This window comes from Podarcis muralis, chromosome 1 (assembly GCF_964188315.1).
Source record: "Podarcis muralis chromosome 1, rPodMur119.hap1.1, whole genome shotgun sequence".
NCBI classification, from domain to species: Eukaryota; Metazoa; Chordata; class Lepidosauria; order Squamata; family Lacertidae; genus Podarcis; species Podarcis muralis.
In genome coordinates this window covers 56,324,803-56,468,981 of record NC_135655.1, presented here as the reverse complement: position 1 = coordinate 56,468,981, position 144,179 = coordinate 56,324,803, and the positions used below count along the sequence as shown (strand labels likewise).

The 144,179-nt window shown below is 43.1% G+C and overlaps 2 protein-coding genes across 4 annotated transcripts in view; both read left to right on the top strand.

Annotated features, from left to right (window-relative positions):
- FJX1 (four-jointed box kinase 1) overlaps positions 1-2,827 on the top strand; it is a 3,752-nt gene extending 925 nt beyond the window's left edge. Inside the window, exon 1 of the mRNA XM_028727946.2 lies at positions 1-2,827. This exon is cut by the window's left edge and continues 925 nt beyond it. Within this exon, the coding sequence (XP_028583779.2) occupies positions 103-1,359 (1,257 nt within the window). The 5' untranslated portion in view covers positions 1-102 and the 3' untranslated portion in view covers positions 1,360-2,827.
- A 37,311-nt stretch (positions 2,828-40,138) lies between these two features.
- On the top strand, positions 40,139-124,717 carry TRIM44 (tripartite motif containing 44). 3 transcript variants are annotated; one of them, XR_003706518.2, is made up of 6 exons: positions 40,139-41,091; positions 48,551-48,628; positions 65,659-65,898; positions 70,210-70,229; positions 114,737-114,799; positions 116,984-117,034. XR_003706518.2 is itself a non-coding variant. In XM_028727927.2 (6 exons), exons 1-5 carry the CDS (start codon positions 40,717-40,719, stop codon positions 117,069-117,071), a joined length of 801 nt encoding a protein of 266 aa, XP_028583760.2. In that variant the 5' UTR covers positions 40,158-40,716; the 3' UTR covers positions 117,072-117,110; positions 121,894-124,717. The 3 variants fall into 3 exon arrangements, 1 of the variants encoding a protein (XP_028583760.2); XR_013392985.1 differs by having other exon boundaries at positions 114,737-114,869; XM_028727927.2 differs by lacking the exon at positions 114,737-114,799 and adding an exon at positions 121,894-124,717 and having other exon boundaries at positions 40,158-41,091; positions 116,984-117,110.
- Positions 124,718-144,179: the final 19,462 nt, after the last annotated feature.

Here is a 144,179-nt window from a genome sequence, read left to right as displayed (position 1 = left end):
GGGCGTCGGGAGAGCCGCGGGGCCGCCCGGCCGCCGGGTCCCAGCGCAGCAGACTGAGGCAGCGGCGGCGGAGGCGAGAGTGGGACAAGGCGGAGGAGGAGAATGCGACGCGCGGGTCTGGCCGGGCTGGGCTTCGTGGCCGGGCTGTGGCTGCTGGCCGTGGTGGCGCTAGCGGGGCTGTGGAGCGGGCGCGGCGCCCCCGAGCCCGGCGTCGAAGAAGCGGCGTCGAGCGGCCGCCTCCTCCGGCCGCCCAGCCAAGCGGCGCAGAAAACTTTCCGCGCGCTGCTTACGCTGCCGGGACAACCCTCGGAGGGGCTGGGCGAAAGTGGGCAGGAGCCGCCGCCGCCTGTTCCCGCGGATCCCCCTCGGGGCGTCGCGGAGCCGCCCGTGCGCGGCGGGATCTTTTGGAGCCGGGCGCTGGAGGCGCAAGTGCCGCCGGGCTTCTCGGCCGAGGAGGCGGCGTCGTGGCTGCGGGCGGCCCGCGAGGCGCGCGTCGTGTCCCTGGAGCGCGGCGGCTGCGGGCGCAGCTCCAACCGGCTGGCGCGCTTGTCGGACGGCAGCCGCGCCTGCGTGCGCTACGGCATCAACGCGGAGCAGATCCAGGGCGAGGCGCTCTCGTACCACCTGGCCGGGCTGCTGGGCATCCAGGAGCGGCTGCCCCCCTTGGCGCTGGCGCGGGTCGAAGCCCGCGGAGGGCAGTGGGCTCCCGTGCGCGACGAGCTGCGCGGCTCCCCCTGGGCCGACGGCGCCGTGGTCAGCCTGGCGCGCTGGGTGGACAACCTGACCGACGTGGTGGCTCCCGCCCCCTGGCGGGCCGAGGCGGGCGCGGCGGCGACGTCGGGCCCCCGTCGGCTGCAGCCCCTGTCGGCCGGGGAGCTGCGCGGCCTGAGCCAAGCGCAGCTGGTGGAGCTGGTGCAGTGGAGCGACCTGATCGTCTTCGACTACGTGACGGCCAACTTCGACCGGCTGGTCAGCAACCTGTTCAGCCTGCAGTGGGACCCTCGGGTGATGCAGCGCGCCACCAGCAACCTGCACCGGGCGCCCAACGGCGGGCTGGTCTTCCTCGACAACGAGGCCGGGCTGGTGCACGGCTACCGGCTGCTGGCCATGTGGGACAAGTACAACGAGCCGCTGCTGCGCTCCGTCTGCGTCTTCCGAGAGGCCACCGCCCAGCGGGTGCGGGAGCTGCACCGCACGCGCAACGCCGCCGCCCAGCTGCTCCACCTTTACCGGACCCGGGAGCCCCTGGCCGGCGTCTTGGGCTTCCTCTCCGAGCAGCAAGCGCAGCTGCTGCAGGACCGTGTCGACTTTGTCCACAAGCACATTTTGCACTGCAAAGCCAAGGCCGCCTCGCTGTGACCCCTCTGGACCTGGGTGGATTTAACATTTCGATGGGCGTCATGAAGCCACTGGAGGTGTGCCCGGTAGCGCAGTGTCCCTAAAGGAGGTGAACGCAGGGGCCGCGGTTGTAGGCGGCTGGAACGCAGCTTCTGGTCTAGAGCACTTCTGGAAACCTTGCCTTGAAATATCTGACCAGCCTGCCGAAAAATGAACTTAATAATTGAGAGCATTTTTTTTTTAAAGGGGGGAGGGCGTAAAGACTAGTTAATGGTTCCCAGACATTTTCCTGCTGGGATCCATCAGCAGAATGTGGTCTTCCTTTGTTTGGTGCACACAGTTTAAATTCCAACCCCAAAAGTGAAATTTCTGACTAGGCAGCCTTATGCAGCCTGTACTCCCAGCTTCCCGCTCTGTCCTCAAAAAGGGACCTGGGTTGGCTTAGATTTTTGTCAGAGGGATGCACTGAAAACAATGGCCTTTTTAGGTGTAAGGTATAATGCTGCCCCGATGCACCTGTCCTGCACTATTGTCTGCTATAAAACTAGGCCAGGTACTATCCTTCCATTGCACAGTGTGTTGTTTTTCTTTTCTTTGTGTCCGAAGTAATTAGGGTCCAAAATAACTTTGAGGGACTCAGTCTGTGGCCTGGGAGTATATGATGCTGGAACTAAATGGGTGTGGTCCTAACTAGTCCCTTGGATAAGAGGCCACTGGGAGCCTCCTGTAACATCATGGCATAATGATAATAAGTGTATATTTTAATTGCTATATATTTCCCTGTATTAATTTCATGCCAGGTTTCTCTTTCAAGTGTGCCCCCCCCCCTTAATTGCTCTCATAAGAGCATCCCTTAAGAATTCACTCTGAAATACTCTGTGCAAAAGCTATTGCCATGGTTGGGTGGAACTAGCTATCTTTTCCTTCCAGTGGGGATTTGTATGTGCACAAGATTCCCTGTAACAATCCCCTTTATTTTAAATGAAAAAGTACTTGCTATCCAGTAAGAATCTGCATCTATCCCACTTATGGACTTGCATTTTCCTGTGGCTCTTCCTAGCCAGGGCGGACATAGTTTTGACAAAAGTTAGTATTTTTAAAAAGAAGAAGTGATGAGAAAGTCACTATTCCAGTAGCTCTTGACTTTAACCAGTGAGAAGCATTTGGCAAATATCATTAGTTTCTCTGTGTGTCTGTTTTTATATGTAACCACTGCTGTACAGTAAATAATTGACTAATGGGGCGATGGAGGAGAAAATATTCCCAGGTTTATATAGTATTGTCAGTGTATTAAAATGTTTTGATGCATTAATCTGGAGGAGGAAAACATCAGTTTCATGCACTTTACTTTGACTTTTCTTATTTTTTTTATAAAAAGACTTTTTTATTTTAAAAGAAGTCTGCATTTTAGGTACATGATGTATGTTCTTAAGCTCTTCTGTAACATACTAAAGAAATGGATATTTCAGTAAAAATGTGTTTAAAGTTTTGCCTTTTTTGTGTTCAAGGTTTTGGCTTTATGAAAAGCAATGTCTTTCTTCCAACACTTTCCCTTCTCTTTCCTTATTTTAATGGTTGTTTTTCTTTACGTGGGATAAAAGAGTTAAGTTGTTCCATACAGAACTTGCTCTTTAGAGTTAATTTTGCAACCTCTCTCCCTGTGCCTTAGCTTATCCAAAACCCTGTGCTCATCAAGCATGCGTAACACGCATGTCTAATGGTTGCTGCTGATTTGAGTAAGAATTCCTACACAAATTTCCAGGAGAATTACTGTGTATTTTTAAAAACTGACTTGATTCAGTCAGTTCAGGTTTCAGCACTGACTGTCCCTGCTGGTTGCTTCTCACACACTGGTGAAAAACCTGTTATAGTAGTACCATGAGCTATAAAATCAGAGCATCTCTGAGAGCATGTGCCATATTCAGCAGCTGTTAATTCCTTTTCCATTTTGGTTTCTGGGAAACCAATAACAAATGGAAAAGTCTATGACTTACTGTTCATGCCAGAATAATTCAGGGCTTCGTTTCAGCTTAGTTTCTATCCAGATCTAGGTGGGAGGAGGGGACAGAAGCTGAAATGAAATGTGTACCTAATTGCCACTAAAGTTCAAAACCCCCATCTAGCAAGGGAGATCCATTATCTAACCAGCGCCAGTGCCCTTATCAGTGTGTATTGTAATGCTTGTTTGGGTTCCAGGTAACTGGCTGGCTATGTCCTCTGGTGCGTGTGAATACAGGCTTTCAATAGGTCGTACGTGGCCAGAAACTGGTTTGGGTCTTTAAAGTCTTTTGGCAGCCTTGATTGAGCTTCTGATGAGCCACACCGTACAGTAAGCAGGGCAATGTTATAAACGCCTCTCTTTGTAAACACAGGATGTAGAGGTATGGAATAAAGCGGCTGAATTCCCTCTGAACTGTATGTGCTTATCAGATAAGATTATAATCTCTGCCGCATCTGGGGAGATGTCTGCCTTCGTAGACTGGAGGTCAGAGGGCATTTTGCAGGCATCAGATAAAGTAAGTGCAGCTGACATCGTTTTGAGCATACAAATATCCTTTGTAAGCTAAGAGCTTCGTCACCAACAGATTGCACCCTTTCGGGTAACAACGCTTCCCGCAAGTGATGGGGCTGGTTCGAATCATCTTGATCATAATTACTTCTGAGCCCAAGAGCACAATGATGTTTTTACAAAGGTTAGATGCTGGACCTTTAAAATACATAGGGCTTGTTAACTAAGTATTGTTCTCAGACCTCCTTAACTGCGCTAAGAAGGCTCTTTCACTCCACTGCCCAGACTGACAGGACTCTTTTCTTTAACTCTTATTTATAACTCTCCACTCTTTTATCACTGTGCACAATGCACAGAGTCCCATGTGCCGGTTCTTTTGCCATTTGCATGAGAATATACAATTTAGCTGTGTGATTCTTCCTAGCACTGTTTGTCAGCATGAGTTTTGTTAAGTAGCCTGGCTGCAGGGTTCCCCCCCCCCCCCCAGATGTGTTCACTTAATGAAAATGCATTTAAATAATATAGCAGTGGCATAAAGTCTCAACCACCCACAAGAGTGAACGGTTGATGCTACAGAGATCCTTAAGGTTTTCCTTCCGCTTGAAATGTCTCTGAAAGTATCAACACAATTGCAGTTTCAAACTGCTTTAATGGGTGATACGTCTCTGCAGCAGTGCCAGAGCCGAGCCTTAGATAATTACACCTTTCAGAAAGCAGCCGGGGCTTCCTCTCTGATGATTGGTGACTATTTCAAATTATATGTAGGCAGTGATGTTTGGAAATGGGAGAATGGTTTTAAGTGGATGATGCTGGAGGGGGGCAGGAAATCTGCAAATGGGGGAAATGGCTTCGTAGGGGAGATAGGCTGTTATCTTGATTGTATTCCACCAGATTCAGAGCATGTGACTAGAATTTATTAGGGCCAGGAATCATAGAATTGTAGAGTTGGAAGGCACCATGAGGGTCATCTAGTCCAGCCCCCTGCAATGCAGGAATCTTTTGCCCAACGTGAGGATTGAACCCACAACCCTGAGATTATGCTCCCAGTACCACTGTTCTCCTGGTCGACTTGTACTTCCCATTTTCCCCCTCCTTCTTCTTTCCCCTCCTCTGCTTCTCACCTCTGCTGGTCCCCCCACCTTAATCCCATTGGCTGATCTGATACCATAGCTGCTCTTGTTTCTCTTTCAATGAGTTGGTGATTCTCTACTTGAGCTCCACCACATAATCCTACAAGTACGGCCTCCTAGGACTAAGGATTCTTTCTCCACCTCTGCCCCACTCAAATATCTATAGGGTCACATCCGGAGAATACATTTAAAGCATACGGCTCCCCCCCCCCTCATAAAAATATTGGAAATTGTAGTTTGTTCAGGGTGCTTGGAACTGTAGTTCAGTGAGGCGTAAAGTACAGTTCCCAGGATTCTGTGGGGGGAACTTTAATGTATGCCATGGATGTGACCTATATCTCTGCTTAGGAAACTAAATGTCAAGCTCCAACCTGACATTCTGCTTTTCTATGGGTTGGAAACTTTGTTCTGTGGAAGAGCATTTTGCCATGTGGTACAGCCCTGACTCTAGTATAGAACCTCAGTAAGAACTTGACCCAAGTTGGCTTTCTGCTATTGATCACAAGCAGCCTTATGTACCATAACCTATACGAGGGATGGGGGAACTCTCTCAGCCTGGGGGCCACAGTCTGTTGTGGACAGCCTTCCAGAAGCCACGCCCCAGCGGTGGGTGGGGCCAAATGCAAAATTAAGTGGAGCAATAGCACTCAAGGATAAGGGAGGGAGTGTGGCCTGGGGAGACTCTCAAGGGCCAAAGAGATAGGTTTTGGGGGGGCACACTTGGCCCCTGGGCCTCATGTCCCCCCCCTTCTGGCCTATACAGTACATTGATAAAGGGAAACCCATTTTATTCTGGATTTCAGAATCAAGCTGTGGATGCAAATCAGTTGAACTTTCTCAGCATCTTTCCCAGGGCCAGGCAGATGGTCAGCAACAGGATTAGCCACAGTTGTTGAACTGTTGGTGTCTATGCAGTTGCTCTAATAAAATGCGTCATAGTATGTTGTGCACTAAGCTTTAAATCTGCTTCGGCCGCTGTATTTTGAAAAAGGAACATCCCTAGCTCTGGCGCAGCTGAGGCTATCCAGTTCTAAATAAGTGTTGAATTGCATTCCGATTAGTTCTGTAAGATCAGGTGCCGGTTCATTGTTGCCCTTCTGCCCTGCCTCTGGAATGATTCAGCTGCAGAAAGCCAATGCAGACAGGAGGGAAGAACCAATTAGTCCACTCAGCCGGGGCTGAAATCTATGAGTAAGACATCTTTTTGTCCTTCCTCGTCCTCTCCTCTTTAGGGGGGTGTGGGACAGCTTGCCAATGGCTGCTTCAGAATAGGAGAGAAATCAAGGGGAACTCTGGCTTATCTATTGCCAACGGAAAACACAAAAAGAAATTTAAACAGAGATTAAACTCTATAGTTTTGGACTAGATTCCATAGTAGTTAAGAAGCAAGAATCTGAGGGACCAAGGCTGCTTCCAGATGACCCATCTAGTCAGCGATCATCTCCATTTGTTTGCAGAGAGGTTAGATGCTCCTGAATCCAAGTCAGTGACATTACACACTGTTCAGGGCATTTCCCTAGCGCTTCCCTGATCGCAAAAGCCAACTATAATTTTGCAACCTGAATTTGCTGGTATGTGACTGAATCCCATCCAAAAATAGTGACAGCCTGGAAGCACCCTAACCAATACCTAAACTGTGTTTTGGTATTTAACAATGTGCTTCAGAATTGCAGAGAAAATAGTGTGGGGTTCTCTGCAGATTAATCTGTTGGTGCCAGGGACCCTGGGTCTCCGAGAAATACATTCTTCAGTTCCTATCAAGTTAAGGAACCCTCCCTCATCCATTCCTTTAAAACAGAACACGCTCTTATGCATTCTTGGTCTGCCACATTCCTTGGATTCCAGCTCCTGCTTAATACCCTGCCTGAGCTTCTGCTGCTTTTAACCCAAAGAATCAAAACTTTTTTCTAAACTTTTTACTGATTGTGCTCTCAGCATCGTTGCTAGTGTGGCTTCCTTTAAGTAACTTCAGCCCTTTATTTGAGCACAAATGATAAAGCAGATTGATTGGCAAAATGGAGGAAAAACATAAACGGAAAAGTTATTTGCAAGAAAAGAAAATTACCAATGCGGGCATGTCTGTGTAAATTTACCTAACTTGTATACAGATCATTCTGTAATGCTGGGTTTCCTTCCTCCGAATCTGGAGGCTTTGGGGAAAGGGACAGGTGACAGTAATTGCATTCAATTGCAGAGGGTGACTTCGTATGCAGCACACTCAGAAGTGTTGGGAAAGCGCAGAGGTCCTGCTGAAACCATCTCTGCATACCTATACATTTTCAATAGCTACACTATCTGCTTCTTCAGTTTAGTCATTCATGTAGGTTGCACGATATTGCTATTCAATTTGATACTGTTTCACTAATTAATTCAAGGCCATTATGAATCATTTGTGAATCATCTAGTCCTGTGGAACTAGACCCAATGAGTAATACTATTCACCTTCACCCATGTAGTATGCTGCCATGTTTGAAGCGGAGATGTACTGCAAATCTGAATTTGATATATTTGATAACTAAGGGTCAGGCTGAATGAAACACCAACCAAACACTTAGCAACTGCATTCTTGGCTTTTTAATGGGGGTGTGGGAATCCAAATGGGGATTGTGGCATCTGGCATCATCCTAGTTTGGACTGGGTCCCATGCACCTTCAGTTTGTGTTGGGGGGGGGAGTTCCCATTTGCTCCAATGGGAGTTTTCCCCCTTATGCAAATAACCAGCACAGAATGCATCTGGATCAGGACCACAGTAGAGTGGCAAAATGTGTGCAGACTCCTTTTGTAAGTTGATCCCTTGTTTATTTGTACTGACATGAAAAGAGAGGCCTTTTTTATTCTTGCAGAGGTGGAATCAATATGGAAGGTGAGTTTCTAGACTTATATCTGGAGATGTCAGGGTCTCTAAAGCAGAGCTGTGATCTGCTTACAGCTCCAAGCCATTTCAGTACAGACAATAAATGCTGACCACATAACGAACTGGTAGAAGGAGAAGAACAATTTATTAAACACACACAAACCACACAAAGAACCTGTGCACATTTTCCTATGAATGAAGGACGGTTAGTGTCTCTGAACAAAGGAGAAGGGTAACTAACTTTAACTCTTAATCCCAGGGTGATGGGTTTGAGCCCCATGTTGGGCAAAAAGATCCCTGCATCTCAGGGGGTTAGACTAGATGCCCCTCAGGGTCCCTTCCAACTCTGCAATTCTGTGATTATATGGACGGCTGTTTTGCACAATGCAACTTCTGTTTCAAGCTTCCAAATTCAGCAGGATGCTTGTCAATGGAATCTTCACCTGCATTTTCCTGCCCTCAGCTCATTCACTTACCATGTTTCAGCAAAAATCAGTTCTCTAGTTGCTTGCTTGTCAAACAGTTTAAGCTGCTATTAATTGTTGAATAGTGGCTTTCAAGTGCTTTAGCTATGGGATTCCTTCCGGATTCTGTCTTTGCTTGAAGTCCTGGAACTGGAAGTGACCATACGCACCCTCCAGGCTCATCTGCCGCAATTTCATTGGCATCTGCTAAAAGCAACACATCCATCTAGTTTCTGTGATCCCCTGATAGGTTTTAAGCCACAGTTTGAACACCAGCGACTTGAGGATCTCATAAATAAAGGTAAAGGTAAAGGGACCCCTGACCATTAGGTCCAGTCGTGGCCGACTCTGGGGTTGCAGCGCTCATCTCGCTTTATTGGCCGAGGGAGCCGGCGTACAACTTCCGGGTCATGTGGCCAGCATGACTAAGCCGCTTCTGGCGAAACCAGAGCAGCACACGGAAACGCCATTTACCTTCCCGCCGGAGCGGTACCTATTTATTTACTTGCACTTTTGATGTGCTTTCAAACTGCTAGGTTGGCAGGAGCAGGGACCAAGCAACGGGAGCTCACCCCGCCGTGGGGATTCGAACCGCCGACCTTCTGATTGGCAAGTCCTAGGCCCTGTGGCTTAACCCACAGCGCCACCCGTGTCCCTCGATCTCATAAATAGTAATATACTTATCTTATTGTTTGAGTAAGCATATTCTTTAGCTACCTAATCAGTTCACATGTAATGATCACATTCACAAAGTAGCTTCTAGTGTGTTTGACTATGTTGAATTTGCTGATGTGTACCTTGCAGGCGACAGCATTCTGAATTTTCAGAAGACCAGCTTATGCAGTGATGGTTGCAACTGCTAGATAACATGCTGCTGCAAATCTACCCCGCATGTCTGCCATTAAAGTGGTTTGTGACTAGGCATATGCTTATTGCATGTATAGAGGCCGAGTCTTTTTTCAAAAATTGTTTGGGATTTTTAGCTTTGGGAAATGCATCACACCTCATTCTGAACAACTTTTTCCAGTTGCCAAATTCCCCAAAGTGTTGATAGTTTGTTTGTTTTTCAATTAAGCTGCTGCGACGCAGATGGGGCAGAATTCAGTATTTGCACAAGTAACATTTCACCATTGCTGCATCAACAACAGAGAACTGTCTGATCACTTAACAGTTTGAAAATGTTGCCAGTGCCCGGCAACGAGGGATAAAGATAGCAGCTTCATTTGGATTCCTTGGGGTTGGCAACAGATGCTACCTTTCGCTTGCCCAGGAAAAGAAAGGAATTTTTTGTGATTCATTTTCCTTGGGGACTTGTCTTCTCCACGGCGATCACATCCACAATGTTCCCACTCTCATGCTTGGTGGGTCCAGGCTTTGTTTGACTATGAGATCACATTAGGACCTAATTCCATTTGGTGTGTTACTCTGTCTTGTTCTGGATTCACACTGTGCAATTTTAACTGGGGCTTCAAAGCTGTACGAGGACGTGCCAATGTCTCTTAACAATAATAGGGCAGACTGTGTAATCTAGCAGCTCCTGCTGAGGCCAAGAATGATGGCAGGGATCGGCCACGACCTATAAACACTTTTACCTTGAGGTTGTTCCTTGGCCCAAGGCATTAGCGAGGAAGGACTTATCTGCATGGGGGACGCGACCTAGATTTACAGGCATGAGAGGCCACGCAGCGGGGTAGATTCACACAGGCAGCAGGCTACCATCCTAAACTGTAGGCAGGCAGTCAAAACTGCTGCAGGCAACATTCTGTACTACTTCTTTGTATTCAGTTTCCCATGTCTTCCCAAACTGAACTGAACAGGACGATGAGCGCCACCAGTCCACAAGTGCTCAAAAGCATGTCATGAGCTCCGTGGAGAGTTCTTGGCAGGTCTGGTCTGGTCAGAGTGGGAGGAGAATTGGGATGAGAGTGTGGGTCTGATTCTGGGGAGGAGACCAGTGAGTTGTCTGCAGGGAGTTCTGCCTCAGTGTCTTCTGATGCCTGATGCAACTCGGGGTGGGAGAGGTCTCAGTAAAAATGACATTTTATCAATGGTAGAATCTCTTTGCTCACCATCATTACACAGGTCAACCCATAACTTACAGAACCAGAGGAAATTATGCAAAATAAGCACCCTATGATAATTTGTGCAGTTTATGCAAGCAACAGAATACAACCCCCCCTTTTTTTGCAGGTGGTGGTGCTGCAGTTGACTAAAATGTTTGAAAATCATGCAAAGACTAAAACATAGGTCACAGTCAAGCAGCATTTATTTGAAGGCTCAAACACCAAAGGCGTTCAGGCAACATTTTTACTGTCTGCAGTTCACAAGTGCAGAACTTCAGTCCGTTCTGGTCCCCAACATGGTTGCATGGGGTGTAAGCAGCCTCTTCTCGCCACACTCGGGAGAGGCTTCCGGGGGTGCACAGGGACTGGGAGAATGAAAGAGAGGGGAATATGGAGTCTGAAGAAAACTGCAGTATCTGGGATTGGATAGGGCAGGAAAAGAAAGGAAAATTCTACTCATTGAGATCTAGCAACTTGGCATATCAACTTGGAATTGTCATCGACAGGTAGATCTAGACCTATACAATCCATTTCATCATTATTTTAGGGGAGGGAATCTCTCCCAGAAGCTGGGCTCTCGTGCACATTTATGTAGTAATAAGCTCTATTGAACTTTTTGCTAAACATGCCTTTAAGATGAAACGGCTTCACACACATTTTAAGCAGGCAGACATGCTAAAACCATTAGGATCTCTGAGGGAGACAGAGCTATGCTTGGAAAGAAGCATATGTAGATGTTAAAGTCAGATAAATGCATCCAGGAGCCAGAGATTGGGCTCCATATGTGTACACTAAGGAACTCACAATGATATTGGATAAACCGATAGATTGGAAGAGACGGAGGCAAATGTGGGCTGCTGTTTCTTCCGTTTTCCAATCAAAAAGCTTTTTCACGCATCAGCAAAGCTTCCCCAAAATCCTAGGAAAGCAGCAGACACTTAGGCACTTACAGGAAGTGGGATTAGTGGGCTAATAGCACAGATGGTGCGTTTAGTGGAGGCGCTTTGAAGACATTCCTTGCACTGGCATCTCAACACAGCACAAAGGGAAGGTGGCTCCTTTCTGTGCCTGTACATTTCATTTGTCGGAGTTATAATTTTTTAATGCATCTGTCTTGCTATCTTCCTCTTTTGTGTCCTGCTGTGGGGAAGAAATGCATTAATAAACTATATTTCAAAGCTGCTGGTGCAAATTTATTTCCTTTGGTGCATATGGCTTTTTGGAATTGAGCTGGGAACCTTTCAGTCGCGGTCTTTCAAATTGCTGAATATTGTTCGGCTGTTTTCATTTGTAGCTCTGTCACCTTTAGGCTTCTGAAAGTTTTCTCTTCTTGAAAGAACACTTTCCTTTGCATTGCTAATGTGGTATTTAAAAAGTTGCTAGCCTGGCAAATATTTTTGTGTTTATCCTTTTCCTCCTAACACAAAATCACGTGACTCATAAATCACAGATGGATTTGAAAGGGAGTATACTGATATAGGGTGTATACTGAGGTCGCTATTCCAGCATCCTCCTGATCTGAGGCGTAGAACTGTCCTCATAAGAACATAAGAAGAGACTGCTGGATCAGGCCAATGGCCCTTCTAGTCCAGCATCCTGTTCTCACAGTTGCCAACAAGATACCAGCAGGAAACTTACAAGCAGGGCCTGAACACAACAGCGCTCTCCCCTCCTGTGGTTTTTAGCAACTGACATTCAGAAACATGCTGCCTCCAACTGTGGACATTGATCATAGTCTCCTTGTCTATTGATAGCCTAATCCATGAATTTTCCCAACCTCCTTTGAAAGCCATCCAAGTTGGTGGGCGATGCTATGGAGTGATTTCCATAGTTTTAACACTATGTTGTGTGAAGAAGTACAGTGGTACCTCGGGTTACATATGCTTCAGGTTACAGACTCCATTAACCCAGAAATAGTGCTTCAGGTTAAGAACTTTGCTTCAGGATGAGAACAGAAATCGTGCTCCGGCGGCGCAGCAGCAGCAGGAGGCCCCATTAGCTAAAGTGGTGCTTCAGGTTAAGAACAGTTTCAGGTTAAGTACAGACCTCCGGAATGAATTAAGTACTTAACCTGAGGTACCACTGTACTTTCTTTTTGTCTGCCCGGAATCTTCCAACATTCAGCTTCATTGGTTGTCCATGGGAGTTTTTTTTTTGGGGGGGGAGGGGAGATTGAGAGGTCAAGGCTGTGTGGGCACAGCAGCAAAATGAATGCCCTACCACTGAGGTGATGCCACTGTTGGGAGAGTATATGTGCAGCACCCATTTCTACTGCTTTAAACTCAGGATCTTTCACATTTCACTATGCTAGGCAAGCCACAATGTCAGGTTTTACTTGTATTGGTGTTGGCAATGTTCAAAGCAGGCACACATGCCTGACCAATTGCACAAAGGGTGGCAAAGGATCTGTGGCTTGGGGTTGGGCAACATATTAAGCCAAAGCATGGCTTAGCTCACAGCAGTGCAGTAACAGTAGTATCAATGGAGGAGCATAGCAGCTACGATTTCTTCTCCAGGCAGAGCCGTCTTTCCCATTGGGCTTAGTGGCGTGTTGCGCCAGGGCACAGGCATCTCAGGGGCACCCCAGTGAGTGGGGGAGCTGCGTGGCTTTGCTGGCGGCCTCCCCTTTCCCTGCACATCCGCCAGCTGTGCCCTGTCAACCATATGGTTGGCGGGTGTGCAGCTTGTCTCCCAAGCCTCCGCGGGAGGAGAGCGATCCCCGCAGAGGCTTAGGATGGAAGCTGCACCCCGCCGACTATATGGCTGGTGAGCATGCAGCTTCCTTCCCAAGCCTCCGCAGGAGGACAGCAATCCCTGCAGGAGCTTGGGAAAAGGTTGACAACTCTGGGAAATGGGGGGGGGGAGGGCGCCGGAGGGATCTTTGCACCACGGTGCTGGATATGCTTAAGATGGCCCTGTCTCCAGGAACCCCTGTATCTCAGCTAAGATATTATTTGGCTTAGTGTGTCATCTGACCCATGTTTGGCAGCTCAAGCGACAAAAAACACCAGGTATTTTCCAGGGTTCTAAAACACGTGAGGCGTTTCCACAAGAGCAGAAGGCTCCCTGATACAGTCACCCTCCAGCTTGCGGAGAACACTGAAAACAAGGATTGAGCATAGCTCTAGCATGCTCATCGCTGCTGCATCTCCCCACTTTGTGTCTTTAGTTAATATGAGATATGAACACCGTAGAGGGTGATACACACCCACATACATCCATAAAATGGTGGACACTCAGATGGTTCTATGGTAGAATTAACATAGCTTGCATATGTAACTCCCTGGAGCTATTTCAGTTCTCAGTTACAGTCCTTCAAACTTCTACCGCAGGGGATGCCAACCTCTTTGGGCCTTTGGGCACATTTGCAAATTGGAGAAACTGTCATGGTGGCCACAGCACACTGCAACCAAGCACACACTAACTGCAACCTACTCTATTAGCTACCATAGGACACTTGTTTCAACTCCAGTATTAGTGGAGGCAAAGGATAGTCAAATTACTGTGACTGCCATCTTGCACAAGGTTCTGGTGAGGAAGGAAGGGAAAACTGACCCCCAAATTTGTGACTAATAAAAAAACACACCAACTGAAATGCATTTCCTCTACTCAAGCGATGCTTAATAGCTGAATGAGAGTTAATCGATGGTTAGCATCTTATACACTGTATGATCTTATTCTGTTACTGTATTCTTTTACAACAACAGAAATGTAGCAAAAGAATGTCCACTAGCAGCTGCCAAGCATCTAGGAGAAAGACAAATACGTCTGCAGAATTCAGAGGGCCAGGACACAAGGATATGTGTGTGTGTGTGTGTGTGTGTGTGTGTGTGTGTGTTTATGAACTGCTTTATCATTGGTTTTTATTTGTAGAGCCTACAGAGAAGAGGTAGAAATCATCTGCAGACTCATAAAAAACAATTACTTTTTTCGAAATCAATCCAAACTACAAGCAAGGAAAAAGAAAGTTCAAAATGGGAAAGTCTAGCATATTACTTCCAGGTTTGTAAAACAGATTGCTGGGAGTTTTGTGTCAGTCGGTGTGCAGGAGGGAGGCAGAAAGTGCCCAGGACACTTGACCTGTACAAATCAATTTAGGGGATGTTGTCCCAAAATAGCACAAGCAGAGTCCTACTGGAACAGATCGGTGGCTATTCCAACATCCCGTTCTCACAGATGCCTGTGGGAAGCCCTCAAGAACAATGGCCCTTTCCAGCTCATGAACCCCGGCAAAAGATATCCAGCTGATTATGGGTCCCAAAAGAACAGTAATATGGAATCCAGGAATGACTGAAATCTCAAATAAAACAAGCATACTGCTCCACCTTGTTTCTATCACTATGCTTCCACTTTTGTTTTTTTGAAGTGATGAATCACTTTTCTTTTTCGTACTATTTGCCATTTCCTTTGGGGCACTGCTTTGAAAGCCAATAAGTCATTTTAAAAGGGCTGCCAACCAATTAAGAGAACATTTACTTGATTAATCATGTGGGATTTTTCACACTGATTAATTAATCAAATATAAATAAATTTGGATGCTGCCAATGATTCAGAGAGGTGCCCTTAGTCAATCTCTCTTCCCAGGGAAAATGGGAATTATAGCTCTGTGAGGAGAATAGGGGTCTCCTAACAACTCTTGGTACCCAGTACAACAAACTGCAGTTCCCAGGATTCTTTGGGGGGAAGCCATGACTGTTTAAAGTGGTGTGATACTGTTTAAAATGTATAGTGCAGATGGGTACCTCAGGAAAGATGCCTGCTGTGTAATTAGTTTCTAAATAATGAAAAACCCTTCTGAAAGAATCATCCCTTTTAAATTCCTTCTCTGTGGAGAACAGAAAGTTTTAAAATAGAAGTGAGATCCCATGTGACAGATGACATGCATATAGTCTATATGCAGCCTGAATCGTACAGTTTTGTAATCAGTACATAGTTGGTACTAATGCTGGCCTAATAATGTGCAAATGGAGACTCAAGGTCCCATTCCATGGTTGCTAACAGGTGTTAACAACTCAACACTTACTCAAAAGTAGCCTGGAAACATATGTTCACAGAAAAAAAGAAGACTATCCAATTCTTCTGTGAGGAATTAGGTACCTGACAGGCAAATATCCGCAGCCCTGAAGTGAATGGAAAAACTGGAGGAACACAAACCAGACTAGTTTACCCAAGAGAGAGAGAGAGAGAGAGAGAGAGAGAGAGAGAGAGAGGAGGTTTTCTGCTTTTAACAAGATTTTGGGTGAAAACTATAGCTGAGGTATGTACTTTTTCAATTCCTGGAAATTATTCTAAAGCCAAACCAGGAGCACATTATACATTTTTATGCTTTCAGTAAATGGCACGGAAGGAGAAGTATAGACACCAGAAAGGTCAAGCCTACTAGAATCGTTAAACAATCTGACGATTTTTGCAAATTGCATTGCCGCATTAGAACTCTTAAATGGATTTTTCTGCCCTGAACTTTATTTTGCATGCTATATTCTTTCCTGAGGAAGAGCAAATCTGAGCAATCTGACAGCTGTGATTTGGGCGAGGGCTTTCCATTAAAGGCGTTAATGTGGCTTTTCAAGTGTCTGTCAGCAGGTGACAAAAGATGTTATCTAATGACTGACAGCTTTCACACTGGCTTGTGATGCACAGCTGATCTACAGAATGTAAGGAAAGAAGGAAAAAATTACTGACAGCCTGGAAGCATATGGAAGGGTGAAATTGAATGCTGTAGATTGTACCTCCGGAGAATTTAAGCACATATCTTTGTATTATTAACAGCACCTTTCATGACTGAAGACTGACATGTGTATTTTATTATTATTTTATACCACCGTGAAATGTAGTCCACTGGCTTTCTGTTTGCACTGCATCCATCATGGACAAGGAACATAACAAGGTACTTTGTGGCTTCCCATAGCAGTAAAATGTTATGAGGACAATGCTACAGGGTTTTGTTTCCTTTGGATGAGAACACTGGAGGCTGACATCGGCTTTGTAATATTTGCTTCCTTGTTTTTTATGTACATTGAAGTGCAGGATAGTGGAGGCAAGCATACACACACGCCGCAAAACAGATTGCACAAGACTAGTTTCTGCACCTGGAGCAGGAGCTGTCTCTAAAGGACTGTAGTTCAGCTACGCAACAACTTCATTGCATACAGAAGGCCAATCCCCAGCTTCACCAGCTAGGGGTGGGAGAGAACTCTGTCTGAAATCCCAGAGTTGCTACCATTCAGTGTAGACACCACTGAGCTAATGGTCTGACTTGGTACAATATAGATTCCTATACTATACTATACTATACTATACTATACTATACTATACTATACTATACTATACTATACTATGTTGTTTAGTCGTGTCCGACTCTTCATGACCCCATGGACCAGAGCACACCAGGCACTCCTGTCTTCCACGGCCTCCCATAGTTTGGTCAAACTCATGCTGGTAGCTTCGAGAACACTGTCCAACTCGTCCTCTGTCGTCCCCTTCTCCTTGTGCCCTCCATCTTTCCCAACATCAGGGTCTTTTCCAGGCAGTCTTCTCTTCTCATGAGGTGGCCAAAGTATTGGAGTCTCAGCTTCAGGATCTGTCCTTCCAGTGCGCACTCAGGGCTAATTTCCTTCAGAATGGATAGGTTTGATCTTCTTGCAGTCCATGGGACTCTCAAGAGTCTCCTCCAGCACCATAATTCAAAAGCATCAATTCTTCAGCGATCAGCCTTCTTTATGGTCCAGCTCTCACTTCCATGCATCACTACTGTGAAAACCATAGCTTTAACTATACAGACCTTTGTTGGCAAGGTGATGTCTCTGCTTTTTAAGATGCTGTCTAGGTTTGTCATTGCTTTTCTCCCAAGAAGCAGGCATCTTTTAATTTCGTGGCTGCTGTCACCATCTGCAGTGATCATGGAGCCCAAGAAAATAAAATCTCTCACTGCCTCCATTTCTTCCCCTTCTATTTGCCAGGAGGTGATGGGACCAGTGGCCATAATCTTCATTTTTTTGATGTTGAGCTTCAGACCATATTTTGTGCTCTCTTCTTTCACCCTCATTAAAAGGTTCTTTAATCCCTTTTCACTTTCTGCCATCAAGGTTGTGTCATTTGCATATCTGAGATTGTTGATATTTCTTCCGGCAATCTTAATTCTGGTTTGGGATTCATCCAGCCCAGCCTTTCGCATGATGAATTCTGCATATAAGTTAAATAAACAGGGAGACAATATACAGCCTTGTAGTACTCCTTTCCCAATTTTGAACCAATTGGTTGTTCCTTATCTTGTTCTAACTGTAGCTTCTTGTCCCACATACAGTGGTACCTTGGGTTAAGAGCTTAATTCGTTCTGGAGGTCTGTTCTTAACTTGAAGCACCACTTTAGCTAATTGGGCCTCCTCCTGCTGCCGCGCCGCCGCTGCACGATTTCTGTTCTCATCCTGAAGCAAAGTTCTTAACCTGAGGTAATATTTCTGGGTTAGCGGAGTCTGTAACCTGAAGCGTATGTAACCTGAAGCGTATGTAACCTGAGGTACCACTGTAGAGATTCTCAGGAGACAGAGGAGGTGATCAGGCGTTCCCATTTCTTTAACAACTTGCCATAGTTTGCTGTGGTCAACACAGTCAAAGGCTTTTGCATAGTCAATGAAGGAGAAGTAGATGATTTTCTGGAACTCTCTAGCTTTCTCCATAATCCAGCACATGTTTGCAATTTGGTCTCTGGTTCCTCTGCCCCTTCGAAATCCAGCTTGCACTTCTGGAAGTTCTTGGTCCACATACTGCTTAAGCCTGCCTAGTAGAATTTTAAGCATAACTTTGCTAGTGTGTGAAATGAGTGCAATTGTGCGGTATTTGGAGCATTCTTTGGCACTGCCCTTCTTTGGGATTGGGATGTAGACTGATTTTCTCCCATCCTCTGGCCACTGCTGAGTTTTCCAACTTGCTGGCATATTGAGTGTAGCACCTTAACAGCATCATCTTTTAAAATTTTAAATAGTTCAGCTAGAATACCATCACTTCCACTGGCCTTGTTATTAGCAGTGCTTTCTAAGGCCCATTTGACTTCACTCTCTAGGATATCTAGCTCAAGGTCAGCAACCACACTACCTGGGGTGTACGAGCCATCCATATCTTTCTGGTATAATTCCTCTGTGTATTCTTGCCACCACTTCTTGATGTCTTCTGCTTCTGTTAGGTCCTTACCACTTTTGTCCTTTATTATGGTAATCTTTGTACGAAATGTTCCTTTCATATCTCCAATTTTCTTGAACAGATCTCTGGTTCTTCCCATTCTGTTGTTTTCCTCTATTTCTTTGCATTGCTCATTTCAGAAGGCCCTCTTGTCTCTCCTTGCTATTTTTCGGAAATCTGCATTCAGTTTCCTGTATCTTTCACTATCTCCCTCACATTTTGCTATAAACTTGGATTACTGTGATGTTAAAAGGATTGCCTTGGATTTGTATCGAGATCATTCTATCATTTTTGAGATTGTATCCCAGAACAGCTTTCACCACTCTTTTGTTGACTATGAGGGCCACTCCATTTCTTTTATAGGATTCTTGCCAACAGTAGTAGATATGATGGTCATCTGAACTGAATTCACCCATTACCGTCCATTTTAGTTCACTGATGCCCAGGATGTCAATATTTATTCTTGCCATCTCATTTTTGACCACATCCAACTTACCCATGTTCATGGTTCTTACATTCCAGGTTCCTATGCAATATTTTTCTTTACAGCATTGGACATTTCTTTCACTTCCAGGCATATTCGCAACTGAGTGACCTTTCAGCTTTGGCCCAGCCACCTCATCAGTTCTGAATCTACTTGTACTTGTCCTCCGCTCTTCCTCAGTAGCATGTTGGACGCCTTCTGACCTGAGGGGCTCGTCTTCCAGTGTTATAACTTCAATATGCCTGTCGTCTTTGTCCATGGAGTTTTCTTGTCAGGGATACTGGAGTGGCTTGCCGGTTCCTGCTCCAGGTGGATCGCGTTTGGTCAAAACTCTCCACTATGACCTGTCCATCTTGGGTGGCCCTGCACGGCATAGCTCATAGCTTCTCTGAGTTATTCAAGCCCTTTCACCATGACAAGGCAGTGATCCATGAAGGAGATACTATGCTATGCTATGCTATGCTATGCTATGCTATGCTATGCTATGCTATGCTATGCTATGCTATGCTATGCTATGCTATGCTATACTATACACTAAATTCACAGCTTGTCCTCTCTCCAACTCCAGAACTGCTGTTTCTTCAGGGGCTGACTTTGGTATTTTAGATTTCAGCGGAACCCTGTGTGAAGCTGAAATTGGGCGCACCTGCCTCATGACTTCCATTCTGTGTGTGCACTAAATTATATTGAGGTGCCCTGTGGCATCCCTACCGATGCCCAGTGCGGGGGAACAAGCCACGCTGCCCTAAATCTGGCTCTGATTTCTTTCCCTGTAACACAGATCAGAACATCCAGTCCTATATGTGAATTACCTATTCCAGAGACCATCCACAGCTATTAAAGTCATAGGGACCCTGTGATCTTCCAGCTGTTCTGGTATGACAATTGCAAATGCAATACAAATGTGACTTTTGTTACACATATTAGTGTGTGATGTTAAGTTGAGCCCCCAGTATGGAACTGCTTAATATGTCCAGTTCCACCATCAGCTCCTTCGTCTCCTTCACTACCACACCCAGTGCTTTCTCTGTGGCTAAAAGTACACTTCTAGAAGTATACCTGATGCTCCAGAAACCTTTCTGAAACACCATTTACAGTGATATATTGAGAAAGCGAGAGAAACCATTTTATGATCCATGTGCACATAAGTGTTTGCTTCACTGTTATTTTCCAGAGTACTGGCATTTTAATAGCGATCGTAAGTTTCTTTTCAGTTAATGGAAAGTATAAATATGTTCCTTATCATTTGCAGAATTTATTTTCAGTACGGGAAGGAATTTGCTCACTGATCACAGCAGAAAGCAGATCAGAAAGTTCATCAGCATTTAATTGTTTCCATTAGGACAAAACGAGAACAAATACACATTTCCCAATGGATCCCTCTATTCCTTTAGCTGTGACAATATCTACTAATCTTTTCACATTTTCTACGTTCACAAATTTTATTGGATTTATTCACATCATCCTGTAAAAGGATGGGGAAATAGACCATAGATAATAATAGTTATTAATGCTAACCCGTGCCTTGGATTTCAGGAGTGAATTAATAATAATAAAGTGATTTCCGCTTAGATAGCAGCACACCTTTTATCCACCGATCTCAAAGGACTTTGAAGAAACTGAACAAAAGTTTGACAGAAGTCCTTCGAAGAAGAAAATTAATGTGCTAATGAAAACAGGAGGCATAGATAATTTATCCCTGTATCAGCTCAAGGAAGCTGATGCTTTTCCTTTGCCCTCTGGAGTTTGTTCTGCACAGCTCAACCCGTGTTGCGGAGGATTGTGGTGGAGTGCACAAATTACATGTTGTTCAAGCTAAGCTAATCAGGGGTGACATGCACAATAATTTCAGCCTGTGGTTTGCCACTGAAAAACCACTGCCTGTTCTGATTCTCAGCCATTCCAACCCATAATGTGATGAGTGTGTACATCCGCTGCCATGTGCAAGGCCAGGACCAGATGTGCTGGAAATACTCCAAAAGCAACCTTTGCTGTGATTTGGCAGGGGAGGCACACTTCCAGCTTTCCAAAGGCTGAAGTGGCCATGGAGATAGTTGCAAAAAGCAAGAAGCAGCTACTGGCAGAAGGAGGAGGAGGGGGGAAAGGACAATATTAAGAGGGGAAACGACAACCTGATTGCTACAAGGAAGGCAGTTCTGTGCTTTGCTGCTCAGTTAACGGAGATGAGAAACCAGCCTGGCCAGATTAGCGTTTGTCAACCCTGCATGGCTCAGGGCAACATATTGCTGGGATGGGGGAAGGGGTTTGTTCCACAGTTGTTGTTGTTGCTACTACTGCTAAGCAGATGGAATGGCTTTCGCTTCCCCAGCACTGCCATGGTGCATCATGCTTTTGTTACTAGCAGAAAGCAACCTGAAAACAGAGAGCCTGGTGCTATCGGTAGATAAGCAGCAGGAGAGGAAACCCAGAAAATGTTAGGGTAGTCCAAGACAAGTGTCTGGTGTAGGACTTAGGTTGGTGAACAGCAGCAGCAGCAATAGCAGCTCATCAGAACCCATAAGTCACCTTCACTGTCCTTCCTGATATCAAAAGGGAAAGGAGTGATCTGAATCCATCCGAAGCCACCATCGGTTTCAATCCAACTAAAAGGAATATGATAGCACAATCCTAACTATGTCCATGCAGAAAGAACTGCACAGTCCTATGAGCTTTTCTACTGTTTTTGAATTCAGCTGGGCTTGCTCTCAGGTAACAGGGATTGTAGCATAAAGCATCAAGATAGCACACTTACCTTGAATTAAATAATCCTGTTGACTTAAGTAACACTTCTGAGTAAATGTGTATAAGACGGCTTGTGCCATTGAAACCAACTGCTTCCAATGGAATTAGTCACAGTTAATTTAAGTTCCCTTGCTCTACTGTAACTGAGCCTATAACTAAACAACCACCTGTTTCTTCCCTATTCCACCTGCCCCCCAGCTCCACTGATCTCACCTTCCTTTGTTTCCCCTGCATCAAATATTAAATTGTAAGCTTTTCAGGAAAGAGACCTGTCCACTTGGACTCTGAAAGCACAGGCACACTGGTGGTGCTAAATGAATAAATTTAGCTGCATCAAGCTCCCAGAGTTTTCTATGGGCAGATTTCCCTTTGTGTGGGGGGGAATTCCTTTTATGGACAATAAAATCACACACACATTTTACATGAAATTAGCATTTTGAAGATCAGAGGTTTTGCACGTATAGCCCTGCACTGTAAGGCATTATCAGTATGTGAGAATGAAGAAAGATTGGGACTTTCAAAGTTACATGATTTCATATCTAGCATTGCAAACACTTTCCCACGCAATGTGTTTTCTTTTGGTTTGATCTCCAACACAATGAGGCTATAGAATTTTCGCTAATCAGGATGCCTACCAGTGTGCAAAAGCGCAAATTGCAAATTGCTATTAAAAGGACATAGCAGTATGAAATTAGCCATGTTACTGTTCATATAACATGCATTTATGATATTCCCTTAATTTAACTGCAGTAATATGCAGAACTTTAAGATGGCAATTTTGAAAAGAAAATCTTTTATGGGGGCATAAATTTCAGGAAATTAAGAAATTACAAGACAGCAAGACTTTACTCTGGAAGCAGTAAGGCTTCTTGTTCGAAGCTAATCTGCCCCAGCTTTAGCACATAGACTCTATCATTTCACTATCAGTAGCTTAGGAGTTAACTGACCTCTTGCCAAACTGTGGCTAAATTCACTGGGGCTTGTTTCCAAGATAGTCAAATGATGGACAAGTACCTGTATATGTAGGACCTGAATACACCTTTCAAGATGGCAGGGTAAGTGAACTTAGAAGTGCACACAGATGTAACTGGACACCAGTCCTTTAGGACTGGGAAACTAGAAAACAGTTGGACCTGGTTCTTGCTCATGTGAAGAGACCAATACTGACGTAACAATGCTTGGTACTTACGTAACAGCTTTCCCAAAATATGTAAAGCACTTTGGATACATTATTTCAGTCATCTTATGGACCACCCCTATTATATACTTAGTCAGGGCCGGCCCACCCATGAGATCAGGTAAGATGGCACTTCAGTCAGCAGGATCCACCGGGCAGGCAGATGCCAATATAGATCTTTCTAACCCCTTTGTTCCAGATGTAGATCTTCCATCACCCCTTTTTTCCTGGCAGGGAAGGAGGCGCCATTTTGGAATCCACCTCAGGTGCTAAAATGTATTGGGCTGGCCCTGTACATGTGATCATTAAAATCTTTGGTCAGTCACTGTCACTTAGCCTACTTCCAGGGTTGTTGTGGCAATAATGGTAATGATGAAAAATAAATAAATATGATGACCCATATATTACAGTTGGGGTAAGGGAGTAAGACAACAAAAGTGACTTGCCTACAACAACAGGCTTTCATAGACAAATTCTTATTAGCATAACCCTACCAACTATACTATAGTGACTTTGTATCATTTGGTTAGACACCTAGTACAGCATACTGCAGAAGGAGGACTCTCTAGATTTGGAAATGATTCCGACAGATTCATATTTATTTATTTTTATTGATTAAGTTTCTCTCCTGCCCTTCCTCCCAAAGGATCCCAGGGCAGAAAACACAACTATGGGGGGGGGGGACACCATATTTAAAGCATTCAAAAACGGTTATGAAATATATTTAAAATGTTTAAAAACTGTTAAAACACCTAAAAAAACCCATCTAAAACATACTCTATGATTGTAATTTACTCTTTTCCAAGCACTTTATGGAAAGAGATCCTACAGCTTCAAATGACATTTTGGGGGGAAAAAACAAAAACAAAAAAGGCAACTTTTATTACACTACAAAGCATACTTACTAGATAAGAAGTCTCATTGAAGTCAGAGGGACTAAATTCTCAATAAAGATACTTAGGATGTAACTGTAGAGCTGCATCCTAGCCACCCTTCCCTTTGAGCATAGGAAACTGACCCATACAGAGTCAAACCATTGGTGCATCTAGCTCAGGATTTCCTGGCTGGCAGCAATCTCCCAGGGCTTCAGACAGAACTCTCCTAACCCTGCCTAGAGATGTTGGACACGGAAGGTAGAACCTTTCGTCTATGAAAACACATTTCACTGAGCTGCGGTTCTTCCTGGGACACATGTTCTATAGAACTAAGAGGGATTCGGAGTGCATAGAACCAAACTGCTCTCTCATTCCTTTCGTTTGTGACCTGGTGAACATCTGTTATGTACTGTATTTTAAGAATTATATGCTTCAGATGGTGGTGGTATCATGGGAAGTCTCCAGGCAATAACTTCAAATTCCTGAGTTCGATGATCTTCCTGCTAAGGTCATACCACCCCCACCCCCTTTGCTTTCTAAAAAAGAGCCTATTTACTTGTTTAGTTTGTGGGTATAACACTATATCTGGAGTTAAGCTGCTCTTAATGAAAGCTTCAGTAGTCATCAGCATTCATATGCTTCTCACAGAGCAGCAAGTTTGCTCTATCAATACTCATTGGGTGACTGCTGTTAAAAATTCTGCATGACATCTCACCTCAAGGCAATCCATTCTCTCCCTCCTCCTTCCCTCAGCTTCCCTCTCTCCAGCACTCCTGGAATCTGAAGTCGTTTCACATTCAGTATTTTGTTTTCCTTTGTTCTGAGTAAAATGGCATGCAAAACAGGTGGGACTATGGCAGCAGCAGCAACCACCTGCCTGCCATGAGTCTATCAATGCCCTTTGCACAGGTAACTTTCAGCCTTGAGCCTGCAAGCCACATTTGGCCTAGCAAGTTGGTTCAGGAGGCTGTTTTCCCTGGATCACACCTTCATACCCTTCAACATTTCCCCCATGAAAATAGAGATGTCCCATTCCATAATGATAATTTTTACTATTTATACCCCACACATCTTACTGGGTTGCCCCAGCCACTCTGGACGGCTTTCAACATATATAAAAACATAATAAAATATCAAACATTAAAAAACTTCCCTATATAGGATTGCTTTTAGACAGCTCCGGGGTTGGATAACTCCAACATTTCTCCAATGAACTCCAAACTACCCAACATTTCTCCAATGAAAATTTTCCTAAGGAAAAGTGAGACATTCCGGGATCAAATCAGAAACCAGGATGGCTTCTCCAAATCAGGGATGTCCCTGGAAAATAGGGACACGTGGAGAGTCTGCAGGTACTTGCCCCACACCTGACATCTTATGTGACATCAGATATGAGGCAAGCAGAAATGTGGCTAGGTAACTTGACCACACAGCTGTTCCTTACAGAAAGCAGTTTTGCTAGCCCTGTGCTCAGTGCTTTACCAAGCACAGGGTTGGCAAATCCCCTTGCACCAGACAATCAGCTCATTGCCAAACACTTGGGAAACGCTGCACAAAATATTTTGAGAAGTGAGCACCTGCCAATCATCTGACATTCTTCTAAAGCAGGGTTTCCCAAACTTGGGTCTCCAGCTATTTTTGGACCACAGTTCTCATCATCCCTGACCACTGGTCCTGCTAGCCAGGGGTGATGGGAGTCATACTCAAAAAACAAAGTTGGGGAAATGTTGCTCCAAAGGCAAATGCAGTGGTACCTTGGTTTTCAAATGTAATCCATTCTGGAAGACCATTCGACTTCTGAAATGTTCAAAAACCGAGGCGCAAAGGGTGGTCAGCAAATTCAAGAGAAAATTGGGGGGGAAACTCAGTGGAAGCCATTTGACTTCCAAGGCGTGTTCAAAAATGGAAGCATTTACTTCTGGGTTTTCAGCATTTGAAAACCAAAACATTCAACTTCCGAGACGCTTGAAAACCAAGCTACCACTGTAGCAGTAAAATCACTTCTAAGTCCAGTATTTTAGTTTATAAAATGCAGGATACAAATGAGTAAATAAGTAAAACAAAACAGCAAAACAATAATCCCCGCTTCCCACAGACACATTTAAAAGGCTGTAGAATATTAATCAGCCCAAGGCCTGGTTGAAAATGAATGGTTTTGCATGGTGCCTAAAAAATATAATGAAGGCACCAGTTGAACCTCCTTGGGCAGAGCATTCCACACATGGGTAACCACTACATAAAAATCCCATTCTTGTGTTGCCACCCTCCAGACTTACTTGGAAGAGGCACATGAAGAAGGACCTCAGATGATGAACGCAGAGTCGGGGATGGTTTATAAACTAAAGAGCATGGCGTTTGATCCTTGATTAGGATCTCTTATGCTTTGATCTCCTTTGCCATTTAATCCTGCTAGGCAGTGCTTTTTTCTGGAGAGCGCAGGGGTACACATATCCCTAAACATTTTGTGAATCTTTGCACTTTTACTGTATTTATTTTTCCTGATTTGAACTATAAAATGGTGGTTTTCTTGAGTCAAAATGAGAGTACCCCTAAACATTTTTTTAAAGAAAAAAAGCACTGCTGCTAGAGCTCCTCAAGTACACAAGAGCAGCTTGAACACCCAACACTGCCCCTTTCATGATTCATGGTGACTTTACTGTGAGCCTTTCTGGTGATGAAAGCATTATGCCAACTAATTTATGGGCTGAGGGGGCCACTTAATGTACAGAAAGTTGGCAGAACAGTTGTGTGAAAGTCAAAAGCTGCGAGTGTCAGTTCTCCTTGCTTCTGCGTCAACAGCTCTGTTGTTGCGAGTCTCATTTCTCATAAAGAGCAGCCCCCCCAAACCTGTTAGTTTTATCTCTTTCAGAGAACCCTCTGTAGACCATTTACTACATTATGCATGGTGTTCAATCCCTGTGATAACATACTGCTGTCCATGTGAAGGATTGGTGTCACCTTCACAGACATTTGATCCTTGGCTGGGCCCTCTAAAGTTCACAGGCTGATTGAAAATTCTCCTCAGTTCTTTGAGTGTATCACACAAGCAAATGCTTTGAGGCCCTGAAGGCGGAGAGGGCAGCATTGATTATCTCAACAAAAAGGCTTTCCTGTCATTTGCAAACGGACAGTGATGGCCTCAGACATCTTGGTGCCTGAGGCAATAAAATAAAATAAAATCCAAACGGTGGCAAAACCACAATGTATTAAAACGATTCATGTATTGGTTTGACAAATGTTTGTCAAAAATTGTCAACAATTTGCTCACCTATGACACTATCCCAAAATCTGTCACCACCTCACACTATCCAATAGGTAAGAGTGGGCCTAAAAGCTGACAGCATTCAAGTTTACAAGAAGACATTATGGAGGCACATGTTTTTGATGCTCTGACAGAGAAGTATTACAGTACTAGGTTACATTTCACTAGGTCTGAATGACATTTTTCCATCAATGAAAAATGTGAAAAGGGGGTGTGGAATCATATTTTCCCTTTGTGAATCTTCTACTGATAGGTACTTACGCTTTGTTTCTGACATTTTAGTTTCCATTAAAACACTGTTAATGATCTTTAAGGGCTTTTTTCAGAGGATCACTTTGCAGAGGAACAAGTGCACAGGTGGTAGTCATTTGCTGTGTGAGATGCATATGACTTTTCCCAAGAAAGTGCTTCAGCTTTGAGATTATTGCTTTCCTCCAGAGTTTAAAATCCACAATATATTCTGAGGAAAAAAATGTATCTCTTCTACTAGCTAATGGGATATCTGATTTGGAGTGCTGCTGCGTATTGTGGAGTTGTGCGAATGTAATGTGCACCTGCTGAATACTATGTAGGGCTAGAGATGGGAAAACAGCTAGAACTGTGCACCATGTGGTCTACTCCACAGCACCTAAGCCAGCTTGCTTCCAGTCTAGTCACACACAAAACACGCAAACATCCATCCATGTGAAAAGATATCTCCACAAACAGAAGAACAGATAAAAATCATTAATGTTTTCCACCTGCATTCCCACATACACATCGCTACATGTGGTGGCAGTGGGATATATTATGGATGAATTGGCCCAGATTTATCATAAGACAAGAGTCCATATAGCATATAATGCAAAGTAGTCCCATTAAGAACCATGAGTAATGAAAAACGAGAAGTGTGTTTATGTGCACACGTAATTTATCTAAGTGTCAGAGTGTACTGAATATTAACACACTTGCTGAATCAGCCTTGGACAAATTATACAATATGTCTGCCCCAGTTTCTCCATCTGTACTGGGTTAATGATATTTATCTAAAGAGTATAACCAGAATTAACTAGGTGATTAAGATGCTGCAGAAAGTCTAAGCATAAGATTACACTGTGTCTTTATTGTCATAAATCTTGGCTATATTGTGTTACTTGCCAGTTCTCATATGTGGAATTTGCTCTTCTCTTTGCAGCTCATGATTATTGCATTACGAGATTAACACAGTGATTCCCAGATGCAAGGCAGATCCCTCTCTGAGGGAGGTACAAGACATCTGGAGGGGATTTTTATTTTTTTTATTTTTTTGGCAAGGGAAAGGATCCTGCAAAAGACACTTTCTTCCCTGGGACGGGAGTTTAACACTGCAGCAATGAAAGCTCCTCTGCTGCTGAGGGAGGCTGCAGAAAGGTTTCTATGGAAGTTTTTGGATGTGACAGATCTTCTCCCTTCTGTCTGCTTCCCTGGCTGGCAACTTTTTTAGGAAGCAGGAGTGAACACACATACAATCTTCCTGTGGCATGTGAAGATGCTATGTGTCAGCTTCCAAAGAGATGGATGCTGGGGGGAAACCCAAACCCATATTTGTAAAACCCATCTCAGAACATTCATGAGATTTAGCCAACTTGGGTTGCTGCTGCTTTTTTAAAAGCAACTATCTGAACAGTTCCTAGACCCTAAGTCCTCACAACTAGTACAATTGCTACAAGGCCAACAGTGGGCCATGGCATGAACTCAAAATACCAGCACTGGTCAAAATACCAGGCTCAGAGAAGAAGAAAGTACCTTGGATCCCGAACGCCTTGTGACTCGAACGTTTTGGCTCCTGAACACTGCAAATCCAGAAGTGAGTGTTCCAGTTTGTGAATGTTCTTTGGAACACGAACATCTGACGCAGCTTCCAATTGACTGCAGGAGCTTCCTGCAGCCAATCAGAAGCCGTGTCTTGGTTTCCAAGCCAGTAAGAAGAGGAAGAAAAGGGACTCCTGTTCTCACATGCTCCACCCCTATACGCCAAGCCTGGGAATGGTATCATTGCTGAGATGCTCTAGCTCCCTAGCACCTGTCTGAGAGGGTCCAGCAGCCTAGATTTAACAAGCTACCATGATGATAAAGCAGGAAGGGCTGGAGAGGGCAAATGGCTCATTTCCTGCTGCAGGATGAGGCCTTCAGCCCCCACGACTCAAAACTATGTTATAACTTCTAGAAGAGGGGTGGAGAACCTCAGGCTCTGGGAGGCCTGTCACAGTCCGGTTCACGGGCGATTGAAGTCCCGGCTGGGGACGTCTGGACCTGGGGCAAGATGGCGGGATGGGAGCAGGAATGGGAGTCCAGAAGCCAGGAGTCAGAAAGCCAAGAGTCCGAGGGTCAGAGAGCTGCGAGTCAAGAAGCCAAAGGTCCAAGGGTCAGGAAGCAAGGAATTACAAAGTCAAGGGTCCAAGGATTAAGAAGCAAGGAGTCAAACGCAGCAAGGCAGGGAAAGTGTTGCTGTGGCAAAGAGCCGAAGGGGAAAATGCTGACCTTATATCCCTTCCCGGCTCTTGCCACCAGGTGCTGTGAGTTACCAATTGGCCTCACCTGTGGGCCGCACCTTGCCTCTTCAGAACAAACTTAGGAAGGTCCCAGTTCTGCAGAGTCCTATTGGTCACAGGGCCTGGCTCCTGCACGCACACCTAACAAGGCCTCTCTGTCTGGCTCTTGGGCCTCTCTCCAGGCCAGGCCTCTCCCCAGCCTTGCTTCATAATCCCTCAAGTGTTTTTGCCTGGCTGGAATGAGCCCTTGAACTTTGATAACTCCTGCTTGCCTAGATGGAGGATAGAGAGCAGTGTGGGAGCATGTATTGAAACCAGCCTCGTATTGCAAGCTAAAATTTATATACATGGCTCTGCCCACTTTTTTGCCTCTAGCCATGCCTACCACTGGTATGTGGCCCCCAGAAGGTTTCCCAGAAAGGAATGTAACCCTCAGGTTGAAAAAATTCCCCACCCCAGAAGTTCATTGAAAGGAACTACTAAACTATCTGTAACAAATGTACCATTGACAAACACATACCTGCATTTAAAACGAACAAACCATAGTTTTACCATTTTCCAGTGTCGTTTTCACATGTTTTTGTAGCTGAAGCAAAAATACAGTTGAACAGTATGAGTTTTCTCTCAAAATTATATTGGACTGAGGGTTTCTGAAGAGCAGCAAAAAAATCAAACCCACCTCAGCAGGCTTTCACTGAAATGGGTTCATTTCATTTCAGATTATCGTTTCCCACTGGTTGCATGATTATTGCTTGCTCCTGAATGCTACTGCTAGAAACGGTAGTTTCCCACTGAAGTTAAATGAATTATTAGGGAATGGATGAAAATCTCAGCTTGGGGGATCAAAGGAAGTCAATAATTTGCAGACTTGGGTGGATAGAATTCTTATATCAAAGCCAAAGGGACACAGAGCAAGACTGAACAAATTAACTTCTTACTGCAAAGAATAGCTTTTCCACACCTGAAGTAAAGGAAGTCTGAGGGTCACTGCTGAAAGAAGGTCTATAGCAGTGCATTAGCACTTGTTTGTTCATAATTCGCTTTTACCTTTAAAAGGAGATAGGCAGATGAAATTGAGGGCAGGATGGCTGGATTTTATTTAACATCAAATGGTTGGGTTCACAAATGTTCTAAAAATTTCACTCATGAAACGGTCCTGCTGTAGATGTAAGCTCATGGATATGAAGTATAGAAAATGCAGGAATTATAGGAGTTTCAAATGTACCTGACAGATTAGAAAGTTTCACCTTAGTTGAATGTCACAATTTCCCAGCTTACATGTTAAGAGTCTTTAGGCAATGCATGCGACTGAAGAAATGACCTCAAAGTGTTCCAAAGAAACATCGAAAGCAGACCTAAGGTTATGACCTAATGCAATGAGTTGTTAAATAAGCAGTGGTATGGTTTGCGGTACAGAGGAGAGTGCACACTAATTTGGAATAAGTCCCACTGAGGTTGATGGGGCTTACTTCTGAGTAGACATCTTTGGTTCCACAATAGTACCAAGTAGTGTAGTCCCACAACACAAAACAGGAGGATGGGGACAGCATTCTGCCTGGCAAGCTGCAGTGCATGTGCTGATGGAACAATCTCCTCTATGTTGGATTCCTTCCTTAATGTGGAGATAACAGATCTCCACTGGGATATCAGGTGGGCATAGTTGATCCAAAATGGCCTCACGGGCCAAATTCAGAGGTCTGGTGGGCCTAATCAAGCACACATGGTCTGCTGTGACTGGGCAAACGGTAGATTTCTGTGTTGTTAGCCAGTTGTCCAATGTCCCACATTAACTGAGCAAGTGCTCAAGCAATTGCCCTAGACTCTTCTGCATTGTATCTTCCTGACCCCCACAAAGCCAATTCAGGGGGAGAGTAGTGGTAGCAGAAGTCCTTGTGTGGGTTTCTGTTTGTGGGGCCAAATGAATCTGCTTGGGGATTTCAGGGGTTCCTTCTTTGACAGGGGTTCTTCAGAAAATGCTCCATATCTGAAAGTTTGAACATCACTGGCCTAAATGGTAAACCCTGAAAAGGAACCTACCATTCCTTTGCTGAGCATCATCACATTTTTACCAATAATTCCTGGAAAGTATATTTTTATTCTCAGATGTTCACATAATGTGCGTTACAACAAGGGGCAGATGCATTAGAAGACATTGGACAATAATATATAAGAACAATGTTCCATTTACATGAAATCAACTTGGATAAATAGTAAGGATTTCTAAATATGGATAGATGTCACTGTGTTCTTGTTAGATGATACTCTTTACAATGAAGCAATGTGCAACAATAATTAGAGAAAATGATGATTAAGGAACAGTTTCATCCCAAATGACAACATAGCTTCGGGAGTTGTTAAATGGCTCTGTCCTTATTCTTTTTTGTCTTTGTAACTGTGCATAAAAGGAGCAATACGGACATGTGAATAATTCAGCTTAGCCCACAAAATAACTTATTTAGAATATTCTCAGGTAGCAGGATGGAATATTTAGGAGTTAAATCAAACCCTTTCTCTGGCAACTCTGGCAGGTTATGTTCATCCACAGACATGGAACATTAGCGACAGCTGTGACTCTTTCATTCATAACATTTCAGAAATGGATTTATTCAACAAGAGGACATTACATTTTGCTGCCATGCACTCTAATAAGATAAGATATCAGTTAATATGGGAACAGCAGGAAATCAGATAAGGTGATCTTCGGGGACTGCCTGCTAAAATGAAACTGGCCATAAACTCTCACGGCTTGTATTGCATGAAAAAGTTATCTGCTTTACAGTCTCAATATTAAAAATATGATTCCCCACTCCCTTTCTGGAATTTACTCTTTTCATTACTGTGGCAAGGAATGCAAATAGCTTTATGATTAATCCCACAAACTGGAAATTGTAGTCATTTTTGAATAAAAAGGATAGCTCATTTAACATACTAAAATATTCTCCGCAGAAGAGAGTAAGTAAATCTATTTTGTGGAAGCAGGTAAATAGCTTAGTGATGCTATGAGTAAAATTAGCCTACCATTACTTTCAGGGAAAGCATTTAAGTCTATATGCAAAAGCCCAATGGAAATAGTTTCAAAACTAAAAAAATCCTGCCACTTCTTCTCCATAATATATCAGTTAAGGGAAATTTTTGGTATCAGAATATTGTCCTAGAACCTATAGCTTATTTCATAATTTCCCCAAAGACATTCAAGTATAGAAACTGCATGGCTGATTGCTTTTGGCGTGCCCAGATTTGGAGTAGGATCATTCCATTGCAGAGTCAGGAGGTTGTGAACTCCCCACTCAGAGGTTCTTATGCAGATGTTGGACGGCCATCTGTCATGGATGCTTTAGCTGAGATTCCTGCATTGCAGGGGGTTGGACTAGATGACCCTTGGGGTCCCTTCCAACTCTACAATTCTATGATTCTGTGGTCATACATTTAGAGCACATTTAAAGCAACACATGAATCCTGAAAACGGCAGTTTACCCCTCACAGAGCTACAATTCGCAGCACCCTTAGCAAGCTACAGTTCCCTGGATCCTTTGTCAGGCACGTGTGCTTAAAATGTATGGTGTGCAATGCATCCTTCTAGCATCACTATTTTATTCATGCATGCTGCTTTGTTACAGCACAGTCGTACCTTGGTTAACAAACGACTTGCAAGTCAAACGTTTTGGCTCCTGAACGCTGCAAACCTGGAAGTAAGTGTTCCGGTTTGCAAACGTTCTTTTGGAACCCAAATGTCTGGCATGGCTTCCGATTGGCCACAGGAGCTTCCTGCAGCCAATCGGAAGCCACGCCTTCATTTCCAAACATTTTGGAAGTCAAATCGGTTCAGCTTCCAAGGTACCATTGTATACAAATCAGTGCTCCTGGCTCCCCACCTCCATACCCTGAGATTACAACTTTAGCCATTTGCACAGTACATGTAAGTGTAAGAGATTCCTGCTGCATTCCAGACCCCTGTGTGCTCAGTACACAAAACAGGATTTGTACATCATGATAAAAGTGTTAAGCCAGGACATGGGAGATTCAGATTCGAAATTCCCACTCAGCCATGAAGCTCCCTGGGTGCCCTTGGACCACTCCCTGACTTTCAGTCTAACCTACATCACAGAATTGTGGTGAAGATAAAATGAGGACCACCTTGAGCTCCTAGAAGAAAAGGTGAGATGCAGGTAAAAAAAAAAAATCTAGTACCTGTACCCAGCTCTACTAATTTTTTTGTCTTACAATTATACATTACATTGTGTGTTTCTTATTTTGAAGCATTAAATCCTAACCAACTGCAGTATGGTCTACAGGAAGAATAAGTAAAAAATAGTAAAATGTATCATGTTCTCTTCCTATTTTCTGTCTTGTGTGATGTGTCTACAGTGTACACTATCATTTGTGTTTTGGCCAGTGGCAACAGCATGTGTGTTTGCATACTTCGGACTAGGTGTTTAAATGGATGGTGTCTGGGAAATATCAAAATATGCCTACATGTACAGGCATGTATATTCAAAGGTAGTACAGAGAAAAGTTCAACTCCTACTCTTTGATGCATTATTCGGTTCTTCCCTCCCACTGCCTTCTGTCGCCTGAATATATATTTTAAGAAATGTATATTTTTAAAAGTACAGTTAAAAAAACTTAAAATGGCTTATGCACCTCTAACAGTTTCACACAGCATTACAAACCACAGTAAAACCAAGTTTTGTTTTGAGCAGCTTGTAAAATCTAAATCTAAAATCTAGTCAAGGATTACCACTCAGTGGATTTGTAACTGGCTGACTGACCGAACCCAAAGGGTGCTCATCAATGGTTCCTCTTCATCCTGGAGAAGAGTGACTAGTGGGGTGCCACAGGGTTCTGTCTTGGGCCCAGTCTTATTCAACATCTTTATCAACGACTTGGATGATGGACTCAAGGGCATCCTGATCAAATTTGCAGATGACACCAAACTGGGAGGGGTGGCTAACACCCCAGAGGACAGGATCACACTTCAAAATGACCTTGACAGATTAGAGAACTGGGCCAAAACAAACAAGATGAACTTTAACAGGGAGAAATGTAAAGTATTGCTCTTGGGCAAAAAAAATGAGAGGCACAAATACAAGATGGGGGACACCTGGCTTGAGAGCAGTACATGTGAAAAGGATCTAGGAGTCTTGGTTGACCACAAACTTGACATGAGCCAACAGTGTGACGCGGCAGCTAAAAAAGCCAATGCAATTCTGGGCTGCATCAATAGGAGTATAGCATCTAGATCAAGGGAAGTAATAGTGCCACTGTATTCTGCTCTGGTCAGACCTCACCTGGAGTACTGTGTCCAGTTCTGGGCACCACAGTTCAAGAAGGACACTGACAAACTGGAACGTGTCCAGGGGAGGGCAACCAAAATGATCAAAGGTCTGGAAACGATGCCTTATGAGGAACGGCTAAGGGAGCTGGGCATGTTTAGCCTGGAGAAGAGGAGGTTAAGGGGTGATATGATAGCCATGTTCAAATATATAAAAGGATGTCATATAGAGGAGGGAGAAAGGTTGTTTTCTGCTGCTCCAGAGAAGCGGACACGGAGCAATGGATCCAAACTACAAAAAAGAAGATTCCACCTAAACATTAGGAAGAACTTCCTGACAGTAAGAGCTGTTCGACAGTGGAATTTGCTGCCAAGGAGTGTGGTGGAGTCTCCTTCTTTGGAGGTCTTTAAGCAGAGGCTTGACAACCATATGTCAGGAGTGCTCTGATGATGTTTCCTGCTTGGCAGGGGGTTGGACTCGATGGCCCTTGTGGTCTATTCCAACTCTATGATTCTATGATTACTAAGGTAGCATCCATGTGCAAAATAGCACACTTGAGGTCTTTCCCCAGTGCTCACAAAGCAAACCATGAGCTGTAACCAAAGAACAAACCTTGGTTACAGCTCATGGTTTGCAGATTGACAGAAACCAGAGTCTGGGGTTCAAACCAAGGCTTGGCTCCCAGGATCCTCTACAGGAGGCTGCAAGCTCACACTAAGTCATGGTTTGGATTAGCATTATGTACAAACTAGGCCTGTGTGCAATGGTGAAAGGAACATTAAAAAGAAAGAGAGGTAAAGTTGCAAACCAATTAAAATGGCTCTCGGCTGTGCCATTAGGTTTTGAGGCAGAAATCTAAGTCTAAATGTAGATGGAGCTGCCATGCAAAAACCCTACTCATTTCTCACAAGCAACTGCAAATGCACCACATTTGAAAAGACGCTTGTTATTTTAGAACATCATAGCCTTAGGAAAACACAATGGGCCTCCTGCATTTCAGAACACTGTAGCTCCATTGAGCAAATGCTGCAGCAGTTAGTGCCTGTTGCTTCTTCCTTTTTTAGTATTTTCATCTGGCAACCATACCCCGAGAAATCTGTTATCCTCTTTTGTTCACTTCAAAACATGTTATTTCCGGCAATACAGACAACACATTTTAAAACATTTAGGTACCACAAAAACATCTGTCAGCTTAAGAGTTCAAACAGAGGACTCCTCTGGAATGGCAGAGGCCTGCACTAACACCCAAGAGGGGAAGCATCTTGTAAACCTTTTATGAAGGCTCAGTCCCGCAGCGCCTGCAGCGCAGATACGGCTGGGAAGATATTTCTGTGGAGTGCTAGATAATCATGGCAAGAGGGGAAAGGGTATGAAAATGGCCATATGGGGTTCTTTTAGGCTTTATTTTACTTGCAGACTGCTTGTCATGATGAACCGTGTTTTCCAAGCTTCCACAGTAGGCAAACAGGGGTGAGAGCTGCTGGACTACTGCAATTTAACATGCAGTCAAGTGGCAACTTAAGTCTGGAGATGAATAGTTCTTCCTTCCCCATCATTGGTCCATTGAGACCAAGTAGTAACCAGTTGTTAGGGTCTGTACCAGGAAGAAGCAGCATCTTTCTGTGTGCACTTCTAGATGCTTAACCTTACTAAAGGATGGAAGAAGAGAACGGGCTTATTCCACCATGTTTCTCCACGAGCTTTTATGATAGACCCGTCACAATTACAGCTTCCTGTCATCTGTCTCTGTGAAGGATGGGGAACCTGTGATTCTATAGATGCTGATGGACTCCAGTCTGCATTAGCCTCAGCTAGCACGGCCAATGGTGAGGGATGATGGGAAATGCAGACCAAGAACATCTGGAGAACTAGAGATTTCTCATCTTCTCATCCCTGGTCTACAATCTGCCATCTACTCATATGGAGACTATAGCTTTAAAAAGGCCCAATTCATGTGTTCAACTGAGTTGGTAGATACAACTTACAGAAAAAGGCAGGCTTGTTGAAGCAGGCTTGCCGGTCAAGCACAGTACTTGCATGTACCAAGAAAGTGGGATTCTCAAGGAGATTCAGGGCAGCAGCAACCAGGGCGCATAAAGATGTAGATGGGATCAGAATAGAGGAACATAGATATGACACCAATGCAGATGGTTAACACACAGGAACCAATACACATGTAACCAAGAAGTACCTAAGGCAAAGAGCCAGAATATCTGGAAAACCAATGGAAAACAATGGCCAACATAAAGATATCGTACCAGGCAACTTTTGACAAGCTGGACACCAGGGTGCATGAAGAAGCAAGTCATATAAGAACATATAAGAAGGGTCAACTGGTAGACAAGTTAGCAGTAAACTAAAGACCACTGTGTGTGTACAGTATTATCCAGGTGAGAGCTGGATACCTCAAACCAAAGGCCATCAAGACTAACATGTCTTAGTTAACGGAGATAGTATCAGACCTCCCCTTCAATAGGACCAATCCATTAGCTACCCTGAGAGAGTAAGACATAACAGGATGATAGAAGGGAGCTTTGTGACAATGCAGACAATTTTCGGGCTTCAAAGAGCCTTGGTTTATGACCTGCCATCCCTAATATATTCTGGGAGAATGTGTTCATATGATAAGGAAGCTGTCTGTAATAGCCAATGGGTAGAACTGCAAAAGCTATTTTTCACAAGCTATGATAGTAATTGTTGAACTGGCCCTTGAGCTATGGAAGATAAAAGGCAGCAATGTATAAAAGATCAAGATAAATACCCACAAAAAGCTTTTAATAGCCCAATTAAAATCACAATGTTCTTCTTCTAGACCAGATCACTAACTACTCCTTAACTCACACTCAAAAGGATTGGATGTTTACAGATCGTTTCTTGGTCCTTAACCCCGAGTCCTCATCTCCAACCAAAATGAAGTCTAATAACATCCAAAAACAAAGTTAAATTTGGGTTTTTTTCCCCATTTGCTCACATTCATCTTTTGTAACACATTGCTTCTTCTCTTCATTCTGTTTTCTCCCTCTCATTTAGTTACTAGTGCTTCATCTCTGATGTCTAAACTGTGATTTCTCTCTTCCCACCATGTTAAACTGTAACACAAGTGGTGGGCGACCTCAGGCCCAGGGACAAAATTCAGCCCTCCAAGCCTCTCTTATCCAGCTTTTGGGACTCTTCCAGGCCATATACTCCTCTCCAGGCCACATGTCTCCTTTGCACCCTCCCTGAATGTTTCTGCCTGGTTGGAACATGTCCTTGAGCTCCAGCAATGCCTCTCACTTGTATGGATGGAGGATAAAAGGGTGTGTGTGTGTGTGTATAGAAACTAGCGTACTGTAGAAAGTTAAAATTTACAATTATTGTTCCGCTCACTTTTGCCTCTCCCTCAGCCATCACTGGTGTGCAGATTCATGTAAGGCTAACCCGAAGTGAATGCAACCCTTCAGCTGAGAAAGATTCCCCACTCCTGCTGTAAAGGGAATTGCAACAGTAACAATAAACCCAATGCTGACATTAAGCAGGCAGTCAAAACACTTTGTGATGTGACTCCCATTCATTTTTCTACCTTACATACTCCTTAATGTAACATTTACCCCTCATTTTCCTCTACAGCTCATGCAGAAACCGTTTTCTTGATCTTGGACCCACTCTTGGTCCCATCCTCTCAATCTGTTGGAGCCTGTCCTTGCATGCAGGGGACCACCTGATCTCACTGAGGGTTTGAGACTCATCAACTCCCTCATCTGGTTTAGCTGGCCAGTCAAAGCCTTTTCCCAGGGTGTGGCTGCTGTCACATGCTGACAGCTTCTATGAGCCACAGGTGAGAGCCGAGTGCAGGGTGGGGACCCAAGGTGGACAAACCACTCCAGAAGGAGCATGAGGTACTACCCTCCCCTAACAACCCCCTGGAAGGAGTATATCCCCCCAAATGCAATGGCTGAAGAGGCACAAACAAAAACTTCATAATAAGTGGCAAATTAAACAACTGCCCAAGTATCTTTGATATTTGTGCTTTTCCAGCAGGTGCAACTTTGGCACACCTCTGACTGGCAAATCTGCTTCATGACATATGGGGCACTGTGCAGATGCCAAGTTGTTTTTCCTGAGTTTTGTTTGATTTCCTGATGCTATTGGCTCCGCTGTAACATCAGGGCAAGTCACGCACCAGCAATCGCCATGGGATGTTTTCATGTTCAAGTAATCTGAAGCAGAGCAGAGTTGCTGTAGCAATTTTTCAAACTGTTTGGGCGTTTAATTATGAGCCAAACTAAATTCAGTCAGAGCTGAATCCATTCCTGGCTACCATAAACGGAAATGTTATGATCTCAGATCATATAATGCTGGGTTTGCCATTGAAATTAACTTTCTAGCTTATAGAGGAGCTGAAAGGTTGACCAAAACAGGAAGTCATGACAGCCATCTCAGATGTCAATGGACATACTATCTGCCCAATTGGCAACACAACTTTTCTGCTATAAACTACCTCTTTGAAACACACTTGCTGCTTGAGGCAACAAATGTAATCTCCAACAATGTAAACATTTAGAGCCCTTATTGATCAATATATATATATATTTAGCCCATGCAAACATACAAAAGGATTACTGTATCTATTGCAGCCTTTGCAAATCTGACCACATCCAAATATTTGGACCACGACTCCCATCAGCCTCTGCAAGTGCAGCCGGTGATGGGTGTTGTAATCCAAAACATCTGGTTGGCAATGGCTGATCTACTGAGTTCAGTGGGTACAACTCTCTGGCAACTGGGCAATAGGACTTGCACACTAGCCCTTACTCTGCTACTTGGAAGTAACTCACTGAACTCAGTGATAGAAGGAGTTGTGGGAATGGCCAGTTAACCATTTCCTCCACCTTTTCTGCCACGGTTCATCTCCTTTGTCCTCTGGAACACAGGCTTGGAAACCGGCTTTGGGGGCAGGCGGACAGCCTGATTAGTACTTGCTGCAAACTAAGGCTTAAACAAATCTGCATTAAAAAGAAAAAGAAAAACTTCCTTATTGGAATGTCAAATCCTAGTTTTCAAAGCACCCTGAAGCCAAGAAAGAGAACCAGCCAATTTGCTTCTTTCCTTTATCTCCTCTTAGTACAATAGTGGGAAAAAGAAAACATTCTCTCGACTTCAAAGAGCTTCTGCTGATTATTGCCAGACCGGTTATTAGGCTGCTTGAGGCTCCGCTCCCAATGAACACGCCTGGCTTTTCAACCAGGTACAGAAACGCGCGCGCATTTCCCTCCTCCTCACCACAAGAGGAAATCTCTTTTTTTCTTTTCTTTTTCTATATATATAAAAAAGAGGCCTTAATGAATCCCATATGAGGAAATCCCTTTTCAAACCACCATGGCTTGGCCGCGCTCGCGATGCGCGCCGCGCAGCCCCTCAAGAGCAGAGGAGCAAAAGCATCGCCGCTTTAAGTGACTCAGGAAGTTAAACACGCGCATGCACAAGCACACTCACACGGGCCCTGCGCTCCAGAAGCGAAATTAGCACGCTTGTTACGGAATAAAGCGGGGGGTGGGGCGGAACCAAGGGGGTGCCCTTAAGATAAAAGGGTGCACTGGGAGGGATTTTGTTTTGGGTGTGGGTGTGTGTTAGATCTTGGCCCAAAGTTGCTAAGAAGCTGGCAGGAAACAAACAGGGACGCGAAAGAAAGGTGGCTTTTGCAAACGAAAGCAAAACAGCAGCGCAGAGCTCCAAGTCTCCAAGGCTGGACAGTTGTCGCGGGAGGTGAGCGAGCTCCGCTTTGCAGGCGACGAGGCGGTCCGGGCGTCCTGCTCTTCCCCGCCCACTTGCTCCCTTCCAGCGCCGGCCAGCGAAGGGCCTTTCCTGCCTTCGGCCAGCGATGGCTTCCGAGAGGAGAGCGAGCGGCGAGGAGTGCCTGCAAGATGGCACCTGCGACGTGTGCGAGCCCGACGAGGCGCAGAGGGCCGTGCAGGCCTGCGAGGACTGCGGCTTCTCCTTTTGCGGGCCTCACGCCCAGGAGCACAGCCGCAAGTACGGCGCCCACCGGACGGCTGGCGTGGCCGCTGCGGAGCCGGAGCGGGTGGTCGGAGAAGGGGAGCGCAAGGCGGAGCGCAGGAAGTGCGAGGAGCACGGCGAAGACCTCAGCTTGTACTGCAAGGAGCACGAGAAGATCATCTGCGTGCTGTGCGCCGTCTCGGGCTCCCACCAGCAGCACGAGATCATCACGCTCAACGACGCCTACGAAGCCGTCCGGGTAAGGATCCGGAACAGGCGCTAGTTGGGCTAGGAGTGCGTGGTGCCCGAAAGCCAGCGGCGCTCCTTTGGTTTGGATGCAGGCAGCATGGCACCCCGGAAAGCGCAGTTGTTAAAGGGCTGTGGGCGGGGACCACTTCGGAAGGCGCGTTCATAAGCGCACTGGTCTATCGGGTGTTCGTTCTTTTGGGTAGCAGAATTCCCCAGTCCCACCCCTCTGGCTGCGTGCCGTGGCTTGTGCACCCTTCCCCTGCCGCTTCGGAGAGTCGCGGGAGCTTTGGTCCAGCTGCAGATGAAGGACGGGGGCCAGCGGAAAGGGATGTGGCAGAAGTGGAGGCGGGGCAAGGAAGTCTCTGATGGCCCGTTTCTCCCTTTAATAGACTCTAAAAGTGCTTTCCCCAGCTGATCAAGCAGAAAGTGCTTTCAGACTCCTTGTTAGCGACTTTCTGTTTACCAGAAGGTTGTTGAATGCATATTTTCTGTGGCGCTATGGTCAGAAAGAACTACAGTTAATTGGTTAATTGCCTTTCGCTCCCTGCAGTAAGCAGACTTTATGACTGCAATGGTTCTCCTCAACAAGACCATTGATGGCAAAGTGGGAGCCCTGAGGATCATGTCCTGCAGGGATTGAGTGATTATTTAATTTCTATACCACTTAATATATGGGGAAAAAAATCTCCAAGTGGTGTACAAAAAACTGAAACAACAATACAGGCCTTGAGTTGAGCACCGTTGAGTTTAATCCTCAGTTATTATAAAGTAGCTCTGAGGAGTTGCCCAGAAGTATGTAGTGGAAGAAGTTTGAGGGAATCTCCATGAGTAAGGAATTTGGGTTAACTTTGTTGTAAAGAACTATGCCTATAGAGCCAGGTGGAAGCGGTATACTTCTGCTAAGGTTACCATCCTTCCTGAAAGAGCCTGTCTGCATTTCACATTGCTATGACAGGAAAAATTCAGTGGGAGCAGCTCATCCCATAACTGAATTCTATCTCAGGAGAGGTACACATCTTGATTTCCTGCCCATCAAGCAGCTGAGAAAGGCATGTCAATTTAAGGGGCGGGGAAGGTGGTTTTGGAATTGGCTTTATGCAGCTGTCACCACTGGAAATCTGGATTAAAATGTATCCCTTGCTGTTGCTTTCCCTGTGTTTGGAACTTGCTTGCTGCCTGACAACCATGTATGTTGCTACTGCAATCCCTGCCTCTTGTTTTTGCCAAATACATTTGGTATTTGGGAATAAGAACATAAGAGCCCTGAGGTACATTTATCCTAGTGTCCCATTTCCTGCAGTGATTATCCTGTTGCCTTCAAACAGGGTGTGAAGGCAATAGTTCTCACTAGCTATTGTTATCTTGGCATCTGCTAAGTGTACACCACCGTAGGAACCTTGTGCACATGTGCTATGTGCTCATATGCAGCTCCCTCCTACGAGCAGGGAAACAAATCAAGAAGCTGGACTTAACCATCACTTCCTTTTACATGCAAACTGGGAACTGTAGTCAATGGCTTCTAAGCAAGCCAGGATTTATAAGCCAATTTTAACACATCACTTCCTTATCCTGGCTTGTTGGCAACATCTGACCTATTGTTTACTGAATAGAAACAGCTTGCTATTGACTGTGTAGTACATGGGTAGGCAAACTAAGGCCCGGGTGCCGGATCAGGCCCAATCGCCTTCTAAATCCGGGCCTGCGGACAGTCCGGGAATCAGTGTGTTTTTGCATGAGAAGAATGTGTGCTTTTATTTAAAATGCATCTCTGGGTTATTTGTGGGGCATAGGAATTCGTTCATCCCCCCCCCAAAAAAAATAGTCCGGCCCCCCACAAGGTCTGATGGACAGTGGACTGGCCCCCTGCTGAAACAGTTTGCTGACCCTGGTGTAGTATGTAGCTTTCAGGGGCTACCCATTCTCTTGCTGAATGTTTATGTTTCCTCTTGTGCAGGCAGGAAACAGAGACTGAGAGGCCAACATTGCCATACTCTGCTGTTACAGAACATCCCATGCAAACCAAAGAACAGCTGATAGGTCTAATTTTAGGCTTTCTCTCAAACATAAGCAGTTTGTTTTTGGGCGATCCCTAGAAAAAAGTAGCTGTTCACAGAACTGTAGGAGGTGTTTCAATGATGGTGTTAACTTTTCCAGCTGCCAAAATAGATTTGGGGGAGGCGGAGGTATTCTGCAGGCTTGCAACTTCCAGTGAGAAACAGACTCCTCTTGTTCTTTGTATGCTTTTAAAAGGACTCAGTGCATATAGATGGGGGTGGGGGATGCGGGACTTATTTTAACTTCCAGCATCTTTACTGTGTGCCCACAGAATACTGTGCCTTACAGTTCTTTTTTTAAAACAACAACAACAACTTTTGTTTACTTCATTTCCCTCAATATATTCAGGAAGACTGTGGAAAAAGTGGGCATCTAGGGGATTGGTCGGACTGATACTTGTATAACACACAAAACTGATGAACAAGTTTTAAAAAGCATTGCCAGTTTGGTGTGTAAGGAAGGACTCCTGCGATCATTTTTTCAAAGCTTTGCAGCTTTGGCCATTTCTTCTCCTTTTCTTTATGTGGAAACTGAAGGGGAAAGTAATATGCAAACCATTCCTCAGCACCCTTTTTGGCTGATAAATAAGAGGAGGACTTTGTAGTTGACCATGTGGGCAATTGCACTGCACTTCTCACTGCCATGCTGCAAGTAACAATTTATGTATTGGCAGTGGCCCTGTTTGTACACATAAGAGTTCCACACAAACTATGGGTTACCGCAAACAAATTTTCTTCTGTTTGTTTGAAGAGGAGCAAGCCATGAGTGCTGGCTTGCTTGTAATGCAAAGTTAGTTTGGCTGTTTGTTTTCCATCTCATTCATGGTCACACTAGTGATCTATGGCTTAGGCCACTGATATGTTGATGTTATATGAAAATAGGCTACTGTGTAGTAAATGGATTTAAATGTGACAAGGCATGCCTTGGAAATTTGCACAAGAAATGCCCTATTGCTTCTTCTGTATAAATTGGCTCCTGGAGAGACACTTTGTGCGTAAATTGGGAAGAAGTGGTGGAATGAAATGTACTTAACATTGTATGTAGGGAGATTATGATGATGATGATTTTTAATTCATCAGTGGTTGGTAAGACATATCCTTTTATGTAGTAAACTATCAAGAAGAATTTTTCTGTGTTTCAACTCAGTTCTCTGTGCTGTATTGATTTCTATTTGGAAGTTATTTTATACATAGGAACATTTTTTAAAAATTGTGATTCTCTACCTGCAGTCTGAAGTGGCACAGCTCATTCCACCATCTTATTTCTGTTCTGCTGCCTCTTAAGAGGTGCTTATCATGCAACATTTAGAAGACATGGGCTACCTTCCACAAGTATGCAAATCAGAGTATCATGTCTGAGTGCTGTATGCAACATGTTGTGATATTCAGACAATAATAAACTGGAAGTGGAACATTAGTTCCGCAAGGCTGGCTGGGGACAAGTTTTGCATGCTATTTAGACAAGAGATTCTCATATTTGCAGACACATGGAAAACCTACTGACATATAACTCTGCCTAATCTGGATATATATGTTGTATGCTCATATAGTCATGTGACATTGCCATAGTCCTCACTCTTAGTATAGCTCAGTCTTGAATTGCCCTCCTGATTATGCAAGCAGATTCAGTGTTAAGTGAATAAAGGGTTCGATAAGGTAGAAAAGAATCATAGAATTGGAAGGGACCACAAGAGGCATCTAGTCTAACTCCCTGAAATGCAGTAATCTTTTCCCCAACAAAGGGATCAAACTCACAATTTTGAGATTAAGAGTCTAATGCTCTACTGACTGAGCTAATGAAGTTTCTCTGTGTAATATTGAGGTCATCGCAATCAAGTTCCCTTGCAAGTTTGAACTTCTTACTTCATTACCTTTGTATCTCCTCCTCCTCCTCCTCCCTTGCTGTGGAAGGGGGGCAATGTTTGAAGTGTTTCACAGACATTATTTCAGTAACCCTTATAACAACCCTGTAAGCCAAGTCAATATTGTTCTGGTATGGCAGATGAGGAGCCTATTAAGAAAATATTTATTAGCCTCAGGCTACCATGACTAAGGTAGGTTTTGAACCAAGAATGACTTGGCACATGCACCTAGACTATATCCTAGAGCAGCTCTCATTTAATCCTTACAGTTGGTTTTGGTTTGTACAAGCTTTCTTTCCAAGGTGCTCTTTTGGGCCAGAAATGATGTAAGATTTAATTTTTCTAAAACACCTGAACATGTAAGCCTGCACAACCAAATGTTTAGACTTGGATCTTTCCAAATGTTGGACATATGGAGCCGATTTCATTTTTACTGGCTACGATTCATGAGTTAGCCATACATAGGAGAATATTTAAGTATTGCCTCACAGTCACAGGCAGCTAGTTTTTCGAAGCCTTCAGGGGACATGGATGTGGGAGTGATTGCCTTCATTGTTGTTGGAAAATGCTGAGGAAGTGTATGCAAATTGTGTATAACTACAGAAAGTGTGTTTCATTGGGAGTAGCCCAGTAAAAATAGATCATTGTTTTGGTGACCGTTTGTCTTGGTTGAAGTGCTTACTGTGATGTAGTCGAATTGGAAAGCTGCCAGAATTCAAAACTGGTGACTATCTAGGCACCAAAATAACAGTTTGCAAAAGTGTCCTATTCTTACTGTGTTTGGACATCACAAACCATGGTTTCTCATGAATGGAACAAGCCTATCCTCTTTGAATGTCTGCATGCTCCCCTTTTCCCTCCTGGTGTAACTGATGAGGAGTTCAAAAGCTTTTGCTTCTGATTTTGATTAACAGCAGCCTAATGCAGGGGTGGGGAACCTGAGGCCTACAAGTCTGAATGTGGTCCTCCAGGCCTCTCTGCCCAGGCCTTGAGACTCTTTTGAAACCACAACCCCTCACCAGCACTGGTCCACACACACTCTTCAAGAGTGCTTTTGCCTGGCTGGAAGTGCCCTTGGACTGTGATAACCAGTGGCGTAGCGTGGGTTGTCAGCACCCGGGGCAAGGCAAGTAATTTGGGCCCCCTAACCCGTGGATTTTAGCACGCCCCCCCCCCCAGCGCCCCCCCAGATGTTTTGCCCGGTGCGGCCGGCCCCCTCTGCACCCCCCACGCTACGCCACTGGTCTTTTTTGCCTGGATGGAAGATAGAGGGGGGTGTTCGTGTGTGCAGAACCTCTGGCTTTTGTGTGGCTGGAGTCAGTGTTAGAAACTCAGATCTATAAGCTAGGTGCCGAATGGCTCCTTAAACCAGGGGGTTACAGTTGCCAAAACAAAATATCTAGTTGCCATTTTAATAATAATAATAATAATAATAATAATAATAATAATAATAATAAATTTTTTTATTTATAACCTGCCCTTCCCGTTTCAAAAACCGGGCTCAGGGTGGCTAACAGCAAATTTAAAACACTTTAAGACACTTAATTATAAAAACGGCAAAAAATACGGTATAAAAACATGAATAACAATAAAATTCGAAAATCGAAAATCAATTAGATAATCCCCTGGGCTAGCTGGCTGAATTGGTCCTACTTGGGCCAGCAAGGAGGCCAGGGGAGAATTAGCTGTGGGGTCTCAGAGCGTGTGATCTTTATAAAAAGGGAGGGGGAGGGAAGAGAAGGGAAATAAAAGATCAGGCTGAATTCAAATTAAAGGCCAGGTGGAACAGCTCTGTTTTACAGAAGGAGGTTAAATCCTGAAGGGCCCCAGTCTCATGGGACAGAGCATTTCACCAGGTTGGAGCCATCACTGAAAAGGCCCTGACCCTGGTGGAGGATAGTCTGACTTCCTTAGGGCCCGGGACCTCTATTTATTTTGGGGCCAGATAGCTCAAAAGACATATTTTTCAATACAACCTTTTGGTTCCTATAATTCATTATGATTGTGCAGATAAAAGATAACAGATAGAATTCTTCAGGATGGGATATATTAGTGTGTGAAAGATTAAATGCCCCCCAGGAATGTACCTCCAGATGGTGGAGATGTCAGGCACCATCCTGGCATCCTGGCAACTTCACTTGGTCTCAGGGGGCCAATAGGTGCAAAATGCACCTTGCGCCTGGCTAAATTCAAACGCTGGCTGGAGTGTAACCTTCTGCACAAAGTTAAGAGTCACGTCCATTGCTCCAGTCTATTTTGCTTCAAGCCCTGCCCACTTTTGCCTCTCAGCCACTAGCGCATGGCCTCCAGAATGTTGCATATGAGGGACGGCAGCCCTTAGGTTTGAAGAGCTTCCTCACCCTTGGTTTACTGTTAGCCCCAAACCCTAAACTCTGATTAATCTAACTGTGCTTAGTGGAAACAAGTCAGCTTTTTAAGTCGTGGTTTGAAGCTGGCTTGTTTCAACAAACCAGCATTAAAATTAACCACAGCTTGCCAGAGTCAGACAACATGGCAGGGTGTGGTTAATCGAAAATGGAAGTGAAAACGTCTGAACAGCTCCTCAGCTGTATTGGATGGGTGAAGAGGAAACGAGGGGAGGCAACCCTAATCTTGTTCCATCATGATAAAACATTGCTTTAGCATGACATCTATATGTAGACACTGAAAAGTCCAAAATATCTTTCAGGAGCTAATGCCGGATCTTTTAAGTTTTGGTTGACAAATACTGAGGATAAAATTCAAAATCTCTTTTCAGGCAATCAGAAAAAGGCAATCTAAACCATAAGTCATGTTAGGAAGGACAGAAAAATACTAAATAGTCCAAGTGTGCCTCTCTGAATTGCTTGTTTCACCACTGGGGCCTCCTCCATCCCTTAGCTATGAGCTGCAATTTAGTTTTGGAGAGAGGATAGTTCAAGCAAAAGTAACAAATATTCCCGGGATTCTACAAGTGCTTTGTGCCTTTCTTGAAGTGTGAACTCTTGATTACTTCCTTAATTAGTTCTTTCCGTCTGCTCCATCTTACAATTGGAAGCACGGAAGTGCAGGATTAAATTATCGGGCGGCCAATACCAATTACAGAAAATAAATGAAACATGGAGCCAGGTCACCATTGCCTAGCATATTCTCAGCACGGCCTTTACGCTGAAGGGTACTGAGTCACCCCTTGCAGCTGGCTGCCTTCTTGACTTCGGTGAGAGGTGAAAAATGCTGAGCATCTAACAGGATTTGAGCCTGCTTGAAGCTGAGCCATGTGACACTAGCAATGAATGATTTGGCCTGTGCAATTGCATTTAATTTTCATTCCAATAGTTTTCCCAGTGCTCTTGGCAGAGACATTTCTTCTTCGTGGAGACCTCTGCTTGCTTAACCTCGGTCCCAGAAGAATGAGTGAATGTATTCAGGGGCTCATAGCAACTTAGCTAATAGAAAGTGCTGAAAGATTGGTGCTCCCCCTCCTTTCCCCCCTCCAAGCTGTCTTGTGGAAATCCTTGTTGGCGTTTGTAGAGTTGAAAAGAGTCTCATGACCGTTGCCCTTTTTGTCTTTCAGAACAGAGAACATGTGGACCTGAAGGTGGCCATGCTAGATATGGTGGAAAGGTTAAAGTTCAAGTGCGCAGACCCCAAAGTAAGTTAATAAAGTGCCTGCTGCCTTTTTTAAATGTCTTTTCATTCTCCTTGAGAAAAATGCTTGCTAACGACTATCTGCACATTACATTAAGATCTAATTAAGCCTGTCAGTCAAATTTTTTTTTGCCAGCTTCGTATGTGCCTAGAGATAAGTAGTCTCTTTCTCTCTCTTGCCCGCCTGCTTTCATTTTATGGCTTGAAATGCACAATCCGTAATTGTCTTCCCTAAACAGCATATAATTATGGTTATGATTTTTTATATTATTTATTTATCTCATCCGTATACAGCCCTTCCTCCAAGAAGATTTGCATAGCATTTGCAGCTCAAGCCTATTGTAACTTAGGACACCTTTTCAGACCCAGTGCCTACCTTTAACCCAAACACAGATTTGGGGACCAGTTGATTAGCGTTTAAAACCCATATATTTTCGTTGTGATAGCATTGCTTTTGTTACCCACATCAGGCTGCAAATCAGTAGTGGGTCTAGGCCCATCAGTTGAAAATCAAGGTCGCGCTGAGGTATGATCACAGAATCATAAGAGTTGAGGGTCATCTAGTCCAACCCCCCTGCAATGCTGGAATCTCAACTAAAGCATCCATGACAGATGGCAATCCAACCTCTGCTTAAAATTCTCCAAGGGGAGGGAGAGACCACAACCTCGGGAGAGGGAAACCGTTCCACTGTCGAACAATAATTAGCCTAAGGTTACCCACTGAACTAGAAGGGACGTGGGTGGCGCTGTGGGTAAAAGCCTCAGCGCCTAGGGCTTGCCGATCGAAAGGTCGGCGGTTCGAATCCCCGCGGCGGGGTGCGCTCCCGTTGCTCGGCCCCAGCGCCTGCCAACCTAGCAGTTCGAAAGCACCCCCGGGTGCAAGTAGATAAATAGGGACCGCTTACTGGCGGGAAGGTAAACGGCGTTTCTGTGTGCTGCGCTGGCTCGCCAGATGCAGTTTCGTCACGCTGGCCACGTGACCTGGAAGTGTCTCCGGACAGCGCTGGCCCCCGGCCTCTTGAGTGAGATGGGCGCACAACCCTAGAGTCTGTCAAGACTGGCCTGTACGGGCAGGGGTACCTTTACCTTTTACCCACTGAACTGTATGGCTAAGGGAGGCTTTGAGCCCAGATCGCTTAATTCCAGGCCCAACTCTTGGTCTACTGAGGTATACTGGCTTCATTTCCTTAGGGGCCTATCTACTTTTGGAGTGCGTAATTATCAATCAGCCTGCTGTGGGAGGGAGTGTGGTGCACCAAAACAGTAAACATTGTATTAGGGTACCAAAGATGTTCACTTCGATGAGTTGATGAGGTTGTTGGCTTCTTGTACAGTAGTCCACATAGACATAATCAAGTGCTCTCTGAACCAAATGTTTATATGTTTATGTATTGAATGTGGGAGCGCATTTTGTTTTACTTTAATGAAAAGCACTCCTGGGGGCAAAGAACCCAGATTATTTGCTCTGGGCAAATAATAGGCCATGGAAAGCAATGAGGCTTTCGGGGCCACCAGTGAAATAAACCAATGATCTCACACCTCCCCCCTTTTACATAATTTATATCCTGCACCTTCAACATTGATTTATGTTCCTAGAACAGCTCGCAGAGGAGTAAGAGACAAAAAGTACAACTTAAAATAACATGAGGCATGCAAACCAATACAGAGAATTTTAAACTACAAATTAAACAGCAACAGCTGCCAGGTGGATGTACTCTTCTGTTCACCATTCCATTCCCTGGAGCTGCCTACGCACTGGCTTTTGGTTTTTAGCCCCATCTAGCTACAAACAGAAAGTTGGATACCTGTTGGTTGAAAATTTCAGTCAGTAGAATAATGTGATATGAGAGTCATATTCAAATATTTGAAGGGCTGCCTTTCTCCAGAGAGTAGGCTCAAAACCAGCATGTCCAAATTACAGGAAAGAGGATTTTGACTAAACGTTAGGAATAACATCTTGATGATGCAGATTGTTTGGTGAACTCTTCTTCATTAGAGGTTTTGATGTAGAGACTGTGTGGCCACTTATTTATTAGTGGATGCATTGCATTGGCAGCAGGGGTGGACTGATGGCCTTTTTCGGACCTTAGCACCCCTTTGACCTGGTTAGCATGTCATGGTAATAAAACATAGCTTAGCACAGGGGGCTTATCTGTTGTTCGCTCACCATGGTTTGTAAAAATAAGCCACGTTTCATTGTTGCCTTACTGACATCTATAACTTGAAGTTATGTATGGACATGGCTCCTCTTTTAACAGTAGTTTATATCTGTGATTTGTTTCATCACCCCACCCAAATTGTCCATCAAGCAACAGAAATGCTGGACGAAAGCGACTGGAAAACTATGCTGCTTTCAATGCTCAGCAGCTCACTGGTGCTCTTCTTGAAGTCGACATCACCGCTAACAGCTTGATAACAGGGCCCTCCATCCCAAATCTGCCACACCCTTTGATTCACAGCTGCATAATGTGCTGGAACTGAAAACTTAAAAGGAATTTCTTTGAACTGTTCCTTTTGCAGGCATTTCCGCTGCTGGGTGCTTGGTTGGTTTGGTTGGCAAATGAACAATTTTTGGGAATGTGTCTCCTCTAAATGTGAGCAAATGTACAGGGGAGAAAATATTGCTACTTCAAAAATTGTGATGGTGGCTTGGGGAATGAAAAATAGAAAGTGATTGTGTGAAAGTGAAAGTTAAACTACAGGCTGAAAAGGAGCGTGGATGTTTTTCTGGTGGGAATAGAAGGCGCCAGTGACTGTTGGGTGATGCTTAAGGGTAATCAGGCACAGAGATAGCTGATGGTGGGAAGTAGGTGTGGTAGAAGCAAATCCATATACAGTCATACCTCGCGTTACAGATGCTTCAGGTTGTGCGTTTTCAGGTTGTGCACCGCGCCGAACCTGGAAATACCAGAATGGGTTACTTCTGGGTTTCGGTGCTTGTGCATGCGCAGAAGCGCTAAATTGTACTGCGCATGTTCAGAAGCACTGAATTGCGACCCACACGTGCGCAGACGTGGTGTTGTGGGTTGTGAACATGCCTCCTGCACAGATCACATTCGCAACCCGAGCGTCCACTGTAATGAGGCAAACCATAGTTTCTTTGATGGTCTGCTGAACATCATTTGGCTTAAGCATGGTTTGTTCAAGAAACCATGGTTTAATGTGTGCAGTCTGAGCCTATATCTGCCTTGGTTCTTAAGCCTTTGCTGATTGCCTCCAACAGGGGTGGTGAATTCTTGAGAGTTGTGTCCCCATATGGGAAGTATCCTGGGGTCTGCATGCCAGTTGTAAGCGAGAGCCAAGGCAGAGTGGGGCCCAGGGCAAAAGTGGGCAGAGCAATGGATGTGGCTTTAACCTATCTACCATAGGTTACACACAAAAGTCAGATGTTTCTGCATGCACACATGCACCAGGGGGAGAGATTCCCCACACTGGCTTACAAGGTAGCATGTTTATTAAGCTTTATAACAAAGTAGATTAATATTTATCTAGTTCTGAATCTATGCATTGGTGTTCTGCAATTCTTTAACCCGCTTCAGAGAGTGAATTGTTTACTCTTTTTGTCAGCTGTCAAGTGCAGAGTATGTACCTCCAAAACTATCCTCCAATCTGAGTTTTTAAGCACCTGCTATGTGCTCGGTGTTCTTCCAAAGGGGGACTTTTTGAGTGCCAACATGGGAGCTGTGTGGTTTCCGTAGTCTGCACCCTTCCAATATTATGAAGTGGGCTCTTCATTCTGCTTTCAAAGTCAAAGTGAGAAGTGCTGTCATCAGGGTCAAGAGAACGGTAATTGTGTAATACAGTATCATAGAGTGTAATGCAAGATTTATGGGTCACACTCTTGAACTAGGTTGGCCATCTGTACAGAATTAATAAATACAAGTTGTTGTACTGGGGGAGGGTTTGATATTGTGATTTAGGCCTGCCAACTGATTAAATGTGACTTGATTCATCAGTAAAAAGCAAGGCAGTTAATCCAAGACTGTAATACTTCTGTTAAGAGATTAATTTCATTAAGACAGATATATTTAGTGATGCCTGGGGAACTGGTGTTGCCCGTCAAAGGGCTTTCTCAATAATATCACCCAGCTTGTGGAAAAAATTCCCTTTGGAGGTTAGGTTGGTGCCAACATTGTGCTGCTTTGCATACCATTTGAAAACCTGCCCCCCCCAGCTGCTTAAGTTGGTGCAATTGACCATTGTATCTTGTGTTAATAGATTGCTGCTTTCTTTTTCTATAACTGCTGCTTTAAATTTGGTGTTTACACATGCTGTACTTAGGATGAAGGTTGGAATAGAGAATAAAGTACTAAATAAAATAGGTGATATTTGCGGAATATTAACAAAGAAGAAAGGACCGTTGTAGAAGAAGAAACCCTCTCAAGTTTATTTATGAAATCTGTATCACACAAGTAGTGCTTTCCCCCCAAAAATATGTTTAGGGGTACTCCTCATTTTCCTACTCATATTGAAATACTGCCCCTCAGTGAGGCCAGACTTAGATTCACAAAATGTTTAGGCGTATGCGTCCCCCCAGAAAAAAAGCACTGCATTCAAGCAACCTGATGCCATTTTTTGTTTGTGGTAGTGGTTCATAACCATCACTGACTCTCTCAAGAGTGCACAAAAGCATATCAAGTAAGTGCCGCCCCCCCAGTGATGTATAAACAGTTGACCGTGGCTTAGGCTCCCTTTTCTATTCCCAGAATGCATTTGGAGTTGGAAGTTTCAGCATTGACCCTTGTTAATTTTGGGGCAAAGTATCTGAGCTAGAAATAAATGGAGCTGTTATCCACCCTGCTCTCCAAAAATGTTTCTTCTCTGACTCCTTAAAGCAGGAGTGACTAAACCTGGTGGTCAACAACATTTGTCAGGTCACAGTTCCCTTCATCTGCAGTCAACATGGCCAGTAGTCAGGAATGACGAGAGTGGTAGTCCAGCAGTGTCTGGAATGCCACAAGTTAGCCACCTCCTGGACCTAAGTCAATGTAAAAGATGCATGATGAAAAATACAAGCACTGCAACTTGTGTTGATGTTTGGGAAGGCTCAGACCAGAATGCCTCCTTTATGTGCTTAAAGAGGGCACTCTTACAGTGTTTAAGAATCTCTGTCTCTTATAGATAGCTTTGCTGTTCAACATGCAACTCTGAATATCCAGCATTCTGTATAAGTAAATGAGATTGTAACTCCAAGGCGTTAAATATGTTCAGATCTTAACAGTCCACCCCGTTCTGTTCCTTTCTTGCACACGTCTAATTGGCTATTATGTGCTTGCGTGAAATTGTCTCCTTTTCTGCTGGCTTTAATTGTCTTGGAAGAGCTATTTAAGAAAGAAACAAACTGCTTCAATCTCTGGATGCTGCCGCATCCTTGACTTGTACAATCTGGCTCCGAAAATCCTCCGGCGCTGTTGTTCCTGTAGCAAATTTCCCGCTAGCATCACAGGACTTGATTAATCCAAATGCTGATGTCCCACAGGCACTGTAGTTATTTTTAGCATTATGGTTGTGCAAAGGGTGGGTGAAGATTTATGGCTTTGTCTAGTAAAAAATCTAGCTGCCTTTCTCTATATATGGGATCTGGATACATTCCAGCAGCTGCATCTGAAACAGCATCTCCTTCATAGTTGCCAGCTCTTACATAGCCCTTTTTGTTTTTTAATTAAAGGTTCTAAGATCCTCAAAATCTTGAATGAAACTAGTCGGAGACATAAGCAAGGATTCTTATTGTACTGTCTGGATAGAGTGTGACATATCTAGTTCAGTCCTTAAACCCATGTAACTCAATTCCAATGGTCTTCCTCTGGAAAAAAGCAGTTTCTGAACAAGCTGATGAGAAGTGGGGTGTGTGAGTGTCCTCCACTACTTCCTCCTTCACTTCATATAATCCTTCCTAATTGTCTGGAACATCTATTTCTGACTGCATCAAAACATCCTGTTTTCAATTGACGTATGGCGTATGCCTTGTGGTTTTTACCCATCAGACTTCCATGTATAAAATTGAGTTTTGCTCCTGAGGTTTAAGAACCGCGAGAATCTTAAGTCAGTTTTAAGCTTCTAGAATTGATGTGAGTTAAATAAATGAGAAAATAATGCCACTTACGAAGATGCTGTATGTGTCCTATGTTTTAATCTCAAAATTGTATTGGATTTAGCACAGTGACATTTATTTTATTCATTTATTTTTTTAACGATGTCTAAACTACCCTTCATCAAAATAGATCCCAAGGCAGTGTGCAATAATAGCAACAATCAAGAAATGCAATATAATCTCTGTTCCTTGAGCTAACTTTTTCAGGATTGGAGTCTAAAGAACTGAGGCAAATAATTGTGATGAGAGGCGAAGTTCTAGGCATAATAGACAAAATAAAAGCTGGTGAATTGCCAGGTCTGGGTGCTATTCACCTAAGAGTTCTCAAATAACCCATATGTAAAATTCTTTATCTTCTAACAAAAATATGTAACTTCTCCCTAAGATCATCCTCCATACCTGAGGACTGGAAAGTAGTCAATATAACGCCAATTTTGAAAAAAAAAATGGCTCCTCAAAATTCCAGGCAGTTACCATCTGTCCTGGTGGAAAGTATTGTTAAAGATAAACTAACCAAGCACATTGAAGAACAAACATTGCTGATGCAGAACCAACATGGCTTCTGAAAGGATAAGTCCTGTCTCTCTAAACTATTAGAATGAATTGAGAGTGTAAAAAGCATACAGATGCGGTGACCAAGCTGACATAATGTCACTTCAGCTTTCAAAAAACCTTTGTCAAGGTACCTCACCAAAGACTCCTGAGTAAATTTAGCAGTCATGAAATAAGAGACAAGGCCCTCTTGTGAATCAGGAACTGGTTAAGTAACAGGAAGCAGAGGGTAGGAATACATGGATAGTTCTCACAAAAGGAGCACACAGAGTGAATGGGTGGTAAAATGGTAAATATGGTGCGATGCAAACAAGTGCAAAGCGATCCTTTGGAGGCAAAAAATCTTAATTTCACATGTACACTCATGGGAACTGAACTAGCAGCAACTGAACAGGAATGAGACCTTGGGGTCATGGTGGATAGCTCTATGAAGATGTCAACCCATTGTGTGGCAGCTGTGAAAAAGGCAAATTCCATGCTAGGGATCATTAGAAAAGAAATTGAAAACAAATGTTCTAGTATCATAATGCCATTACACAAATCTATGGTGTGACTGCATTTGGAATGCTGTATGTGTTTCTAGTTGTCTCACCTGAAAAAGAATATGGTAGTTGGAACCTTCACTTTACAGCTTTTGGTGTTAACCTGACCTTTGACACTTGAGACGTGTATTTTCAGGGCCAACCCTATTCCTGTGACTAATTTGTCTTAACTTTGTCTTAATGTTTTCTTAACATCTGCTGGCTAGTTTGCAAAATGGTTTATGTGCCTTTTCCTGTAAGCTTGAAATATTTTGATCCCTGAATATGCTGCCATGAACACATGAATGTGTATATATGCAGACTCTGTCTCCATCACCCATGATACCTGCCCTGCTTTAGCTACCATGATGAGTATATAGCTAAATTGCCTCACCCAATTACTATTTTTTGAAGAGAGAAGGTGTTGAATCATCATCTTCTTTATTCTTAGTGATGAAACCTTGAGCTAAACACCATCAAGAATTTTTTTCAGGCCACATTGCTTTTTCTTACTATTTTTTTTTTAAAAAAAACAATTCTTATTCATTTCGTGCTATTTCAAGTCTTCAGCAATATTCGCTGCCAAATGGTGATTCATTTGTGCAAACGGATAATTATGAAGCAAATGCCACTTTTGACAAGCAGAGCAAAGCTGTCAGGCTCTTTCCCCTTGAGCAACGCCACTTTTTGTTTCCAGTGCTAGATTGTATTTGACATTTAATTTAAGCGCCCTTGGTACCTACTCACAGGACTTTGCAATGATAATGGAGATAAAGCAACTGAGAGCTGCTTATGACAGAACCTTTATTCTTCCAATTGTCCCCACACTTCAGATTGCACTGAAGTGCCTTATTTGCATTGAGGAAAGTGTCTTAAGCTAGAGACTCAGGGGAAGAGGGAAGAGACCCAGAATGATTTAATCATGAAACTCATTGTTTTTTTTACTCATGACATAACACACTGATCCACTTGCCACAGAGCAACCTCTCTCTCTCTCTCTCTCTCTCTCTCTCTCTCTCTCTGTGTGTGTGTGTGTGTGTGTGTGTGTTTGTGTGTGTGTTTGTATGCACATGCACATGTATGCAGCAAAAGTAAAGGTAATAGACAGGAGAGCTCTCTCGGCGGCAAAGAGCAGAGCAGTTGAGTAATTCAATTTGCAGTCTTCCCAGCACAATTGGTTCTCCATGTGCATACACATTCCATTGATCTGTAGCGGACTTGGCACAGAGAAAATGCCACTGGTAATATTGGCATAGGCTGTTCTCCCATGAATTGGAAAGCAGATTTTCTCCCCATCCCAAACCATCTCACCCCAAATGCCTTAACCTTATGGATATTCATGGCACTGCCATCTCCACGACCTTGTCAGATGCTGAAAGCTAAATAGGGCACATGGGCTCATTCTGAGCAGGGGCGACATCCCAAAAATAAATAAATGCCATGATTTGAAAATAAATGCAGCTATGCTACAGCTCTCTCTAGGGAGTTGGTATCAGTTGGTGTTTAGTAGATAAGGGGAAATGTTAGCAAGCAGTTGGCACAATGCTTATGAAAACCTAAGGCCAAGAGAGAGTTTATACTTTAAATCATGCTAGTGTACCTGCCTCCCTAATCTTCCCTTAAGTTTTGAGAAAAGATGCATTCATATCAACAGGTGTTTTACAAATTCCCTTGGGACCTGGTTTCTTGGGAGTGTTCCTACATGCATTATGTTTATGAGAATACAGTTTGCCAGAATGTTTATGAAAACAAAGAGGACATAGACATGTTTCTATATGAAAAAGTCAAAACTGTTCACATATTATGAGTGATGTACAGGTAAGTTTCTTGCTTGTGTTTTGATGTAAAGCAGCGGCGGAGAATTGGATTGTGCCAGAGAGCCATATCCTTAGTTCCCCCTGAGGGCCACCATTGATGGGTGAGACCAGCCGGCTGTCAGTTACCTGACATTACACTGATGCATGTGACCCGTTTTCTTCTACTTGCAAAGCAAACCATGCAGACACAAGACTTTGCAGGCACCATTGATTGGCAGGGCCTGCGGGGAGCTGTATATTTACTTGCCCCACACCTGATGTCATATATCAGGTATAAAACAGGTGGCCATGGCTGGGCTTGAAACACATTAATTAGGAAACATTAATTAGCCGAGTGGGGCTAATTAATCCCATGGATTGAAAGTTCCCCACCTCTTGTCATAAAGAAGCTTAGTAGAATGAGGAGGGTCAACATTCTGGCAACACACAGTATATGCTAACTTTATTCTGCAAAATTTCCTTTCCTCTTTTTTTTTTAAAAATTGCTTTTTAAAAAAATTGTAAATTTATTAAAGAAAGAGGGCAGGAAAGAGAAAAGAGGAAAACAAAATAGTCCCTTAACATTCACAATACAATAAGCATCAATACATCCATATTAATTTACACAGATGGATATATGCCACTCAAATGCCTGAATGTTATCCAAACAACATATAGAATAATGTTCAGATGGAGCAAGGGCATTAAAGTCTTCGCACCATTACTTAATAGATGGTGAGTATTTATCCTTACAGGCTTGAAGTATGTCTCTTAGTGACCATAGGGTCCCCATGCCACTGGTATATATGTAATTTAAAACATCCACATATATCAGAGGTTTCAGCAATAGAGTATTGATATAGACATCAACTTCAAACTGAAAAGGATTCCTCAGTGAGACATTCACACCATTACACCTCCAGCATTTAGTTGCTTTGAACAATGCTTTATTGTAGAGACTTTGTATAGTCCAGTATACCCGAAATACTTTTTTTGCTGAATTGGTCTTAATTTTAAATCTAAGCATTCTGTGTAGATCCTAGAGCAGTTTCCCTTGGTTTAGGTTGTATAGAGCATGCAGCAAAACTGCATCTCTCTGGATGACTTGTGGTGTGGCTACGGAAAATGCAAAAAAGCTGTTGCTGTTGGTGGGGTGGCATTGTTCATGAAGTCAGATGTGACAGCATCTGCAAGGCAATACGATGCCTATTCCTCATGTAGCTTTAGTGTTACCTGGAGCCCTTCTCATGCGCGAAGGGAGCATATTCACTGAATAAAATGAGTTCTCTGAGACTTCATGCGTGGGGGCTGAGTTATTTTGAAAGCAGAACTGGAAAACGGCAGCACCTGTTCCAGCCTTCAGAACAAGTGGGCCCATTCTGGAGATGTTGGCAGTTCTGTATACCCAGATGTGGCACCTTTATTTTAATTTTTTTCAAAGAACCCTTTTGATGAATCCGTTGTTGTACGTTAACCACATCCATATCTCTGCAAGTTGTCCGGATGCCGCTGATGAGTACCATCAAAAGGCAAATGCACAGCGCACTAATGAGCTTGCTGAGCAGTTGTCAGAAACATCACTCCTAATGGAACAAAATTGCTTTATAAACAGACGGGCCAGGAGGCCGGTGAATGACTAATCTGAAATTCTTTGAATTGGCTTGATTCATGAGCGGAGAATCTAGTTTTAATTGGAGCAGAGGCCTGGCTATGTTTCAAGAGACCAGTGTGGCGGTGCGCTTTCCACCCTGTTGCTGTTTTGCCTCTGTGTTTTGTACCGAAGTTTCAATGAACGTCTTGTGGAGAGAGCGAAAGTGACATATATTGATGGCTGCACCGCTCTGCATCAAGGAAACCCTATCTTCAGAGCCGTTAATGCAAATCACTGTTCCAAAGAATCATTCATAAAATAGTCATTTCCCCCTGTGCTCCTTGGCTGAGCTTCTTTCCCCACCCCAACACCCTTCACTTTCCCACCAGCTCCCTGCTGTGCTATCCAAGGACACATTGCAGCCATCTGTATAGGTGGGTAGCAAGAACCACCACCTGGTGCTGCTTTAAAACCTGGGTATATGGGCTCAGTCTTGATTTTGTGCGTGTCTGTCCCACTGCCCCTCACTTTTGCCTTGAACAGTTTAATGAGCCTTTTAAAACAAAAGGAGGGTCAAGTGTATTTTGGGAGGGAGAGCGGGTTACAAACTTTTGGAGGGGGGGGGGTTAGGGACAATTTTATTGGGCACAAGTGCGTGTTAGAGAGTGGGTTGGGGGTAGTTAAATGCTTGCAAGCTTAAAATGGTTCCTCTTTATATGCAATAGGTTGCGTAGGTTTTCAGAATTAGCATGCTGTTTGTTTACAACTTGATGCTTCAGTTTCACAGAATTTGGATGTCTCAGAGTGGGGGTGGGGGTTTAGACTAAGCATTATGGAGGTAGAAGGAGGGGTAATGAAGTAACAGGTAATATTATCAGAACTTATAGGGTGCCCTATTAGCAAGTTCTCAGGGTGGTTCACAACCATAGGTTTATTGTGAGTTGAGGGAGCCCAATCTTGCATTGAAGAACCCCATCTTTCCTTGACGCTTTTTTCATTCTGGCTTTCATTCTGGCTTCTCTTTGATAGGATAGATACTGACCCATATCCCTGTAACTTTCAGGATTGATTTTTGCAATGTGTTCTATATGACAGTATGCTCAAAGGTGACCTGGAAGCTTTGGTACTAATGGACCATCACCTATTCCCATGGTTCAGCACTGGCTACCACTCTGCTTTTGAGCATAATTCAAGGAGGGTTGCTGTTTTTATCATTGCTTAAAACTCACAGCGGCCTTTTGTATGAGCCCTTCTGCTAGTCAAGGCCTAGTCATCCGTCACTGCTCTCTAGCCAGTCCTTCTGGTGGGGCAATGGCTGCAAGAAGCAGGAACCTTATGATCATGGCCCCAATGCCCTGAAATCTCCTCCTGAAAAAGTTAGGAAGTCTGCCTCCCTTTTAGGGTTTTTAAGAAGTTGGAATGCTTTCCTTTTTTTTTAGTAGGGATTTAGCCCTTCCAACTAGTAGACTTTTCAAAAATGCTATAAACTGCTTCAGATTGTTTCTGAGAAAGCACTTCTCAACAGTTGTAAATAAATAAAGGTACATTCGCATGAGTATCCCTAACGATGCTTTTGCTTTGATTTGTGGTTTTAGAACTGTCCTTGAAATTGCACCGTCGCTTCAATGCCTCATTGAGGAGCTGAAATGCTGGCTGGCTTTTTACCTGGCAGGATATCTGGCTAATAGGATGAATGTGTCTGAAGCAAGCGAGCTGTTTCAGCATTCTCTTTTTGCTGCTTCCTACCCTTGACCTGTGCATCTCCCCCAGAATGCCTCATGAGCAATTTCCAGGACAACTCCAGCGCAACGCCTTGTTTTTCGTCATCATTCAGTGGGGCTAATTTAATAGAGAACGTGGCTTATGCTCCTTGCTGACACCAGAGTCGCTGGAAAAATCCGGTGCTAACTATTGCCATTTTTCAAAAGAAGGCATCTTCTGCCAGTACCTGTAGTTTTGTTCTTTTTCCATATTCTTGTTTTATGTTGCTATTTCCCCCCTCACCTGCAATTAAAGTGCTGCAAAAATAATGTGGTTGCTCTGCAGGGTCCACACACACACACACACACACACACACACACACACAGCCTGCGCAATTGCTCCTGTGTTTCAAACAATGATCATCTGCAATTTGCAGCTTCAGTTTTTATAGGTTACTCGCAACCAGTTTGCATTCGCATACTAGGCTGCGGGAGTCATACAGGCGTTGGGATAGAACTGGAGAGAATTTTTTGGCTGGTTCAGTGGGAGAACCTTCACTTCTAACACATTCTTAAAACGGGCTGGTGGTTCTTTGGCAGGTATTCCTGGTGTGCAGGAAACAGATACTCAGCTTCCCTGTTACTCGCATCCCTGGGAGTGTTTGCTTTCTAGCCTACTTGTCCTAGTGAAGTGCACCGTTAAGACTGCAGTTCTGTACGTATTCACCTGGGAGTAAGTCCATTAAATTTGGTGGAACTTTCATCAGAGTGCACATTCATTGGGTTGTTGCTGCTTTCTTATGAGTTCCTCGTGTGCAGTGGTTCTGACAAATACTTCCAGATGAGAAGGCTATGGTGAAGCCAATGGACATTTGCTACTCAGTCCTATATTATGCATTCAGCAGCATGAAATGGTACAGTCCTGAAATGGTGAAGTGGACTGATCAGTTTAAATGCTTTCCAGTTTTGTTGTACAAAAAGTCCTTTGCGGAAGATTACCTTCGGTAGTAGTGCATTCTGTACTTACGTGCTGATCTTACCTCATTCAGCCGCCCTCAAGATGCAACATCTGATGTGCAGGTTTTGCATTTGCGGAGTCTTTTAAATCACAGTAGCATGGCACTTTTTTTAGGCCAATGGACATGCAGTGAGGAATGTGATTATGAAAGTGCCGTGAGCACCTTTTTGACGGTGCCTGCAACCTCAGCTCATATCATTTTCTGACTAGTTTAGAAATTGAATATTTAATTTGTACATGTGAGAGATTGAGTATTCTGCAGCATGCCATCTGAGTATTGCACTTAAAAAAAAGGTGGAAGAAGTAAGTATAGTTATCCTACTTTATGGTTGAAATGCTGTGACATTGGGGGAAACTTTGCCTTGCATTTATTTCATTAGACCTTTCCAGGCCATACCACCTATATATTTTGTTTGATGCTGCTGTGAATATGGTGCCATCTATCTACAAAGAACAGATTTGACTGGTCCCTACCCCAGGGGGGTTATCTAAAATGAATTGTAGAATCATTGAATTGTGGTGTTGGAAGGAATCCCAAGGGTCATCTAGTCTACCCTCCTGCACAGCAGGAATGTCAACTTGATCATACATGACAGATGGCCATCCAACCTCTGCTTAAAAACCTCCAAGGAAGGTGAGGCCAGTAGCTTTCATGGGAGTCTGTTCCACTGTCGAATAGCTCTTACTGGTGGACATTTCTTCCTGATGTTTAGTTGGAATCTCCTTTCATGTAATGCATGGTGCACTTTCTTTTTTGTTAAGTAGAGGTCTTGCTCCCCTACAGCAGTTGTCATTTGTACACATGGATTTCATGCTGTGTTTTATGCGAAGATTTCTTGTGTTAAAGTGTTTTCTACACAGAAATTTTGTCAGATCTGAACAGTGGACGCTTGGGTTGCAAACGTGATCCGTGCAGGAAGCACGTTCGCAACCCACAGTGTTTGCAGCCTGCAGCGCCACATCTGCGCACGTGCGGGTCACGATTTGGCGCTTCTGCGCGTGTGCAAGCGCTAAAACCCAGAAGTAACCCATTCCGGTACTTCTGGGTTTGGTGCAGTGTACAACCTGAAATCGCGCAACCCAAAGTGTCTGTAACCCAAGGTATGATTGTACTTCTTCTAAGAATGGGTCTATACGTTCCATTTCTCTCACTTCTACATAACAGGAATCAAAAGGATGAGCCATGAGGCACCTCTTTCCTCCATAAGGTAGTAGAGGTGTGGTGTGGGAAGAACTTATTTCCAGAAATTCTCCAGCTTTGCCCCACTGCAGATTGCCGAAGTGCCATTACAGCTGCAATCAGCCTTGCTTGCCTTCACTGTTCCAGTTCTTCTCTCTCCTGCTGCCATGAAACTTCAGGTCTTATGTGTCAATAGATTACAACATTTGGTTCACCCTGTGGAAAGATGACCTGTATTTTTGTACATGCACTACTAGAAGACAAAACGTTTTTTTCTCCTCCTCAAGATAGAAGTTGGGAGTGAGGGTGTAAAAAGGATAATTTGAGCGAAGCTCAACTGTTCGGAAATCTAGGCCTTTTTCTTAATTCTTTAAATAAGCTATCCAATTTAAGAAGCGTGAATTTATGCATCAAGTTTGTGGCTCTCGCTTGGAGGAAATCAGATATTCTTCAGGATTAGCAGAAATTTCTCGTGGAGGCGCTAACATTGACTGCTGGCACAGTGACTGCATTGCTGCTGTCTTCTAGTTTAAGGCTCGTTTTCTCAGCTTGAGATGTCTCTTTAAACATTTATTTATTTATTACTTGCCAGTTCTTGTGTTGAACCAGATCCTTTACAAGGTGATAATGAGCCATATTCTGCCTTAATTTTTATTTTATTTTATTTTAAAAATTTATTGTTCATTTAAGACACAATTTGGACTCTGTAAGTGTTCTATAATAATACTTAACATTTTCACAACATTTAAAGATGTACTTTAAAAACCCCTTACTGTTCATTTAAGACAAGATTCATTTAAGAAATAATACTTGATGTTCTACTGTTTCTAAAAACAGATTCTGCCTTAATTCAGATTTGAACTGAAATGAGATTTGTTTGGCAGACTCTGCTTCAGAAGTTCACCCTTCAGGGAACTCCCATTCTTCTCTTTGTTGAGAGCAGGGATTTGAAACCTCTGAGCCTCCAGCTGTCGTTGGACTCCAGCTCCCATAAGTCCCAGCCTGCTGACCCAGTGGTCAGTGATGATGGGAGTTGTAGTCAAACAATGGCTGGATGGCCAAAGGTTCTTCACCCCAGTTTTGGATAATCCGTTTAAGTCTATGATGGGCTGCGGAAGTAGGCAAGGTAGGTATTTGTCCCAGAGTTTGGATCACAGTGCATGGACTCATTGATCCCCTTCCCTCTCATGAACACTAGGGACGCGGGTGGTGCTGTGGTCTAAACCACTGAGCCTCTTGGGCTTGCCAATCAGAAGATCAGCGGTTCAAATCCCCACAATGGGGGGAGCTCCTGTTGCTCTGTCCCAGCTCCTGCCAACCTAGTAGTTTGAAAGCATGCCAGTGAAAGTAGATAAATAGGTACTGCTGTGGCGGGAAGGTAAATTGTGTTTCTGTGCGCTGTGGCTTCTGTCACGGTGTTCCGTTGTGCCAGAAGCGGTTTAGTCATGCTGGCCAGGTGACCCGGAAAGCTGTCTGTGGACAAACGCCGGGTCCCTCAGCCTGAAAGCGAGATGAGCACCGCAACCCCATAGTTGCCTTTGACTGGCCTTAACCGGAGTCCCTTAACCTTTTTTTTAACTATGAACACATTTTAGCTCTCCAACAGCTACTCTGCAAAGTTCTGGAAGAATATTAATCCTGGGTTGTTTATTTAAATGATTCAGCAGCAGCCCTATTTATTTATTCAAAGAATTTATAAACTACCCACTATTTCTGGAAGAAAGACAAGTCCTTTGTTTGGTTGTTTATTCAAATAATTTTGCACCCACATTTTCATTTACTTATTTTTTATTTTTTTAAAAAAATCTGCCCATCATTCAAAGATATTGTGGCAGTGTACAAAAGAGAGAGAGAGATTAAAACAAAGCACCAAGTTAAAAACAACAAGAATACCTTATATTCATCTGAAAAACAAGCAAAAACAATGTTCAGCAATCTGGACTTGAAGAAGCCTGGTCCTCAAAGAGCAAATTGTTGGTGGCATCCTAATCTCCATGGTGAGGGTATTCCAAAGTGTGGGTGCTGCCCCACAAGAAGCTGTTTCCTGGATGACTTGTTAAATGAGCTTCTGGGATGTATAATATCCACAAGAGAGGCCCACAGTTTACCTGTGCTTAGAATCATAGACTAGTGCCCACCTGATCCTTGAACATTACCAATCAAGCTGTAATACCATTTTAAAACTAGTGAGTTTTAACTGGGTTTTTTTCAACCTACTGTTTCACTGAAAAGGCCTGAGTGGCACTTCTGATTTTCCCTGATTCAGAAAGTAATGCACCTTATATCAGCAGATACAGGCCCTGAAGGCAGAGCGGGGGGTGTCTTGCTGTGCCACCAGTGACTATAGTGTGGTGATGTGGGATTTGGCCTTCCCTATAGTGGCACCCGTTCCCAGGAGGTGTGATGGGATTCTATCACCATATGAAAATGTATTTGTTCTACCAGGCTTTTGAAGGGATCTGTTTAGGGTTCCCCCCTGAGTTTGGGATGATTCCATATCACAATACTATTCCTGCTTAAACATGAAATAAATTAAATGGCCAGAAATTCTCTTTTAAAAAGCCCATTATTCTCTTCTACCTCAGGTGACGCAGAGTGCCATGAAGCTGTGCATTCAGCAAGAGTTCGACAAAGTACGGCGCCTGGTTTGTGAAGAGGAACACAGAGCTCTCCACTTGGTGGATCTCCAAGAAGCACTGGCCACTGCTCACACGACAGAAGTTCTGGCAGAAATTGATGTTCGCATGGAAAAATTGATGACTGAAATGGCAGAGCTCACAAGGCAGCTGAACACCTTTAATGAGCTAGCCATGCTCAAGCCTGAGGTAAATAAAGTACATGCGAAGCAGTTAACAGCAGAGGGCCGTAAAGCTTTATGATGGATGCAGAGGTTTAGTCTACTTTATTGCTTGTCAGCATTTAAAGATGGCCACAAATCCACTAAACTTCCAAGGGGATATGCAGAGTTGTAAGTAATAACACATTATGAGTTGTGTGTGGTTATGTTGATACCCAATTGACTGAGGTGGTTTGAAAGGGCACAAAGCCAACTGCTTCCATCCATTTCAAAGCAAGGCTGCAGCGCTTTGCTACATGATGTTTGTATCTCAGGACCCATACAGAGTATTTTTCACATTTTTGTTACTCCTTTCAATTCTGCTTTCTATCGAAGTGGAAAGAACGCAGTAGAATGTTGCATTTTGGTTATATTTGATGGCTCCCCTTTCTTCCTTTAAAGGAGGAGGATACTGTGTTTTTTTGTCCTAGAATAGGTCTGTGTTTTTATTACAGCTTTCGGGTTGGCATGAATTTTATTTGACAGCTGTTTTAGCCACTTTGGATATACAGTAGCTATCTCCCATATGCCACAATGGTGGTCTTATGTTTTCAGTTTGGGGTTCAGCAAACCACTCATATACCATATTTTTCGCTCTATAGGATGCACTGGACAATAGGACGCATCTTGTTTTAGAGGGGGGAGAACAAAAAATAATAATTCTCCCCCTCTCTGCCCAGCGCCCCTTCAGCGAAGTGGCAGGAGGTGCTGCACAGAGGGAGGGGGAGAGAATTTTCCCCCTCTTGTTTTCTCCCTCTAAAACAAGGTGCCGTTTAAGGTGTGTTCAGTCGCCTTCAGGCGGCTACCTTGGAAGCCTGGAGAGCGAGAGGGATCGGTGCGCACCGGCCCCTCTCGCTCTCCAGGGTTCAGGTTCCTTTCGACCTGCTCTTTGGGGCTGGCAGGGGGAAGCCCACCACCAGCCCCAAAGAGCAGGTTGGGGAGCAGCGGAGAGGCACGCAGCGGAGAGGCTGCTGCCATAGTCACGCGTCACCTCTCCAGCTGGGAGAGGGTCGCGGGGCTATGGCTTCTTCGCTCCATAGGACGCACACACATTTCCCCTTCATTTAGTTCAGGATTAATGGTAAAAGGAAAACTATCTAATATTATGTAACTTTAAAGTGTGGTTAAGTACTCATAATACAAGACAAACTTAATAAGAAATAAGTTCTTGAAGCTTTTACTTTTTTATTATATCTTGATTTGTGGCCTGCACATTCATGGCACACGCTTACAGTTAAGATGGTCTTTACTCCCCATTTAAGACTTTATTCCAACTTCTTGAGTAAAAATACAAATGTAACCTTGGTGAAACTTTAATTACTTACTAGAAGTTGTATCACTGATTTTAAGAAACTAAGTTAAGAAAGAACTTGTACTGATTTATTTTTTTTTAATTGTTATAAGCACAGATTGAGCCTATGATTCACTTGTCTTAGAAAAGGAACCATAGGTACTTTGATAGTTGGGTGGAAAGGTTGTTGATCTCTATAGATCACAGAAATATTTTTACTGTTAGTACCTTGGTATCTTTTTTTCACTTTCTGTTCTGCAGCTTTCCCCCCTCAAGAAGGAAAGCTCTCTGTAGCAGTCATTGAGTAAAGGGATTTTCTCTTCCTTTAGTCTTGTGAGGAACGGGGTTTGTTCACCCACGTCTTTAAAAATTAAATGCCAAGCCCTGTTAGTCAGTGATTTTTCCACATCAACCTTCTTCATCTTGTCTCTGTTTCTTGAAAACTGTATACCGTGAGCTAGAGGTAAAGGTAAAGGGACCACTGACCGTTAGGTCCAGTCGTGGACCACTCTGGAGTTGCGGTGCTCATCTCGCTTTATTGGCCAAGGGAGCCGGTGTACAGCTTCCGGGTCACATGGCTAGCATGACTAAGCCGCTTCTGATGAACCAGAGCAGCGCACGGAAACGCCGTTTACCTTCCCGCTGGAGCGGTACCTATTTATCTACTTGCACTTTGACGTGCTTTTGAAGTGCTAGGTTGGCAGGAGCTGGGACCGAGTAACGGGAGCTCGTCCCATTGCGGGGATTCGAACTGCCAACCTTCTGATCGGCAAGCCCTAGGCTCTGTGGTTTAGACCACAGCACCACTCACATCCCTAGTGGTCCCTAGAGGTGCTTATATGCTAATTATGCCTTGTGGGGGGCAATATTTCTCTTTGTCTAAATAGTTATTATACAACTTTTTCTCCTCCCTGCCCTTTAAAAAATAGAAAATACAAAGAAACGGTGAGCCTAGAAATAGAACACTTTTGCTGTAGGCTCGGTGCTAAAATAAACATTAGTTTTAACAGAGCTATAATTCAAGAAAGGTCTGGATCTGGAAGATGACTGATGAATTCGTAAATGTAGTTTTAAACATGCAGTATATCTAAAAACAGTAAATTCTTCATTAATCTGGATCTGTTAGGTTAAGACATGAAAACTGAAATAACATAATAGCCCTATTTTTGTTCTGACTAATTTGCTTTCATGAGAGGAAGGGAGCAGAAAGAGAAATAGGACTGTTCCACCACTACATTCTGAGGCAGAAGTGGGAAATCTGTGTCCTTCTCGGTATTGCTGAATTCCAACTCCCATCAGCCCCAGCCAGCATAGCCAGGAATGAGGGGAGTTGTAGGCCAGAAACATCTGGAGGGCCAAAGGTTCCCCACTCCTGTTCTGAAGACCGTGTCTTTGCCAATCTCATGTTGTAGGAGTGGGATATGGAAAGATGCTGGTTTATGTGCTACACACCATATCTTATGAACACATGAAGTTTCCATGTTCAGAATCATCTCATTAGGGTGCCAAAGCCATTGGTGGTAAGGGACGTAGGTGGCGCTGTGGGTTAAACCACAGAGCCTAGGACTTGCTGATCAGAAGGTCGGTGGTTCGAATCCCCGTGGCGGGGTGAGCTCCCGTTCCTCGGTCCCTGCTCCTGCCAACCTAGCAGTTTGAAACCACGTCAAAGTGCAAGTAGATAAATAGGTACTGCTCCGGCGGGAAGGTAAACGGCGTTTCCGTGTGCTGCTCTGGTTCACCAGAAGCGGCTTAGTCATGCTGGCCACATGACCCGGAAGCTGTATGCCGGCTCCCTCGGCCAATAATGCGAGATGAGCGCCGCAACCCCAGAGTCGGTCACGACTGGACCTAATGGTCAGGGGTTCCTTTACCTTTACCTTTAAGCCATTGCTGGCTACGTTGAGTGGCAGTTGCTCTTCAAGGTCTCGGTCTAAGAGTGTTTTTAACTGGAGATGTTTGGAATGGAACTTGGGACATTCAGTATGCAAAGCCTGGCTCTCTGTTCTCTATCTGCTACTAGGCTGCTGATGTAATGTTTGCCCAAGCCTGCCTTTAAAAGCACCAGTTGCTTACCAAATAATTTAAGAAAGCATGGATGAGTTATATGCATTTCTTTAATGTCATGGATATGCTCGCTTGTCTCTTTAAACAAATGTCTATTAAATTTCTCTATTAACTGGAAGTTTCTATTTTGCATCTCCTCCTTATCGGGCCCTCAAAGTGAGCGGATATCAAAGCTTGTTTAATGTTGCCCTTTTCTCAGCAGAAGAGAAAATGTTGCTTGTGTAACTCCACAGTGGTATTTACATAGAACTGATTATTGCAATGCCCTTTCCTCTCTCAGAATGTGATATAAAATGTCCTTAATGCGCCATGCTTTAATGAGCATCGAGCCAGCTTCTTTTTTTGCCTCAGCGTATGTGTTGCCTTTAGTTCACACGCCTATGTGAAGGCAAGAAGGAGCCAGCCCAATTTCTATGGGATTATAGGTATTTATCATTTAAGCACCAGGGCATGTGGGGGGGGGGACCCCATAATGTGAAATGTTAGGTACCATTAGGGCCTTGTGCAGTCATGTGCCATCTGCCATCCCAAGCACTACATAAGTGTTATCAACTATCATTCGTAGCAGGATGAGGTGGCGGCTTCAGCATTTTTCATCCAGAATTGTTCTCAGCTGGCCAGGATGACCTGAGAATCCAGAGTGAAGGGCTCAAGCGTGCTTAATGGATGAATGGTGAGATGATCGCTGTTGTTACTGCCGCAGGCCCAGTGTAATAAATGAGCTTTTCTGTGTGCCCTCCTGGTTGCATGTAGCCTGCAGCTTGCAATGTAATGATAATGACCTCCATTAGCTGAGTGGAACTTCTCTTTTTATCATTGGACACTAAGCCTTGCATCTGACTGTCATACATGACTTACTCGCACTAGTCTAAACATGAAAATCAGTGTTTGCAGGGCTGCTCTCAACATTGTTTTATTTTTGTTTGTTTGTGTGTTTTCCTGCAGAGCACAGATGAAGAAAACAGGTGAGTACACTGACTTCTTTCTTTCCAAGTTTATACATTTCACTAGTTTTATACTTTTCACTATTTTACAATCATGTTAACAATTTAAAAACTTGACTTCCCTCTCTTTCTGGAGTTCCTTAAATTTATTTTTTAATAACCTTTGCATATCCAAATTAACTTAATTTGCTCATTTATTCATCTACTTTAAATATATACTCTTATAAAACTGCAGGTTATTACAATAATCATGCCAATGATCTTATCTGTTTACAGTTTATCTGTAAATATTCAATAACCCATTTCCATTCTCTTATAAAAACCTGTTATCTTGATCTCTTATTCTTTCAGTAAGTTTCACCATTTCTGCATATTCCATAACTTTTTGTATCCATTCTTCTTTTGCTGGGTCTTCTGCTTCTTTCCATTTTGTGGCAAGTAACATTCTTGCCACTGTGATAGCATACATGAATAAGTTTCTATACATTTTAGGTAGTTGTGTCCCTATAATTCCCCAAAGAAAAGCTTTTAGTTTTTTAAACAAAGGTTATTTTAAACATCCTTTTCATTTCATTATCTATCATTTCCCAGTAAGCTTTAACCTTACTACAAGACCACTGCATATGATAAAAAAAAACCTTCTCTTGCTTCCTCCCTTCTTCCCTCCTTCCACCTAATAAGCATGCAAAATTCCATTGGGGATGAGATAAGACTTAAACATTTTTTAAAATGCACTGGAACCATGTTTGTTTTATGGGCAGGAGTTGTAGAAGTTTGGGTTTTCAGCCAAGGCTATAGCTAGTAACACATTGAATCACTTATGTGAAAACTAGACCTGTAAGCAAGGGTTTTGTTGTTCATTTCAGTCTGAAAGTATAATTCATTTTGGTAATTGCTACCATGGTTCCTCCAGGGTACACCTGTTATCTCCAGTGGTTAGGGGAATCTCTGTGTGGTTCCTGAAAGTCAAGGCATGAAACACTGGGGACAAAGATAGGCAGTCAGCTGTGTTGTGTGGTGGCTGATGCTTTGAACTGTAGTCAGGAAGAGAAGCAGTAAGCTTTTCTTCCCTGTTGGTATTTTCTGGTAATCCCATGTGTGTGTTTGGGATTGCATTCCTTTTTTACAGCTCCAGATCTGACTTTAGGTTCTGTTCTGTCTTTTGTTTGGGAGGGGGTGAGGCACATTTTTAACACTCTTCCCATCAGCTTTACACAAAGGGATCTAAAAGTGTTTGCCCAATTGCAAGGAAGCATGTACATTAAATAGAGAAAGCAAAACAAAAAACCCAACCAGTTTGTAAATTTGTTCAAGCAAGCAACACCAAGAGCTGCTAGTATGGCATGATATGAAATATTTCTTGTCCAACCGCTGATACTAGTTTGAATTCTTTACATTGCTTATTTAGCTAACAAAATGCTGCCTAATAAAGTGCAGGGATTAACTCACAATGACTTACCATGGCCTAATTGTGCCCCCTCTGGACAATTAATGAGCTGCTGTTATGGTCTAAAGGCATATGAGTTGCAATATTGGTCTATATATAATCTTGTGACAGTGGTTATTGCCAAGTATGGAAACTGAAATCAAACTAATTTCACATGTTATTGTACCCAAAAGTAAAATGTCTTAGATTCCTCCCCCACTTTTTTCTTTTTTAAAAACAGTGTTAATTATTTAGATTTTCAGTGGCCTTATAAATATCACCTCCAAGTTATAAAAAACACCTCCTAGTTATGTACAATATAAAGACAACATCATTACAAAATCGCATGTAAAATTCAGAGATTAAAGCACACATACAAAATCTGTTCCAGTGATTTTTTACTTGAGTAAAGAAAAGTTTTTGCCTGGTGCTAGAATGATGGCAATGTTGGTGCCAGGTGGGCTGTTTTGGGAAGAGCATTCCATAGAAGGCCCTCCCTCTTGTTGCCTCCCTCCAGAGCGAGCACTTAGAGGAAGGCCTCAGATGATGCCCTTAAAAGACTGGGTAGGTTTGTAGGGGAGAAGATGTTCTTCGGGTATTGCTGTTCTGAGCCACTATGAGTTAAAAACAGCACTTTGTACTGGTTTATGAAATTTTTACTTCTTGCTGTGACCAGTTTTTTGCTCTTTATCTGTTTTATGTGTTTATAGATACACAATCATTTGACTGTTTTTCTCTCCTCTGTGAATCCTTCCAATCCCTATTTGTGGGAAGGTTAATCCAATATTCATCACATTTATTTTCTGTTGCATTTTAAAACACACACACACAACTGCCTGCAGTACCACAGCAGGGAAAGGGGAATTCATTCGGACAACGCCCGCTGCAATCCTTATGAAGTCTATCAATGTGACTTCCACTATTTTGACATTGAGTTTGGTGCAGGCTGACAGGCTGAATAGATTGCTTCTTCCTCTCTTCCCTGTGGGCCTTATTTTTCATAGCCATATACTTTCCTCAGTAGGAGGGGAGACGTGCTCTAATAATACAAGGCAAGCTTGGCATTTCTAATACACATTCCAGATTGCCAGCCAAATGAATGCTCAGGTGAGTACTGCGCATGCCCATCATTTCCAATAAGCATAGGCTGTTCTGCATTGTTCTTGGGGAACAATTTTGACTTTGTGGGAGTTGGGAAGTGTCCATTCACAAAGAGAGAAAAGGGAAATGGATTAAGTCAACAAGATGACGACGTGCAGAGCTAGAACACAAATTTTTGTGCCTTTCTGTTGGCTGCAGACATGTTGACGCTGTTTTAACACTGATATTAAGAGTTCTCAAGGCAATTGGTATGGAATTTTCCAGGCTGAGTTGTTCAACTGAATTTATTGGTGTCTAAGTAGCTTGTTTTATGTTGCTCTTCCATCTCACTGCAGACCTTGCAATTTTAATGTATCTATGTTGAGTAGTTCATGGTGCTTTGAAATGGCACATCCGAAAGAAATATCAATAGTAAGACAGCTTCTTTTAAAAGTAAGGAGAAAGGTGACATTGCATCATGTAATTTTCTGGTTCTTGCAGTATGGAGTGGGCCAGAGTTGGCTGCAGAACTGGCAAAAAGCCTTTGTGTATGATGTTTTCCCTAATCAGCAAAGGGTGGGTTTGGTGTGAAATGAATGGAGTTCTCCACTATGTGCATTTTTCTTGAAGCTCTCGAGCAGTGAAAATAATATCCACTGTCGCCTTAGAAGGTCAAAAACCATTTTGGGATTCAGGAAGGGTAGCCTCGGATATAGTTAGGAGATGGTTTGCTAAGATCCTTGCAAGAATTTTGCCGACGGCAGCTAATAAAGCGATGCCTCGATAGTTTCTGCAATCCGTGCTATCACCTTTTTAAAAAGAGATTGATAATTTTGGCATCCCCAAAGCTGGGATCTCCTCTCCCAGATTTTTTCAATGAGCTTGTGAAGTTGTTGTGCAAGTTCAATTCTGCCCACTTTGAAGACTTTGGCGGTCCACTGGTTTTGTTGTTTTTCATTTGGTTAATCACAACTCTCCCAGATTTGGAGATACTACAAGCTCATCTCTAGTTTGTTTTTGCAGAATTTGTGAGAGGAATTCAGCAGCTACAGGGGAGTTGCTGTTAAGAAGATGCTGGTAATGTTCTTTCCAATGCAATGCAATAGCTTTTTTATCTTTTAGAAGTGTGGTACCCTCTGTTGAGCATAGGGGGCATATGCCATAATTTATTGGCCGATAGATGGTTTTTGTGGCTTTAAAGAAACTCTGTGCATCATGAGTGTTGGCGAAGTGCTAGATCTCCTGAGCTTTTTTTATCCACCAGATGTTCTTTAGTTCTCCAGTTCTTCTTGAACCTCAGCTTCAAGGTGTTTTTCTTAGTGGCTCAGTTTCTGTCTCTTTGCCAGATCTGAAAGGCTTTCATTTTCTTGTCAATAATGCATTCAATCTCACTGTCATTCTCATCAAACCAGTCCTGGTGTTTCTTGGTTTGGTATCTAATAGTTTGTTCACAGGCTGCAATAATGAATACACAAAGATCCTATACACAAAGATTTTCCTCTGAGGCTCTTGTCTGGATACCCAGAATGAGGTAGTTGTGGTGCCTCCCTTGTGAGATTATTGCCTCATGGAGACTTGCCTGGCACCTAGGATGAGGTCTTCATTTTCTGAGGCTTTCACCCTCTGTCTTCCCAATATCCCCACCCCAGTGTGGTTGCTTATAGGACTGCTGTTTGCAGTCTTCTTGTTAGTTATTGTAAGCTGACTGGGACATTCTGAATTGAAGTGTAGAATGTTTTTAAACAAAAAACTGTCTTGTATCCACTGCTGTTGCTCTGGGAAGTCTCTGCAGCAAGTCTATTTTCATTGATGGCAGCTTTTCGAGAGCTCTCCCTAATAAGAGTAGCCTGGATTATATTTTCACGCTTGCATTTGTACTGTATTGGAAAAATAACTTCCTTATGCATGCCATATTTTCTTTCTGATGTCATTTCTGTTCCAAAGGATCAGACTTTCCCTCAGTTCCTTTCTTTCATCGTGCTTTATCTGAACATTGCACCCCCCCAGGGGAAAAAAACAACAACCCCAAGCTTCTAAACTTTCCACCCAACCTAATTTGTTATCTCCTCTCTTGATGCAAAGGGTGCTTTTGTATCCTTTCTTAATGGCGTAGTCTTTTTCCCACATCCTGTCTAATGCCAAGTCCTTCTGCTTTTTTCATTTTGCCCTTTCCTTTCTGTAACTGTCTTCCATATGCTGACTTACTCTGCAGCGGTGGCCTTCTCTGCTGCTGCTCGCCTATCTCTTCTTATTATCTTTGTCATATTTATGTCCTATGTCAAAATCATGCAAACCCTGACAGCGACCTTCAGATTTCCTACATCCAAGGAACCCTGTCTGCTCAGGAATGCCTGTCAATGAACTCTGCATCACATTTGATTCTGGGGCATTGATTTTCACACTTTTTGCTCTCCACGAGCCTGCTCCATGTCGATTTAGCTGCCGAAAGACCTTCATGGGACAGCTGAGAAATTTCTTTTCTGTGAATCAGCATTGGGCACTGCTAGGCTTTGCTGTTGCCCTACAGATTGTGTACCGCAAATGTGTTCAATGCTCTCTTGCAACTTTATGCTACAGGGGGCAATCGGTAATGGTAGATATTGATCAATGTTGTGTTTCAGAGAATCGTGTTGTTCTCAGCGAAGAAGTCCTGTTAAATTTCCAAAGAATTCCGCTTTGGAAGAATTGTTGTGTTTTAGGGCTTGCAGTTTGGTTCCTGTGGGGGCCCTGCCAGTTTGGTCTCATTGCTGCCATTTGTGGAGTGAGAGAACAAGCCAGATTAAAAGCCTGCCTCATTTGGAAAACATTAACCGTAATTCACATTTCACACATAACGGGAAGTCTTAATGAACTTCATCTGTGGGTTGCTTTACTGCTTGCACAAAGGGAGTAGTGAAGCAGCAGCAAAGGGGCTGACTGTGATCGTGTGGAACCTGGCTTATTTAGCTAGGATGTGATCGGGTGAATTTAGCTATTACGTTGTGCACAAAAATAAATTGCCCACACTTTGCCTGTGCCATTGCTGCCACCTCACCTGCTGCTGCCTCACCTTCCTACCCTGCCCCCTAGCCATGCCATTGCCTATTGGTTGGATCAGTGCCAGCACCAAGAACTCCCCATGTACTGATGCTCCAGGGAGAAAGGATGCAAGTAGGGGTTTTTGCGGGGCAGGGGATGAACATGAAATGTGACTAGTAGCAGAAGTTTCAGGAGATAAGTAAAAATATTGCGAGGAGCATATGGTGGTGGGAATGGAAAAAGTAGGATAGAAAATGGCCTTCTCCACTTGGAGCCTTTGGACCAGCAAATTCTGCCTAATAGGGGGAGCCTGAGTCATAATATCTCAAGAGCAAATGTCTATACTTAGCTTGAGGATAGGTGAGCTATGTTGCACCTTGCCACAAGAAAAGCAGTGTGGCAAAGAATTTAGACATTTTTTAAAAAAAAAAATGAATTAGGTATCAGAAAATAATATCTAAAACTGCCAGCCATTTATGCTAAACTCTGCCTGCATCTGCCACCATTTTGTGACTGGTGGGATTAGAAATGTGACGGGCTGGAGGAAATGGCAGTGAGAGAGGAGAATATGGTTCTCTATCCCATTTTTAACAGTCCTTCGCATCTCTAGGTGGGACCTGTTAGTTTTCAGCCACTGTAAGAGGATGCTGAATGTTGAAGGTTTGAGAATCACTGGGGTAGGATGAACAGGGACAAATCCTGCGTGTCAGTATGGCACTTGTTTTAGCAGCATTGCATAATGTTTACTGGGACACGGGTGGCACTGTGGGTTAAACCACAGAGCCTAGGGCTTGCCGATCAGAAGGTCTGCGGTTCGAATCCCCATGACGGGGTGAGCTCCCATTGCTCGGTCCCTGCTCCTGCCAACCTAGCAGTTTGAAAGCACATCAAAGTGCAAGTAGATCAGTAGGTACTGCTCTGGCGGGAAGGTAAACGGCGTTTCCATGCGCTGCTCTGGTTTGCCAGAAGCAGCTTAGTCATGCTGGCTCCCTCGGCCAGTAAAGCAAGATGAGCGCCGCAACCCCAGAGTCGGTCATGACTGGACCTAATGGTCAGGGGTCCCTTTACCTGTACTATATCGATGAGAGGCTATTTTTTACCATGGCTAGTTGACTTACTGTTTTGTTCCCTACCCTTCAGTGCAATGAGGAGTGGTATTACTAAAAGCACTTCCACAAGAGAGACTTCAGGCACCCATTAAACACTGCAGCCTTAGGGGGAGTCCTAGTCTCACTAAATTTCTCACTGTGACAGTAATACATTGTTAACAGGATCCCAGCAGAACCTGAAATTACAAATGGGACCAATCTACTCACCTTACACAGATTGGCTCTGAGTTAATAGCCTGGCTCTCCCACAAGGGAGTAATTGTCCATTGTCTCTCCATCTGTCCTGCCTCTATCTCTATTTGATTAGAACTGGCTGAGGTGAGAGCCATTTGATGTGCATGAAAACTGAGGTTTAACCAGTGCTTAGTCACTCCTTTCTAAAGGCCTTTTTTCCACAGGGAAATTTTTAAACAAGAAAGTTAATTACTCTAGGCAGTTCTTTTCTGTCTTTCCCTTCCTGTTCCTAGATATTTTCCGAAATCCCCTCTGTTTTGCTGTTTCCTTTTATTCTTCCCTCTGAGAAGAGCATAAACTAAGCATTCGTAGAAATTTGCCAAGATATAAAATTCCCCTTTCTCATGAAGCAGATGTCATGTAGGCCTTTATACAAATCTGTGCCAATTCCCCCCCCCCCCCAAAGAAGGACACGGAGAAACCCACAGTATCCAGAAAGCGTATTTTCTGCCTATGTAAAAAGTGACTGCTCTTCTATAAAAAAATTAGTTCAACTACTATATGCCAGTAAAGAATGTGATAATGTTTCCTCATGATAGTCACTGTTTCAGGGCAAATGCATATCCAGTACTATGTTCTTAGTGTTCATTAGTGTTCCTTTGCAGCATAACTAGGTGCAGGTACAGTGATGTATGCACATTAGAAACAACAAGAATAACATCAGTCTTCAACCTTTTCAGGACCCATCTTAAGCACAAACATGCTTTTGGGCACCCATTACTTAAGGTTTTAACCATACATTTGTATGGTGCTGGAACTGTATGTTGCAACCTACCATCCAGGCATCCCCCCACCTATGTGGGGATTATGTTCCAGGTGTCATGTGCCTCAGTGAAAATTGTGTAAGTGGGGAGCACCCTCTAAAAGTCTTCTAGATGCCCATTTTTCCCACCATAGCTCTCTCTTCTGTCCTCTCTCCACATAACTCTCTTCAACCAAAGTTGAAGCTCTGTGGCACGCTGGGGACAGCACGGAACAATGGCTGCTGCTGCACTGCCACTCGCATCAGCTGCTAGGCCGGGAGGCCAAGCAGCCTAAACAAAGCCCCACTGTGCCTTTGGTCTCTTTGGGGCTTTCTCCACCCTCTCTGAAGTCCTCTTTGGGCTCTGGGGAGAGTCTTCTCATGACCCACGAGGACTCTTGCAACTCTCTCTTGCCATTTCCTGGTTTGAATCTACTTATTTCATTCCCGGCGCTGCACGTATGCACAGTCATGCACAAGTCGAAAGCACATAAGTGCGGGATGCCTGTAGTTCAGTCCGCAACCCAGTATTGGGTCCTGACCCATCAGTTGCAGACCAACGATCTATCCTTTCTTGGCAATGCTATATTTCTTCTTTGTGCCACTATGGGTACATTGCATTTCAGAATTCAGGCGCTAATGGTCTCAAACAACGGGCAAGCAGAACTTTGCGATTAATCATTTAACAACGTGGTGGTCCAAAAAAAGGTTTTGTACATTTCAGTATGTTGCCGAGCAAATGCAGTCTAACCTGTAATCACTCCCTCTGTGCTTACTTATATTATATGTTAATTCTGAAAGCCCTCTTCTTCATTGCTTAGGTTTAGAGTACTGCTGCTCTTGACTTTCCTTTCCAATTAAGGATCTTCTAAAAGATTTAAAACAATGAAAGATTGAAGCTGAAAATGGCGAAAGAATGAGCGTGTTCAAGTAGTATACTGTTTTACAGTATACTGATTTCCAGAAGCAGTATTACTCTTTTCTCACTGGGAAAAAAGGCCAAAAAAACCCCCTATATTGAGCTTGCATTTAGTTCCACGTGGCATACTCCATCAGTAAATGAAAACTTACATGTTTTTGTTTATCTCATTATGTAGAAATGAACTTCGGCCATACATGCGCCAGATGGAATGAGTAAACAGTGACTGGAGTGAATTAATCCCCACCCCCCTGCAAAAAGAATCAGGATAGTTACAAAGAATGGAGGGAAAGAACACTTCACAGTTACTCAGATGCTTATAATATCTCCACTGCCCCTCTGTAGAAACCGCTTTAGCTTTGGCTGCAGTTGCAATCTGAACTGTATAGCTTTCATGAGATTGTGGTTCCTGTCTACATGGCAGAAGGGGAAACCAGAGGGGCTAGGATTGAATCCTCAAACATAACTGCATTACAAAATAGAAGAAGAACCCTGTTGGATCAGGCCAAGAGCCAATTTAATCCATCATACTCTTTCTTTCCTACTTCCCTACAGCAGCCTTTGGAAAATGCAAGAGCAAGACATGAGCAATGCAGAATTCTGCTGCTGCTCCTCAGAAATTGATATTCAAAGTTTGTTCTGCCATCATGACTAGTAGCCAGTGAAATTCTTATCCTTCATGAATTGGTCTAATCCAGCTTGAAAGCTGTCTAAGGTGGTGATCATTTGCAGGTCACCATCTGGTAGTGGGATGCCATAGATTTTAAGTAGGCATGGTATGAAGAAGGTGCGTCCTTTTGTCTCTCTTGAGTCTTGACTCTCCCGCCATTCATTGAGTTGTATAATGAGAGAGGGAGACAAACTTCTCTCTTTAAATCAAAGCAAGGCACACTTGGGGCAATAGGTTATATCTAGTTGTGCGTCTCCTCATTGATATAGTAGCAGCTTCTGTGAATGAAAAGGGGAGAAGCTGATTATCACAAATTTGCTTGGACAGCTGGCCGCAATTTTTAGAATGTCTGCACTGGGAGGGTTTAGAATTTTATCATAGCAATGAAGGTGACTTTATCTCTCCCTAAAAGGGCTCTGTAAATCCCCTCGTGTAACCAGCCCAATATCTAGGTGATTTGAGAATGGGATTGGTGATCCTTATTATTTCTTCAGCACATTTCAGGTGCTCAAATCACTTCCTGTGCATTATCTCAGTAATCCTTGCCACAGCCATCTGAGGCAGGCATCATTATCACCCTAAAATTGCAGACAGAGAAAATATAGATTTGTTGTAATTGAGTATAACATGCAAGTATCTGAAAATAAGAGCTAAAGTGGAAAAGTCCCTTTTTGTTTTAGGACTGAGGAATAAATGGGCATTTCTATGTGGCCTCATTTTGGTTTCTGAGATGTCTAATTCTGGGCAGTCATTTGTATTGTGTCCCATAGAGTGCTGTGCTCAGGAGACTTGAGTTGACACCAGCAGATATCTTTAGAATAGCATTGGAGAAAAAAAGGTTATCCTTTGTCAAATTTATCTGTCATCTCTGGGGACACAGCAGCTGGGTGTGCTTGGAATCCACTGAATAGATGGCCTATACTTGCTGTGGAATATAAAGGGACCATGATTCTTAATACATTGCTTCCATCTGAAGCCATGGTAATGCTTTGAAAAGCTTCTTCCGATGTTCTTGATGAATCAGAGGACTCATGTTGGTCTTATATATATGGAACAACAACAAATACACAACACTGCTGGTACTACTACGACTGGTAGTAGTAATTGAGTCACTTTGAGAGACAACAGTTGTAAGAAATGTGAAATCAAAATACAGTAAGGTGACAGCAGCTTTAGTATTAATCCAGTATTGTTTAATAATTCAGTTTATGCCCCTGTTAACCCAGGGCAGGTTAACATAAAAGAGCAATAAAACTATCAAATGAAACATATAAAATACAGAATGTAAAAAACAGCAACACCCAAGTATTAACAGCAAGCAATAGCAACTGATATGTGAACTCCGTACCTACACAGGGGCTTGGGCAAAGTGATGTGTCTTCAGCTGCCACCAAAAAGTAAACCATCTCTGCAGTAGACATACTTTGAAGGGGAGCCCATAATTGGAATAGGGTGCGACTACTGAAAAGTCCCTATACTGTGCCGCTGCACCAAGTATTTTGCTTGTTATATGAACTAATACAGTCATACCTTGGTTCTCGAATGCCTTGGTACTTGAACTTTTTTTGGAAGCCGAATGTCTCTTGAGTGCAGGAAGCTCCTGCAGCCAATTGGAAACTGCACCTTGGTTTTCAAACGCTTTTGGAAGTTGAACAGACTTCCGGAATGGATTCCGTTCAAGAACCAAGGTACGACTGTACTCCAAAGGCTGAAAGTGTGATTTTTTTAAATTTTGAGCTGCACAAAATCTGTCTTCGGTTCGGGTATTTACCTGAGCATGTGAGGGCTAAACAAAGGGTCAGGGTGTGCATGCAAGGCTCCCTATCTCCCACATGTCTCAAGCGCACCTCTTTGGAATTCCTTGTGTTCAGCAAAAAGCTCTGCCAAAGGTTCCTACATGTGTTGTGATGAACACACTTAGAAATCTCATGTGTTGTCTTATCAGGCTTTTTGATTGCAGGGAGGTTTCTAAGCATGTTTCACGGCACTTAGATACCCTCTGCAGACCTTCATGCCAAACAAGCAAAGGTCTAAATAGCAGCTTGCATTTTCAGGGACGTTTTTATCAATCCCCCTTATTAGCCTTGCATGTTCAGGCAAGGCTATAGATAAATAAAGATAAATGCACTTTGTGGGCAGGATTCAGCTAACAAGCAGAAACCTTACACAAGGACTTCTGCGCGTGCTACAGGACTTTCCTCCCTCTCCTCACCCTGAAATGCTTGCACAGATGAAACGTTTATCATGGGCTTTTAAAAATACATATTGCTGGACCAACTATTAACTCCTTGCTGGCATGGGGATTCTCAGCATACCCATGTCCTATTTGGGTAACAAGTTTTTCCAATTTTATCATTCATGGAGATTCTCCAGCAGATCTTTAACTTTGACAAAATTCATATTGGCAGAAGAATTTATACACAGAAATGTTGCTATCAGTTGCTCTCTTTTTAAAAACTAGATATGTATGTAATTTCCACTGTACTCCTTTTGTCACTGGAGCAACTCACAGAATCACAGTTTTGTCCTTGAAGTAACCTGAAGGATTGCTCCTGTAAATAAAACAAGCATTTTGGAGAAGACACAAACAACTGGGTTGTGTTTCTTTGGAGCGTGAAAGGGCAGGGAGCAAGGGAAGGGCAGCTATTGCCTCCAGATACATCATCACCATCATTATTAACTGTGTTTAATATGGCTAGGATGAAAGCGGCTGGGACACCAAGGCCCGAGTTGAGGGAGTGGGGGGGGGAGGTGTTGCACAGGGATGTAAACATGCCTGAAGCACCTGGCACAGGACTGGGAACAGGATCTGCCTCTAGGTCTAAAAGCTCCAGTTTAACACAGTCACTGTACTTGTAGAAACTCCTCATGCTTGCAGGTAAGCTCTGTTGGACTCAGTGACGCCTAGTTCATTGGGCAGAAGGTCACCTGTGATGAAGGGAGTTCTGTCTCAGGGTACCCAGAGACTTAAGGTTCCTATCCTAACCTGGGAGTAAGCCCCACTTCAGTTGAACTTACTTTTGAGTGGCTGGGATTGTGCCTTAATATCATACTGGGGGCTTGCCTTCTGAGGAGACACAGTCCCAGCTTTGGTGGGGACGTGTACTCTTGCACCATTGAGCTTTATAGGGCTAGCAGGGAAGCAACAGCATTTGGAAATGAAGGGAAAGACACCACTGCCCCTTGTTAGATTTAAAGTTTACAAACTAAGGCTATTTTATCAGGGCTAGCTCCATGGTGGACCTGAAAGAGGAACTCCTCTTCTTCTGAAGTGATGCTGACAGTAAGCTTGTCCAGTCCTGCAAAGTGGGTAGGACACCCCCCCCCCCCGCCTTGTCTGACCCTATTCTGCTTATTTCTCAAAATTTTATTTTTGAAAACTTATGCAGGATGTACCTTGGGTCTAACCATTGTGTTACATGGCTGTCTGTGGATCAGGAGGAAAGGAAGAGATTACGTCCCTCCTAAGCTCAGTACAAACTTATTTTTGGGTGCGTGTCTTCATTTCACAGTCCCTCGTTTCACTTCCTGTGACTCCCTTTTCCTCTCCTGACATTTTACTGCACATGCTTTGCTAATAGGAAGGAAAGTGTTCCCACTGTGGCTATTTCTCTGCCTCCCACCACATACCCTCCCCCACCCCCGCCACCAAAAAAAGTGTCACTGTTCATCTAGCAGCAGGTGCAGGCAAGTTGTTGTTGTCATGGCAACAAGGGAAGAGTGAGGGAAATCGCCTTAATTCCGCAGCTGATCGTTAAGGGGGGACGGGAGAGAGGAGATAATTGCAGGAGAAAGGGGAAGTCAGTAATTATATGAGTGCAGCGCAGATGAAAAGGCAGGGCGCAGATGCTGTTGGTGTGTCATACCCCACGTAGCCATTTAAGTCCCTGCAGTCTGCAAAGTGGTGCGAAATGCGAGATAATGTAGTTTCAAGCAGGGTAAATGAGCTCCTTGGGGGGGCTGGCGGGGGAGGGATTCACCTTTTGGAAGCGCAGCATGCAAAAAATCATTAGAAAAGGGGTAGCGCCTGGAGTGATCTAGACAACATGGTCCATTTACAAGACAAACACAAAATGCCCCGGTTGGAGAGCACGTAATGCAAATTAGTTGGCACTCTCTCCCCTCCTCTCTCTCTCTCTCTCACTCACTTACTTACTTGCACACAAACACACCTGCCTCACAGTGAGGATGGTGCCCCAGTAAATATTTGCATGTACACAGCTGTACAGTGGTACCTTGGTTCTCAAACGCCTTGGTACTCAAACGCTTTGGTTCTCAAACGCTGAAAACCTGGAAGTTAGTATTCCGGTTTTTGAACGTTTTTAGGAAGCCAAACCTCCAATGTGGTTGTTGGCTGTTGTTTCTGGGGCACCTGCACCAATCAGAAGCTGCACCTTGGTTTTCGAACATTTCAGAAGTCAAATGGACTTCTGGAATGGATTAAGTTTGTCACTTTTGTTTTTGCTATTTATTTTGCATTTTTGTTTTTGAGGCTTTTTCGGTTAATTTGGTTTTGTGACTGTGTGGAACTCAGTTCAGCTACTGATTGCTTGATTGCACGACTGCAGAAATGGATAAAAGCCCCCCATCCAAACAATGACTTATCATCAGTGTGGGCAAGAAAAAGAATTAATTTTAATTTTTATCATCTACAATACATAGTTCAGTACATTGATTATTGCTTTCATTTTATGGATCAACAGTCTCATTAGATAATAAAAATCATGTTAAATTGCTGTTTTAGAGTTGTTTTTAAAAGTCTGGATCGGATCAATCCGTTTTGCATTACTTTCTATAGGAAAGCGCGCCTTGGTTTTTGAATGCTTTGGTTTTGGAAAGACTTCCAGAATGGATTAAGTTTGAGAACCAAGGTAACACTGTACTTCTGATCTGTCTTAGCAATTGCATATTAAGGCAGGAATATCCAACACGGTGTCCCAACATGGTATTACTCCCTCTGGCCACGGGAGTGGTAGCCTGCATTTGTTGACTAGGAATAAAATTGTAGTGTGGGCTTTTTGGGTATCCTGATGAGGGTTTGATGCTTGCCGCCTTTCTCATAGATACTTGATATCTATCACATATCTTTCAGTGTCCTGGAAATAAAATGGAGCATGGCAATATTTAGTTCACAGGCGGGGAACCTAATTAAACCCACCAGGTTTCCTCACTTGACCTGAAAGGCGATTTTGGCCAAGCTGCACCCACCCAACATCTGATGCCTTCCTGTCAAACTGGGCATGTGAGAGGTGGGGGAGATAAAGATCCACCCTGCCATCTAAACTAGCTCATCTGATTGCTGAAAAGGGGACTAACATAGTACAAAAGAATGGAGGAAGGGAGGGATGCTGCTGGTATGGATTGGCATCCATTCTTTGTGTGTTGCTGGCAGGCTTAGGCCAGGAAGACCTGGGGTCAGATTTGTGTTTGACCGTGAAGCTCACTGGGGACCTGGAGCAAGGCAGGTGTTTCAGTGAAGGAATCGGACAACCTGTCTACACCTGAAGCAGGAAGCCCATCCAGAATCAAGAGCTAGAGAATCAATGAGACCCTAGTCTGCGTTGGGTTGAAAGCTGTATCACCACTATCTTGCCACCTGTAGGAGTTTCACTGTAGAAATTTGGACAGTTCTCCGCTTGCAGATTTCTACTTCCAGAACCTTCAGCTTCAGTTCCCAAACTCATCATCACCTCTTAATCTAGCCTCTCCCCCGGCTTTTGTAATGATACAAGGGGATAGACTGTACAAAAGTCACTTAAAGCTCCTTGGAGGAACGTTGCAGTGCAAATGAGCTAATCATAACCTTTCAAGTCATCTTGATAGGTAGAATGGCATATAGGCTATTTGCTAAGGTGAGTTTTGTAGCATACTTACCTTCATGAGACATGCATGCGAAAGCCTGTAGAGGTTCTTGAGGAATGGTTTTATGCTGGTGAATGACGTTTTTGTGAAGGCAGTGACCTAATTCTGCCCAATCTGTTGGTCTGTTTCTTAGACTCCTGCTTCAGACAAAGGGATCTGTGTGACTCAACTAACAAAGCATCACTGTTTGGGACTTCATTTAAAAGCGCAATTAACTTTGCTATAGTCCCTCTATTGCATCCCCTGCTTTTTATTTCCTTGCACCCCCCTCTTCAAAAAAGCCCTTCTTTTTCAGAGGTTTTATTTGCTGCCTGGCAAGCTGCGCTATAATTTGGAGAGAAGCACTGAATGCTGGAGTTGAGGTGTTTGAGTGACATAATAATCATACTGGAAAATGTAATTTTCTCTGCGTAGTAGAGATGGGATTATTTCAAGGAGATCTCATTAATGTGCCATTTGCCAACAAAGGGCCTAGTAACCTGTCTCTTAATAAGATTAGCTCAGGGGTCAAAACACAGGAGGCTGTTAGGGTGATGTAGTTGTCCTTTTGTTCTAAAGGAATACATTGACTTGGATCCTAATTTTCCTTCCTTGTACAGGACAGAGTTCATTTTTCACACAGCAGAGCTTCCCTGCCTCCTGCTTAACTCTGCAATCCCTTGTCCCCTCACAAAATGCTCTTGGGATGGGAGGACCATGAAAATGGTTTGATATATGGTCTTGGGAGGTGCAGGTGGAGCAGAGATTAGATGGGAATCACCCCTCCCCACCCCTTACACGAACAGAGGAACAATTTAGGATCCAAGCCATTATCTTCTTACATTCAATTTCACTATTTCATCAGTCAAAAAACCATTTCACATTCTGACCTGTATGAACTATATTTCTGTGTGTCAGGGAATTCAGAGTAGTGGTTATACCTATTGATTAGAAGTAGGTCTTTCTGGGTTGTTTTTCTAGGCCAGTTCCTTATTTGCTAAATGACATTGGACATTGGTGTATAAATTGTAAATATCATTACCCAGATCAGAATTAGCTTTTTCATTAGAAAGCCTCATCTTCCCAGAGCACTTTTTTTGAATAGATTTTGTGGATCATCATCTCTCAGCTCGTCCTGCTGAGTTCTAAGTACCGAAAGGACACAGTAAATGAGCACAAAGAGGCTTCAGAAAGCAGAAGAGCGCAAAGAATGACTTTGGTCATTCAACAAAGACAGCCAGGAACAGCCAGGGCTGCTTGCTGCTAGCGTTACTCCTCATCATATCCTTGAACACTTGTTGGTAAAAATACTTTGTTCAAGAGGCTATTAATAAACATCTTCTGGCACAACTCATTATAAAATAAATCTCACCCCTGGAGGCTCTATGGAAACCTGGTATAGGCAGCCTGCTGTCAAAGCCTTGGAAATGGGTAGAAACACATTTCTTTTTATGGTGTCTAATCTTATAAAATTAAGATGGAATCATAACCCCTGGTCGGCATCAGAAGCACTTGATGGAACAGCCCAAGCAGTGCCATATTCACAGCCCCAGAACTCATGCTGGCAAGGCCAACAGGTGAATATGAGGCACCACTCCAAGGTTGGTGAAGCATAGAGGCCCAGTTTGGGTGTGTTCTTGTCACATGACAACAGCAGGGTCCTTATCGGATCAAGCACAACCTGTGCCTTCCCAGTCCCACTCTTGAAATGGCCTGTTCAGGGGCTGTTCTGCTGGCTTGCAGTGTCGGGGGTGTCCTGAATGGTAGCTTTTGCCTGCCCACCCACCATTTGGGTGGACATAACAGGATGCTCCACACCCCTGGGGCTTCCTTGATAATAGCAGAGCTTCCCTGCTGGCAAAGTCTGGCAGAGTTCAGCAGGACTGGGCGGGAAATCACCTCCATTCCACCCCAACCACATCCAGCATGGCAGACAGGTGATTCGGATAGCTCTATCTGTCACTGTGAATCTAAACAAATAGGTATGGCATTTCGAGGCAGAAATTCATTATCCCTCTAGTATCCAAAATAATGTCTCTTATGTTGTATAGAACAGCTGTGCTGGCATAAATAAGGCTGCTTATCTCCATTGAAAGATTTGGATGGATCTGCTATGAATTGCTGTGAAGTATGTAAGCAAAAACAGTATTGAAATTGGTACAAGGTGGAAGCTCACTGTGATCTTTAGATTTGAGAAGACGTTCAGAGTGTACCAATTTATTTTTATAAAGGTTTTTTTAAAAAAATAAATACTTACCATTTATATACTGTAAAATCAGGGCACCGTACAACAATAAAACACAAAACATCATTAAAATCAGTGCAAAACAATTATAAAATGGTTGTCCAGTCAAAAATGCTTCTAATAGCTACATAGGCCTGTCAGCATAAAAAAATCTTCAATAGATGCCTGAAAGTAAAAAGTGAGCATCCCTGCCAGATCTTTGCTGAAAGAGGTTTCCAGATCATGGGACCAGTGGCTCTAAATACCTAACTTCTAGTTGAGGCCAATTGGGCCTCTGAAACATGGAGGACAACTATCAGTGCTCTTCCAGATAAATCTCAGTGAATGAGCTGAGATAATAAAGGCTCAGGCAGTTCTTATGGTATCCTGGACTCAAGTTGTTGAGCACATGCAATGTTATTTACTTCCAAACTTAGAACATAGTGCTAATTATCTACACACATGCCTGCCTCATGTAGAAAAGAACTACATAATAAATACTGTCCCATAGCAGCCATTCTTCTTTCTTTTCTTTTATGAACAAATAGTATTTCCTGGAAAAGACTATAAAATGCAAAAACCCCAATCAAAAGAGCCAGCTTTTTGTTCTAGTTACCATCAGTCCTCTTTTGCTTCCATTTGGTTTTCAAACTTTGCTTCAGTCTGAAATGCTAAAGTTGTGTCATGCCCAGTAAGGCATGCATAAGTGTATGAACCCACCAAGCCAAATACAGTCCATGAGTTAGATATAGCAGCCTACAAGATGCTTTATAGTTCTGGTTTATTGCCTGCCTTGAATTCAGGAATGGAGTGAAAGTCTCAATAGTACATGACTAGGTTTGATCAATCACAAATTAAGCAGTGAGGTCTAAATGGTGGCCTCACAGTATGCCCTGAAACAGGACTAATTAGAGTGTCTCAGCACCAGACCTGTGTAATCTGCAATAGGAAATCACTCATATACATGGTACAAACTAAAATGCTCTATTTCCTGATGTGTTTCTGTAAAACAAACCAAAATACACACACAGAGAGAAACCTAGTCTGTTCTACTTCAGTGTACTTGCACACTGTCCCCCTTTCTGGTGATTGGCCTAATTCCGGTCCTTAATTATTGAAACATTTGTCCTTTTTCATTTCGTGGTGAGTTCATGTGATTGTACACATTTATCAGAGATGCCTTTGCTAATTTAATTACCCGCTCTGCAGTTAAAAAGAGGGGTGAAGACCGCTGGGCCTCTCAGTTTGTATACTGCAACTAATCTGCACTTGATCCTTCCCTTCTTATTTGTGGCCATTTATTTTTACAGGATATAAACATTTATGTTCAGAGATTCCTGAAACATCCTTTCATTTATTCGGCATCATGCACAGCCTTCTCTAAACAAATTGATACGTTCCAGACAATATCATCATCTGTTACTCATCCTGATCTTATATTTTTGTTTATGTTATCACACTGGATTCTTGTCTTGCCTTATCATTTTAACACACATGCAGTTGTCTAGGCCTCTCACAACCTAGTTTTGTGTTGGTAATTGTCAGCTCCTGTAGGGCAAGAGACCTGTCAACAGAGACCTGAGGGCAAGCAGTACTCCAGTTCCCAGTTCTGTCTTTGTACCTTCTAAAACAGGAAATGAGCGGTGGTTCATGCATACAAGCTGATTCCTTTCGTTTGCAGCAGCCATATTATTAATGAAATGCAAATATTTTGTGACTGTTGTTTATTTTAGAAGGTTGTTCAATGGTTTTTATGTGAGGCTGCCTTGTGCTCCAGAGCGAAGCATACAAAAATATCAAAAAATAGAATAAAAATAAATACTGGTATTTTTTTTGCAAACATGGGTGCTGCTCATGGGACACGAAATGCTTCTCTCCCTTGTTTACAGTGGCATTCCATGCTACATGCCACTGCAAAGTGCGATAAAAAATGGCAGACTCTTGAGTTATGTGGACCGTAATGTCTTTCCTTATCATACAGTGTGGGAAATGGCTGGTCCTTGAAAGGTTACCTTTTTAAAATCATCATCATCATCACCTACATGCATGTTAACCTGGGCAGATAGTTAATGAAGAGAATGATCTCTCTGTCAACTTGTATAGGGAGAGAGATGGAGAGAGAAGCATAATTCTCAGAAACAGCTGCAGCCCCAGCAGTGAATTTTGCCATATTGCCGCCACAATCTCCCGCAACCACAAATGTAACTTCCCCCGCCCTGTTAAAAGTGAATATTTGAATGTAAAGGGCTTTCAAATTACTTTATTACTTTATTAAATTTGTTTTCCACCCTTCATATATAGAACTCAGGGTGGTTCACAGCATGATAAAACAAAATACATAATCAAAACAAGGACAAAACAAATAACCCCCTATTAATTAAGCATAGCTACTCGTTGATATTGAAAGTAGCCCCAATTAATTGTGATGCCCATCTGCCATTGAGACTGAAATGGAGGGTTGAACTTCATTCCTCTAGATCACTCTTACCCCTACCTACCTGCGGGGAGGAAGATAGAGGAGAGGGTGCTGAACTGGCTCTGTAGAATCCAAGCCACTTCAACTGATGGAGGTAACAATAATACCTCGGCTACCTTGCAAGCAGGCAGAGAGCAGCAGGACCTCAGAAGTCTATCCTTACGTGGATAGACACCTGCTGCATTTCCTATTAATAAAACTTAGTAACCAATAAAGACACCAGCCAGAAGTTTTGTTCTGTAAGTGCATCTGTAAGTCTTTCATCTCACAAAATTGAACCTCTCTCCTCTAAAATCTCTGAAAGTCAGTGATTGAAAGGGAATGTTTAGGTCCAGTGGCCATAATGCTAGAAGAGAGAAGGCCGAGTTTGAAACCTTGGCCAACCATGAATTTCTTGGGTTTGAGTTTAAGACGTCTCTCGTAGAATAAAAATAAGGTGGCATGCCTGTGGAGCTGGGGATCTTCTTCTTCTTTTATACAGAAGTGTAAATATTTATGCAACTTTCCCTGAGCCCTTCTGATAAAACACATTACATATTGAAATAAAGTATGAGCTCTTTGGGACAGGATTTGTTAATGTTGCTGCCTCAAGCAATAGGGCTGAATTTTGATGAGGATTCCTGGATGCCACTGTTATCAGAAATAAAACACCTTGGCTCTTCTTCGCTTGTGAAAGTTCGTCATTGCTAAAGAGAGCATTGGGGCCAGTAATGGTAAAAGTTGTGATATCTGGGTGGTTCTGTTTTAAATCACATGGAAAATACTTTTGAATAACAACAACAATGAAATAAACTGCTAAATCAAAAACAAACTTCTAAGCAGTTAATAATTTAAAATACATTTATAAAAATACAGATAGAATCAACAGAATTTAAAAACCAAGTATACATAGCAAAACTACGTGACTGGGTAGGCTTGCCAAAATTAAGAAGTTTTTGTTGTTGTTGTTGTTTAGTCGTTTAGTCTTGTCCAACTCTTCGTGACCCCATGGACCAGAGCACGCCAGGCACCTCTGTCCTCCACTACCTCCCGCAGTTTGGTCAAAAGAAGTTTTTAGCAGGTGTCAAAAGCAGTACAATAAAGGGAGCTGCCTGACATTAATAGGCAGAGAGTTCTTGAGAATAGGTCCTGCCACACTAAAAGATTGATTCATTGCAGATGTAACATGAACCATTTTATGGCTCTTGTTAAAGTGTAAATTCCACAGATGAAAGCGGGCATGGGGCATGTATGAGGCAAGATGATTCTTCAAGTAAACTGGTCCCAAGGTGCTGAGGGCTTTATATACTAATGTTGGCCTGGTAACAAATCAGCAGCCAATACAGATCTCTCAGCAGGGTGGAATATGCTAGTAGGTCCTTATGCCTGTCAGCCATCTTGCTGCAGCCTTCTGCATTAACTGCAGCTTCCAAACCAAGTTCAAGTGAAGCGCCACGCAGAGTGCATTGCAGTACTCCAATTCTGAAGTTACCAGTTCCTGCACCACTGCATTTAAGCTATCCAGGTCCAGGAACCACTGCAGCTGATGTACCAGTTGCAGCTGGTGCAAGGTGCTCTAAGCCACTGAGTTCCACAGTGACAAAATACACAGAGAGAAACCAGACTGCACACACAGACTGGATCCAGAAGCACACACAGACCACAGACCTGCTCCTTTAGAGGGAGTGTAACTACGTCCAGGGCAGGAAGAAGCACAGGGGAAGGCAAATTACCAAAAATACATATGTTCCAAGTCTGCTTTTCTAGTTTATAGATTTCTAGAATCATGGTAAAAATACTTACTAACTAATTTCGCCAAACCTTTATTAGGCATTACAAGTATAGGCTGTCATAAAACATATATAAAAATTTAAAATATATACAAATAAACAGCCATGTAAAATATATAATAACGGAGATTTTCATTGGGATTTCTTCCCGCTAAATAGTGTCATTCACCACTCTGTATCTGAAGAAGTGTGCATGCACACGAAAGCTCATACCAAGAACTAACTTAGTTGGTCTTTAAGGTGCTACTGGAAGGAATATTTTTTTGTTTTGACTATGGCAGACCAACACGGCTACCTATCTGTAACCACTCTAAGAGATACTGTTGACAAAAATTCAGCCACCCTTTGCTGTTACTTCCGGGTTAATGTCAGACAGATAGAATCTGATATTTTCATTGTGCTGTGATGTTAGACTACCCCCAAAAAGGGGGATAGCATGTGTTTGTGTAGCTGGTTATACAATGGACAGTAGAAGAGAATATGTTCTACAGTGTCCAGCGCATGGTAAAAATACTGTGGTTTTCTACTGGGTTCAAGATCACTAGGTGAAGGGTTTTTTTGCTGACCTTATGAAGCCAAACTTTAATCAAGGTGAGTTTTGCCAGTAGTAAAATACACTTTGACTCCAAACTGCTCTCTAGAAAATTCCTTTTCCCATGCCCTTCTCTCTTGCTGGTGATTTGGTTAATCTCTGCCTTTGCATTTGCTATTCCTGAGATGTTTGATCCCGCAAACAAATTAATGTCTTACTGCTACATGCAGCCTTTGAGTTAATCCATGGTACAGCCTGGGCCATCTGTACTGTTTCTCCCTTGTGAAGAAATCCCTCTTGGTTTGCTGTTAATGCACTTGATTTGACCTGAGTAATAAAGCAAATCCTTTGTTCTTCAAAAGATATGTCTGTTTTAGCTTCTTAAAATTCTGTCACTTCCTTTATAAGCAGGGCTGAAGCAAAGCTAAGCTGAGTTTTTAGCTCAAATATTGCTTTCTTGGTTCAGCTGGAAACACTTGCATACCATTTTTAATTATCTGTGTATTAATTTGTTGTTTTAATATTGTCTATTGAAACTAAGTATTTATTTGAACTGAGTAGTCAGGTAATGTAATAGTAATAATAACAGTTCTTAGTGAGGTACAAATGAGTTTTTCTGCTGACTGTGGAGTTATTTTGTTCCAGACCCTGTGCACAAATGGCAATATGTCTTTGGAGTAATGCGTCTTTGGAGTGAAAAGTCATATCAGCTTTGATGCACACCAGTTTGGGAATGTCCATTTAGTTGTGTTTTATGCTAGTAGGCAGAAAGGACTCTCAGTGTTCCTGCTTCCTTCCTTTCCTAGTTGCAGTAGTTCCCCCCGCCGCCTCCGCTCCTTCTTTGAAACCTGTAACAAACAATAATTTGAAACTTGAAAGCACAGTAACAGTCCCCCGCAACCATTGCTGTGTTTTACTGATAGTAAAGAGCGTGGAAAAATATCTGGGCTTCTGGCAGAGCATCCTTGCAGGTGAAGCGAAACGTTGCATACTGCTGAAGCAGAATTCAGTGACCTGGTCCGTATAGCTGAGCTAATGGGACACCAATCAAAAAGAGTGAATAAGTCTGATCTGCACATCAGAGCTACACTTCTTAAATCTCTGCCAAGTATGCCGTGAAGGTTTCTCTTTATAATGAAGGAAGCTATGTGGTTGGTTGATTCATGCCTGCTGAAAAATTGCTAACACTTCTGTGTACATGCATGTACAACCCTAAATATGGATATAGCTGGGAAGTGAGATGGTTCTGCACACTGTTGAAGTCCTAATATGGACCAGTCTTTCATGAATGATCTACTCCACTGGATGGAGTGTAAATTAGATACTTTGCTAGTTGAGCATAGAAATGGACTTGATTGCAAAAGTCATATTCTCCCAACCTTACTGTAGTTCCCATTTACAAAACTGAAATATCTCATTGTGTTGTGTTGTCATGAGGACAAGCAAGGACAAGAGCGCTCTGGCAACCTATGGCTATAGGCTCCAAATGTAATCAATATATAGGAAACTATACAAAATCTGGGATCATCAAACTGTACGCATTAGTCTTCTGAGTGCTACAGTCCCTCACCAATTAAAAGGTTTTCAATCAATACTCATAACAGCCGGAAGAGTTCATGTCGCCAGGCTTGTGAGCAAAATCCATTTTTTATGTCAGCATAGACTTCCTGGAGTTCCTCTTAAAAACTTATCAGAAGCCTTCTCCTGAAGGACAAATGGCAGGGCAAACTCCTATACCCAGTGCTTCATGGAAACTGCCTGTGGTTTGCTGAAAGCTCAATATGAAATCATATACGAAATGTAGCCACCTTTCAATATGTCCAAGTCACTGTAGATAAAGATCTGACTGGAAACATATTGCAGATGAGAGCGCCTTGTTTTCCCAAGGCTCTTGGAAAGTTTGTATTTGGGTCTGTCTTCAGACCATTTCCCTAAATATTGTTCTTCTCAAACATTGAAATACAGGCACCTACCAACACAAGGTTGTCTTCATTCAGGCACCTACCAACACAAGGTGCCCACAACCATTCAACACACCTTATGTCCATTATATTCATGAGCATCAGCCTAGCAATCTACTCATGAGCTCCTATACCAAAGACGCCAAATGTAACATTTATTTATTTATTATTGCATTTATATCTCCCGACCCCACCCCTGGAGCTCAAGGTTCTCCCCATTGAGCTTCATGGCTGATTGGTAATTTGGTTTCCAAGTCCGAGACTGACACACTAGCCACTATAGTATACTGTCTGTTGGTTAGAATCACTGAAGCTAGAAAACCCAAGCAGCTCACAGTAGAAGAGGAAACAGTAAGGACACATACAGATGGAAGACTTTGCAAGGATAGGACACCCTGAATCAGTGTCTCTTATTCAAACTGTACCCACCTTCTTTTAGTCAAGGAGGCTCACAAGATTAGCACTTGTGGCACGGTCACTTGGAGAGCAGCCAATTCTTTCACTCTCTCCCCTCTTTCCCATGTCTCTCTTCCCCCCGCTCTATCTTACATTTAATGCTACAGTCCCTGGGGAAGCTGCCTTCCGAAGAAGGCCTAATTCTGTCCTTCCTAAAGAGAAATCAGCATATGAACTCCTCTCCCCACACCTTGAAATGGCACTTTGCCAGTTTGCGAGCCTTTTTCTAATTTATGTAGTACATGAGTTTCCTCATTATCACTTTTATGGACAAGGAATCTGGAAACCCATTACTTTTAAATGTCTTGCTCTTATGGATACATTTGCTGTTCGTTGTAACGATGCCAATCATAATGAATTCATTCTGCATTCATGCAGATGTCACTGGCACTTTTGGATTGTTTCACTGTCATTTACATCAGTAAATGGACACTTAAAAGCATTGCCCATGAGCCTGTTGATCCAGCAAGAGAGCAAGGGGCAAAGTGGGATAGCAGAGTTGATCACTTCTTTTTCTCAGCTAGAAAACGCTGCTGCATCTTGGGGGGGGGGGGGGAAATCAGCAATCAATCATTATTGCTTGATGAACTGTTTCCTCCTGACAGCATAATTAAATCACAGCATATCTGACTGATTTGCTCATTTTCACTGTAGATGTTCTGCTGTTACTTCAGCGGTTGACATAATTTAACAGATCACTTACCATCTCAAGTACCTATTTTGGATTGTCCAGGTCAAGTTAAAAGGTGGGGGTAGCTTCTTAACTTGTCATCGGTGGAGTAGCCCTTGCATTTTTCAGCCCCCTCCCCCCACAAAAGGAATCCACAGTGTTTAAGCTAAGAGAGACGGGCGTTCCACTGACAAGCCTGTTGTTTGCAGATAAACTCTCCTTTGCTCAGTGATGCAGAATCACAGGTCACTGAACCGGGAGAGAAAAATAATTTGATGGCAGATGTTTGGAGTTCAAATAATACATGACCTCTTCAGATTTGATATAACGAGTGTGAGGTGAGTGAGAAGAGAAATGAGTGGCCTAAGACAGATAAAGATTAATGGGAGCTCATAACAAATAGTGAACTATTTTGTCTTCTCGATGTGCACACATGCACTCCTCAGTCACCGCAAGTCATTCAGCCCTCTTCTCAGTTACTTCATCCTTCTCACGAGTGAAGCAGTCTATGGTAAGGCCTTTCATTCTCCCAGGCTGTGGGTAACCTCCTTCAGAAGAAGAGGCAGTTTCTGGAGAAGAGAGTACTAGGGTGCCTATGCCATCTTCTCTGGTGCATTCTGTGTGAAAGACATGGGATGCTTTGATTCAAGGAGGACTACAGTGGGGAGTAGCAGAGACATCACCATGCCAACAAAGGTCCGTATAGTTAAAGCCATGGTTTTCCCAGTAGTGATGTATGGAAGTGAGAGCTGGACCATAAAGAAGGCTGATCGCCGAATAATTGATGCTTTTGAATTATGGTGCTGGAGGAGACTCTTGAGAGTCCCATGGACCGCAAGAAGATCAAACGAATCCATTCTTAAGGAAATCAGCCCTGAGTGGTCACTGGGAGGACAGATAATGAAGCTGAGGCTCCAATACTTTGGCCACCTCATGAGAAGAGAAGACTCCCTGGAAAAGACCCTGGTGTTGGGAAAGATTGAGGGCACAAGGAGAAGGGGACGACAGAGGATGAGATGGTTGGACAGTGTTCTTGAAGCCACAAACATGAGTCTGACCAAACTGCGGGAGTCAGTGGAAGACAGGAGTGCTCTGGTCCATGGGGTCACGAAGAGTCGGACACGACTAAACGACTAAACAACAACAACAAAGTGGGGAGCAGATCTCTGTGGAGATACCTACTATGTCTAGATCTGCACTTCTCACTGGCCGATGGTGAAAGGGAACAGATGGCATGACTTGGACACTTCCCCATGGGCATAGATCAGAGAGATACTTTGCTCTGCTCACCTCCACTATTGCATCAAAAATCCTGCACTCGTAGTGTAGAGCTGTGGAGGCACCAGGCCAAGTCCAGACCCCTCTTACCCTTGTGCCTCACTTGGACAGGTTGGTAGGGCACCTACCACATCTGTCAGATCACCTGACAACACCCTGGTTTCAGATGACTCAGTTTCAAAGGAGAGAATCGGGAGTCTTTTCCCAGTTCTTTGCAGGGATGGTTTAGATTCAGGCTGCATCTGCAAAGGAACATTTTTCCTTTGTTGCCTGGCTTGAGTGCAATTTAAATTCACCACCAAAGGTAAACTCTTGATTGTGCCAAGGATTGGTTCCACTCGGAAGCTCTGATTGGGAGCTGGCCCAGTAGTTGTACATTTAGCACTGCATTTAAAAGGAAGCTGCACTTGCAGAAGAACATTCAGAGTAAACACTCCTTGCTCCTTTCCAGGCATGGCTTCTCTGGTTCTACACCTGATGGCAGGTGTGATCTCAAGCATGGGCATAGCCTTCTGGGGCAGATTAGGACCTCTCACGGGCCTAACTGGGCTTAAGGGCTAAAAGTTCCCCGTGCCTGGTTTAGAGTACAAAAAGGCACAAAGGTAAGTCTTGCCTCACTTACCTGCACAAAAAAGATTAGCAGGTAAGGAAGAAAACCAGCCCCAGTCTGCTTGACATATTAGCTTTCCATAAACAAACATTTTGTGATGCCAGGGAATGTCATATGACAGCCCCTCATGTTCTGTTGTGATACATTCCCAAATTGAAATGTGCCACATTTTTCCTTTCTTCTGATTATGTAGAGTACACATTATTTATTTTGTTTGCCCACCAGTCTAGAATGCCATCCAGTGTTGGATGAAATTCAGTACGTCTTGCTGAGGTGGAATAAGCATGACTTCCCACTAACCTTTAGAGTTATATGGTGTCTGTAAAAATCTAGAAGTGGAGCCATTGTTAGGGGGAATGAAGAACACTGCTGGAACACCCCAGAAAATGCTAGTGTTGTGAATAAGCATAAAGGAGGAAGCTCCTACCCGTAATGCTGTGTCTCCACCATCAACACATCCAACATTATGCTGTGTGTATCGTCACTGAATCTAATTTGTAGTATCTGAATGCTGAATTGTTATTGGGGTCAGTCCCAAGGTGGCTGGAGCTGGGACCGGTAATGACTATTTTTGCTGGGTTTAACTAATTGTTCTGTTTAATGGGAGTGATGTGAGAAACACCCTTTTACTTTAGCTGCAAGCGCAGCACTGTTTTTACCATGCCTGTAATTTTCTCTCCTCACCTTGCCACTTGTGAGTTGCTCGAAACAGCTGAAGCAGCATAAAGAGATCTGTTTGCAAGTGAACCGGAGGGAGGGGAGGGGATGAGCAGAGCTTTATTCTCTAGACGGGCTAGGCCTTGATTGATGCACAAACAACTTGAATGAGGATTGGAAGGATTTGGGATCACTCTGCACAATCACACCATAAAGGCCATTTCAGAGGCAAGGAAGAAATGATGAAGATGTGAACAGTGGATTTAAAGTGGTGCCCCCTCTTTGAAGCACATGAGTTGATCAAACTTTGAGAAACCAAACCACCTTTCCATATACTATATGCTTTGGGTGGGAAAAATATTTCAAAAGAGTCAAATCTGTATATACCAACACTCCGTATTCCCAGTTCTTAGTTTCTAGACAATTGCTTGGGGTATTTCCAGCCCTGTGACTGCAGTTGTTCCATCATTCCACCATGACTATTTCTCCTGGTTAACTGTAATTATAACTGGTAGAATAATAAGTCTCAAATTCTAACATTTTAATTTTCTTCTTACTAAATTCTTTCCTTGAAAACATTCTTCCCCCCTCCTGTACAGTTCTTATAGTCCGATTCTTCGCAGTTCCATTACTTTGGAACTGGGCAAGCAAGGAAAAACAGACTACCTCAAGAGAATGACCTCTCCTCGCTCACTACCTGTTGCGTTTATTAACAAATCATGGGTTCATAAGCCTTGCCATTGGTTAAAGAGACTACCAGGCTAGGGTGGGGTGGGGTTTTGATGCAGTTTATATATTTTTATGAGAAGTGAGTACAGTCAAACCTTGGTTCCCAAACACCTCCATTTTGAAATGTTTCGGCTCCCGAATGCCAGAAACCCGAATGTAAGTGTTGCGGTTTTCGAACGCTTTTTGGAAGCCAGAAGTCTGACACAGCTTCCGCTTGAGTGCAGGGAGCTCCTGCAGCCAATCTTAAGCCACACCTTGGTTGTCTGCATTCAGTTTGACTGTATTCAGTTCCTATTTATATACAGTGGTACCTCTAGATACGAACGGGATCCGTTCCGGAGCCCCGTTCGCATCTAGAGGTAAACGTAACTAGCGGTGGCACGTCTGCGCACGCGCGCGTCGCTTTTCGCCACTTCTGTGCATGCGTGTGATGTCATTTTGAGCATCTGCGCATGCGCAAGCGGCGAAACCCGGAAGTAACGCGCTCTGTTACTTCCGGGTTGCCAAGGAGCGCAACTCGAACGCACTCAACTCGAAGCATATTTAACCTGAGGTATGACTGTATTTTACAAAATCATAGAAGCAAGGTGTTCAAATACTTTGTGTGGTTTTGCAAATTGCTTTGAACTACAGTGGAATGGGGGAGGGGGGGAACCCACAAGATTTTGGAAGAATTCAACTGTAGTCTTTCCAGTAGAGAGTTGCTGCAACACAGGTTCAGGCAGAGATCTACAGAGGCAGGCTTTCTTCTTCTTCTTCTTCTTCTTCTTCTTCTTCTTCTTCTTCTTCTTCTTCTTCTTCTTCTCCTTCTTCTTCTTCTTCTCCTTCTTCTTCTTCTTCTTCTTCTTCTTCTTCTTCTTCTTCTTCTTCTTCTTCTTCTTCCTCCTGCTTAAACCCTTCAGGATATATGTGTCAGGACTGTGTGTTGGAGACTTCTGAGGCTGCAGTGCAACCTTTTACTTGCACTCTTGCTGTGTTAAGAATGAAAGCAAGTCCATTCTTGAATGGCATAGTTGGATTTCATAACAAACAGTGGCAGATTGTAGTTCAGTGAAGTATATCCTGTTGGTTAATAATTAGTACTTGTTCATACAAGGGTTGGCACATTCCACTGATAACTACCTTTGTCTGTACATCTGGCCCCAGCAACACAGGAGGGTGTTGGCCATGATTTGAATATCAGTAATTGACACCAGTGATTACCAAGCTTTTCAGTGAAATAACTCCCAACAGCGGGATTTCATTTCCATTGGGTACATTTGTTAGTTTAAGACTTACTATGTTTAGTTAATTTTTCATTTATGTGGGTATACAGTATTCTCTTACACATAAGTAAACTTTCCATAGCCAGCTTAATTAACAGCCTAACATGTGCCTTTTTGTTTAGGAACTCAGATGTAAAACACTTAGAATGCAAAATCACCATGCAGATACCTCAGTAAATACCAGAATGAGACCTGCTGTCTTAATCTATAAAGCCCGATGAAAGGTCTTTTAAATTCTTCAGTGTATCACTTGCATTGAGATCTAAATCTTTTGACCAGTTCTAGCCCTGTGCTCCCATAAGTGCCTTAAATGGCTTTTTTTAAAACCGAAAAGAGATTCCCCATTGCAAACTAAATTTGTAATTGTTGGCATTTGCTTTGTCTCTTGCTTCCCAACATGACCTTTAGAAAAAGAAAACACTGTCTCCACTATAACACATGAAGGCTTTTATATGACTCCCCCTGCCATTTTTTGCAGCGATTTAGACAGATATAGTATAGAAAGAGACTTGACAGTGCAGTGCTGACCCAGATGAGCATACCAGTGTTGGTTCATTCCCATCATTTTTTACCTTTACCACCTCTCCACTCATTGCTGCTTCCTTTGGCTGAAGAATGCCAGCAAATGTCCCGTGTTTGGGCACCTAATACAGCTTTCCTCAGGTAGACATGAGTAGTCAAAATACGGCAGCAGCAGCATTCACAAGGAGGGTAACACTGAGAGGCTGGTTTGTTTGCCTTATGGTCTTGTTGCAAAGGTAGACTTGAAATATAGCTATAAAGACCATGTGATGAGTCTCTTGTCCCCACAGTGGAAGGATGTGTGGATCCAGAATTGGCCTCCTTGGTCACTTACGGACTTACGGTTTAGACCGTGTTCATGGAAGACAATCTTACTCGGCTGTGAGTGATCACCAAAGAAGAAGCGTTCAGCCCCGGGAAAATAAGTGCACAACTATCCTTTAGGTCAGTAGTAGCCAATGTGGTACGCTCCCAGGTGTTTTTGGATTCCAGCTCCCATCATTCTCAGCCATCATAGTCAATAGTCAGGGGAAATGGGAGTTGTAATCCAACTGCATTCAGAGCGTACTTGTGCTTTAGGTACAACCAATAAATAAATAAATAAATAGCTATTTGGAGGTGGGGTAGCTTACCTGGTACAAGATAGTAGATCCGCTTCCAAAAACACTTTAGTACAGTGGTACCTCGGGTTAAGAACTTAATTCGTTCTGGAGGTCCGTTCTTAACCTGAGACTGTTCTTAACCTGAAGTACCACTTCAGCTAACGGGGCCTGCTGCGCCGCCGCCACGCAATTTCTGTTCTCATCCTGAAGTAAAGTTCTTAACCCGAGGTACTATTTCTGGGTTTGTGGAGTCTGTCACCTGAAGCATCTGTAACCTGAGGTACCACTGTACAAGATACAGATGAGGCAAAGCATAAAGGCATCTGTTGAGGGAAGAGAAGAGAGGTGAAGCAAAGCCTAGATGCAAATGTTACCCAAATTATAGCTTAGACTGATTTGGAAAAAAAAATGTATATAAGTTTCTCAAATCAGGACGTGATTGGACAATTAGAGTCAAGTAAGTATAGCTTGGCTCACACAGAATACATTACCATAATATTGTGGTACGCTCTGCTCCTAAAGTAGGTCAGCAGCCAACACTTGGGAACCAAGGGGTCTCACTCGCCTTGTTAGCCTTTGCTGGGACTTTCAGGAATCTGCTCAAACGGTTGGGTCTCCTGCTTCAACACAGCATGCATCTTTCCAGAGCTCTAGTAAGCTCCTATTCCACCATTTTCTCCATCAGTGTCAATTTCGATTAACATTAACCTTATCTGCTTGAAGTTTCTGAGAACATAGTTTGTAATGTATACAATAAGATGCATTGAGTGCTGGGGGTGTTCAGTGAAGATCTGGTATTGCTGGTATTTGGCAGAATTCTTGCCTGTTAAAAGCCACTCTGCCTGAAGGAAATTGGTGAGAATGGTTTCATTTTCTTTCTCACATCCCAGTCCTAAATATTTGCTTCCTTATATCTGAATGCAGCTTTTCTGGACTAAGCTATTGGCTACATCAGGGTAAGATTGCGATTTGTTATGCCATGTCAGCACATTGATCATTGTGCCCCATTCCAAGCATAAAGAAACAGTGGAAGAGCAACAGCTAGGTTTTTTAGCAGCTTTCTTCCAGGAAGTATCAGTAAGAAACTGAGCACAAGCTAAATGATGACTTCACTTTTTCTGCTGCATCAAAAAAATCTTAGCGTGATAGAATGATGTTCTGAAGTAAAGCAGTGAGAAGAGCCTGATGCTGTGCGTAGGCTTGTATGGATAGCTGCCCTTGAGGAATTATATTGGATTTTTGATTGTAGAGATCCTTGCTTTGTCTCTCGGATTGCCCATTTCCCTGTGTGTGTGTTAAGGCGCCAACTATAATATGTCTTCTTGTCATTTTGAAATTTGTTTCGTTCCAAGAGATATTGCAGAGTATTCGTACTGCTTTGAGGAAAGAATGCCATAACCTTTGAGTTTGGGCCTAAGAAGGCTTATTCACATATTGTTCTTCTAGTCCCATCCCATGTATGACACTGGTGGCACTGTGGTCTAAACCACTGAGCCTCTTGGGCTTGCCAATTGGAAGATCAGTGGTTCGAATCCACAAGATGGGGTGAGCTCCCGTTGCTCTGTCCCAGCTCCTGCCAACCTAGCAGTTCAAAACACACCAGTGCAAGTAGATAAATAGGTACCGCTGTGGCGGGAAGGTAAATGTCGTTTCCGTGTGCTCTGGCTTCCATCATGGTGTTCCATTGCTCCAGAAGCGGCTTAGTCATGCTGGCCACATGACCCAGAAAGCTGTCTGTGAACAAACACCTGCTCCCTTGGCCTGAAAGTGAGATGAGTGCCGCCTTTGACTAGACCTAACCATCCAGGGACACTTTACTTTTACCCATATATGAGTTGATTTTGGGAAATGGAAATCAAATTCTTTGCCCTTGTTGACCTAGCTACTGCACTCTGGAACCATTTTATAACTCAAGCAGTTGGGAGTTAAATTCGTTCCACAAGAAGCATATTCTGGTTCCTTTACAGGACATTTGGCACACACTTAGTCAGGTAAATAGAAAGAAGGCAACCAGGAGGAAAAGATAGTTCTGCACATTTGTTGACTGACCACCAAATTGTGCCTTATTTACTGAACATACATTTCATTACCATGAGGTAGCACAGTAAGCCAGTTTTTTTGGACCATGAGAAAAATCCTTGTCGTTAAAGAAATTCGGTTTGAACTTCAGAATATCAGGAAGTTATGGCAGAATATAAAACCTTTCTAAGAATAACAGTGCTTAACAACTGGTTATACTGAGCTGAGTGAGTCCATTCCATGTTTCAGCCTCTCCTATGATTGCAGTGTGGCATGAGCCTGACTCCTTATTGGTAATTTTATGCATTATCAAAGCTGTACCAAGTGACTGGATGAGTCACTGCCCTGAACTTTCTCTGGCAATCAAGTGCAGAGGTGGTGGAGCTCCTAATGATCATCTTCTTTTTTAAAAAAACAAAAACCCTTCCACTTGCATCTTCCCAGATACAACACGTATAATTTAGAGCAGTGTATTTTTGAGCTTGCAAGAAATGGAATGCAAGCAGCACAACACAGAGCCGGCTTTCATAAGGGCAATGAAATGGCTGCCTGTGTGTTGCCTTTTGCCAGTCAGTTTTGTCAGTGAGCAAGGCTGAATTCAAACTAGCTTGACATTCATGGCATAGTAATAATGTTAATGCTGTGTTGAATGGCAACCGTCAGTGCTGAGTGAGGAAACATATTGCAGGAGGGTGTAGCTAAGTGCGTTTTAGAGCAGTTACTACCTTACTTTGTTTTTTATTTTTTGTAGCTTGGTTTAACATAAAGAGATTCACTAAATAGCTTGGGGAAAATAGTTATCTTGCAACCTAACCTGCTTCAAAGGATTTGGTTTAGGCAACTTGAGATAGACGGTGTAAAATTCTTTGCACATGCAAAGAGATAGACGGTGTAAAATTCTTTGCTGCTACAGCAGCAGCAGCAACAATAATATAGTGTGAAAATTTGAATGCTCAAGAAAAAGGAAGGAACATGCTCCCAGGTTCAATCCCTAACATCTCCAGTTAAAATATGTTTTGGTACAGGACAGAGAAAAGTCCACTTGCCGGAGATCTTGGAGAATTGCAGCTAGTCACAGTAGACAAGAACAGGCAGGCCAATGTTCTCACTCTCGGTTCCTGTATTTCTTTGGGATAATAACATTCAGACCAGGTTTCTTAGAAGGCACAGGCAGTTGTCAGGGGAAGTCTGGAGAAAGAGTGGAGTACTGTGTCTACCAAAGCAGTGCTATCAGGGACCTGGTCTTCTGCTCAGTGTGTCTTCCTGATGCAGGATTCCCAGAGTACACTCTGCTAAGTGTACAATGTGCTGGACGCTCTTTACTGTGCATATGTCTGAATCTATAAATGAAGAATCCCTGTTCAGAAATAGATTTCTGTGCACAAATTGTGTGTGCTGAGTTACGGTGGCTATTCAAATGAAATATTCCAACAGTGCCTAGCAAATGTAGCAAATTTACATCAGTTTTTCCTCAATACAAAATCTTTATTTTTCCTAGTTGTCTGTTGTAAAAAGAGAATTCACAGTCTGTCTCTTTGTCGAACTGCATATTCAGCATGCTTGGGTTTATCATTAGGTTGCATTTAAATTGGCAAGAGCTGGCTAAAAATAGATTTACCTCCTTGGGTAGCTTTTAGAAGAAGGATCAAGAAGACTGTTCTTTTGCCAAACCAGCATGCCTTTCCCACTCAGAGCAAAATGATGTGGTCCCTCCATTAGTAGCTGATTGATCTCCGATTATTTACCTCTGTGAGCGAGCTCTAGCTTTTCATCTCTCACTGTGATAAACACAACCAGAATAGAGTTTGATCTTGGCATTAGTTGGGAAGAGAAGAGCATATTCCATTAGAGAATTGTACATACAGAATGTCTTCAAAACCCCATCTGTTCCATCCCCAGCAGTGCAATCAAACGTACACCCACACCCACACACACCATAGCTGTCAACTTTTCCCTTTTCTTGTGAGGAATCCTATTCAGAATAAGGGAATTTCCCTTTTAAAAAGGGAAACATTGACAGCTATCACACACACACACACCTTCCCCCCACAAAACACCCCAAACCACATGAATGCCCCCTATTTTCAACTTTTGTTTGCCTCCTAACATGAAGAGAGAACAAATTCCAGAGCTAGAAATCCATCTCACCAGCCCATCTGTAAGTTGTGAGCTAGGCATCTGGTGGCATATTAAAGGATAAATTTGTTGATTGTTTCTATAGGATCATTAGAATAATCAAAGAGATTCATAATTTGCTCCCTAGAATGCCTTACATTTCCATGTGTATCTTTTTGGCAGACAACTTTCCTTTACTGTGAATCAACAGTTAGCAGCAACAACTTCCCCTCAAAGAGTTAGTGTAGACCATGTGCTGCTATTTTTTAAATCCTTTGATGCAATTCTGGAAATTTAGGTGTACCTGTACTGAATTTCACTGAAATCATGGCAATTAAAGTGCATTTATTCTAGTTGAGGAAAATTCAGGATGCCATGGAGGTGGTGGAAAGAAAAGAGGTGGCAAATAGAGTGGAGAATGAAATTGATGGACTATGCAGAATTAGATAAACTAACAGGAAGGATTTGAAACCTGTGGGATCAGGGATTCTCAGAAGACTGGAGTAAATTTACGGACTATTTGAAAAGGAATTGTGATGGACAGATTATGCTAGCAGGTTTGCAAGAAGTTTTGTAAGGTGAATTATTGGAAATATTGCAAAAAAAGACAATGAGGAGAATTATTAATTAAATACAATTAAAGGTAATATGAAATTAAGAAATGCATAATAAGTGATAAGAACAGAAAATCATCAGAGGCGTTGATGGAAGTCCAAAAAAATACTGTATAAGATGTGAAGTTCTGTTGTATGAATGTTAATTAATATGTTAAAAACTAATAAAAATGTATTTGAAAAGAAAAGAGGTGGCAAATGGCAGAGCAGACTGGCAAGTTAACTATTTGCAAAGTTGCCTTGCTAAAGGACGTGAGAGCATATAAGAGCAGAAAGGTTGGAACCAGCAAGATCAGACTAGTCCAGTATTCTAAGAGTGGACAGCCAAATGCCTTTCAAAGTTTAATCAAAACACTAGACTTTTCCTTGTTGTAGGAAACTTTGGAAATACTGATAAGCAGGCCAGCTTGAGGGGCAGAACAATTGTGGATCAGGAGGATGTGTAAAAATCATTCTACAACTGCTTCCCAGTGCTATATAGTTCTTAGGAAGAAGGTTGAATGTAGTAAAGAGGTCAGAGAGAACCCAAGTCCCTTTATCTTATTATTATTATTGTTTGCTTCTATTTATATGTTTGTCCATCATCCATATCTCAGGGTGGGTTATAACACATATCAAATGTTACAATTTAAACCCATTTTAAAAAAAAAACAATTCATAGTGATACAGCACAGAGATGATTCTCTGACTGTATGCAGTTGTTTTGTCTTTGTTTTAAACAAAAAAAGGGGGGGATATAGTAATACAGCAGTTGTGTTACTGTACACGATAGTGGCTGACCACATCACAACCTCCTGCAAACCCCTGGCTTAAAAGATGAGTTTTTAACTAGAGCTTGAAACTCAAGTAAGACGGACCACCAGGTGAATCCTCAAATGGAAGGCATTTGAGACATCTGAGTGCCACCACTGAGAAGACCCTATGTCATGCCACCTCACTGTGCAGTTCCCCTGGCAGTGGAACTAAAAGAAAGGCCTGCTGCTGAATGTCTTGTAAGTGGTGGCATAATAGAATCTTTGAGAATACCAGCATATTTGTGGCTTCTGAATTCGCCTCTGTTTACCAACCTGCTGCCTTGCTGTTTCAAATCTCTGGATACAGGGACAAGCAAGCCCTGTCCCAACATGTCTATTCACGTTCCGGCAGTCTGTGGTGACAGACGTCAGCTGCTTGTTCATATGTCCCCAAGAATCCTTTGTGTCTGGTCTCCTGATTTTCAAGGGAGAACTTCAGGCTAATCCCAGTGTCTTCCTTGCTTCCTGCCTTTAATCTGCACTCTGAGGAATGAAGCATGACAGCAAGAGAAGATTCTGCCTGGTCCAAGCACTGAAGTAATATATAAGTATGTAGGAAAGGGGGGGAACGAGATATATTTATAAACCAAGCACACCATATTCTCATCTGTCAGTTGCAAGGTCTTATCTGAGCAGACACTCCGGTGGGAAAAACTTTTCTGTGTCCTTTTCCTTAGCTCCTCAGTAGCAAATCCTGAAGTTCCAGCGAAAGGACTTGCAAAGTCCTTTCCCCCTTCTTGTTTTAGCACATTTTTCTCTGACATTATTGTTTGTGAGTAGCTACCATAGAGATGAAAGGGAGGAGACTGAATGCAATAAAATGGAAGTTTGGTCATATGAAGGTGAATTAGATCGGCTATTTGTCATCTCTGCTGCACAAGCTTTTTGCTGTTAGGGACAGATTAATTTTATTCAAGCCACACATCCCATTACCAGCTAATCAGGAGAATTTCCACAAAGGTGAGAGATTTGCTCATCTGTTTGACTTTGGAAAAGACGTACAATCAAACTGATTGATTGTTAATAGGTTGTTGGGAAGGGTACTGGTGGCTATTCAGCTGAAGGTTCAGTCTTCCACTCCCTGGAGCGTTGCTGCTGCTAAAGGATGAGCAGAGTGCCATACTTTAAGATTTTGATTACCAGAGAACAGGGGACGATCTATTTTGCTCTGCTTTTGAACTTTTGAGGGGCATCTAACTGGTTGTTGCTAAGCCCCAGTTCAGATGCATCAATGGCTTCCTGCCATGTGAATGAGGTCATGGGTTCAGGTGCTCCACCCTGCTCTCTCCGTCTTGGTATATCAGAAGAGAGACTTGGATGCATCTGCTTCCACTTTCAAAACAAACCACAGTTCCTTGACCTGTCCAGACACTGGGAACTGTAGTTTGATTAAACTGAAGCCAAGATCAAACTGTGGCTTCAAACGTTGGCTTCCTTTAATGAGCTATCAATTAAACAAGCCACTTTTGAATGTGAACAGGACTGTTTACATGTGTATGTGAACATATGGTTTACTTTGGAAGTATCTCTTTTGCTTTAACCTCCTCTTATCTTTTGCACACCAGGAGCAGCAGGTATGGGAGGGGTCAGGGATGTTCATCCATCTAGCAGGATTATAGGGTTTCCCCATTACATCTGAAGCAGGCCTTAGAAGTGCTAGACAGCCACTTGGTTCGATCCAAAGGAGACAGGTCTTAATCAGCTGCATGTATATCTCTGTTTCATAGGCTGTTAACAGCACTGTGGTATGGAATAAAACGCCAACACTTCTGTGTTCTGCAGAGCAGCAAAGTTAGTTCTGGACATGTGTGCTGCTGACAATTGCGGGCTCTGGGGACAGTATAGTCCTGTGGGTGGTCAACAAGGAGAAGGTGGGTCAGCAGTAAAAGTACTACATACAGGAAACAGGAAGCAACTGTGTCATCTCCTTATTTTGCAAGGCTACCCAAGTACTAAATGTACTGGCCCAATCTGGAGTTTTGACCATACAGAAATCACAACCTAGAAATCATTTTATTCCCCTGAAATATGCTTGTCTATGTTAGCATCACAGTGCATAGAGCAAAAAATAAAATATGACATGCAAAATGACTGAAACCTGCCACATTATTCACCCCTCACAAGAGACAAGCATCTTATGCCTCTTTTCTTCAATTTTTCATTGATATTCAAGGGATTCTAAATTAATAAAGAGCATCAGAGGGTTTTGGGAAGCTTCTCTACTAATGCTGTCATATTCCCTGATTCCCAGAATCTGATCTCCTCAGCGAGAGTGTCAGTTTTCTGGTAAATAAGTTTTGGAGGCAAAGGGGGAGTGATAAAAGAGGGGCTGGGTGGAAGGAGCACTAATAATAATTCTGGCTCATCACTGCAGATGTTGCTCTTGGTGACATGCTAATGAGTGGCACACGCGCTGCCGTTCCAAAGAAACATCGTTACGTATAATGTACAGAAATTGTTCTGAGAGCTTTTGAGGCGAGAATGCGCCACGCACGGCAGAGTCTGCGAGCTGCTTTTGGAACAGCTGCGCTTTTTGCTGCCTCCAACAGGGCTGCTGTGAACGTGCCCCCCCCCCATCTACATTTCAAGCTTGTGTTTTTTGAAACAAAGAACCTGGAAGCTGCTTCACACATGTCTAATTTTCTGCATGGATATGCATAGAGAAGTTCACATACACGGTCACACCCACAGGTCACAGCCACAAGGGGGGGGGGGGAGATGTTTGCCTGAAGCTTTCTTTTGTCAATCAATATGTAAAACTCAGCCACTTTTCCCTCCATGCACGTCTTGGGTTCCTGGGTCTGTAGCCTCCAAACGTTTCTCTGGCGTGTCCACTCCACTCCGTTGATGACAATAGCAGAACGCTCATGTCTGAAGATTATGTGGGGCATTTTGCTGCAGCCCCATTTTCTCACTGGCTACCCCTTTAAAGCGAATCTCTCTCTGTGTGATGATTGTGAGCTTACCTGCCCCAGTCAGCATCCCAGAGCCCTAACACCCCCAGCCCAGAGCCAGGTAAGTGAGGCCCATGGACTTTGAGAAGGAGGTGCAAGTCTCTGACAGGGTCCTAGAGCTCCCCACCTTCCAGAAGCTGACCAAGCGCTTATAAGTCTTTGGTAAGGAGGTGTGAGGGCTCTAGGACACTGCCAGAGCCCTCATGGCTCTTTCCCAAAGCCAGGCAAACAGCATCCTTTTCCAGGAGATCCTGGCTTTATGCATTTTTGTATGTATATGTGTGCCCCCTCTCAACCAAACCCTCACTGCAATGGATTGGGCGTGTATACACACTACCTTTGGTACCAAAAAATGAAATAAGGAACTCCACCACCCAAAAAGAATGGTGCTTCATTGTACCAGGGCTCTTAGGGATCTGTTTTCAGTTACCAGGGCTGGGCCCTTGAATGTGTGAGAGAAAGTACCTCTGAGTATGCGAGGAGCACATTATCTTGACTACTGAGCAATTGCAAGTTATCCATGCCCACATGCAAATTTAGAAACATGCCAGCTCATGATCGGACAGTTGTTTGGGCTTCAGCCCCAGCACCATTCATTTTAGACATGGATCACTACCTTCCAGCGTAGCACGCCATTAGAGAGCACAAAAGTCCCTTTTTGGTTTCCTCCCTGTGCCCTTCCTAGTTGCTCTTTCCTGCTTCCAGAACTCTTTCTACTCCCCATCCACACATCTTGTGCCAGGAGTCTTCTTTTTTTTTCTTCTTATAAAATTTTTATTGAAGTTTTCCATTTTATACAAACAAAAAGAAAAACGTAAAAAGAAAAAAATATTAAAAACACATACCTTTCACGACTTATTTTCAATAACATATTTCCCTGACTTCCTCATACCTCCCCTTCTTGTTTTCTAGTTCCAATTACGGTATTTGTCCAGCAAATCCTTATCTCCTAGCATTACAGCTAACTAACACCTTATTTTCTATTCAACATATTAAATTAGTATATATTAAACATTACATATAAAAAAACCATTATTTTTCCCCCCATAATCTTTTACCATTACAGCTAGAAACCACTTAATTTCAATCCAACATCATTCAAGATTCATTAATATTGCAATATTTCTGTAAATAGTCCTTAAATTTCTTCCAATCTTCTTCTGCCGACTCTTCTCCCTGGTCGCGAATTCTGCCAGTCATTTCTGCCAATCCCATACAGTCAATCAACTTCGGCTGCCATTCTTCCAGAGTGGGTAAGTCTTGTATCTTCCAATACTTTGCGATAAGTATTCTTGCTGCTGTTGTAGCGTACATAAAGAAAATTCTATCCTTCTTTAACACCGATTGGTCCACTATGCCCAGGAGAAAGGCCTCTGGTTTCTTCAAGAAGGTATATTTAAATACCTTTTTCAATTCATTATATATCATCTCCCAGAAAGCCTTAATCCTTGGGCACGTCCACCAAAGGTGAAAAAATGTACCTTCAGTTTCTTTACATTTCCAACATTTATTATCGGGCAAATGATAGATTTTTGCTAGCTTGACTGGGATCATGTACCACCTGTATATCATTTTCATAATATTTTCTCTTAAGGCATTAGGTAAAGGTACCCCTGCCCGTACGGGCCAGTCTTGACAGACTCTAGGGTTGTGCGCCCATCTCACTCAAGAGGCCGGGGGCCAGCGCTGTCCGAAGACACTTCCGGGTCACGTGGCCAGCGTGACATCGCTGCTCTGGCGAGCCAGAGCCACACACGGAAACGCCGTTTACCTTCCCGCTAGTAAGCGGCCCTATTTATCTACTTGCACCCCGGGGGTGCTTTTGAACTGCTAGGTTGGCAGGCGCTGGGACCGAGCAGCGGGAGCGCACCCCGCCGCAGGGATTCGAACCGCCGACCTTTCGATCGGCAAGCCCTAGGCGCTGAGGCTTTTACCCACAGCGCCACCCGTGTCCCTTAAGGCATTACATGCCGTAAATTTCATCCCAGTGGAGGAATCTTCTTCAATGCCAGTGGGAAACCCAGAGTGTCCATCCCTGCTTCTCCAAGTGGGATGGGTGGGTTCTTTCACCTCCCTTTTCAGCCACAGCAGCTGAGTTCTTTCCAAAATAAGACAGACTTCTGAGGCAGCATTTGTGGGAGCTTTGGTTGCCTGAGGGAGGCTGGTGGTGGCTCTGCTGGGATTTAGGTGAGATTTTAGGGATTAGGTGCCACCACCATCCACCCACCCATTCTTCAGAACACCCCTGTCCCCACTCAACTAAACAGTTCAAGGGCTGCAAGTCCCCCCCCCTTCTCTTCCTCTCCAACTCATGTGCTTCTTTGTGGCAAAGCTCTACTGTCGTGAGAAGAACGCAGTATAGATATGTGCCGTTTTGCCATATACAGGTGTGAAGGGAAAACCCCGACTGACACAGCAGCCATTTTCTACACAGAAGTGCCAATCTGTATAGAAAAACTCTAGTGTATGAAGCATCTCATAGTAAGAAGAGAGAGTTTTCCTCCTGTGCCTTGAACTGTTTTCCTTTTCTAGAACAGGAAGGCTATTCCTTCTGCTCCTCCCCATCCTATTCTGGAATCCTCTTTAGTCCAACAACCAAGGGAAATGATTTTGCTTCCATGAAAAAATATAGGAAAGTAAATTGATGGAGTTATTCATGTTGCCCTCACCACTTCTGGCTGTGATCAAAGAACAAGATGAGGTCATTGACTCCATCATCCCATTTCCAGTATATTTGGTTGCGTGGCCATAAATGGCCACTCAGCATATGACATCATTTGCTTCATTTAGGGTCTGAGCACTTTGACCAGGTGCACATCCCTTTCCCGCATCTCAGTGCCTTCAAGTCCCTTTCCCAATAACACCATTAAAATCATTTATAGAAGACCAATATGACTAAAACTAAATGCCAGCTGTCTCCAAGGGAAGGCCATTACATCCAGATCAATTAATGTATTGGGAGCAGTTGGAATCATATGTAGGTTGAGTCCGGACAATAGCTCCCTATATTTCCTCAGCATTTCCACCTTAAAGGGATATTTTCAAAGTGGGTACCTGCAAACTACCAGTGCTGGGGTGGAGAAGGGGGGAATGAAGAAGGACTCACAATGTACTGTTGAGAAAGGGTAGAAATAGGTGTAACATAGGTGTCCTATGGATAGCTCAGGCAGTAGAGCACGACACTCTTAACCTCAGGGTTGTGGGTTCAAGCCCCACGTTGGGCAAAAGATTCCTACAATGCAGTGGCAAAAGATTCATGCATTGCAGGGGGTTGGGCCAAATGACCCTTGAGTTCCCTTCCAACACTTATGACTCTGTGAAAACAAGGTATAGACTGTAGATATTAGTACATGGAGACTGTGGGTGCTGAGTGTACACCAGTCCTTCATAATCCTTATTGAGATGCACCTCTAACAAGGACATGGTGATTCAAGTTGTTACTGTTGGTGTCACTCAATGAATTTCCCTGTGATGGGTATGGGAACTCTGGTATGCACCTAGAGTTCCCATTTACACTTACATTTCAGTGGGGCTTCACGTCTGTGTGATCCTTTCCTTTCTATTAAAATGAACTTATTGAGCCATATGTTCCTTGTGCATTGCAGCACAGTCTTTCTGCCAGGCCAGAGGAATTGCCATTGCGACTCCATTTCTAGTTGTGAGGCTGGAGTGGAAGGCTGGGCTCTGAGCAGCCTTGCATCACTTCTTTTCTGAGTTAGCATGATCCACCGTTAAGATTACAACTGGAGAGTCAAGGGAGTATATATGGGGCTGTTGATGGGGCTACAGTTTCATGAAATGCCCTCAGTCTATACATACTACCATCTTTATCAAATCTTCAAGTGCCCTTAAAGCAGTTCATTGATTTTTAGCTCCTGAATTTGTCTCCTGCTTCTGCTTTCTGATGCCACGTCCTCCCCTTTGGCTGTTAAATATTTTCCAATATCCCACCTGTGTTTCCGCCCCCACCAGCATTTCTCCCCTAGCCGTGGCTTTACAACTATATGTGCTTGAATGATATCTTACATAAACTTATTCTCAAGACACCTTGAAGGGGGGTTGGTTGGGTTGGGTTTTTCTTTTTCATTTTTGCCTGTTCCAGATGATGGATAGGCAGTAAAATAGACTGTGTGGAAGATGAATACACTGGGGAGCATCTCGCCATGTGTCACAAAACGCTCAAGACTTCCCGGGATCTTCACTGCATTAGCAAGCGTTCTGCTGCCGCTCTGCAGAAATGGATTGCGACAGATTGGACGTGCCACTTGCACCCCTCCTGCCACCTCTCTTTTGCCTGTTGATTTCCCCCCGAACCTTTATGGTTACATGCAGGTGTACAAGCAGTGACAGTGACAAAAACAAAAAGCTACATAAACTTGACGGCCAGAAAATAGCAATAAAATCATGCTGTATTAAAAGTGAGAGGAGTAGAAGGGGGAATAAAGGCTGTGGTTTCTCAGAGGGAATTATTTTGGTATGGGCCTTGTTGCTCAAGGCGCAGTCTGCAGTCCCACTGAACCTCCAATCTCTGCCTTCCTCTCCCATCACACACCTATCCTTTTGGTATGGGTGCACTCATGTGATATTTCAGTTTCCGTAAGGAACCACGGTGCCTGAGACTTAGCTTTTGGTTTTCTACTGAGCAAGAGGCAAATGAGAGCAAGAGGCTGGTCTGCCCCATAAGTTGAGTAACTTCTGTTTACAGGTTTACACAAAGTGGTTGCCCAATGCTCTAGGGACCATGAGATGGCCAGTGTTCATGCTGGGAATACAAACACTCCCTAACTTGGTCTAATTTTCTCGTTTTGCTTTGCTTTTTGTTTTGTTATACCTGTCTGCTGCAATTGGTCGCTGCCCTCCTTTCCCTGAGTGTTGGTAGATGTGGATGCATATCTGTTGAAAGCTGTTCACAGCTGGAGCACGGCAGGTCATGCTACAAGCAGATGTCTCATGAGAAAGGCAGATTTTGTATTCACAAATGTGTATAGATTTAACCAGATTCCTTGTGTTGGGTGGGAAAGGTGCTCCACATTTTCCTCTTGCTTATTTCTACAACATGCTTAGATACTGCCTCCCCTCCACATCTGCTTCACTTTTATTGCCTGCTCTGTTAACTCCCATCTCATCTTCTCATTATCTTCATTGATTCTGTGTATTAGTTTATTCAACCCCAATTCACTTAATTACTGTGAGAGGCTCTTTCTCAGTCTGCACAAACTTTGTCCCCCCCTCTCTCCTTAAGGCTAACCTGAAAAAAACAGATGTGTTAATTGGCTGTTCCAGCTGCAAATCCTGGCCTACTTGGGTGAGCTGTGTTCCTTCCTTCCCACCCGCAAACACAATTCATTGAACCAAGACACCAATTTGTGCTCAAGGTATAACACACTGTTAGTCTGCCCAACACACTTTCACAGTGGGGGGAAACAGGTTCATAGATTGCATGAAGCCCCCAAAATGGTTATCTGATTTTACATCCTATTTATACTTCAGACCGATATACTTGTTCTGTATACTATATCACTCCAACAGTTAGGATACTTTGGAGAACAGGTGTGGGTTCCCTGGGAAGAGGGAATGCCTGATACCAATTTTTCTGTTGGTGTGAAGGGAGTGTAGCTCTATAGAGCACATGCCTTGCCTGTAGAAGATCCAAGGTTTGAAACCTTCCTCCTGGGTATAATGTCACCAGAAATCAAAAAAGAAATTAGACCACTTTTTATGTACACAACAGTAGCAGCCAGGATCTTAATTGCAAGAAACTGGGAAAGTGACAAAACACCTACGATAAATGAGTGACAGGTCCAAATGATAGAATATTTACAGATGGCCATGATGACAGGGAGAATTAGAGGTTATCCAAAACAGAAAGTATAGAAAGAATGGAAAATCTTTAAAGAGTATCTGGAAAAACATTACAATAACAAATATCTCCTGGCAGAAATAGAATGATCCTTGTAAAACAACAAATATAATGTTTTTTGATATCTGACAAAAACAAAGAAAGCAATACAATAATTTGGAACTGTGTGTGAAAAAATAGAAATAATAACACAATGAGTCTAATCGGAAGTCAAATGTGTTTGGTTTGGTTTGTTTTCCTTTTTTTCTTTCCCCCCTTTTCCCCCTTTTTTATTTTCTCTCTCTCCCCCCCCCCCTTTTTCCTCTTCTTTTTTCTTTTTTGTGCCTCCTTTCTTGGTCTTTCTCTTTTTGATTTGTTAAGAAAGAGATAAAGACATAAAAGTGCAATATGAAAACTTCAGTAAGTTAAAAGTGATGTTGTGTAATTTTTCTATTACTATTTATATATTGTTAAAATTGGTTAATTGTAATGAATTGATGTAGCAATTACTGTGGGTTTTTCCTTTGTTATTGTTGAATTCTAAATAAAGTATTATTTTTTTAAAAAAGAAGATCCAAGGTTCAAACCATGTCATGTCATGCTAAGAGACTATGGTGGCATCGTGGCTTTCCTGTGGTGTCAAAACTCAGGAAACTGTGGTTTGCATAAACTATAGTTGTGCAGAAAAGGCCAGGATTTGCAGTCAAGGACTGCTCCTGTTTTGCTATGAAACCTTAAGCAAACCATTGTTCCATGAGTATGAATATCTTGGCAAACTGTGGTTAGCTGAAGGTTAGAAGGCGTGCTTTGCACACGGAAAGCCCCAGGTTCAGTTCCTGCCATCTCCACTTTAAACGATTTAGTAGCAAGTGGTGGGAGAGATCAGTACTGTGTATTCTGATTGGCAGTGGGTCTCCAGCCTAGGCGTAAATGAATGAATAGCCTGACGTGGAATGCCTTTAACCATCATTTTCTGTTTGAACTGAACCTTGCCAAGGTGTTTCATAAAGATTCACCTTGTTTAGGAAGAAGTGTTAAGAAATAAACAGAGAGAGATCAATGGCTTAAGATTAAAAATGAATTGAGGATTTTAAAGAATCCTTTAACTTGATGGAATCCTTAAAACTAGTGGGACTGAGCTATGTGATAATAGCATAAAAAAAACTTTGTGTAATGCACAGCCAAGGCAAGGCACTAGAAGATGAGTGAATCCTTTAATCACTGCAGAACAGCTGCCAGCCCTTGGTCTAACTTGGGAGGCTAGTAGTATTTAAGCCAAGGGATGTTTTCTTTCTAGCAATAGCAGTAAGCAGCCGTATTCCTCCCTCATTGAGGCTGTGGAAGTTGCAGAAGAATAGTGAATGCAACTACTGAAAGCACCATCTTTGTTGGGTTGGAATATGGTGCATGCGTGTGCTTGGAGCTAAGCATTGCTTAGGCATTTAATGGCCATCACCTTGACTTTAATGGGAAGTTCTTGATGTCATTTTGAATGTACCTTCCATCAACCTAACTCTATGAGCTGGTGTGAATGTGTGGACACCATAGGCCTTGACATCACATGCAGCAATAATCCCTTTTCCTACTGTAATTCATAGTCTTAAAGGCAAGTCTGAAAACTTCTCTGTTTATTCCCCCCCCCCCATTTAGGGCTGACTCTCTCCCTTCACCAAGTCCTCCCCAAAGGAATAGGCGATACAACGATGACGATCCTTCGCCTGCCAATGGACCCTGTTGAATCAGCAAAGGTTGTTGAGCTTCTGAGGACATGGTGCAGGTATTTTATCTAGCAGCTATTATAATACAGGCATGCAATGTATGGTGCGGACCTGGTAAGTGTTAGAGATATGGTTTGAGTAGTAGGAGGTCAGAATTCCTATCTCTCTGAGCCAAGAAGCTTTCTGTGGGTTGCCTTGAGCAAGTCATTATCTCTCTGCCTAATCTAATCCACAAGATCATTAGGATAAATTGAGACAAGAACATGTTGTGATCTGTCCTGTGGCCAGGAAAACAAGTCTTTAAAAAGTCAAAGTAATGTGTTTGATGCTTCCATAATGTTAGGGAAATATCTCAGAGATATTTTTTGGGTCACATCAGCTGAGAAACAGGAGGACTGACCAGTTCACAGGCAACCAAAGAGATGAGAAAATCCCCAAAGTTGTAAAGGGCTTTTATTATGTTTGCTGTTGTAGAGCAATAGAACCAATGTGTTTCACGGTCAGAGAGCATTATGGGATCAAACCAGGAAGGTGATGAATTGGATTGAAATTGAGTTAATTGAACTTACTTACCATTGAAATCAATTGGATTATAGTTGTTTCTAACTTGTCCCATAAGGAATCTACTTTTATATCTCAAAATGTCTAACCAATTAGAGCTGATGCAATGATAGTCTAGGGGTAACCTTTTTCAGATCTGTTAGGAAAAAGTACTCCATTTTCATCTACTTGTGGTTGAGACATGTTGAGTGTGTTTATTAATAAGTAATAATATTAATAGTTGTTGTCGTTTATTCGTGTCCGACTCTTCATGACCCCATAGACCAGAGCACGCCAGGCACTCCTGTCCTCCATTGCCTCCAGCAGTTTGGTCAAACTCATGTTGGTAGCTTCGAGAACACTATCCAAGCATCTCGTCCTCTGTTGTCCCCTTCTCCTTGTGCCCTCATATTATTCCTGCCAAGAAAACTCCATGGATAATATTAATAGTAGTAATAATATTTGCATTATTTTATGCAATGGAATTGCCTTCTGCTGTGACTTGTAAGCACGGCTTACCTGCGGCAGACTTTATTTTTTATAACCTCTCCTCCAGTCTCTTGTCTTGAAAGCAGTGAAGCTTGTTCGTTGCTTAGGGCACTTGAGAATCTGACTGACAGGATCTAATCTACTAAGGGAAACTGTCATGTGCGAAGGATCCCAAAATAATGCAAGAATTGGGACCAGAGTCCATCCCCTTGAAACCTGAGATTCGGGACATTTAAGTGGCATGCCTCATATCTTTTACCTCTTAAGATTTTGTTCATGCCTGAAATTTTTGCTACACTACTTTCTGGGCAATTCTTTAAAATATCCCTTTTCTATCCATTTTTAAAAGAGCAGAAGCGTATCTTCATGCTGCTGAAAGTATTTGTTTACCCTTTCACCCCTGCGTATATTCACCGACACTGTCTGTGCCTCAATAACACTAATGGCTTTTTGTTTTTCGCAATAAAGTTGATTCATGTCCTGGGAAAAAAGCAGCCAAGCCTAGCCTATCAGTAATATTTTAAAACCTCTTGGGATTTTTCACCCCCACACGCGGCAGTCAAAGTGAAAGGGAACAATAAAGCTTTGCTTTGGGTTTAATTCCAGGGGAGGCTGTGGATGCTGTTCAAACTTTAGGAGGCTTTTTTTTTCCCTGCGGAGAAGGCTTCACAAAAGACACTTTGTTCCCTTTCGGGACAGATGCCACCAGCCAGTAGAACTCATTTCTTAATTATTTCTCCAGGGTCGCACTGTTTCCCGATTGCTCACAAAACACTTTCATATAGATATGCTTGGAATGGCAGAAGGGGTGGAGATCAGCTCTGAGGATTTGCTTTTTATGCATGGTGTGGCTCGCCTTGCCTCGTCTCCACCAACTCGGATCTTGTTTCCTAGAAACCTTTGCTTGGCCTAAATTTATGGGACTGGTTTTATTAGGTTTCTCATCCCTCTCCCTCCCAACATCCACAATCTGCTTTGACTTTCCTGCTGTGCTTCTTTCTGCTTGAGACTAAGACCAAGTGCTCCAAAAACAAAAAAATAAATTATATACAGTGGTACCTCGGGTTACATACGCTTCAGGTTACAGACTCCTCTAACCCAGAAATATTGCTTCAGGTTAAGAACTTTGCTTCAGGCTGAGAACAGAAATTGTGCTCCAGCGGCGCAGCAGCAGCAGGAGGCCCCATTAGCTAAAGTGGTCTTCAGGTTAAGAACAGTTTCAGGTTAAGTACGGACCTCCGGAACGAATTAAGTACATAACCCGAGGTACCACTGTACTCCCAGCTTTCCAGACTAGGGTTGAAGGTGCTGAGCTTCTGCATTGTGAAGAACACAGTGAGGTGTTTAGTGACGGTCCAATGATATTGGGACAAGACACCTTGGATTAGGGGAGGAAGGGAGAATCCACAATGCAGAGAAGATCTATCTAAGTCTGCCTGCTTTTACTCCAATGTTGTGATGCCTCTGCTTCCGCCGCGGAATTAATGATTAAATCTTTATTCAGCAAATCTAGGAATAGATCCTGATCGTCGCTAACTAAAATGAAAATTGACTCTTTTCTGCAACAGCATTTACAAGAGGGTATTATTTTCCTGACTTCAGCAAGCCATCAAAATAAATAATAGCCTTTCAAACTTGCTGCTTAGGTGGGAGTCCTTGCTATATAGCTCGATACAATGTGGCCATTGCAAAGTAGGAAGTGGGCAAATGCAAAGCTGTAGCAAGGGCTTTTTAGAAGCATGCATTGGGCAGAATCAGATGGAAAGTGTAAATCGCATTAAATATCAAGGCATTTGTATAGAAGTAAAAACAATAGCCTTTAAATCCCATGGGGTTACGTTGCAGTTGCCGGTTAGCTGGGTTGGTTAGAGCGTGGTGCTCATAACGCCAAGGTCACTGGTTCAATCCCCAAATGGGCTAGCTGCATATTCCTGCATTGCAGAGGGTTGTACAGTCGTACCTTGGATCCTGAACACCTTGCGAGTTGAACGTTTTGGCTCCCGAACGCCGCAAATCCGGAAGCCAATCGGAAGCTGCGCCTTGGTTTCTGAACGTTTTGGAAGTTGAATGGACTTCCGGAACGGATTCCGTTCAACTTCTGAGGTACCACTGTATTAGATGATGCTCACGGTCCTTTCCAACCCTGCAGATCTAGTCTAATAATTATGTCCAGCATGCAGATATTGGAGACGTGTAGCAAATTCAGATTGCCAGAAGTTGTGGATAGCCATGTCTCTGCCTCATAATGATGAGCTGAAGGAATAACCGGTGTTCTTTTGGACCAAAGAAAGAACATTGACCTCTGAGTTATGTCCAAAAATAACGCTTGAATATGTAGGTGTAACTCTTAAGTAAAAAAATCTATCCTAGTTCAGAACTTGCTGGCAGGTATTGGCACACCCTGAATCCAACATCCTTTTAGGAAATGTTACATAGTCCCAGCAGGGAAAGCCCCCAAACCTTCGTTGAGCCATGGGTGGGAAAGACTAATGGGGAGCAGTGTCACAGAAACCTTACATGGTTGTTATCTGTGTTTTTACCTGCTCTCTGAATAGATGGAACGTCTCTGTATCTAGAACTGACAGTCCTGCCCTTGCAGGAAGCAGGAGGCTGACTTAAAATTTAACAAGCTCTTTGTGTCAATCATCTCAGGAGCATCCTTCAGAACACAGAGGTTTTGAAAACCCGTTTTTCATGGAGCTACCCATGGGTTAAATTTTAATCTCTGTCAAAGACATCTGCTAGGCTGAGAATGCTGTCTTCTTTCTTTAAAGGGGTTAGGAAGGATAGAACCACAATGTAATACACATTATTTAGCTTGCAGTGGGGACCTGCTAGACCCCAGCATGTTCCAACTGCATGTTCAACTTATTTCTGTTTCTCTTAAGTCATTTTTGGTCCAGGGTTTTGGCTAGTGATCAGACTGAAAGATCTAAGCAAGATAAGAAGGTGATGTGTGTGCGTGTATTTAAGTCTCAGGGGAGGTAGATTTTATAGGTTGGTTATTGTAAGAGAAGACACTCTTGTCAGGAGTTTTAAATATAGTGTCGAAGAGACAGAAAGGCAAGACGCTCAGAAGTCAAATCCTGTACTTCGGCACAATTTCTCCTTTAGAGTACGTGAATATACCTGCACACCATTCACATGGACTCTAATGCACATTTTTGATAGAAGGTAAAAATACAACATTATGTCCTCTAAGGAAGCTCCCAATAACCAAACCCATTGTGTTTTTTTAAGCAGTGGTTATAACTTACAGTTAATATGGTATGCAGCAAAATATTCCCTATATCACACACCACAGATGGTGAGTGAATTGTCATAAAGGCAACCAACAAGGCTTGTGTCAAGGATGATGTATTGGTACAGACAGCTACTGTAAATAACAACACCTGTGGAAACAATAAATTAACAAATGGTTTGTAACCCAGTAATATCATAGTAGCCACAAAACACTCGCAGTGGAATATATCCTGGGTCTGTCGGATGATATTTGATCATCCTCCTCCTCTAGCCCAACTCCTCTAGCAGAGCAACCACCACAAGTTATGAAATGACTGCTTTTCTGCAGAATTTAATAGTACTGAATTGCCAAGAAACACACGGTTTGAATTCTGGTTTCTCTCCTGAATCCATAGAACCTACTAAGTCCCATCAGCACCAGCCAGCAGCATGGCTGGTGGCCAGGCATGTTGGGAGTTCTAGTCCAGCATCTGAAGGTTCACCACAGGTTCCCCATCCCTGTCAGAGAACCTAAACTGGTGACTTTCCTAGAATTCATGCCATGCTTTCCTATTTTTCTTTTACCCACAGGAATTTCCCCTTGCAGAGGATGGTCCTACACTGAAAACTCCTGCGGTGAAGAAGTCCTTGGAAGATGATCTGAATCTTTGCCAGAAACAACAGTCGCCTTCTGCTTTTACAGCATGCTTCTCCTGCCTCCGAGACAACCTGTCTCTTCTCCCAGACACATCCTTTGCAAGCACACTTCTTTTCACGCCTAATGATTTATTCAATCATCAATCACCTTATTTCTACGGGTTGACAAACAATCTTCTCAAAGACAAGACTGAAAACGCGGTGCTTACGATGAATATAAAATGCCATCACAGTAAAAAGTGGAAATAACATGCTCATATTTTCATTTTAGTTGCAAGGTCCTCGACTAGGTTTCAATCATTCAGTGCAGCTAAGATGGGGGGAAATAAAAGTTTGCTTTTTAAAAATTAGGCTTTCAAGATATATTTGAGAATAAAATTTTAATTAACTGTAAAAGATGCTTTTGGTATAAATAACCTTTGGAACAGTGTTATTTTATTTTTAGTACATATATGCATCAGACACAAGCTACAGACCTTTAGCATCATAACTCTAATTATGGGTTTCTGTGAGATTTTGAAAACCTGAAAAACTACAATGTGGGATGACCAATATATTAAACTTCACAATTCTTTTTAAAGGTTTTGTTTTGTTTTGTTTTTTGCCTTCTGGCTTCTGACCTTGAAGTGTCGACATGTCTTTTTTGATAATTTATTCCTCAAGCTTTTCTGTATACAATTAATAGGAGTTTTACCGGCTGATGTGATATATCAACCCAAGTGATTTGAGCAGTTTTTCTAGTATACTGGAAAGAATTGTTATTGCTCTAGGCAAGTAGGAATAATTATAATGTATGTTGTAGTACGAATGATGATAATAAAGTGGCAAAACCAGAATCATCTGCGAATGCACACCGTATTAGATCTTGAGATGTCCTTCCATTTCAGTCAGGCTGTTTGCTAGAAGCAGACTGCAGTTGCAGACCCTGAGGGTTAGATACAGGGGCGCCTCTAGGTTCTTAAAAGCCTCAAGGGCATAGGCCCATGATGTGAATTTGCATATGCTAATTTAAACAGAGGCCTCTGAGCGAATTAAGATGATTGGCGGCTGGGGTCTCGCCAGCACTGTGCCCTTTGCAACGTACACAGCTGTCCTGTAGGTGAAGTAAAAGAATTAGTTTTCAAAATTTGAAGGTGGTACATCATGGTGTTTGGAACTGGCACTTATTATGGGAAAGGACCATAGCAGAGCACATCCTTCACAAGCTGAAGGTCCCAGCTCTGAATGGCATCTCCAGGTAAGGCTGGCAGAAACCCCTGTCTGAAAACCTTGGAGAGCTTCTGCCCATCAACTTAGACTACGCTAGGTGGACCAGTGCTCTGGCTTCGCATAAGGCAGCTTCCTATGTTGTTTTGATTACTTCCTATTTGTTTAAGTCTCCTTGAGTGGACTTTCTACCCTGAAAGGTGGCCTAAAAATATTCTTAAAATTATCTTGGAACTTGAGAGCAATAAACTTGTGAGCCTTATGAGGGAAAGGTAGAAGCAAATGTTTTCCCACATAGGAAATGTTTGAGGAAGCTGCATAACTGATTATTTAGAGAAAGGATTTGGGAGTGTTGTGGTATTTTTTTAAGGAATGGTACACAAACCATCAAGGAAGTGCAAGGATGGTGGTTTCTAATTATAGCAAGTTAGACTTCTCAAGTTAATGCTTTCTAACTAGAACAGAGACTCAGTGAAGAAAGGAGCCCCCTAGAAAAAGTTCAGATCTTCTTCAGAAGACTACGAAGGTGGACATATCTGAAAGGACTCACTGGCCAGCATCCATGCAGCAGTGGTTGTGAAAAGTGGTGTGCTGGTGTCCTGAGTGCTGCTATCATCAAGTAACGAGGGGAAAGAGGGACTGTTATGCTGCAAGTAGATAGCAGAGCTGCATGGTGGAGAAAGCATCCTATAAAGTCCAGTGTAGATGGATGACATCAGCACACCTTGAAATCCCCTCACGCATTGTTCTGTGAACTTTCCTTCACAATGCAGCCTTGGCTCCCCCCTGCCCTGCCCTGCCCTGCCCTCCCCCCACTGCCTGTTACAAAAATGTCTTTTTCAGGATCTGTTTTTAATTTTTATTGATAATATACATATGCCTTCTGCCATGCTAAAGGCAGGTAAGCTGAAAGCGATATGGAAGCAATGGTTTAAATGTGCATTTCCAGGTAATTAGCCCAATGTCCTTTGCTATGGAAATCACTTGGTGAGATGCCAGTACATTTTGAAATGGCCGTCCCTGGCCCAAACCAATTACCCCTGCCTTATCAATGAGGCGGACACTTGGAAGTGATAAACTCTGCAAGTCCAGACTCCTTAATGTTTTAAGGAAACACAGCTGGGAAATCTCTTTAGCACAGTAAGTGAAGGCTATTTTTTTATTTAAAAAATAGTCATGGCCACCTGACTTGCACTGAAGTTAGCATCTTAAATTGGTTCAGTTCCTAGAAGCCAGCTCCCATGGGGCTAATATATATATCCCCTTTCCTGGGATCTTTTGTGGGTGGGGCAGGAATGGTTTGTTTTTTTGTTTTTGCTTTTGCTTATAGATGCTGTCAGAATTCCAAGCAGAAATTTTTGTCCATCTGATTGCTAAAATATGTAATTCAGACGGACTGTCTGGCATATAACAACCCCATTGTAAGGCTTGTCTATTGAAGTTAGCTTTTTGTTTCTTTTCTACTGTTTCTAGTGTCTTCCATACACAATTGCCTGTGTTATGTTATGATTTGCCTATATCTCTCCATTATCAATAAAAACAATTTTCTCCATTTGCTGCGTTCTAGATTGAGCTGAACTTGCACAGTTCTCAAACCCATGAACATGCCTAGCTGTTTGACAACATTTCGGACATAGAATTGTATAATTGGAAGGGATGTGAAAGGAGTCTGTAAAGGGAGGGTTGAAGGACCCCGGTACTGAGAGAGACAGTATGACTTTATGCATATGTGTGCTAGGCTATCCTCCTTTCAACTTTGGAGGGCTTTGGGAGGAATCAGAAAATTTCATTAGAAGGCTGGTACTAACACAGAACTGGGTAGCTCAGGGGCATGAAATGTGGGACACAAAACATATTGGGGAAAAAAGTGATTTCCCATGAGAGGCATATATTCTGCTTAGGCCCCAATTGTTAGGGCACAGTTTTCCCCCTTTCTACTACAACCCATCAGTTAGCCTTTCTCCATTTGCTGATAACCCTATGGAATCCTTGGAAAATTTAGAGGAAGTGTCACTGTGCTGTAGATAGAACGGGACAGAGATATATGATGGAGGGAGGCAAATTATACTGAGGGTCTTTCCAGGCAATTATTATCCCCTCTCACACAATAAATGTATAGTTCCTGGTTCCAGGCATACGTTTATCAACATAGTGCTTCTGTTGCAAGGATAATATTGCATTCCCCCCCATCACTTATCGCTTAGAATTTGGTTGTGAGCATTTGGAAGGCATCTAATGAGTAAGAAAAAATAGGCACATCAGTCCCTTTTGCAATCATGCAAAATGGGATCTGTGTGTAGAAAGGGACAATGTGTCAACATGTTGAGCCTGGGCATCTGAGAAAGGGAAGCCTATGCACAGATCATTCTGGGTTGAGAGTTTGTGTGGAATACTAGGCACTTGGCCTTCCTTTTCTCAGCCCTCCATTCATCACACATTGGAAAGAGTGGGGTGAAGAAGCCACTTGACACACCATGTCATGGGCAGGGGTCAGCTTCGCCTGCTGAACAGCAGTCTGAAGGGAGAGAAGGTGGAGCGACTCCACCTGCAGCTGATCAGCCTTCAAGGACACAGGAAAAGGCAACAATGAGAACCAGCTGGCTTCAGCCGCCTTAAGCAGAGAGCAGTCAGATGCTGGAAACTATGCTTGTAGTTCCTGGCCTTACGGTGCTGCTTCCTGCTCATCTTGACCCTTGATCATCAGATTCCCTGAACCCTGGATCAGCTGACCACATGGATTGCTGTTTCCTTGACTTTAGGACTGGATCTTTACTTCGAATGCTGACTTTGTCTCTAGGCAGGTACACCTCAGAGTCTCTTCTGGTTGGCCTCCACTGAACTCTGCATGTCATTTTTCTGCAATGAGACTACAACACACCATACATTTCAATGCATGAATCATGTGACTATCATGTGACCTCTCTTGGCCCAGAAGTGTAGGAGATGAATCTGATGGTTTTTCAAGCCAATAGTTCTCCAGCGGCATCTGAAAAACATCATAAATTTTATATAATGATTGACAACTATATTTGAGATTCTTCTTTTCCTCAGACACATAAAAGGATGCAATAAGTGCTTCGTATGAAAACAGACAATAAGAGATACCAGTAATTCTGAAAAAATAAAATTACAACTTCAAAACAAAACTAAAATATAGGCAAACACCCCCTCTCCGCTGTCTTCCTAAAAGAAGGATTTCAGTGGCTACTAGCCATAAAGACTATGCTCTATGTCTATTGAAGGCAATATGCCTCTGAAAGCCAGCAGGAAGAAACGGCAGGAGGGGAGAGTAATGTGCTTAGCTCCTTCTTTTGGACTTACTATATGCATCTGTTTGGCCACTGTGCAGGATGCTCTTAGGTTCCTCTGAAGCCTCCCATTTGTCTCTTGCTTTTTCTCGAAGAGTCTCTCTCTCACAACTTTCCAAGATGTTCATATGGGCCACTCTTCCAACATTCATTCAGTGTTGTACATTGGATGGAAAAGCTGCTCTCCAGCATCTGTTTCAGCACATACCTCTAGGTATGCTAGCTTGTTAGTTGACCAGTTGTATAACTGCACAAAGAAGGAAAGCCAGTTGCTTGCCTATAACTTTCTAAGGTGAGCACCTTGGGCAGTCACACAAGTTGCCCTCATTTCCCACTGCTGATGTTGTGGCTTTTTGGGCCCTGGAATTTTCCTAGCATTGTAGGAAGAGAACTGCTAAGGTGGTCCTCCATCCCCTCGACTCATGCACAGGAAATATGAAGATCTGTACCCGAGAGGCGCGAGTACAGCTCCTTCTCTATAGACAGATTCCCAGGTACTGCACAGGTAAAGAACAAGCAGTGTCTGACCAGATAACTGCTTGAAGAGCAAAAGTTACAGGTAAGTAATTGATTGTTTTCAGTGGCTTTTGTGGTCACTTGCTGTATCAGTAAAGCGCAGGTGTGCTTATTCAGCTCTTTTCACCCAGAGAGAGCAACAAAGACCAAGAATGCTTGCAGAGAAATGGTATTCCCAGGTGAAGTTGTTCGCTGGAATTGGGAGTGGGAGTTTAGAGTATTAAATGAAAATGATGTTAAGCTTTCCGCAGCTGGACATAACAGGCTAGTTGTCATAGCGCTTGCAATGGAAATTACCATAGTGAACCATTAATGTCACCCAGCCACTTTCGTCACCTCAGTTATTAGCAATATATATTAGCCACACACTGCTTAATGCCAGCATAGACTTCTAAGTGGTTTCCAAAGTATAAAAACCAGTTAGGCAAACATAAAAATGTAAACATCCATAATTAAAATGCACAATAAATCCCATTTTAAAAATTTAAATATAAACATATATAATTAAAATACGTAATAAAACAATCCCATTAAAACAACACAGCAATTCTACAATTAAATACACGGGGCTCCTAGAATTCTGCCAGTGACCACCTTTCCTTACAACACAGAACGTCCCATAAATTGTGGCTTGGCATACAGATTCCTAAAGTCTTGTATGCCCATCATTCAACAATATTTGGGTGTGTATTTTTAGGAGGCAGACAGCGGTATTGCAAAGTCCGCTGCAGCAACATGCTACTACCCTTGGATAGAGAAGAGCAAGGGCAGCATTAAGGAATAAATCCAGGGGTTTTTAATCATCTGAAAAGGCTTTCTTGCCTATCACAGATACGATGCTGAAGACATGCTCTGAAGGAGGTGATAAAATGTTTATTGGATATAGGAGGCTTTTGGCTACACAAGGGCTTTCCGGGGTAAATTGCCTTTTGTTGAGCCGATGGCTATTCTCAGTAAGGCGCTTCTGTTTGGTCTTGTTGGCATGGCAAACCCCCGCACAGTTTGCCCAGGGTCCTCTTTTAGCACATTATCAGTTTCCTTTCATGCCTGGGCTGAGTGACACCTCTTCCTCATTTTTGGCTCAGTGAAAATGACACGGAATTCAGTTCTGGCCTTCTAAGCAAAGAATCCAGTGGCAGAGCTCCCTAAGCAAAAGGGCAGCTCCAAAGCCTCTGCAGTGTGTCCAAGCCACTGCCAACACTCCCAGCAGACGCTCCCATTTAAAATGACAGGTCAAATAGTGCAAATGCCTTTTGCCCCTGAGATGCGATGCTGTCTTCCTGCATATAAAATATTAAATTCAGTATCAATTATAAGAACGTTGAGCTGCAAAAAAAAAGAAATGAAATGCATTCTGTAAGTGAAGACTCTAGGCCAGAAAAAAAATGATTTAAAATGGGGTGTTGTTGTTTTTTTAAAAAAGAAAGCAGCCTTTTAGTTTGTTTTTAACTGCTCTTAATTATTGAAATAAGATGTTGACAAATAAATCCTTGAGAGATAATGAGGATACTAATGAGAAGTAGCAACATAAATATGTTCATAAAATATATATTGAAAAGTAACAAAGGCAAGGGAATTTGATCCGGAAAATTAGCCTCCTTTCAAAGAGCAAGCTAATTAAGTAAGAGAAAATAAAGCATAGGACTAGATGACGCATGGTTCAATATTAATAGCTACTGCTCAAAGCTTCAAACACGTCCATGCCAGTCTGAAACTGGTTTCCAGTGAACAGAAATGGGTTGCGTAACTTCTGGTCTGAAACCAGTTCAATCTTTTCTTCTAACATCAGATCCAACAGCAAATTAAAGCAGTTCTAGGCAGTTGTGTGTCACTAGAACATGGGTAAATGGGGAGTTGCCTGTATTCGTTTTGCGAGGAGGTGAGGTGAGAAGAAATATTTCCAGTACTTACAGGGGTAAGAACATAAGCCTGCTGGATCAGGCCAAAGGACCAAAAAGCCCAGCATCCTGTTCTCATAGCAGCCAACCAGACCCCTGTGGGAAGCCTGTAAGCTGGACAGGAGCGCAGCAGCACTCTGTGCACCTGTGATTCCCAGCAACTGAAACTGAGAGGCTTTCTGGCTCTGACCACAGAGGTAGAGCACAGCCATTGTGGCTATAGCAAAAGACAAGTGTGCATTTATTTCTGTGCCTTCTTCACCTGTCTCCCCATTTCCTATCTATGGATTAAACAACCCACGCTGAATATTATTTTGGACTTTTCTACTCGTGGGTGTATGCATATATAACTCCAGGAGTTCAAGTAAGATGGTGAGCACCAGGTGCTTCAACAATAATATTAACATTCAAAAGGGTTTCTTAACCAATATTAAGCCTAAATTCCCCCGGGGGAACTGCTTAATAAAAGTCAGGATCTTTGTGCCGAAGGCAGCACGTGACAGAATGGGGTGAGGAGAGGCGAAGGGAGGAGAGCCCAGCCCCAATATTCATTCACAACTTCACAAATCACGGTTTATGGCGCCTCAAATGGTTGTCCAAACGAGGCACTCAGTGCAGTCATTAATTTCCACCCCCTTAATTGAAGTTTGCGTCCTTCGCATTACATTACCCAAACTGTAGTGGCTTCATTCTGGAAACATAAAATATTTATACGGGGGGAAATAGCCTAGCTGCTATTTGTTTTAAGAACTGCAGCGTCCAGGGTGACTTTCGGGGAACCACGCAATATGAATAACTTCTCACGTAGATGCAAAAACTCAACCGATGCAGACGGAGAATAGATTGTAACTTGAATCTCCTGAGGAATGCTCTGCGAGGAAGGCAAGTGTGTGCTTGCTTCACCCCCTCTCTCAAGTGTTCAAGCTAAACGACTCCTGTGTCAGTTCCTGTGCTACTGTAATGGGTTTCAGATGAGCCCCATGAGCTGTCTCTGTTCTGGAAGTTAATATTACATTACCAACCTATTGCTGAGACACATGGTTCAAATTATTATCAAAGCGCCCTCGCCATCTCCAATGACGACGGGCTGTTTGCACATTGGCTTTATCACTTAATAACAGCAACATCAATTGATGCCTTGCATATGGTTAAGGGCCATTGCAGAGATAACACACATATGACCTTACATAATGCTTTTTGGTGGCATTTGGTTTATGAACCAAGCCAGGAGGAGGAGGAGGAAGAAGAAGAAGAAGAAGAAGAAGAGGAGGAGGAGGAGGAGGAGGAGGAGGAGGAGTTTGGAGTTGATATCCCACTTTATCACTACCTGAAGGAGTCTCAAAGCGGCTAACATTCTCCTTTCCCTTCCTCCCCCAGAACAAATACTCTGTGAGGTGAGTGGGGCTGAGAGACTTCAGGGAAGTGTGACTGGCCCAAGGTCACCCAGCAGCTGCATGTGGAGGAGGGGGGATACGAACCTGGTTCACCAGATTACGAGTCTACCACTCTTAACCACTACACCACACTACTACTACACCACACAGGAGAGACAATGGCCCCCACCATATTTGAGAGATCTACAGGCATTCGTTGTTTTTTATTTTTACCCCCCCCCCCCCATTTTCTTGAGTCCAGGCAATGCTTAATTTTATCCCCCATGTATATCCGATTAGTCAAGCCTCAGGTTTCTGGTGTGCTACATGACAACTCACATTGGGTTTTTGCCCTATCTGAAAAGTCCCATTGCTTGATATGCAAGATCTGCAAGAATCCAGCATTGCACAGGTTCCTCCATCAATTGTGGCACTCTTGCAGAAAGGTAGAGCCAGGAGATGGGATCGTACAGCTCTGGAGGTCCTCCTTGCCCTTTTGGGATCAGGTACCCATGCTGAGGGACGCGGGTGGCGCTGTGGGTAAAAGCCTCAGCGCCTAGGGCTTGCCGATCAAAAGGTTGGCGGTTTGAATCCCCACGGTGGGGTGCGCTCCCGCTGCTCGGTCCCAACACCTGCCAACCTAGCAGTTCGAAAGCACCCCCGGGTGCAAGTAGATAAATAGGGACCGCTTACTGGCGGGAAGGTAAACGGCGTTTCCGTGTGCTGCGCTGGCTTGCCAGATGCAGCTTTGTCACGCTGGCCACATGACCCGGAAGTGTCTGCGGACAGCGCTGGCCCTCGGCCTCTTGAGTGAGATGGGCACACAACCCTAGAGTCTGTCAAGACTGGCCCGTACGGGCAGGGGTACCTTTACCTTTTTTACCCATGCTGAATGCTTTTGACCAGGGGAAAGAGAAGAAGAGGGTTGAATCGCAGAATCATAGAGTTGGAAAGGGAGCCAAGGGTCATGTAGTCCAGCCCCCTGCAATACTGAGTGGTTACCATTTTAAAGGTTATAATATGGGCCAAACAAAAGTGCTTTTTATTCTGTTGGCTGATGATGGTAATTTTGCAGTTGCAGCCCCATATTTCTAAAACACCATCATGTAACCATCAATGGGTATATTAAAAAGAAGTCAAGATTTTTCTCTCTAAAAGCAAGCAAGCAAAGGAAATAATGTATTGGGAAATTTAGCTTTGTAATAACATTCAGCAATTGTGTGGGGACCATCTCGGCTATGCGAGTGCTCAGCTTTTTATTAAATGTCAGTTTCCTGTTCCCTTTAGGAGTTTGCTCTCAGAAGCAACTCAGAGTTGCAAGAGGGACTTGGGGCATATTTCAAATAAAACCATATTTAATCACTGAATTATTCAGATTTTTCTTTTTAAAAAGTTTCACGCCGATACAAGTTTTCAAGTGAAAACTGCACTTCAAAATTAGAAACCCTACAATAATCTGTAACTGGGGAGATCCCAGGCTGAAAATCATCCTAATGCTTTTGGAATCGTTTCCAGACTCTTCTTCCTGTCTTCTGCTGTCCAGAACACCTGATGAAACTTGGAAAGAGGACATTCGTTAAACGCAGCGCAGTGGAAATGTGTGGGGTTTCTGCTTAATGCATTTTTATCAGTTTAAACCCTGCCCTATCCCTCATGATTGCTACAGCAGCTTCTCATAAACTGTTCGAGTACCACATTAGTCCACGAGCGAAAGAATTACATTGTTTCCATTTTGTTCTGAGGCCATGCTGTGCAAGCGCTGATGTATTATTTAGATTGGGCTGAATTATGTTTTGATTTGACAGGGACTGCGCTGCTCAGAGGAATCCTGAAGAGGCCTTTATCAGGAAAGCAGAAAACAGCCTCCCTTGTAATGATTCATAGCTTAATAAAAAAAGGGAGGGAGGCTGTTGCTACATAGACTACAAAGATAGGAGTTTGTGTAGTATGTGGTGGGGCTTACAAGGGAATTGAGAGGCACTCTTCAGATCCTGGGATAACAATATGGCTTGGTCCAGCTCTGCTTGCTTGCCTTCCTTTGTGCACTGGTTTTCTTCCCAAAAGAGGAGATGTTGCCATCAAATGAGAGAAGCTCCTCTGAAGTGTTGCTGGTTTGAAAAGGTGGACCAGAAAGCTACCTGTAGTGGCATGACAGATATGTCTCTGGAGTTCTCACACCAGAGAGTAAAGGAGAGCTATAGTAAGCAGAGCCCTTTGCAGACAGCCTGGAGAGATACTCGGATTTGTTGCTTTGGCTAATGGCAGTAGGGAAGAGGCAGCAGCTTAAAGCCTACTAGTCAGTGTAAGCCTGAGGGCAGTTTTCAATGTGGACACGGGCCCCATCAACTATTCCAGGAGCTTGGAGAGGCCTTCCATGCCATAGTGACTCAAAAGAATGAAGCAAGAATATGAAACTTGATACTATTTAAGGCACCACCCGATCACTGCTTCACCACAGAAATGAGAGCCCATCGCTTGGCACAGGAGCCTTGGCAGAGAGTTTTGGAGAGGATGTAGCAACTGTCAAGGAACCACGTGAACACTGCCTTGGGCTCAATGGTTTCTCTAAAAATGGGATATAAATGTAAGTAAATAAATAGTTTTCCCTTTTAAAGTAGATCAATATCTGAGATCTGAGCAAAGACTAAATGACTGGGATAACTTAGTCGGTAGAACACCAGACTCTTAATCTCAGGGTTGTGAGTCTGAGTCCTGTTGGGCAAAAGATTCCCACATTGCAGGGGGCTGGACTATGGTGCCTTCCAACTCTGCAACTCTGTGATCCTTGATAGAAAACATAAGAGCTGCAGTACTGCCTTATACTTCTCTTGCTTCAGCAAAATGTTCTTACATGTTGTTATGTGAATGTTTTTTAAGTCTCAGGAGTGTCGGGAGGAAGATAGGCACACGCAGCTCAGTTACTGACCATTTATCTTTTTTAACATCCCGGAAAGCAAGGTATTTCTGCAAATCTTTCTGTCCCAGTTTTTGGCAAGCCTACCCCTGTTCTTGAGTTCTAGTGTTTCAGGAAGGATGAAGATATGAACTCCCAATGAATCTACAAAAGCCACAAATCAAACCGTAACAAATCACAGCAGAGGCAGAGTGATATATTCTCATTACTCACCTTGGGGTGACGTGAAGAGTCAAACACTTTGAAAGGTCAGAAGCTTCATTTGTAGCCATGAGATCTGTTCACTAGTTGTGCGCCTTTCGTTCTTCAACCTGTCAACTCCGAAACTGTGGTGGAGGATTGGAGCAAGAAAAAAAATATGCCCTTCTCCTCTAGCAGGGATTTATATACTGCCTCTGTGAACTTTTGGGTCTGTAGCACAACATCCTGTAGGGAGCATGTTCTTTTGCAACCGTGCAGAAAGCCACTCCTAAGAAAAAAAGAGACTCTATTGTTAGCTTCTTCCCAGAAAGCTGAGGATACGTGATGCTTTTAATTCTGCATAACTTAAGTTTTTGTGGCAGGGTTTCAGTGCGACCTGGCCTGCATCCACTGACAAAAATCAGTGACAGAATTGGCACACTCTTAACAGCCATATTAAATATTTTTATATATCTGCAGAAATTCACCCCGTACCTCTGCCAAAGGACTATACTGAAACACTTTGGCTCGATGAAAATGATGTGATGGAAGGCAAGCATCTCTGCTCCCTGCAGCCTTAGAATCAATTCTAGCAGCCAGCTTTGGGAAGAGTGATTTGACAATATGAAGCCAAGGATACACTGTACACATAGCACCTCTTTTATTCCATCAGTAGTCTTGGATTTGGGCTGGAGAAACCATTGAAACACAGACATTTGCATGAGCATCCCAATCCATTGCTTTGTCAGCAGGCTGGACTAGGAACATCCCATCCCCTGCCAACACATGAGCTTTAATGATACATAAATAGCCAGATGCTAGAGGTGGTCATCACTGCAGTTTGGCCAAATATCTAATGGGATGCTATAGCAGGGTGGGAAATTTGTGGACCTCCAGATGTTATTAGGCTCCTGTCATCCCTGAACCTCAGCTATGCTGGCTGCGGCCGATGTGAACTGGAATCCAGGATCATTTGGAGTCCCACAAGTTAGTCATCCCTATTTTCAAAGGTTTGTGCCTGTGGAACAGCTGCCAAGAACAATGGATGAAGATGAAAAATGAATGTGCGCCTGAGAGAGAGTTTTCTGGTGATATGAAAATACTCAGTTGCTAACTGCTATTAGTAGAACATTAGGTAACCCAGATGGTAAATACGTTGCATGGAATTCAGTGTCAAACTGATACAATCATTCTATTAGCACCATCTTTTCTGCTTTCCAGATGGAATTATCTCCCCTTTCCTTCCATCCATACACTGTTCAAGGTGGGCAGGTGGGTGTTTTCAGACCCTCCAGAGTGAATTTTGGGGAGGTGGGGGCATGCAGGAGGAGGAGTGGGCATAAGTCCTGTTGTGCTAGTAGGAGTCCTTGCTGGCTGCTCCCAGCGCACCAGGTGAGTTGAATCTGGCCCATCATTATTAAATAAAAGCAAATGAGAATTTAATCATTCCTTATGGATTCTGGTGAGCTATCTCTTTGTAAATGGCACATCTGTTCTTAGCAGAAAATTCCCCATCAATGATGGGATTGAAAAACAGCAACTTATCAACTGCTCTTTTTATCAGTGTTATTAGTGGTTTGGGGACTAAGCTGTTAGGGGACTAAGCTGTTTATCAGAAATTGACCTCTACCATAAACTGACTAGATGAGTGGCACTCTTCCTCCAAGACAATATATGTGAACTTTTTTAACATTATACCATATGCTAGTATACTTGTGTGCACACAACATGGGGAGTAGCCCAAAATGACAATGAAGAAAGAGAGGAAATATATGCTGGGAACAGAAGGAGGTTATAGGAAAGGCAACAAGAGCACCATACTGCCTCAACTTAGAATCAGATAATTGTAGGGTTGGAAGGGTCCCAGTGGATCATCTAATCCAACCCCCCGCAATGTAGGAACCACAGCTCTTGTTTGTAAGAACTTGAGAAGAACCGTTAGTCAAATTGGAACTTCTAGTGCTGTTTCAGCCAAGTCCAAGGAACAATGGGAATGTTGTACAACAGGAATGCGGCGTTAGAAACTGAGATATGAAAGCTAGGAGCTAAATGGCACCTTAAACCTAAGTCATGGGTGCAACAATGGAATGCCTAGATGCACTTTTTTAACAATAAGAATACAAAGCTGAAAATGAATGAACTGCAGCTAAAATATTATGTTCATTTTTCACATGGTCTAGTGCTTCCCCTGCCCACCCCCCTAAATATTCTTAAGAGGGTCTCTTCTCCAGTCTTCAGAATAGCTAGAAGTGGGGAGGCAGAAAAAGGCCCTCCTTTCCTTCCACTCTGCAGTTTTAGTCTGAAACTTAGGTGCAGTACTGTACCTAGACCTCAGAAACTGCTCGTGCTGATGAAATCCCCTGTCACAAAATGCGCCTAGAACAATGGGAGTTTCGAACACTGCAGGCATGGGGATGTTGTACAGCTGGGAGGACGATTGGCCATGCTGGCTGGAACTGATGGGAGTTGGAATCATTCAACAGCTGGAGGGCCATAGGTGGTTGTTATAGTGTTAATCACCTTCTATGCAATCATCTCAAGGCTGACTAACCTGGGTTAGAATGTTGAACTAGAGACTGGGGTACTAAGCTTTGAAGCCTCTCTCAGCCACAAAGTTCACTGAATGTCTTTTTTTTTTTTTTTATAATAAATTTTTATTAGTTTTCCATAAATAAATAAAGAATAAACAAAACAAAAACATAGACATAAACAAACAAAAACATGACTTCCCCATACCACCCCTTTTCTGCATTCTTGTTTCAAGATTTTTCAGCAACCCTCTGATCATAACTTAAATATATTTCATGTATTTAACTTCAGTTAGTTATTAATACAACTGTAGTTCTTTATCTCTTATAACTCTGAGCCCCTAATTTTCCAAATTACAACAGTTTTTAAGATAAACTTTAAATTTGTTCCAATCTTCATCCACCGCCTCTTTCCCCCGGTCTCGAATTCTGCCAGTCATCTCTGCCAGTCCCATATAGTCGATCACCTTCGTCTGCCATTCTTCCAACGTGGGTAAATCTTGCGTCTTCCAATACTTTGCTAAAAGAATTCTTGCTGCTGTGGTGGCGTACATAAAAAATGTCCTATCCTTCTTTGGCACCATTTGGCCCACCATACCCAAGAGAAAGGCCTCTGGTTTTTTAACAAACGTTCTCTTCAGAACTTTTTTTATTTCATTATAGATCATTTCCCAGAAAGCCTTAATCTTCGGGCAGGTCCACCAAAGGTGATAGAAGGTTCCCTCCGTTTCACTGCACTTCCAACACTTGTTATTGGGCAAATGATAGATCTTTGCTAACTTAGCAGGAGTCATGTACCACCTGTAGATCATTTTCATAATGTTTTCTTTTAAGGCATTGCATGCCGTAAATTTAACACCAGTGGTCCATAACTGCTCCCAGTCTGCAAATTCAATGTCATGCCCAATGTCCTGTGCCCATTTAATCATATTAGATTTCACCATTTCATCTTGAGTATTCCATTTCAACAGCAAGTTGTACATTCTTGACAAATTTTTAGTATTGGGTTCTAACAGTTCTGTTTCTAATTTTGACTTCTCCACCTGGAAGCCTTTCTTTCTGTCCTGTTTAAATACTTCATTTATCTGTCGATAATGTAACCAATCTCTCACCTTAAATTTCAGTTTCTCAAAACTCTGCAATTTTACATTTTCACCATCTTGTTCTATAATTTCACAATATTTAGGCCAATTAGAACCCATATTCAATTTTTTCACCTCTTTTGCTTCCATTGGTGACAACCACCTGGGGGTTTTACTTTCAAACAGGTCTTTATACTTAATCCAAACATTATACAGAGCTTTCCTCACCATATGGTTCTTAAAACCTTTATGCAATTTTACCTTGTCATACCATATATATGCATGCCAACCAAATCTGTTGTCAAATCCTTCAAGGTCCAAAATGTCTGTATTCTCGAGGAGCAGCCAATCTTTCAACCAGCAAAACGCTGCTGATTCATAGTAGAGTCTTAAGTCCGGCAGGGCAAAACCCCCTCTATCTTTCGCATCTGTTAATGTCTTAAATTTTATTCTTGGCTTTTTGCCCTGCCAAACAAATTTCGATATGTCTTTCTGCCACCTCTTGAAACAGTCCATCTTGTCTATTATTTGTAATGTCTGAAACAGAAATAACATTCTAGGCAATACATTCATTTTGATAACAGCAATTCTGCCTAACAAGGAAAGTTTCAGCCTTGACCATATGTCTAAATCTTTCTTAACTTCTGTCCAACATTTATCATAATTGTCTTTAAAAAGATTCACATTTTTCGATGTCAAATTCACCCCCAGGTACTTCACTTTTTTTGCTATCTCCAAACCTGTTTCATTCTGGAATGTCTCTTTTTCTTCATTTGTTAGGTTTTTTTCCAATACTTTAGTTTTTTGTTTGTTCAGCTTAAATCCTGCAACTTGACCAAATTTCTCGATCAGTTCTAAAACTCTTTTTGTACTAGTGATTGGCTGTTGCAAAGTCAAAACTAGGTCATCTGCAAATGCCCTTAATTTATACTCTTTCACTCCGACCTGAATTCCTTTAACCAACTGGTCCTTTCTAATCATATTTAACAAAACCTCCAGAACTAGTATAAAAAGTAGGGGGGAAATAGGACATCCCTGTCGTGTTCCTTTCTCTATGGCTATCTCTTCCGTTACCACATTGTTCACAATTAGCTTTGCCTTCTGCTCAGAATAAATTGCACCTATACCATTTTCAAAACCTTGGCCTACCCCCATCCCTTGGAGATTCTTTTTCATAAAACTCCAACAAATATTGTCAAAGGCTTTCTCCGCGTCCACAAAAATCAAAACCGCTTTTCTGTTAATGTTCATTTCCAACAGTTCCACAATGTCTATTATGTTCCTCACATTGTCAGACATGTGTCTACCCGGGAGAAAGCCAGATTGATCCTTATGAATCTCACCTGTCAATACTTTCTTCAGTCTTTTTGCTAAAATGTCTGCAAAAATTTTGTAATCCACATTTAATAATGATATCGGGCGGTAGTTCTTAACCTGGTTCTTTTCAGTCTCGGTCTTTGGTATAAGTGAGATAAAAGCCTCTTTCCACGTTTCAGGTGCCTTTTTCCCCTCCAATATTTCATTGCAAACTTCTTTTAGTGGTTGCACTAGACCTTCTCTCAAAGCTTTATAATATCTAGCCGTCAGTCCGTCTGGTCCTGGAGACTTTCCCAGTTGTGCCTTTTGTATGGCCTCCTCTATTTCCTGTTCTGTTATTTTCTCATTCAAAATCAACTTGCCCTGTTCTGGAATTTTCGGTAGTCCATAATTTTTAAGAAATTCTTCTATTTCTTGTTCATTTACTGGCCCTTGTGTGTATAATTTCCTAAAAAAACTTTGGAAACAGTTACTTATCTCATTTGGCTTATGAACATTCTTTCCCTCTATCTCCAAACAAGTAACTGTGTTCAATTTTTGTCTCTTTTTCAATTGCCATGCAAGGAGCTTCCCACACTTATCTGCAGACTCAAAAGTCCTTTGTCTCATTTGTTTAATTTTCCATTCTATCTCTTGATTTGTCAGTTCCATATATTGCGTCTGATAATATTTTATTTCTCTCAAAATTTCTTGAGACTTTGGTTTTGACCTCAGTTTCTTTTCTCCTTCCTTCATTTTTTCTAAAATTCTTTCTTTCCTTTCATTTTGCTTTTTCCTCTTGATTGAATTCTGTTGTATCAGGAAGCCTCTCATCACGGCTTTACTTGCGTCCCAAATTGTTCTTTTTTCCACATCTGTTCTCAAATTTATCTCGAAGTAATCTTTCAATGTCTTTAGGGCCTTTATACAGAATTGTTCATCTCTAAATAGGGAGTCATTCATTCTCCATCTAAAGGATCCAGTTGTTGTCATTTTCATTTCCATCTTTACGGCATTATGGTCGGAGCAGGTTTTTGGGCAGATTTCTACTTTTTTAATCTTTGTAGCCATCACACTAGATACCCAGATTTGGTCGATTCTCGTCCATGTCATTTTAGATTCCGAGAAAAAAGTTCCCTCTCTCTCGAGAGGATTCTTTGTTCTCCAAATATCAATCAAGTCCATATTTTCCGTCATCTCGAAGAAAGTCTTTGGTAATCTTCCTTCTTTAGATATTGTCTGTCTTTGTGCCTTGTCCATGTTTGTAGAAACCACTCCATTCATGTCCCCCATCATTATTATTTTGCAGTCGAGATAATCTAGTAAGGTCTCATGCAACTTCTTAAAAAATTCTGCCTTCCCATCATTTGGTGCATATACTCCAATTATCAAATATTTTTCCCCCTGGATCTGTACTTCAATTGCCAGGTATCTTCCTTCTTCATCCTTAAATTTTAACTTTGGGTCCAATTTTTCCTTTGCATAAATCACTACTCCTCTCTTTTTTACTTTATCGGAAGATATAAATTCTTGTCCCAGTCTTTTGTTCACCAACAATTTCCTGTGTGCTCTAGTTATGTGAGTTTCCTGTAGACATATCAGATCCAGTTGTTCCCTTTTCAAAATGTGGAAAACCTGTCGTTTTTTTCTGGGATGGTTCAAACCGTTGCAATTCCAGCTTAGAAGTTGCAGAGACATTTTGTTTGTTAAATGTTTGATCCTCCGACTGCTCCAAGTTTTTCTTCCTCTTCAGTTGGCAGTTGTGGTAGTCCAAATGATAGATTTGCAATGTCTGTTAGCCCTCCTCCTTCTGGTGTTAATCCTTGCCCTTCTCTTGCCGGATCCACCGTACCTTTCTGTAGGTCCTCTAGGTTTCTCTCCAAAAAGTACTCTTTCTCCTGTACTGTTCTTATTCTTACTTTCTTCCCTTTGTAGTTAAAGGACAACCCCTGTGGGAATTCCCACCTGAAAGGTATGAAGTTCTTCCTCAGCAAATTGGCAAGATCTCTATAAAAGGTCCTCACTTCCAAGATGTATTTAGGGATGTCCTTAAAGATTTGGACTTGAATGTTTCCAATCACCAAAGCTTTTTGATAATGAAGGTTCAGTATCTTGTCTCTTTCCTCTTTGGTTCTAAAGGTGATCAGACAATCCCTTGACTTCTTGCTTTGCTTTCTACCAAGTCTGAAAGCAGTTGTTATCCCCACTTCATCTTCCTCCAGATCTTCTTGCCAATTTTCCAGAATTGCCTCTGTGAGAAATTCCGCCAGATTGTCCTCTTCTTTCTCTGGAACCTGTCTAAATTTCAGATTTCGTTCTTTCCGTTGTAATTCCAGTAAGGAGAGGGCCGCTTCATGCTCATTCACCTTTTTCTCAATCGGCACAAGTCTTTCCTGTGTCTCACCTGCGACAGATTTTGCACTCTCTGCAATTTTCCTTGTTTCTGAAGATTCCTGAATCAGTCTATTTATAGATTCTGTATTTGTTGCCACTGATGTGGTATTCAAATCCAATCTTGCTGTAAGTTCTGTCAATTTCTTTGAATTTTCTGCTGATTGCTTTGTTAAGGCCTCAAGGGATTGATTTATTTTAAGCAGTGCCTGTGTCATAGGTTCCATTGATGCTGCTGTCCCAGTGTCTGGTGCAGGCACTGTGTTGCCAGAGATTGAGCCTCTTTTCTTTTGTGTTAGTTTAGCTTTAGATCTGGTTCTTATCTCCTCTGCCGTGCCACTCATATCCCAAGGCCGTTCTCACAGGAAAAACTTGCAATGGAAAATCCCAGTATTAGTCAGTTACTTTACAATTTTTCCCTCTTAGCCCTCAAGAGGGAGCAGTTAAAAGTTTCCAAGTTAGAAACAACAAAGAGACAGAAAGCCGGATGTAGAAAATCTCAAGTCCGCCATTAAAGTTGTAAAACTTTTTCTCCAATTTAAATTTGGTTAGTCCAATATCAGTAACAAAGTCCCATTTAAATCTTAAATGTCTTAAAATTTTTCCACCATTTAAGGTATAGTCTATATCCACTTCAAAGTTGTTTTAAAGAACAGTTTTCCCGGTGTTAAGTCCTGGCAGGTCGTCCCGGGGATCAGAGCAGTGAAAAACTTTGTTTCCCTTTAAATTAAAAGTATCTTCGCAAGACTGTCTTTTTTCCCCCTTCTCCTGCCAATCTGGAGGGGAGAGATACTTTTGACAGCTCAGGTTTGACAGTTCGCAACTAAGTCTCTAATAACTGCAGCGAGGTCTTTCGTTGCTTTAAATTCCTGCAGTCCGGGGGGGGGGCAGACTTCCTTATTTTTTGCCCTCCCGTTTTCAGCCAAATTTTCAATTTTTAAAGGTTCCTAATTTTTTCCCTTCTTACTCACGGGAATCCAGTCCAGATTTTCTTTTCAGGAAGGAATCGGCGCTCTCCGCTAATGGCGACGCGGCTTCACTCCGCAGGCTGGGTAGCGACTCTCAGCACCGCGCTCACTCCCGATGCCGCTCCGGAGCCTTTAAAAAGGCTCTTTCACAGTACCGGGGGGCGCAAAGGTGCCCACCGAGTCTCCTTGCTCTCAGGCTTCCGCGCCTGAGATTTTAGGGGTCCCCCGCTCGCCGTAGCGGGTAAGACCCGAACTTGCGGAGCAGTCCTTCTCCGGAGCTCGGAGGTAGGACCGCCATTAAGCGCTGGCACCGACCGGAAGTCCCAAAGTTCACTGAATGTCTTGGGCCATTCACTGTCTCTCACCCCAACTTATCTCATGGGGTTAGGCCCATCCCAACCATGAGATGGGGTGAAGCAGCCATCTCATGCGGCAGAAGCCCCCGAGGTGGTGCTGTCACAGGTGCCCTGCCCACCCTGCTACCTCCACCGCCAGCAAAGAATCAGCACTGGTGGAGAAACTTGTTTCTGGCAAGATCTCACAAGATCTCACGGAGTGCACAAAATCTCACCAGAAACCAGTGCCAATGTTGGTGTCGCTTCTCTGCCAGAGATGGAGGCGGGAGGACAGGGGGGCGGTAGCTGGGTGGAGTGGCACTTCCTGTTTTATCCCAAGTGGTAAAACAGGATGTGCTGCCCCTGTGTAGGGTTGTTGTACTGAAGATGGGATGGGGGGACGATGACCTTGTAAGCCACCCTGGACCCCTTAGTGGAAAACTGGGGTAGAAATGTAATAAATAAAGCTGAACAAGCATATGCTTAAGTTTTCTCAGTTGAACTCAATGGGACTCACTAACATGGTCAGCTGCTGTCTATTGTCCCAGTAATGTCTTAGTCCTGGGAAACCACATAACAAGTGGCTCATAAACTACCTATCCAAACTTGACAGTCTCCTCTCCACTGAAAGGTAAGATGTGATGCTGGATCAGGGGAAAGAATAAATCCTTCTGTGGAAATGAACGGTGCACTGCTACTCTAGCTGGGAGGAATATTTCTTCCCAGCGCCAGCTGGTGATCAGTTTATTCCCTCAAATCATGTGGATTGATGGACCTTGTCATCTTATCCTAGTCTCTGGAACTGCAAATGCAATCCTGGTTCATATGAAAGGACAGGCCTTGTTTAAAACTTCCTGAGTCTTTTGCCTCCTGCAGGATTTGATGCATGTAAATTCCAGAGGCTCTAGAAATCAACCCCAAGTGGTGGTGATGGTTTGGGGTGGGGGGAGCCTGTCTTAGGATCCTCATTTGGGGATAAACTAGGTAAGATGCAGGAGAGCTGGGATCAGGTTCTCCCTACTTTAGATACGTATGGAACTAATTAGCAGGCCCTACATGGCTACTTTGAAGATCAGGGATGTGGTGCTTGGGAAAGAAGCTACACTCTTCTCAGTTAAACCTCTCCTCTTGAAACTGCTTTTAACTCTGCAATGGGGGAAACACTGAGGTGTGTGTGTGGTACCTGAATGTTTTCTCTGTGAAGCTAATAGCATCTTTCAGGTAGCTGTTGTAACAATCTAGATTAAGGAAGTCACCACAAGCTACAAAATCAAGTGGGTGTGAGAATGTGAGAGTCAAAAGTGTGGCCTTTGTATTATTAGCTTTCCATCTGAGTCTGAAGAGGGCTCAGTCATGTAACACCTTTTTGCATTTTGTCTGTATATATGTGTATATTTAAAATAAAGTCAGTTGCATAGATAAGGGGGAAGTGGTACTTAGTGGATTGACCATCTTGGTAGCCCCCACAACATAACTGAGTGCATCTACATTCTGCAACAAATTTCAGCAGGAGGTAGGGAACGCCATCTGCGAGGCTCTGAGCTAAAACAGTCAAGAATTCAGCTTCTCTGCTTGCAGGTTATAACCAGTCTTACTGAAGCCAGTTTTCATACAGTGGTACCTCAGGTTAAGAACTTAATTTGTTCTGGAGGTCCGTTCTTAACCTGAAACTGTTCTTAACCTGAGGCACCACTTTAGCTAATGGGGCCTTCTGCTGCCGCCGCGCCGCCAAAGCATGATTTCTGTTCTCATCCTGAAGCAAAGTTCTTAACCCGAGGTACTATTTCTGGGTTAGCGGAGTCTGTAACCTGAAGTGTCTGTAACCCGAGGTACCACTGTACTTATTTTGCTCTTTTTTTCCCCTGTGGGTCGTCAAGGGGGGTGGTGATGCTGTTAAGAGCTGTGGGAGAGGCATTCAAACTTCCCCTCCAACCCCTTCTGATAACTGTAAATCCTACTAAGTTTTCACTCTGTCTGCCAAGAGTTTTATCAGGCATTTGCCACATACTTTTGCACACTCTATCTAGCCATGGAAACAAGAAACCGAATGTGTGTGTGTGTGTGTGTGTGTGTGTGTGTGCAGTGCTTTTTTCTGGGGGGGGGATGCAGGGGGGCACATACCCCTAAACATTTTGTGAATCTAAGTTTGGCCTCATTGAGGGGCAGTATTTCAATATGAGTAGGAAAATGAGGGAACCCTTAAACATTTTTTTTTTGAAAAAAGC

Excerpts from the sequence above, each read along its gene's own strand:
- TRIM44 (XM_028727927.2), top strand. The coding sequence starts at position 40,717 with ATGGCTTCCGAGAGGAGAGCGAGCGGCGAGGAGTGCCTGCAAGATGGC. Across the intron at positions 48,629-65,658 it reads TCAAGTGCGCAGACCCCAAA|GTGACGCAGAGTGCCATGAA; the intron begins GTAAGTTAATAA and ends CTTCTACCTCAG. Across the intron at positions 65,899-70,209 it reads TAGCCATGCTCAAGCCTGAG|AGCACAGATGAAGAAAACAG; the intron begins GTAAATAAAGTA and ends GTTTTCCTGCAG.